Source organism: Argopecten irradians, chromosome 6 (genome assembly GCF_041381155.1).
Source record: "Argopecten irradians isolate NY chromosome 6, Ai_NY, whole genome shotgun sequence".
Taxonomy (NCBI): Eukaryota; Metazoa; Mollusca; class Bivalvia; order Pectinida; family Pectinidae; genus Argopecten; species Argopecten irradians.
Window position 1 is genome coordinate 16819060 of NC_091139.1, and position 121896 is coordinate 16940955.

The 121896-nt window shown below is 35.1% G+C and overlaps 11 protein-coding genes and 1 long non-coding RNA gene across 18 annotated transcripts in view; 5 read left to right on the forward strand and 7 right to left on the reverse strand.

The window, feature by feature from the left end:
• The window catches only part of LOC138325162 (DIS3-like exonuclease 1), a 23697-nt gene extending 11277 nt beyond the window's left edge, over positions 1-12420 (forward strand). For all 4 annotated transcript variants that reach the window (XM_069270640.1, XM_069270637.1, XM_069270639.1 and 1 more), the window contains exons 12-23: positions 170-361; positions 494-596; positions 712-806; positions 1422-1578; positions 5388-5483; positions 5904-6056; positions 6902-7051; positions 7460-7567; positions 8346-8488; positions 8992-9163; positions 9952-10080; positions 10483-12420. In XM_069270640.1, the coding sequence (XP_069126741.1) occupies positions 170-361; positions 494-596; positions 712-806; positions 1422-1578; positions 5388-5483; positions 5904-6056; positions 6902-7051; positions 7460-7567; positions 8346-8488; positions 8992-9163; positions 9952-10080; positions 10483-10641 (1657 nt within the window). In that variant the 3' untranslated portion in view covers positions 10642-12420. The remainder of the gene's footprint in view (positions 1-169; positions 362-493; positions 597-711; positions 807-1421; positions 1579-5387; positions 5484-5903; positions 6057-6901; positions 7052-7459; positions 7568-8345; positions 8489-8991; positions 9164-9951; positions 10081-10482) is intronic.
• Positions 3433-5193, reverse strand: LOC138325164 (uncharacterized). Its single transcript, XR_011208735.1, has 2 exons — positions 4655-5193; positions 3433-3530 (listed from the first exon to the last, which is right to left on the reverse strand). It is a non-coding gene; the product is annotated as an uncharacterized lncRNA (long non-coding RNA).
• Positions 12421-17119: 4699 nt separating the features above from the next.
• LOC138325163 (transmembrane protein 59-like) lies at positions 17120-25183 on the reverse strand. Its single transcript, XM_069270642.1, has 6 exons — positions 25018-25183; positions 22188-22296; positions 21414-21508; positions 20417-20612; positions 19242-19531; positions 17120-18591 (listed from the first exon to the last, which is right to left on the reverse strand). Exons 1-6 carry the CDS (start codon positions 25165-25167, stop codon positions 18466-18468), a joined length of 966 nt encoding a protein of 321 aa, XP_069126743.1. The 5' UTR covers positions 25168-25183; the 3' UTR covers positions 17120-18465.
• A 4348-nt stretch (positions 25184-29531) lies between these two features.
• Positions 29532-34113, forward strand: LOC138325165 (calreticulin-like). The gene is made up of 9 exons (XM_069270643.1): positions 29532-29690; positions 30638-30742; positions 31023-31229; positions 31465-31559; positions 31933-32067; positions 32345-32533; positions 32792-32935; positions 33150-33327; positions 33486-34113. Exons 1-9 carry the CDS (start codon positions 29606-29608, stop codon positions 33578-33580), a joined length of 1233 nt encoding a protein of 410 aa, XP_069126744.1. The 5' UTR covers positions 29532-29605; the 3' UTR covers positions 33581-34113.
• Positions 34114-56166: 22053 nt separating this feature from the next.
• Positions 56167-58650, reverse strand: LOC138325169 (uncharacterized). Its single transcript, XM_069270648.1, has one exon. It carries the CDS (start codon positions 58506-58508, stop codon positions 57945-57947), a length of 564 nt encoding a protein of 187 aa, XP_069126749.1. The 5' UTR covers positions 58509-58650; the 3' UTR covers positions 56167-57944.
• Positions 58651-58884: 234 nt separating this feature from the next.
• Positions 58885-63117, forward strand: LOC138325171 (uncharacterized). The gene is made up of 5 exons (XM_069270651.1): positions 58885-59014; positions 59463-59681; positions 60270-60342; positions 61077-61139; positions 63045-63117. The coding sequence occupies exons 1-4, from the start codon at positions 58938-58940 to the stop codon at positions 61101-61103; spliced, it is 396 nt and encodes a 131-aa protein (XP_069126752.1). The 5' UTR covers positions 58885-58937; the 3' UTR covers positions 61104-61139; positions 63045-63117.
• A 502-nt stretch (positions 63118-63619) lies between these two features.
• Positions 63620-70398, forward strand: LOC138325166 (uncharacterized). Of its 3 annotated transcripts, none has more exons than XM_069270644.1 (8): positions 63620-63805; positions 64227-64509; positions 65350-65610; positions 66058-66134; positions 66370-66474; positions 66775-66992; positions 67270-67434; positions 67689-70398. In XM_069270644.1, the coding sequence occupies exons 1-8, from the start codon at positions 63764-63766 to the stop codon at positions 67933-67935; spliced, it is 1398 nt and encodes a 465-aa protein (XP_069126745.1). In that variant the 5' UTR covers positions 63620-63763; the 3' UTR covers positions 67936-70398. The 3 variants fall into 3 exon arrangements, with proteins under 3 accessions (XP_069126745.1, XP_069126746.1, XP_069126747.1); XM_069270645.1 differs by having other exon boundaries at positions 65350-65586; XM_069270646.1 differs by having other exon boundaries at positions 64227-64455.
• Positions 70399-71317: 919 nt separating this feature from the next.
• On the reverse strand, positions 71318-72765 carry LOC138325170 (P2X purinoceptor 7-like). Its single transcript, XM_069270649.1, has 3 exons — positions 72745-72765; positions 72025-72273; positions 71318-71743 (listed from the first exon to the last, which is right to left on the reverse strand). The coding sequence occupies exons 2-3, from the start codon at positions 72256-72258 to the stop codon at positions 71480-71482; spliced, it is 498 nt and encodes a 165-aa protein (XP_069126750.1). The 5' UTR covers positions 72259-72273; positions 72745-72765; the 3' UTR covers positions 71318-71479.
• A 4695-nt stretch (positions 72766-77460) lies between these two features.
• LOC138325168 (uncharacterized) lies at positions 77461-78835 on the reverse strand. The gene is made up of 2 exons (XM_069270647.1): positions 78281-78835; positions 77461-77969 (listed from the first exon to the last, which is right to left on the reverse strand). The coding sequence occupies exons 1-2, from the start codon at positions 78833-78835 to the stop codon at positions 77526-77528; spliced, it is 999 nt and encodes a 332-aa protein (XP_069126748.1). The 3' UTR covers positions 77461-77525.
• Positions 78836-92492: 13657 nt separating this feature from the next.
• Positions 92493-102109, reverse strand: LOC138325172 (uroporphyrinogen decarboxylase-like). 2 transcript variants are annotated; one of them, XM_069270652.1, is made up of 10 exons: positions 101945-102109; positions 100453-100558; positions 99818-99903; positions 99287-99385; positions 98406-98567; positions 97485-97646; positions 96623-96760; positions 96067-96167; positions 95836-95902; positions 92493-95329 (listed from the first exon to the last, which is right to left on the reverse strand). In XM_069270652.1, the coding sequence occupies exons 1-10, from the start codon at positions 102017-102019 to the stop codon at positions 95165-95167; spliced, it is 1161 nt and encodes a 386-aa protein (XP_069126753.1). In that variant the 5' UTR covers positions 102020-102109; the 3' UTR covers positions 92493-95164. The 2 variants fall into 2 exon arrangements, with proteins under 2 accessions (XP_069126753.1, XP_069126754.1); XM_069270653.1 differs by lacking the exon at positions 101945-102109 and adding an exon at positions 100997-101079.
• Positions 102110-104854: 2745 nt separating this feature from the next.
• On the reverse strand, positions 104855-110249 carry LOC138325173 (vimentin-type intermediate filament-associated coiled-coil protein-like). Its single transcript, XM_069270654.1, has 2 exons — positions 110107-110249; positions 104855-109058 (listed from the first exon to the last, which is right to left on the reverse strand). The coding sequence occupies exon 2, from the start codon at positions 108965-108967 to the stop codon at positions 108323-108325; it is 645 nt and encodes a 214-aa protein (XP_069126755.1). The 5' UTR covers positions 108968-109058; positions 110107-110249; the 3' UTR covers positions 104855-108322.
• A 6-nt stretch (positions 110250-110255) lies between these two features.
• On the forward strand, positions 110256-121611 carry LOC138325174 (histone chaperone asf1b-A-like). Its single transcript, XM_069270655.1, has 4 exons — positions 110256-110436; positions 115976-116091; positions 117953-118129; positions 118646-121611. The coding sequence occupies exons 1-4, from the start codon at positions 110328-110330 to the stop codon at positions 118880-118882; spliced, it is 639 nt and encodes a 212-aa protein (XP_069126756.1). The 5' UTR covers positions 110256-110327; the 3' UTR covers positions 118883-121611.
• Positions 121612-121896: the final 285 nt, after the last annotated feature.

Here is a 121896-nt window from a genome sequence, read left to right on the forward strand (position 1 = left end):
ATTTACACATGATGTATTTTGATTGCAACAATTAACTATGAAATCATGAAAATGGAAACAGAAATGACCTGCAATAATTATTTGTATTGTACACTATAGTCATGCTATATTATGTTGCATATCATGATCTACCAATGACGATACATAGCGTGTTTTATTACTATTACAGAACTTTAGATAATGGTAACACAGAGCTCGGAGTCCACATTGCAGATGTAACCCACTTTGTCAAGCCTGGTACGCTGACTGACCAGGAGGGAAAAAGTCGATCAACCACTGTCTATCTCGCTGACCGTAGATATGACATGTTACCTGGCATACTTAGTGCAAACCTGTGCTCGTTAATTAGCGGGGTAGACAGGTGAGTGTTATTTTACCTATGATACAGAGTTTCACAGCATGAAAGCAAGGAAAGTTTTTACACAAAGAATATTTCATGTTTATCAATATTGTATGCTAATATGTGAAATTTTTACATTTTCACCTTGGTCAGGTATGCAGTAAGTGTGATTTGGGAGCTGGATTCTTCTTGCAAACCTGTACATGTTTGGTATGGAAAGACTATCATACGTTCATCCTACAAATTATTCTACGAGGTAAGGACTATAATCATACGTTATAGACTGATCACTTATTTATTTATGTTTATTTACTTTTAATTACATATATATGTATCTATATGATTGATGAATTTAAGATATTGTTTTACAGATAGCTCAAGCCATGTCTGATGGGATGCCAGAAGACAATATTGTTAAAAATGTACCTGAACTTCAGTGTCTTCCTGAAAGTGACATCAAAGAAAAGTTAGTGAAATATTTCAATAATTTACATTTTACCTTCAACAGATGCAGGACTTTTTAACTGACTTGTGTCCAGTCAACTGACCATTGGTTTTCACTGACTACACTTAATTATAGATTGATTGACAATGTGCACCATGATTACATCAGACAAATTTCTGAGATCATGTAAAATTGTGTTGTCCCTATATCTGGTTCAAATGACTATCATGTGCAATCTACCATACCCAAGGGATTGACAGAGATATGCCAAAGCGATTGACAGAGAAATCTCTTGCGGCTATAACCAGTGACAAATGTGAATAATGGGAGCAATTCATATACCTTGTCTAATTAATTCTTCAGTGTGAAAGGTCAAGCGCTGATTTGCAGATGGTCCTCTTCAAGTTTGGATTTCTGTAGTATCCCATGTCTCCTCTGACCTTGATACCATTGTGACATTTTGACAGAATCATGATTGGTAATTGGTTCCCATATCAAACATCTATCAGTTAGCTTATAGTGATATGTATCTACCCTTTGGTAAAGACTATTTTCTACACCAGAGGAAACTCAGATATTTTTGTACATAAACCTAAGTGATGGCATGGTTACAATATGTACTTTGATAATTTACAGGGTGTCCGAGTTGCGAACTGCTGTCTGTCGACTGATGGAGGTCGCACGACACCTGAAAGCTAGGCGTGTGAGGGGTGGGGCATTGGAGCTGGAAAGTACAGAAGTCCAGATACAGCTGACAGAGACTAATAGTGTAGAGGATCTCACGCCTAAACAGGTAGATCTTGTACTGAAAGGAACACAAAGTATACAATTAAAACTCATGTAACGTCACCGTACCCCATTTGGTACACGACCCCTTTTGGTACAAAATTAGGGTTTTCCCCTCTAAAATCCTAGTTACTGTGTTTTGATATTTATACTATTGTGATATGAAAATACAAGTATAAAATGACAATTTAAGCTCAAATTTGACTTCGATCGTCTAGATTATATTCCTATACGCCTACATCGAAATGGGCGAAATGGCCGTAAATGTTAGCAGTGAGTGCCGTTGAGCCATTCGACGGCTATTTTATGCTACATTGTTATCCGTTTTCATCTAAAGTAAACGCATTAAATAAATCTCTATATCACTAAAATTCTTCGGATATCATTTTCATAACGATACCTCTTTTATTAGCGCAGATACGCCACTTTTCTTAGTGTAACACCGCAATTCAAAAATCCCGCTTTGCCATTTTTGTTTTTACTACCAATGCGCATGCCTCAACGTTGCTGACTAAAACGATCTACCAGGCCAGGTGCTCAGTTGGGGGTTTAATGAGATCCGGATTTATAGCAAGGATATGTATTATGTGTTGGTGTCAATTATTACTTTCTGTCTATTAATCATTAAGATTGTAAGATAACCTACATGTACACCATATGAATTTTTGTCTTAAATAAAATGAGATAATCAAACAACAGACCATTGACATTTCCCAAAGACAATGACATGTAATGTACTCAGTACAGATACATGTAACTTAATGTAAGCAGTATCTCAGTAGATTTTTTTAAAGTGGTTCCTCAAAATCATAAAATGACTTAATCCAGATTTGCAGGCAAATACTATTTCATTGTTAATAGAGTTCATTACACAAAAACAGCAATAAACTGGATCAGTGTTGAGAATCACCATGGGGATTTAATGTCACATGCAGTCATGGAAAAAATATAACATTGAACTTACATGTACATCCTAGATCTTTCATTATATAGAAGACATTGCTCACAAATATTTCATTTATTCTCTCTCTCCATCTTTTCTATTTACATTAAAAAGGTAGTTGTATTCTTGATTTAAAGTTGCAATGTTATAAAATATAATATATAGATATAAAAATTCTTAAACAGGTATGACAAATTCTGCATTTCTGAAAACTGTGTTTAGGAATCAATATTGATATACCAACCAAAATATGGTCAGTGCATAGCATCAAAACTAATATCAATGTGAGGCCATGTATACACATACATGTATAGATAATTCATATTCCAATTGCAAGTGATCCTGAATTGAACAAATGTGGATACATTTATTTTCATCTGTAACTTGTAAGAAGATATTGTAAGAATTGTAATTGTGTGTTCAGTATTGTTGTGTTTAAATGAAACTGTACTACCTCCTTAGGCCCTATTGCATCCATTTTTATCCACTAATGAACTTAATATGCAATTATACAGTGTACCTGCATGTATTACCTAGTACCTACAAGTATAAATGTACATGTACCAGGTATATATTGCCTGTACCTATACTATTACCATGCATACTCTATATTGTAATTCCCAGTATTATAACTTTAAAGAAAGAACAAATTGATATATTAATGAGTGCTGTAATGTATTTACTGAAAATTAACAAGCATAATTAGGGCAATTCCAGTTATAAACTAGATCTTTTTTCTTAAAAATCATACTTAATTTCACAGTAAAACCATTTTCTGAGACATTCACGTCTTCATATAGATTTGCATATGGCAATATGTTCCAAAATTATTGTGCTAAATGCTGAATGCTGCAGTTTTCCAATGAACAAAAGAAATTTTGTAACAGATGATAAACTCAGGAAATAAAAAAAAAAAAATTATGGTTTCCATGCATTTAATACTGTCTGGTTTTTACATATAGAAAAGGTATGTGTAGCCTCAAGAAATTCTTCTTATATTATGGGGGTTTCCATACCTGCAACATAAACAAAATAGAAAATTAGACATGAAAAATTATACCAGGTACAGAGCTATTGATTATAGGGTATCTTTGTTCTATAGGGAACAAAATGCACTATGTACAGGTAAAAATACAATATTATTGCATTGACATGACCATTATGAGGACTTTTCTTAACCTCTTATTTGTGGTCTTCCAGTAAAAATGGACAGGATATATTTATATATATCATTCCCTGTATAATTTTACCATTTTACAGATAAACTCCCGGGTAAAAATGATTTACATGTAGATAATTAATTACATATAATAAGTTAACAGAAGGAAGGATATCTAGTCATTGGTGATTTATATACCCAGTAATTGAATAGAATGGTATTTGTTTTACCATAAAAATATCTATATATGCTATAAAATAATTATACATGAATCACATGTATTTGAATCCTCTTAATAAATTAATATGGGAAAATTTAAATATGTAATGTTTTGTAATGCAAACCTTTTAAAATAAAAAATGGAAGATTATAACAAAATTGAGTTGTAAAAAATTAAAACAGAAGAGTGTATAAATTCATTTTGTATTGTAATTTATAAAATTATTTCTAAATATCATACATACATAATACATAAAAACATTTTTAATTACCCAATATACCTACATGTATCTATCTATGATTTTGTTTAATTTTTCATATAAATAACATTTATTAACAAGTTCTCAACCTCATGATACAGTTGCATAACAAGATTTTCAGCAAGTATGTACTATTATGCATTAGCTGTGTATTGAGGGCTAAATGAAGTCTTATCAAATTAAATACATGCACATTATAAGGTTATATACATTTTACATACAAACAGTTCTGAACAAGCTCTTTTTTCACAATATGTAATGTACACTACATGGTACAATTAATAAAATCTTATAAAACCAGATACCATATCTTATAATTATGTTCTATTTGCTTTATTTCTAATGCTTCATTTGGAGAATGGATACTGGATAGATCTATAGTATAGGCCTAGTTATAATATGGACTGTTTAGGCATGTTATTTCAAATTTTATATGCAAATGAGCAGGTGCTTGTTTCGTTTTGATAACATATTTTAAAAAGTTTTGAAAATTGGTATTTACCGGGATTATAGATTGCAGAATATTCTGAAACAGGTATGTTCTATTTTAAATCAGTTTATATGAAGAAGTGTAGTGGATATTCCTCATATTTCAATTGTAACACCAAACCGTCTTTCAATTTCACTGAAAAATACGGGAAATGACTCGCCAGATTAGGTAGTGTTTTGAATGGCGGTACTTTTTAAATAATCGTCGGTAAATATCAAAGACAGTCACACAGAATGATGAATGAATACCATACCTTTCCATCAAAGTGCATAAATTAAAATTTCAGCATATAAATCGAGAATCTCAAAGCAAAACGTCCCGTGTACCAAAAGGGGTCCGCTCGCTGTATCAAAACCGGAAGTGACGTAGTGAGGAATAAAACCGGTCTATTTTTAGCTTGCAGTTACGACGATAATTTTTTTTATTGTGGACGTACACCCCAGAGGCAGTCCTTGTCAGAAACTGACAAACATTGAATCACAAGGAATGCATATTAAAAATATCGCAAAAAATATGTCAAATATGTACCAAATGTGGTACGGTGACGTTACATGTATGAGAATACCTTTACTATTTTGAGAATCTGCGTTAGAGGAGGGAATCACTGCCTGATAGAATCAATTATATCAATTAATTATATTGAATAATCAAATATATATTATATTGATTTTGTCTTTGTTTTATATGCATTCCAATTTAATAGTGAGAAACTAGTAAAGATATATTTTATTTTTGAAAATTTCAGCATCTGGAAGTCCATGAAACAATAGCAGAATGTATGATCTTTGCAAATCATTGGGTGGCCAAAAAAATTGCAGAGGCATTTCCGAACTCAGCATTGGTAAGTATTTTATCTTTGCACACTACCAAGTTACCTTCCTTTTCAGGTAGATTTCTATTATGACATCATCATTTTGCAAACGAAACTCATCATTTTCCCTGAAAAGTATGATGTTACACTCATAAAGACATGACGTTACAATCAATACCTACCTAGGGCGGATAGATGTAATATGCAAATACAGACTGAAGTTATTGAACATTGTTTTAAAATTATGGGTAGGAAAACAATCTATATTAGACCTTATTTCTGCCAATTTGTTTCTTTGTTCAGCTTTGTACTAAATTGCTGTAATAGCACTTCAGTTGAATCTGTACATTGAATATTGGGGGAAAACTATTACATTAAGTGAGTCATGTGCTGCCATTCAAGTAATTGTTGTGCAACTCTGAAAAGATTTTTATTAATGTTTTTATGTAGTTAAGACATCATCCCTTACCACGAATGGACAAGTTTGAGAACCTGCTCACTTGTGCAAGTGCAAAGAACTATAAAGTGCATACAGACTCAAGTAAGGCTCTGGCTGAGTCACTGGACAGGTGTGACGATCCTAACGACCCTGTCGTGAATAAGGTAAGGAAATATTACAAATTAATCAGATATCAAAGTTTGTGGATTTGTGAAGTTCTTTTAGATATGAATATTATAATTTCTCTATTGATGTCAATTTGGAAAGATACACAACAAAGTATTCTTAGAGAAATGAAGCATTTTGAAAAGTTTTCAGCAAACATCTTGATCTCTTTCAGAAATATGCTACCTTCTTGTGGCATTAGAAGTCAATGCTACATAACTGCCCTAATGGGACTAATTCACATAGCAATCGATACCTGATAACGTTTGTGCGGATTAGTATCTCCAGTGATGATGAATGTAACCCTTTACAATTTTCCTACTGAAATTACATAGTGTTGGATATCATCTTCTAGTATCATTCCATTACCAATAGAAACAACAGTCCCAAAAAAAGGTTATCAAGTATCATGGGGTATATGAAAAGTCCCATTGTTGTAACAGGAGACACTCGTCTGAAACACCTGGCTCTCTAGTCCAAATAAATGCCAAAGTCCTTAAAATGACTCTCCATCATTTTCTCCTCATATATGCATTTAAACATAGAAAGCTAAGAATCACATGTGCTACTCACTGATAAAACAGTTGATCCTTTGGTCTCTGTTCAGATGAAATTTGACGGAGGATGATTTAAGCGTCATTATAATATAGATATTTCTATAAAGGCTATATTAAGCATCTTAATCTAAAACTTAAACTAATTCACCCCTGAAAACACATTTAAACTTTTCTAATTCAAATGCTGGAAGATTTCATTATGAATTTTTAGGGGTGAATGGGTAGAGATTTTCGACATGTCATGTTTTATTCTGTGTGTCTATACCTACTGTGTGATGATGTTACAGCTGCTGCGTTCTCTAGCTACCATGGCCATGTCTAATGCTGCCTATTTCTCCACGGGCTCTTTGCCGCGGGATCAGTACTTCCATTACGGCCTGGCCCTAGACCTGTATACTCACTTTACATCCCCGATCAGGAGATATGCTGATGTTGTGGTAAGTGTCTTTCATATTGAAAAACAAAAAGGTTGGAAATGTGTATTGTTTAGTGTCTTTTTGATATATACTTTCACATTGTTCTGCATGTCCATATATGTTAAAGTAAATTATGTAGGAAATTACCGGTAAAGTTGATTTGAAATAAATATTATTACATGTTCATTTATGATCAATGCGACATGATTTGTTGCTCAATTTGATAATTTACCTTCACTTGGCATCACACACACATATGTTATAAGTAACTTCTACTGAAAATCTTAGTTTGCTGCGTTGGTATATGTATTGTAGTTATGTTTTTGATATTTTCAAAAATTACTTTTCAACTTCTCCTTTCTCTATACTTAAAATACAAAATGTAACAACCATATTGCTAATCAGTATGTTTTGTACTTATAACAACAGGTACACCGACAGTTAATGGCTGCTGTCAGCAAGTCAACCAATTCTATAGGTCTGCCTAGCAACAAGGACCTGGATGAGCTGTCAGAGCATATCAACCATCAACATAGGGTAAATCTCAAACAAATAATCCGGGTGCAAAAAACACATTGCTAACCATAGACATCAGTATTTTTCATATAAATATTTTAAAAAATTGTTTGTCTACATACTAGCTCTACATTTTGTAGTTACAGTTGGTATATAGATATACTCTTGATAAAAGAAAACTTAATTGTCTATATCCATATTCAAGTACATGATCTGCTGATTTGGGTGTAATATGGGCCTCACATCGGAAGTGTGAGAGCTCCATGGTATCCACAAGTTCAAAAACCTTGAGGCTTATTGTTTTGAAATCACACATGATATTAGCTGTATATGTATTTGCAAATGGAGGAGGGGGGGGGAGATTTTTTTCCAAGAAATTTGTGATAGCCACTATGTCCCCTAAAGAGGTTAAGTTTAACGATTGCATGATTTCAAAGGTATTTGTGGGTGTTCTGGGCCATATGTTTGATGAAAATGATTTCTGTGCAAAACCCAAAACGGCAGCTAGTGCATCACATTTACTGGAGTTAACTTATTGGGGGCGGGGCCCATTCTGATGGTTGTCTGTTTCTAGTTAATATTTGTTTTCATCACTATGAAGAATATCGGAGATTGTCTTTTGAACAGTTAATAGTTCAATGATTGGCACTTCAAATCTGCTCTTGATTAAAATACTGTATCAATAAATTTAAGACAATCTTAGATATTCTCTAACCACTTACTACAGTATACATATAGAACTCATATTTTATTGTGAAGCTGATTAAATTATATACTTTTGGTCATTTCTTGTTTTCAGGCTTCCCAGAATGCTCAGCGAGACTCACAGGAACTATTTCAGTACCTTTTCTTCAAGGGGCGTAACTCTGATGATGAATGCTGTACAGTGGATGCAGTTATCTTCCAACTCCGAGCCAATGGAATATTTGTTCTAGTTCCTCGGTGAGTGGTGTATATTTCATTCGCTCTACCTGCATGTAATGAGGTCAAGTGAAACATTTAAACTTTCCTTGTTAAAGCCAATATCTTATTGTACATGATGAACCATGTATATTTTGGATAGGGAAGATTGTAGCCGTAATTAGTGGTGTTCAACTGTGAGGCGCATTATTACCAGGCCTAGATCCAGTGATGATTGCCATTTTGTTTGCATTCCTAACCTGGTATTGAAAATAAATGCTGTCATAATAAACCATCACATAATCCATGAAATTAATTTGAAAGATCCACTCTAGACACCTAAATGCTTTGTGCTTTGCAGAATCTTGCTCATAACCAGTGTTTTCCAGTGTTATTATGAGTGACATGCGATATAAAGTAATTCTATAATCTGAAATCATTGTGAGTTTATTCTTCTTGTTATGGATGTCTTACTTAGCTGACCATTATAATGAGTGTCATAGGTGTAGAAATTATCTGTTACTCAATATTGATTTTATCAACAGGTATGGTATGAAGGGTCCAGTGTACTTGAAGAGCAAGGAGGGTCAGGTGGCCTATGTCCAGGCACGTGGTCAGTTAGAGTGGACAGGGGGCAGTATCACCAAGACTGACCACACCATGACAGTTCACACTATGTTTGGTACCCAGAGCTATAGACTGTTGGATCACATTACAGTAAGTAAGTACACACTACAATGTATTCTGTCTTTACATATTAAAGAGTTATCTGCCCTTGCAGGTATTGGTTGTGACGTCATGTATTTGCGATCGTAGCAGCATATTTTTCAGACAAAACAACATGAATTTTGCTAATAAAATAATGACGTCACATTTATACTTTCTCTCAAGGTAGATAACTATCAAATGTGCAAAAATAGAATACTTTTATTGCTTCAAAACAACATAAAAACGGGAAATAATAAAATCTCTGACTGTTTTTTGGAGCTGTTAATTGGCCCCAACTTCAACGAAAATTGTTTCTTATTTAAACAAATTTCCAAATTTGACAAAATTACCCATTTCAAAACAGTAAGGAAAGCCTATAACTTCTTATAGAACACATTAACCACTTATGATAGCCTGCATTGAAGCATGCTAATGTTGTGTACTGTTTTGTCAGTGGTCATTATACATGTATAGCAAAATTTGTACAGCTATGACAAGTTTAGTAATGATTTTTCTACATCAACCACATAGACTTCACAGAGAATTGGTTCACATTTACAAAAGCATGCACAAAAAGTGTTTAAAAATCTACTTCCAGCTCTTCACATGTGGGTGACGAGATAGAGTACCAGGTATCATACAACAGGTATTTGCTGACTGTATGTTGGTTGTGATGAATTTTTCTGTATGAAACCTAACTTTTCTATTTCATTAAAATCTTCCAAAAACATCGAAAATTCACATGATTAGGTAGGTGACTCCATCGCTTATGAATGTACACTTGTTCTGTATTTTAGGTGAAGATAACACTGAATAACTCCTGGGCGCACTCGTCCAGTGTGAGACTGGAGCTAGTCGACAACCAACCACATATGTCCACATCAACAAACAATCTGGTAAAAGAACAGAAGGCAGCAATCATCAAGGTCAGTCTAAATATAAAATAATTCAACTTCACATAATATCACAAATGCTAAGTTCTGTTAAGAAAAAACCCAGCTTTTCAAGAACCTAGAACCCTAGACATTTTATCTTCAGTTCATAACATTAAAGTCCTTTCATTTCTTAAAGTAAATATGTAGTCTTTTACCAATATGTTTAATACTGCCTGTATAAACACAGACAAGAGAGCAAGCCATGTTGATTTGGAGCCCCCGAAATCACAAAAACGTCATTCCTGCAAAAAGAACCAGCTATTATACCCCGTCATGAAATTGGTTAACTATATTATTACCATGTCCAGCTGGTACAGATACATAGGGAGATGAGGGTATTTGTCTTACACATTTCTAGTTGTACTCTTACATGATGTCTTATATATTTCCTAGGAAGTTTCTGAAGCAGCAGAAGAGAAGAAAGGCCATAGGTCAAGTGTTGACCTTGGAGAAAACTTTGAGGCGCTGAAAAGGGAATACGGACAATCTTCTAAAGACAACAATATGTATGATTTGTTTCAGTCCTTTAGGGAAATGGCTATCAAGTGTTGAGAAAAGTATTAACTGTGAAACATGAAACAAAACAACTTCATACCGTCCGACCCACCTTCATTTGAACCAGACTTTGAGAGCCATTTGATGGTTCACCAGCTGTATATCAAACAGCCGGTGAATTTGCAGTTTGTTTTGTGTATGCTACAACAACTTCTCCGACATAGAATAGGTACATGTGTGTACGATTACAAGGCATGGGCTATTGGCTTTATACTGCCTGGTGTTTGGTAAATGATGTAAGATACTTGGCATTTCAAACAGAATGGCACTGTAACATGTAACCCTGGTCGATATAAGTGAATGTAACAGAGCATACAATTTAATAATAAATATTAATTCACTATATCTGCCAAAGATTAACTCGAGACCTCTAGATTAATAGTCTAACGCTCAACAGATCCAGCTAAATAGATGTTCCCTAAGCCAAGATGTATTTTGCGGCTAGTATTGACCAGGGTTACATACTCCCCCTCCATGAAAGAACTCTTCCTGAAGTATAAGGGGTTAATATCGACGCTTGTGGGACATGGCTGTGTATCTTCCCCGAGTCCTTATATGGGTGTCAATGTAACAGACTGCAGGATTTATAATACATTTAATCAATGCCTGTACTAGAGATCGAACTTGGGACGTCTGGATTAATCTGATGCGCAACTGGCCATGGTTGAGCTTAAGATGTTTTCTCTAGCCAAGTGGTATTTACGGCTAGTATTGACCAGAGTTACATACAAACAAGTATAAATGAAATGGTTGTCAATGTGGTATACAAGTTATTCTACAAACATGATATTAAAATTGACTGTTTGGGAAGAATTTACCCATAAAGAATGTTAATTTAATTACTTTTACAAGGGCTGTCTGTGTGACCCCTAACTATTTATAATGGATTATCAGGGTTTTTAGACCTAAAAAAGTGCTTATAATGTAGTTAAATTTTTAACTTCTTCAAATAGTTCTTCAACTATTATTTGGTCCATGTAAATGAATTTCACTGAAAGTACTGGTACTTTTTTCATATTTTTTAACTTGTAAATTCTTTCTTGCTGGTATTCTTGTAAAATCTGTATTTTCATTAAAGATGCTCCACTGCCGACAGATCATAAACAATACTCATCATTTTAACAATAATTTGTGTTTAATCGTGTGTATGTGTCTAATAAAAACAAAAAATAATATAGAATTATTTATTTTACTTTTGAATTGGTGCAATGGTGGTAATGGTGGAAAATAAGTAACTTTTGCAACTGAAGAAAAATACTTTATTGTCTGCTCCTGTTTTCGATAGAGGAAAATACCATTAGTCAGCGGTGGAGCATCTTTAAAGCGAACGATTTTTGTGACTAGATTATTTATTGTTTAATGCACATTATGAATTGGTTTTGCAGCAAGTAATTTTAATTGTAAAATACATATATTTTCACTTACAAATGAATTTGGTATTTATTAATTTATTTTTAAATATACAAATCAAAAGGGCATAATAAAATTTATTGCTAACAATATGTATATATCATTGTACATGGTAACGATAATATAATTACAAAGTTCCAAGCAATTTTCAATGAATTTGCATTACCAAAAAATGTATTTATATTGTTGAAATAAATTATTTGTAGTATGTACATTTGTATTATAAATACCAAGAAAGTACATTGTTTGTATTTTAAATGTTTAAGTGCTTAATCAAATTTAATTGTGGTTTTCTTGACTACCGGTACGTAGGTCAAGGGCATTTGTCTAATGAATTGGCTTTGTCCAATAAAACATCCAGTCCGATATGACTAGTTGCGTTTATATTGCTCAGTACCCAGGGTTATTTAACAACTTGCCAGGTTTAAGAAGTGGAGGACAGTCGGAGTACCCCAAGAAAAGCCACCGACCAATAGTCAGTATCTGGCAAATGACCCACATGAGTTTCAAACTTGCCATTTAGAGGTGGGTACTAGTGGTGATATGTCAAATTACTCGGCCAACATTGTTATGGCAAACCAGACAACAGAGTCATATCAGCATAGCTAGAAACTGTTGTGGCGGTGGTCAAATATGGAAGTCTAGAAGATAACCTCTAAAGTCCAGTAAGTTTACAGGGAAAAAATTTGTGATATTGCTATATGGAAGCAAAAATTTGATTCACAAAATATTAAGAAATTGATGATATTGATGAAATTGATCACATAATCCGCCCGATATCCAGTAATTTCCCCATGTATTATTTTTGTGTATGTCACTAGTGTAATGTGACCTGCAGCAAATTTCATTGGCTGAAAATTCATTGTGACATCAGACAGAAACAATAAATTTATGAAATCGGGGGAAAATGACGTAATGTCAGGATTACGACAATGGCAGCCTTTGCTGTATTGTGGAATACATTTTGACGTGAAATTCTTTGTTTAATATGTAGGTATTTGTAGTTATGAAATAAAAAGTATCTTCAATTTGTGTTCATTTCAGATTTGAGATTTTATGAAACTTGTTCCAAAGTTTTAATTGTTGCTCGCCAAAGCTCGCAAAAAAAAATTCTTAAGACTCGTTTCATAAAATCTCAAATCTGAAATGAACACTCATGTAAGATTATTTATATATATTCCCTTATAGACAAATGATAAAATTCAAATATCTAGAAACATACTCCTGTTTAATATATACTCAAATTCATGAAAATTTACCAGCAAATTAAATTACAAAGTCATGCAGGGATAAAAAGTACAAAACAAGAATTATATTTTTAATAACCCTCTTTATTCACATAATTATCCTTAATGATGATTTTTATCCAAAAACAAAAGGCATTATACACCAAAAAGATACCAAAACGTGATAAATATAGGTTCCCAGAACCGTAGTTACACAAGCCCTGTAGGACTACACTTATAATGGATGTTAAACCCTCTATAGGAATGTTTCTATACAGAAGCATGATTATCGGCCCTGCATTTACTTTTCAAAACAGAAATAGAAAGAAGTTCATAATAAATTACATATTTATGACACAAGTTACTTATGTTGTCAATAAATTAATACAGAGTTACATGTAAACCCTTTAGTTACCATGATATAGTGACTTTTGTCATGCAATTATATCTTAATAAGAAATAGAAATTACATGTCTGACCATAAAAGCACTAAGTTAACATGAATGAAGTATAGAAATGAACACTGAATTTGTTAAATTGTATACAGTGGACCCTCGATAATTCAAACACTTGTATGAAGAGCCCAAACTGTCAGAATAGTGAAGTTCCCAGACAGCTGGTTTCAATTTACTCCTGTGGATAATCAAATCAGTTCTCCGATAATTTTGTCCGGATTATGGGTTTTCCGAGTTATCATCCGTTCTCCAATAGTTCTGATAATTTAAGAACTATTGGAGTCCGGATTATGAGTTTTCTGACCTATCGGTGTCCAGATTATCATGAGTCCTCTGTACCCAGTAATATTCTCCTTAGATCATCTCCTTACTACAGTAAAACTCCCTTATAAAAAACTTGACGGGACTTTAGTAATATGAGACTTGCAATTGCACAATTACCAATAACATTTTTTTACATGAATAACCAGAAGATGGATATGTCTGTTTAACAATGATGCTTAACAGGTAATTACAAGTTGGAGAATTCAAGAAAAGTCTTATATGAATGAAACTTGAAAAATAACTTATCTTAACCTCTAAAACAATCTATTGTCAACATGATATCAGCTGTACCTGCTAAACAGTTTTTTTAAAGCATAAAATTCATTTATCCGGTACAAATGTTATGCACAAACCAACATGTGACCTTTTTGTGGCACCTGTCATAATCCCATCATAAGATAGTAGTGGTTTGTAGATTGAAGGATTTCTCTTCAACGATGTGTATGTAAAACTTGGTGATATAAATTTGGATTTCTTTTCTATCGAGTACTTTAAAAACTCTATTGATTTAAACAAATTTTATTTAATAAAGATACTGATGATATATTCCTCTATTGTTATTCACAGCCTCAAATACAATAGAATATAAAGTACTAAACTAAAATAACACCGACAACAAAATTCCAATCTGATCTGGAGTCTACCCCGGAAATCATAGTTATACCTAGTAAATACAAGGACAACAGCGGTCAGCTACCACTCGCTTACTATTAGTTCTAAAATTTACAGTTAAATGACTTTATACCAGGAAGTTTTATGGAAATGTAGATTGAACTTTAGCTTGATTACGAGATCCATATACATATGTGTGTATGCTTCAGTTGTAAATGAAATAATTGTGTATGCGTTGTAATGAGAAATGCAATATGACAGAAGAGATTCAAAAGAACTCTCAATTGCATCCTTAATGTAAATAGGTTCTCTCGATCTACGGCTTGCTGTTCTCTTGACCTAAAGCTTGCTGTTCTGTCTACCTTGCAAAGTGTAAAGAACTTCATTCACAAGATCTTATTTCCTCATCCCCAATAAATTTTGAAGTTTACACATCGATAATGTCCAATACTAAATTGGTTGACCAGTTGCCGCTCATTTTATGGGAGTATCTTTCGCCCATGTGTTGAAGAAATGAGCGTACATCATCCTGATTTGAGACTAATTTATCTAAGATATGTGGATAAAAAAACACTCCTCAAACTGTATCACCTTTCCTGTTATTAAATATGTGGTTCAAACAATACCTCCACAAATGTACGAAAATATTAACAACTTTCAAAGCCACGAAATGCACATATTTAAACATCCAGCCAGAAAGCTAAAATTAAAATGAAATTTTACATTTTGTATATTAACACCGGACCATCTACACATATATAACACAATAAGTTATCCCGTTTTTTACCACACATGGTTGAACTTGTGAGTGTTTTCTCCCAAAACACAAAATAGTGCATTGTATGTTAACACATACGGGCGCGACAAATGATCGGGTGTACACATGCCAGCGAGATGTACATATGTATATACACAGACATGACAGGATGCAATCACGCTGATATATTTATATATAACTATAGAGGCACAACACAATGAAATGCTGGCTAATTACATACAAGTGTGATGCACCACCCTGGAGAAACATTCACATCCATTTTACTGCCAAAGCTAGGTCTAAGATTCCCTGAAGCACCATATAGCAGGTTAATTTCGCAGGTATGAAATTTTCGCAGGATATTGCTATGACCGCAAAAATTTAATCTTCAAAATATTAAGAAATGTTTAAATCATATATACCCCATATACCAGATTTGTGAAAATTTTAAACAGCTTAAATTACATTTTCTTCTTTTAAGTTTAAATCACACACAAAAATAACCTGCAGAAATAACCACCTATACGGTAATTGAACTTTGATATCAACAAATCTCCTACAGGGTCTTGTACAGTAACATACAATGTATATGTATACTTACATCATTAGTAATGTCAATATCTATTAATACAGGGAAATACTGTACAGACCAGAAGCAGGAAAAAGCCACAGCAACTTGAGATCTTAAAACTTAATCTGAACAAAACAAAACAATAGCATCCATGCTCTAAAGCAACTCAAAAAAATCTATCTTTAGTGTGGTAAAACCCTATGACTCAAAATTTCAACAAGAAAAAATATCAACAATTATATTAGCTAAGATAAAATCCTAAGTATCAATCAATGAATTGTCATGAAATCAAACCTAAAACTTTTTTCCTCATGCTGAGGTTCTTCTGTCTTAACCATTTCATCTTTCCAATATCCAGTTGAAGTAGTAAAGGCACAGTTTAGCAAATGAGGAACTTGGTAGTAAGATATCTAACAGAACTTGATATATATATGTAATTTTTTGCTTTAACCTTACAGATCATTGGTATATATTAATCTGACAAACATATCTTCATTATACACAACATTATACAGTGTTGAAGAAGATCTGACAGTGGCCAATATGAGGTCATGTTTAGATTAACTTTTGCTCTAGCCAATGATTCATGGTGTCAAAAGACTTAACTCATTCATACCTAAAGACACATTTAGACTCTTCTAAATCAAAGACTAGACCAGTCCATTATGAAATTTCAGGGGTGAACAATAGCACAACAAAAGGGAACACCCTGTAACATTATGGCTGATATTGTATGAGTGCAGGTTTCTGATTTACTGAGAATTGCAATTGTATAGTAATCACTTGACATGATATTAGCCACCATCAGAGACACTAATTACTGAAGATATCTATTTAAATAAGCTTGAGTAAATATATACATTGTCTTCATCAAATGTGCAGTTTACACAAAAATAGGCATGTACAAAGGGAAGCACACAACATATAAGTGAAAATGTCCTCTAGTAAACATCAAACATAAATATTCCACTAGTTTGTGGAGTACAATGATATCTACTATATGTCATCCTCAGTAACCTACAAGACTCTGTACTATCGTTTGAGACAATAGTGTGGAGTCTCATTGGTTTCCAATGATGGAGAAATGTCATCATCAGAAACCCACAAGACAATGGTTTCCAATGATGGAGAAATGTCATCATCAGAAACCCACAAGACAAAGTCTACTACCATTTGAGACAATAGTGTGGGGTCTTGTGGATATCTGATGTTGATAGATGTTTTAACAGCACACATGTATTCGTTTAGTACATCCGCACTTGGATCAAACAATCAACAACGGTAAATAATACACCACTATAATGATACATTCAATACATATATACACAGACACTTAATGTCTTGAGATTAAAAAAAAAACGTAACAAACTTCCAGATTCTGCCTCTGTCAGTATTACAAATGCACTTCATAAATAAATAGCGAAATGGAATCATTTTCTAAATATAGCTGTGAATTTAGGGTTTGGGAATTTCCAATTATGCTTGGCAGAAGATACAAAGCAAAACTACAAGTTAAATCATTATATTTCAATTTTGTACACACAACGAAAGGAAATGTTTTGGAATTTATTTGCTTTAAAGCAATAAGGGACATTAGGGAACATTTGGTTAGGAACGGTATATGTTACCAATAGAATACCTTGTTTGGTTAAATAGCAATAAATCATTCCTTTACAATACCCTACATTGAAAAAGTGGCTTGGATATTTATTGTTTAATGTCAAATCATGATAATCGATAGCATTGAATGGGTTCACATGCCATTTTGGAAATTTGCTCTCGTAGATTAGGTGACTTCTCCAATAACCAGTAAATTGAATTACTGCTATTATATATCAATATGAAATTCATACAGAAAACACCTTGTATGACTTGCTAATCTTTTATGAATGTAATTTGAAATATCATTGGAGACTTATGTTCAGCTAGCTGAAGTTATTCACAGCTATCTACAACCTGTCATTGAATATTTCTGGATCTTTACTCCCTAAACAATAAAATGGAGTGTAAATCCTATATTTACATGTAGGTGACATATGCTGTTTAATATTGCCTTCAAACAACATGTAAAACTTGAGCTGTCTCTTTAACTCACTCACCCCTAAAAACTCATTATGGAACATTCCAACCTTTGAAATAAAAGAGTTGAAATGTGTACCTAGGGGTGAATGGGGTAAATGATGTTTGGAGTCTCCTTATGTGAATACGTATCCTAAGCCTAACAGATAAGTATCTTGGCTGGAAAGCATAACGAAAATGATTCAAACTTTCAGTGGTTCCAGGAGAATTATTGCAATTTATCCCCACAGATAATAATAAAGCAAAAAGTGCTATACCCACCATTCACCTGACCCTAAAATATGAAAGACAATTTAGTCAATGTACGAATGTTCTAAACATTCTATCTATATACAGCCACTGATGCTAGCAGTGTTTGTTAGTCTGTGACAGTCCACCGATTGTTAGCTACACACGGTTGACCTGAAGTTTAATGGGGAGAGGTGCTGCCTCCTGGTCCTGGGGAAAGCTCAGCTTGATTCCCATCGCCTCCAATTCATTCAGGTACTCGAGGTCACCGTTTATACTCAATTTCTAAAGGAAAGAATTAAAATGTTGTTGGAGGTAATTTATATTTGGTCAATGTTTGTTTCATTCTCGATATTCCAGAAGTTACAATCACTAATGTTATATCCACTCCTGGACTATCTCTTGTAAAACTTGAGGCAACAGCAGACACAAGTAATTTGTTTCCTTTAATGTACATCAAAAGACAGTACACTTTGGCTGACAGTGTTGCTTTTAATTTTTACTTTGAGATAGTCCAAGAGTGGATATAACATCAGTGATAGTAACCACCAAAGTATCTGGAATACATGTACATTTGTTTTAAGTCTTTGGTAAATTTATATGTCCATTCAATTTGTAGAGGTTTAACTTCAATTGAAGTAGGGGGAAATGAATTGGCTGACAAAATTACACTTATTAGCAATGCAGAATGAAATCTTTTTTTTCAAATTCATGTTTTTTGTTTAACTATATTATGTTAACAACTTGTAACTGATCACTCAAAGTCTTAAACTTATCTTGTCAAGCAATACAGTTAAACTGAGTTTATGGCATTATATTAGTGAAAGAGTAATTGCGAACATGAGAAAAAGTACGTTAAACAAAACTCACCCAGAAGAAAACACAAGAATTATTTTTCATATGAACGCCAATGTTTTCATTTAGACTGTACTCACTTGATTTTCAGGTTTGAGTTTTTGATCTGGTGCGGTGACTGTGGCCGCCAGACAAAGCCAGATCATCATCACAGCACAAGACAACAGCAGCAGGCTGAGGAAGAGGCGGGGAAGGCCGGTCTTACGAGACACGCAGGTCAACCAGTCACCTGATCGCTGGGCCTCAGGGTCACGAAGGTCAAGTTCAGGCTCACTACGCAGAGGATGCATCTGGGAGCTCCTCAACATTGGTGTGGCTGATCTATCCAAGGGCTGCATGTTGGTTTCCAGGTAATTAGCAGTGTTGTACTCTGAAAGGAAATATATCGGTATATGCATGATGGATATACAAGACTTTTACACTAAAGACCAGTCTCTGATATGCATTTATACAATACAATGTAGTCTATTAGAATAATGAGAAGACATTTAACTGAAATCTTTTATCCTATTGTATATATGAATATTTTCAAATGGGACTTATTTATGTATCACATGATAATGTTTGTGCAGGACTAGTATCTCCAGTGGTGATGGAATTTAACTCTTTGTAATCTTCCCGCTGAAATGACGTTAGTCTGCGATATCATCTTTTATTGTCATTCTATCACCAATAGAAACAACAGTCCCACATAAACTTTATCAGGTATCGCATGCTATGTAATTAGCCCCATTATGAATATGGAGGCATATGGAGTAGTACCAGTATGTATGATGATTTCCTCCTATCTGAACTGCAGATGGTGACACAAGCATATCGTTACAGTTTTCATAGAACATCAACTTTAAACTACCGGTATGTCCTTGAATGCAAAAAAAATGGCTAGTTCCCACGTGAAATTTCACATCAGTATCAAATTATTTATGGAGATTGATGTCATCTGAATCGACTCTGACTATGTACGTTGAAACATCTAAGCCAAGAACCATAAATGCCATGAACAGTTCATGATTTAGATACCTGGTATTTGAAATAATTTTTATTGATTTTTTTTCTATGGACTAAAATTTGCCAGTGTTTTGTACTAATCTGTCAAAATTTTATATGTATTCTAGTAAGTAATGTATAGTAAGAAAGCAGTTAATACTAGAATTTTACATGTTAGAAAGTGCATCCTGAACATAACAATATTGATAATTATTAATAATGTTGATAATTTAATAAAATGTCTAAAAGTGATATAAATGACACTGACCATCGTCCAGTTCATCTCCTTCGAGGTCAGTGTACAGCTGGGGCTCGGAGCGCACCACTATGACCTTGCCGTTGTCTGACTGCATGTAGAATGACCAGCTGATAGACATACCATTGTACACCTTGTTTATCATATTACTGTACAGACTGTGTACATACATCAGGGGGTACAACACGTGGATGTCATCTAATGGAGTCTGCAACAAGCAATCAGACCACATTGTGGACTCACAAAATGACAATAATATACCGGTAACTCATATATAGTTCAAAGAAAGTAAGGTTGAGTCTGAAATAAGGAATTAACAAATTTTAAAAGAATATTTATGGTAATCAGAATACATTACAAAATCTCAAACAACTTAATTTTAGAGTCTCTAATAATAATTTAAAAAAGGATATTGTTTAGAGTTACATACTACAATGAAAACACATTCAGCGTTATCAACAATCCTATACTGTTATATCATTAACAAGGTTAAAAACTAAAGTATTGTAGTATAATAAGTTTTATTTTATAATAAGTTTTATTGACCATGACTTTATGTATCATATGCAGTACAACAGAATAAGATGTTGACAAAAACATTGGAGTCAATCATCATTCCCAAACTACATGCACAAGAAGCTATACAGACCCAACAAATGAAGACTACATGTACCTGATGAACCATGACAATCAACTATACCATCATCTATATAACAATTTTATTAAACAGCTTCAATAATAATTTTATTATAGTATTTACGACAATTGACTCGTGTCTAATCTGAAAACAGAGATTTTACTCTTGCAGTTTCATACTATTAACACTATTACTGGTAGTTTAGAATAAACTATATAAGGTTAAATGGTAAAAGTTGTCTACTTTTATCACAAGCAAATTCAACACCAACATATATATATATACTGGTGAAATGGCCATGGTATTTGGTCTGTTGCAAAGTATATGAGTTATCTCCCCTTTCATTATCAATTTATGCCACGCATATCTTACCATCTCCTGTTGTTTTCTGGCCTGAGGTATTTGGCTCTTACAACCAAGTGAGCAGGCATCACATTCTTCTGTTTTGTTGTAAGCTTCTTCACATGCTAAAAACGCAAACAAGATTTTTTACAAATTGTCTATGATGCATTTTCATGTTAATATATCTTGTTTGCATGAAGTGTTTATTACTTCATGCATTATTTGGAAAATTAAAGGTATATGTCTACTTGTATGACAATGCAATGGGTTTTATGAATACCTGCAATGAAAAATTCAACTTAATATAAAAATATTTAACATTTTATAAATCATTTTAAAGGCAACAAAGACCTCTGAGTAAAACTGGTTGTGAACATTCCTGCATTGTTTCCACAAATTATTATATACAACATATATTGGTTAAGCTGTATATGATTCTGAATAGAGGCATGCTTGTTTACAAACAGCAATTACAATTGTGTAGTTAAATCTATATACCAAATTCAACCCAACAAGCACAGTTAAATTGAAACAAATTTGGGGGTGCTTAAAGTTATACTGTATGTACCGTAACTGAGCGAAAATTTTTACATATTATTATTTTCTTCAGTGATCATGATCTATTGACAACCATCAGGAATGATAAATAAATCAGTAATCATTCAAATGATCAGACAAACATGTTTGATGCCTTATATAAGGGCTATAAGAATAAGTTTTATGTTCACTGAAAAAACTCACAAAAGGGATTTTAAACATGTTATTGTAATTTCTGTTTTCCCTTTTTTACCTCACTGTACTTACATGATATACAGCCTTTCTGTGTAAGATTAAAGCTACATTCATGATCATAGATAAGTTCCATTATGGAGAAAAACCTGCATCCCCTTCTACAGCTATCCACTAGATAACTCTGAAACACAAAATAAAATTGTTTCTAGAGTCTTTAAAATTAAACTTTCAGTGGTACAGGGTTCTTTATACTTATCATGAGTCACTTTTATGAAAATAGCATGCCGCTCTCCACAATTTGTTTATTTGCCAGTCTTGTCATCAGACAGGGAAATAATCATTCTCTTTGAAGTGTATGGTGAGCTGCCATACTTACAAACATGATGTACTCAGTATATAACCAAACACTGTTAGTCTTCTATCGCATACACCACTTTAAGTTATAAAGCCATGGTAGTGGTTACCTCTTAGCATATCTTCCAAATTATCTATTCATGCTTTGAACAACCGTGCCCAGGTAGATCAATATATCGGTAGGAAGTGTAGGAAGAGCAGCATATAGCTAGCATTTAGAGGTTCCAGGTTCACACCTCAGTCAGGTTGTACTTGTTGTTATTATTTTTGTGACATATGGATATCCAAACCTGGGTTTCCTATTTTATTTTAGTAAAATCACTCTGCTTCTAAACTTCTGTCAACTGCCATCATGATAATAAGCAGTAAGTATGTATGATGTGACAGGTTTTAATGTCAATATGGCCCCCCTCTTTGCTGTACGCTTAAGGGAATTTGTATTCTTTTTAGTTTATAAAGCAGCGGACCAGTTACTCCCATAACATGAGAGTCGACTAGTCAGCCGGTTTTTTTCATCAGACGTTTCTTTGCTGACTGTTAGTCACAACGTAATGTTCCAAAAGTGTCTCGTCGTGCTATACCTCTAACATTGTTGGAGGACATTGGGAACTTCACACTAACTCCAATCAAAATAGTAGGTCTAATATAAGTTATATGCCTACTTGTATAATTATAGGCTAGACATCGGTAGTAGTATAGTGTAATGGGACTGGACTAGGTTAATTTTTTTATCATCAGCAGCCAGAGACATAGATAGTATATTATATATGTCTCTGATTTTCTTATCTCCTGTAACAAACTTGACATCCAAAAAAAATGCTGTTACCCATGGTGTTGGTTATAAGCGTCTTCGATATCTCCGAGTGTGACAACTTTGCGAAAAGGAGTATTAGGACTTGGTCATCCGCAACCATGTATACATTATACATAGCTCAATTGGTAAAGTATCTGGCTAGTGTAAGGAGGTCACACGTTTGAGTCTCACGTACCAGTTTAACAGGCTAGTCTTATTTCTAACATTGCATTTTCTCTTCTGCTATTCATGTTGATTCTAAATTGTAACTAAACGGACGTTTGAACCTGGTAGGCTTGTCCACTGAACTAACAACTGATCATGAACTGATAAAGTGACTGATGCCCTGCCCCAGGCTTTTTTATCTATCTGTTCGATCATTATAAAAATGATCATTATAAAAAATTTGACCTACAAAGAGCGACTAAGAAGTTTAAGAATACCAACACTGCAATATCGGCGGAAGAGAAACGATATGGTACAAACCTATCGCATTATAAAGGGCATTGACAGAGTAGACAAAGATTACCTAACAAAGTGGTGGAAGCAAAAGTATTAAATAGTTTCAAAAGCAGTTTGAATGATCACTGGAACATCCTGGAACTGAAATTCAAGTCTAACAGTTATTAGCCAACTACAACTTGATCAACATAGTTTATAAGAAGAACAAAAGAACTTCTAAAAAATTAGTGCGGTTACCTCGCTAATCTTGATATAAGACTCTATCATTATATAGTGATGTGAGGATTTAGTAGGGTTATCTAGCTAATCTTACAAAAGAAGAATATTGAAAATTTGTAAAAGGAATGGATTCAAATGTCATATACACGTAATAGGAAGGAAATGATCGGCCTCCAAGGGATAGACTTTTTATTTTATCATTTTATTGTTTTTAACAACTCTCTTTGCGTGCGCCAAGGACGTATATGAGAAGAATAAGTCACACTGGGTTTGGGGGGAGTACAAGGCAGGAGCTTTTGTGTTTGTGCACGGACTGAGACGTTGGGCGACGACTGATTTTCCTTTGATATCCACCGGCGCAGCCTTTTATGTAGCTTGCGGGTGTCGTATTTTTTCAACGCGGGTGTCGTATTTTTTCAACGAAAGTTTAAGACATAGCCTCTAAATCTTCCGTCCTTAGAACAAGTTATAAACGTTGTGAAATTTAATAAACTTTACATTGGTGTTTCGTTTGACTCGATAAGACAAGTATTTGTTGAGAAAAACGGTTTGTATTCCCGGTTTATAGGCGTCTCGCGTGGTGTTTAGTAATGTAAAGAGACAGACACGAATCCTTCTCACTTATAAATCCTTGTGTGCGCAAACCAGAAAGTGAACAATGGAAATTTATTAAGGTCAATCATATATTAGCTTGAAGCTATCACCGAGACTGGAAAAAACAGTGCGAACAGTGCGAATCATATTATATAACGACGGAACAATTGCGAGCGATTATTTTAAAAGATGGAAACCGAAAGTGACAATAGTTTCTGTAGGTAACTTGAGCTGACGTGGACCTGTATTGTGTTGTAGACTTCCTGAATTTACAATTGCATTACACATAAATTCTTTGATGTTATAAATTTTAAGTAATAAAACTAGACTTAACTAAATGTCAAAGGCTAATAGAGAAAGAAGTCATCAAGATCATACGAATATAGGCCTTGGTGACCTTCGAGCACTTATCTTCGCCATGAAAATTCTGTGGATTTGTTTATGCACAATTCGCCCGCATCTGATATTGGCGTTTGATACCTTTTCATACGTATGAGGAGAATAAGTATTCGAACAAACGTCCACACATGAAGTTATATCGTCTAAGACTCCGTCAATCATGCCACCTGATGAAATGCCGAAGCAAAAGACACATAAAAAGAGGAACGAAAGTTGTTTCGACTTCGCCATCTTGCTGCTGCTTTATGTTTTGATCACGTGATATTTTCAGGGGAGATAGTAAATAAATTGGAGTTGCCTCCCTTCCCTCTGCCGAAGCGTCAATGATGTAGGCCTTATATAACCTATACTAATGCCTTCACCAAAATGTAAATGATAGATCTGCTGAGTATTATTTTTTTTATTTAATAAAAGAGAATTGTTTTCTCACAATTTAACAATACTTTTGACAACAAAAATCTATACTAAGCTTCAAAGGCAACACAGTTAGAAAAAAATGCGCATTGCATGACCAAATAGAAAATATTATTATTTTCATTTGAACCTGGAACAATTGATGCTCCATATGATTACGGTTTTGTTTGATAGAATTTTAAATATGTATAAAAACGCCGTTCAACATCCATCCATATGGCAAGCCAAGTTACTTCTTATTCTATTAATTCCGATAGAATATCCGATATCGGGAAATAGAATTCCTCATATCGGAATTTAAATTTCGATATAAAAATCGGAATAAAAAGTAACTTGGCTGGCCATACACCCAATATCGATGACAGTACAATAATAATGATTAAACTTTATTTCACCAGGGTTTACATATGGCCCTCACAACAATACGAAGAAAACAAATATAGCGACATAACGCACAATGTTCGGTCACTTTTACGTCACGCCGGAATTTCATTGGAAAAAACGTTGAACAGTAAAATAATATAAGTGCAATACTATTTTTTGAAATTGAAAAACAGAAAGGATATATTTATTCAATTACGAGAGGAGTCTTATCAAAATGTCTGCACTATTTTTTTCTATTGATGCGTTTTTGTTGAGAAAATGACGTTTTTTGGCGCGACAGATGTAACACGCATCTGTATGCGCATACTGAACACCACATGGCGGTAAAATTTGACACAGAGATTCCCCGAAAACACAGTATCATGACGTCATTTCGTTATAATGAATTGTGACGTCATACTTCAAAATGGTGGACTTTGTTTGTAGACTTGCCGATCGACAGATCCGAAGAGAAAATGTAAAAAAGGAAAAAACCAAAAATACACACACTACAAAACGGTACTAATTCATGACATAGAGACATGAATTGTTAATATAAAAATACATTTTCTTCTATTTTAATAACATGTCAGAAAATATAGACTGCGTCGTCGTTCTACTTTTTTATTGAACAAAACCTTTGTCTTCCAGACACAAAATGAAATTTTTAGATTGACTGTTCTGTGACGCAAGTTCACGACGTTGAAAAATGACTTTATATTAGGAATTATGTTTTCTATTCAGAATAAAAAAAAATTGCAGGTTTGCCAAATGTCGGAAATGACGTCATTTGCGCTCGTCATGTTATCAAATAATGACGTTTTTTAATTCAATGACGTTACATAAAAGTGACTGAAGATTGTGTCAACAAAAACCTTAAATAATGTAACACCTTCAATTTTTCACCAAAATACGCATTCATCCATAAACAGAAATTCTTTAAAAACACTTAAACTAATGTTAATTAATATCAAACATACCCGGTATATCCCAAAGTAAACAAAATACTTGATCAATCATTTATAAAAATGTACTAGCAGGCAGTAGCCAGCTGTGTGGTGTTGGTAATATATAAATACTTGTAACTTGATGATATATTGTTAAAATTGATTTTTAACATTCTTTTTTTATGACAAATAGTGATGTCACAGTTTTTAAAGGGATAAGTCCGCTAAACCTACCTATATTATTAGTTTTTATTCCCCCCCCTTATATTAGACAAAATATAATTTAAAAAGCCTAATAATATAGGCAGGTTAAGGGGATTAGTAATTTATTCCACAGCTCAACTCCATTGTAATGAAGAGATTTTTTTCTAACAATTTAGAGTGTACTCTAGGTTCTAGTTAAGATTAATTTGTTTTGTGTCGTTGATGTTAACCCATATTGATATATTTCATTACAAGAAATAAAAAAGAAGTTTCCAAATATTGAGAGAGCAACGGAAAACTTAAAAAATGCTACTATAAAGCAACTCGCCCTAGGAATATGTATGTGATCCAGACATGTATGAACTTGATCAAGATCTGTATGGAGTTCATGGAGTATTCGAAAATCAATAATTTATTTATTTTTTTTTTTCTGTTTAAATAAGTAAAATACATGATATATGTACATTGTGCAGACAGACAAAAGACATTCTGAATATAGTCCGCTAAACCTACCTATATCATTTAGGCTTTTTTGATATATTGGGCAAAAAATAAAATTAAAAAGTCTAATCATATATGCAGGTTAAGCGGACTATTCTGGATATCTCACGGGTAACTGACTGTTACTGCCGTGGATATAATGACACAGTCCGTTAAACTTGCCTATTTTATAAGACATTTTTTCTCTTAATAACATATTTTTGGACAAAACAACTCTATTGATATCGTGGATGAAGTGTACATTGCAATATTTTTGGACAAAACAACTCTATTGATATCGTGGATGAAGTGTACATTGCAAGCCTGAAATATGAAGTATATTGTATATTTTCTAAAAGATTATGGAGATAACATTTGAAAGAAAGTGAATAATGAAGTGTCCTCAAACGTGTCGGACCTGCTTTCATCAATGTAAACTAACGAGAAACATCATCCCCTGAAATACCGTGACTAAGTAAGCGAACATCTGTGACGTTCATCATACCCCTACGACAATGGCATTGACCACATTCAGCAAACTATCTGTAAATAATACATTTACATGTTTTTAATGTGAAATCAATATGAAAATATATGTATATGTGAACAGTTTTTAGTTGATATATATAATTCAATGTCGTTATTTTAGTCAATAGATTATCGGGAACAATAAAAAAAAGACAAAATTAGAATTGACTTTCTGATTATTGTGCTGGTCATGATCAATTTAAGTGATATATGTATGTATTTAACTAAGTAATCAATGTACACACGTGAACTTCATAAGTAAATTTCTATCAGTGGCATATGTTTCTTAATCGGAAGTAGTGATAGTCTTTAATGGCAAACTATAGCTAAGGTAATCAGACTGCTTTTCTTTATCTCGGTTGATTCAGCTGTTCTGTATGTTTATGGTCTGTGCCTATCCAGAGGGCTAACGCAACTATAAACACATATACAAACAACGCCACGTCTGCCCAAATGGACACGTGTACGTAAATGGACATCCTCGAATATGACCTGGTGCATCCTAATCTCGTCATTACCGGGTTTTATAGATTTTTCGCGAATATTGATGAGCTTTCAGAGAAAGTCTTTAAAAATGAAAAACACTGGAAACTTTTGTTCACTTTTTAATTTCCCTTTTTTTTAAAATGCTGAATATGTTTAAAATAATACCTAACGTCATTTTCATTTCATCTTTTTTTTTAAACGGAACTAGTTATTTCAAAAGATTTTTGGTACTAATATACATACAATATGATTTCCTTCATTCGAAAGGGACAACTGATTAAATAGATTCCGAGAAAAAATAGCTAAAAGTGCAGATTATATATCGGTGATTGAGACCTTAGTATATGTTTTCATGTCAAACTGGAATAAGTTAATATAGACCTTGACACATGTATACATTCACCAACTTTTGTTCCAATTTAGGCTAATCGGTCTTGCATATGGTTACAATAAATAAATGTTCGATAAATTACTTGAAAGGTGTGGCATTCAATATATCATTCAATTTTAATTAAAACCAGATATAAATTATTTAGGACTGACCCCTGTTTCAAGAACATTCCGTACCTGAAAATCTTTTAAACTTTTCTCCATAGAAAAGCTTAGTTCACCACACGTATGAAGGAAGCTCCCTCATTACCTCAGAGATTTTATCATATAAATCTTAATTTGTATGTGTGGCTATGTAGTACCCCACATCAAAGATGTATATAAATCTTATAAATCCTTGCCCATATAAATTGTTTGTGGAACTGGTTCTCAAAGCAATCATCATGAATTTTATCTGAATAGAAAAAAAAACCCATAGTTGTGCATTGATGCGTGCCCTTTATAAATACGCTGTATTTAATATTATAGATCTCTAAGCGACTGAAAACAGTACTAGTGTTTTTAGTTAATTTAGTAATTTATGCCATTTTAACAGTTAAATTACATCCCGCTCTGTCAAAATATGGAATTATTTCATCATTAGGTATTAATGTCTTATATCTTCCAATGATATACTTAATTACAGCGTGAATTTAGCTATTCTCTTTTGGGACAAGCTATTAACATGGAAATGACGAATACACCCGAGCGATGTAGGCCGAATGACGTTCGGGCACCTGTCAGTGCCCCGTCCAAGAGCGTGGTGGGATTTGATTGGCTGAAAGTTGACCAATCGTAGCCTTCCATCTGGCTTGTCACGTGTATAGCCGGCATTTTCATTACAACAAGCAGGACAGTTTGAAGAAGATCTTGAAGAGATGAAAACGTGTCTGTGTTTGCTGGCGTTGGTCGGAGTTGTTTTCTCCGAACCAACTGTTGTGTTCAGGGAAGAGTTTACTGATGGTAGGTATTTATTTGCACGGTAATCTTTATTTTTTCGCTCGGCAGTATTTTTTTACTTGCAAACCGGGCATGTGCGCCCAGATCATCTTGTCAAATGTCAATATTAAATCGGCATCGTTTTCAGATACGTCATTTATTATTAAATGCATACATTTTATTACAAGTCTCACTAGCTGTGAACAAAATATTGTCTCTTAACTTCTTGACTTATTTTTTGTACTGTTAGCGTTCATCGTTTTTGGTAAAGCACAGAAACTCAACGAATTTACCAAAAAAGTGCCCCTCCCACACAGACATGGCAAAGTGTGGTATTAACTCTTCTGTAGCATATTACTTTATTTAGGTATTGAATCTGTGAAAATACATAATAAAGTACTGGAATTTGCAATTTATATGAATATTTGGGAAAGCTGCAAAATGCTGAATGAAGTAGGCCTACTCTAGCTGTGCATGTCCAAACTTTCATACTGTATGTAATTAGATCTTCCACATCATGTAATAGGTCTATTAATTGTTGTATTGTATGTTACTGGGTAAACTTTAAATACGAATATTAAAACAATTCCTTAAACATTTACTTTACCTGCCAAAATCCAAAATGGAGAAATTTTGCCTTTGGAATGACTTTGATTATATATAGCTAAATGTTGGTTTAACCATTACTTTGATAATTGTTGATGCAATACAAATAACCTTAGGGAATAAGTGCATGCAGGCCCTAAATGATATACTGTCAGCTGACAGTCGTATATAAATCATAGGCCCAGAGCTATCGGAAGATTATGTGGAATTTTCTGAGTTGGGCACATGATTGGTATATGCTCAAAGGCAAATATGCTTACCGATGGTTATAGGCCTTATTTGACCATGTAAGACTTCGATATATTTTGGCTGGTTAAGAAGTTATTAAATTTTTGTCACAACTTAGATTGCACATTTTCTTTTAGGCGATGCATGGACAAGCCGATGGGTTAACTCCAAACATAAGAGTGACCAGGGCAAGTTTGAATTGAGTGCAGGAAACTTTTACGGAGATGCTGAGAAGGACAAAGGTGTGTATAGTGTATTATACTTTTTTATGTTACCACAATTCACTGAATCGTTGATGAAACTTCATATGTCACTTATGTTAAGTTTTCAGTGACCCTTCTAAAACAAATTTTGACATCCAATCCTATGGTCTGGTATCTACAGGAATTTAGATAGTATTTGTAAATTGTAATAGTATTTTTAAATAGCAATAATATACCGGAACGTTTAGACTAACTATTTCCAATGTAGTAGAAGTTGAGTACTTTGTATTTATTTTAATGAATACCAATTCTTTTTCAGGTATCCGAACATCCCAAGATGCTCGTTTTTATGGAGCTTCAGCAAAATTTGAAAAGAGTTTTGACAACGAAGGAAAGACTCTGGTTGTGCAGTTCACAGTCAAACATGAACAGAACATTGATTGTGGAGGTGGTTATGCTAAGCTTTTCGGCTCAGACCTTGACCAGGCAGATATGCACGGAGACTCCCCATACGCCATTATGTTCGGTATGTATTTTACAGAGAAACTTTTGATAACCTAATGACAAGTTCACAAGCCCTTTCTGACATGTTATTAAGATAAGTCTTTTTGAGATGCAGAAAGAACAAATTTAACAAAATAAGAAATGAATGTATGAAGACTGTAATTTGTAGGTCTTAGAATTGTAAGTTTAAATTCAAATCACTTTCATTGCCAAAAAATGTAAATGTTTGCAATTATGTTTTTAATTTCACTTTTCAGGACCCGACATTTGCGGCCCTGGCACCAAGAAAGTGCATGTGATCTTCAACTATAAGGGAAAGAATCTTCTAACAAAGAAAGACATCAGATGCAAGGTAATAAATTAATACAAAATGATCTAGATTCATTCATCATATACTAATATTACTACTGATTTCACATGTTCACTTGGTTCAACTTCAAATATTTATGAATCCTATAGATTTATATGAATGACAAAAAGACGTTTGAAGATGGAATGAACAGTATGCTGTACACTTGTTTTCATTTGCAAAGCTAATAAATTATCATGGAAATGAAGGAACACCAGAATTTATAGATTAAACCTGTGAAATATGAACAGTTATACATACAAAAAATTTGTAATTTTGAAAGCAGATGTAAATTATCAATGATCAGTTGAGAATAAAAGTCTCGTCTAAATCTTTATGATTGTTGATACTGAATTTATATTGTATTTTTTTTAAGGATGATGTTTTCACACATTTGTACACTTTGATCGTCAAACCAGACAACACATATGAAGTAAAGATTGATAATGAGAAGGTTGAGAGTGGCTCCCTTGAAGAAGACTGGGACTTCCTTCCAGCCAAGAAAATCAAGGTAAAGCACGTGTTTTTGCTGCCATAAGATGAAGTTTAATCTGTAAGGTTTGCGATTAAATTAATAGCTTTTATGGAAATTTTGGAAAGTTATGAACTGGATCATTGAACGACAAAAAATCCTAGCAGAACATGCAATCAATGTCTGACCACTGAAACCTTTAAAACCTTTGATAGAATTTACACTGATTGGTCAACTTACATGCCTATGTTTGAGTTATGTTTCAAGGTTCATATCTGAAAGAACTTTATATCATGTTTTGTGCTAATTTTTCTAGGATCCTGAAGCAAAGAAACCCGATGACTGGGATGAGCGTGAGAAGATTGATGATCCAGAGGACTCCAAGCCCGATGATTGGGATAAGGCCGAACACATTCCAGACCCTGATGCCAAGAAGCCCGACGATTGGGATGATGAGATGGACGGAGAATGGGAACCCCCAATGATTGATAACCCAGAATACAAGGTAAGATCAACATTCATCTTTCATCTACAGCACTTATGACATGGAATTAGATCTTGAAAGAACGACCAGGAAAAGTCAACCCAGATGTTTTTGTATACTATACAAGTTATTAAAGTTTAATTATTTTAGATAGAAAAGTGACCAAACTTGACTGTGACTGCAAATGAGTTTTAAAAATCCTATGAAAAATCAATGAAGGGAAAATGTTTGGTCAATAGTCCATAACATTCATATTCAATGTATTGCCTCTTGTTATAGGGAGAATGGAAACCAAAGCAGATTGACAACCCAGATTACAAAGGAAAATGGATTCATCCAGAAATTGACAACCCAGAATACAGCCCTGATGATAAACTTTACCATTACAGTGATATTGGAGCTATTGGATTTGATTTATGGCAGGTAAGATACCTTAAAATGGTTTGATCAATCTCGGAACTTGGAAGTCATCAAACATATCTAAACTCTTTGAATGGATTTCATCATTACAAATTATTAAGTATAAGTTATCGCAATGTTTTGCAAACTTGTCCTTTTAAAGTTTAAGATTTTGTTTTATAGCAATCATTTGTATCGTACAGTGGTCAGGTTTCAAATTATGTTTTACTATTTTCAGGTGAAATCAGGAACAATTTTTGACAACATCCTTATCACAGACGATGTTGCTTTTGCGGAAAAAGTAGGAAAGGATACATGGGGAGAAACAAAAGAACCTGAAAAGAAAATGAAAGAGGCTGCTGATGAGGAAGATAGAAAGAAGAGAGAAGAAGAAGAAAAACTCCGCAAAGAGCAAGGTATGCCTTGATGATTGAACGAAGGAAAATGTTTGTGTCAAAGGAAATACAATTATTCATAATTTTAAATGAGGAAATTTAATCTCGAAAGGAGACTCTAGGAATATTTATAGTGTTGTATGGCATTTATTTGACAGACAGATTTGTTTACTTTTCAGAAAAAGATAAAGCAGAAGAAGAAGATGAAGATGACGAGGAAGCTGAGGAGGATGAGGATGAAGAGGAGGATCATGAGGCTCACGATGAATTGTAGATGACCACTGTTTCCATTTGTGATTCGTACTTGTTAGTGCAGTATTTGAATGAACATTCATTTTTAAAAAACAGACTCATTCATCAATCATGTGGGGGCAATTATGTTTTTGTTAATTTCTAACGTTTACTGGGAGTACTTTTAATACAATGTGGGGACACAGATTTAACTTATACCATTGTGCAACTGTGTTTGAATGTTGTGTAAATGATACGAGTTGAGATGCGAATGAAGGAATATTTGTTTGTTTGTGACTTGAGAACTGATGGATGGTATGATACCTGGGCTTGCTTTAACAGTCTTTCTGAGTAGCTACTTTATTATCAAAGAGTCCCCAACAACTGTTTAAAGGGTTGGGAATTCAACCCATATCAAACTTTATTAATGATAATTTCTGTTTTTTAAGTTCCTTTGTAGTTTGATAGTCGTTACTTTATCTATGATTTAAGACTGTATTTTAAGTCCAGGTCTTATCAAGTGTTTTGATCCACATGACAATTACTGGTAATAAACACTTTGTTTTATAAAACAAATGTATTTGTGTTATTTGTGATTTCTTTCTTCGTTTGATGAAGCTGCATACTATTACCAATGTTCAGCCCATTAGGTGGCCATGGCAGTAGAATGAGATTAGATTTAACCCCATTGAAATTATTGCTCAATATAAACCAAAAAAGAATACTGGGATTGAATTGAAAGTTAGGTGAACTAGAGGCCTCGAAGAATGTTGGTAGAGGGGAGGGGGCTTCTGGGTACAAATAATCGGTAACTATTAATTTATGACCCTCAAAAAAGGACTCCGTTGGAAAATATAAGAAATATCCTGTAATACATGAAGTATTTCTTAAAATTCTAAATGTCAAAAGCAGATATGGCCTAGTTATGTTTTCTGATTTATTGAGAATGAATTACAAGATTACTTAATTATTTGGGTTCTTGTTGCACATACCTAACCGAGACCTCAAAATGATTTAATGGCTATGGTGAACTAGTCTGATAGAAAGCTTCATCTCCCTATTACAAAATAATGACGTCACAATGTGATATAGATACCAACCTGAAAGGGAAGTAATTCTGTAACATGGGAAGATGAAGTACAAAGACAAAAGACCGTCGCACCTCTGAATAATTCGGCTAATGAAAACTTAAATACAAAATAATGACTGTATTACTAGTAATCGTTTTGAAGGCGATGATGCCAATCTATATGTCTCGTTAGTGACAATTCTGTATTTGCATATTACAGAGTTATCTGCTCTTGAACGAAGTTATTGTGTCGCATCATTCTTTTATGAGAAAACAACATTTTACTTGCGAAAATAATGATGTCACAATGGCTACCTACTATATATACCTGCAAGAGATGTAATGGTAATATGCAATTCCCGAGAGTGAATAGAGAGAAATAAAGATAGCAGTTGTGGTGGCCATCATGGATTCCTGATTTACAATCTGAAAAATAATCCAGGCAAATTCAGTCCAGACTATTAGTAAGTGAAATTCACCTTTGAAACATAGTATTATGCGGAAAGCTGATGTATACATGGTGTACAATCGACAAATATGGTTATGGTCATCATGATTCTTATATAAGATTAGTGGGGCCCCGGTGGCTGAGTGGTAAAGATGTCCCGATATATTACCACAAGCCATTCACCTCTGGGATGCGGGTTCAAATCCCATGTGGGGTAGTTGCCAGGTACCGACTGCTGTTTGGTGGTTTTTAGCCCACCATCATCAGATGGTGGGCTATTCAAATCGCCTTTCGTCCGTGGTCCGTCGTCCGTCCGTCCGTCCTTCCGTCCGTCCTTCCGTCCGTCCTTCCGTCCGTCCGTCCGTCCGTCCGTTAACAATTCTTGTTACCGCTATTTCTCAGAAAGTACTGAAGGGATCTTTCTCAAAATTTACATGTAGGTTCCCCTAGGGCCCTAATTGTGCATATTGCATTTTGGGACCAATCGGTCAACAAGATGGCCGACTGGCGGCCATCTTGGATTTTGATAGATAAAGTTTGTTACCGCTATTTCTCAGAAAGTACTAAAGGGATCTTTCTCAAATTTCACATGTAGGTTTCCCTAGGGCCCTAGTTGTGCATATTGCATTTTGGGACCAATCGGTCAACAAGATGGCCGACTGGCGGCCATCTTGGATTTTGATAGTTAAAGTTTGTTACCGCTATTTCTCAGAAAGTACTAAAGGGATCTTTCTCAAATTTTACATGTAGGTTCCCCTAGGCCCCTAGTTGTGCATATTGCATTTTGGGACCAATCGGTCAACAAGATGGCCGACTGGCGGCCATCTTGGATTTTGATAGTTAAAGTTTGTTACCGCTATTTCTCAGAAAGTACTGAAGGGATCTTTCTCAAATTTCATATGTTGGTTCTCCTTGGGCCCTAGTTGTGCATATTGCATTTTGGGACCAATCGGTCAACAAGATGGCCGACTGGCGGCCATCTTGGATTTTGATAGTTAAAGTTTGTTACCGCTATTTCTCAGAAAGTGCTGAAGGGATCTTTCTCAAATTTCATATGTTGGTTCTCCTAGGGCCCTAGTTGTGCATATTGCATTTTGGGACCAATCGGTCAACAAGATGGCCGACTGGCGGCCATCTTGGATTTTGATAGTTAAAGTTTGTTACCGCTATTTCCCAGAAAGTACTGAAGGGATCTTTCTCAAATTTCATATATAGGTTCCCCTAGGGCCCTAGTTGTGCATATTGCATTTTGGGACCAATCAGTCAACAAGATGGCCGACCAACCGACGGCCATCTTGGATTTTGATAGTTAAAGTTTGTTACCGCTATTTCTCAGAAAGTACTGAAGGGATCTCTCTCAAATTTCATATGCATGTTCCCCTTGAACCGTAGCTGTGCATATTGCATTTTGGGAGTGATCGGTCAACAAGATAGCCGACCGGCGGCCATCTTGGATTTTGATAGTTAAAGTTTGTTACCGCTATTTCTCAGAAAGTACTGAAGAGATCTCTCTCAAATTTCATATGTAGATTCCCCTACGACCCTAGTTGTGCATATTGCATTTTTGGACAAATCGGTCAGCAAGATGATCGACAGGTAGCCATCTTGAATTTTGATAATTGAAGTTTGTTACTGCTACATATCTCAGAAAGTACTGAAAGGATCTTTCTCAAGGTTCATATATAGTATGTAGTAAAAGTTTGAAAAGCAGGGAAAAGATCCCTCTTTCTGTTGTCAGACATAGATCATTCTTTGGTGGGCGCCAAGATCCCTCTGGGATCTCTTGTTCTCCTAGTACTCCAGATTTCCTCCACACCTTATAAATAAGAATAGAGTCAGATGGACTAGCAAATTAGTGTAGGCAGGCATCTTCAAAGTTTAAAATAACACAATCACTTATACAAACTGGTATATTTTTGTGTGCTTTATAGAGCTGATATAAATTGTTTATTCTTGGTTCATTTTATTAACCTTCATTAACTACATGTACATCTAGAAAACGGAAAAATAATGCTAATATTAATGTACTTGCACATTTGTACAATTTCCTTGATGAAATTATTACAGCAAGAATGCAGCCCATTGAACTGATAATCATTGTAAGTGACGAAATTCCATCAATGAAACCCAGACCAGGACTTGAACCTGGATATTCCATAATGGTATAACCAATGGACACTTTTCATTAAGTTACCTGGGTGAACACATATGGATTTCAGCACTTTTCACACCTACCATAGGGAAACAGGTTTTTACACTATTATTAATTATGATTCCATAATCTTTTACGTACTATACAGACTCGTGTAAATGTAATGCACCAGTATAATTTTCACATGTACCTTTTTGGGGCTGGAAACGCTGTAAAAATACTTCTACCAGTGTAATTTTAATTTACACATTGGGCAAAAATCATTTTTTCATACAATTACAAAGGAGAAAATTTATGAAAATAACAAGATGTTAATTTGCCTCTGTTAGCTTTTACATGTAAAGACCCAGGCGCTTAATTTTAACGGTACATTTTTTGCCCAATTGACCTCTTGAAATTCTAAAAATCCTGTATTACCCTTAAAATGTTTGTCCATATCCATAACAATATATGTAATTCTAAGCACTTATATCAAGGCATAAATCAGTCAGTTGAAACCCTTGTCGGTTGTTACAGATACATGCAACATTATTTCAACACTTACACCATAACAAAAGATTGCAAACTGACACCAAATGATCCAGAGGCGAACTAAAAATTCTTCTAATTATCTAGATATAGTTGGCCTGCATGGTTAAGGTTCATGTAAAGGCTTTAAACAGTGATATTTTGCAAGCCTAAAACTCATTACTGTGCTGCAATTGAACAGAACTAATTTCCTCAATTGTTGGTATATATCCTGGCTAACTGTCAGTCTTACTGTTGATATGTAATTTGTGAAGCTGCTTGTAAAATTCAGTATAATATGAGAAAATGTATATTTCTGGAGAAGACATAGATCTCGTGTGAATTGCATTGATGGAACCAAATAATCATGCCATCGTGTTCAGTTGTGAATATGCCAGGTACTCCAACAGTTTGTTTGGCAAAATCGGACCAGCAAATAGCGCAGGAGCCTATTGTAGTAAATGCAAATGGCTGCTATAAATGGCGTAAATACCATAAGGTACTCTGAACATGACAAGAAGACTCTTCATGAAAAAAATAGTTCAACCGACCTGTTTGAGGCGAAAAATGTAAATTTCAGGAAAGAGCCTCAAAGTCCACATTTTAACTATATTTTTCGTACATTTTAACTATATTTTTCGTAAATAGTCTTCTTGTCATGTTCAGAGTACCTTATAGTGTATAAAGGAGCACTTGCATATATTAAAATGTCTTCTTATATGCTATATTTGTGACCCGCCATTTAAAGCCGCCATTTGCATTTACTACAATAGGCTCCTGCGCTATTCGCTGGTCCGATTTTGCCAAACAAACTGTTGGAGTACCTGGCATAGTCACTACTGAACACGATAGCATGTTTATTTGGTGCCATCAATGCAATTTACACGAGTTCTATTTCTTCTCCAGAAATATACATTTTTCTCTTATTTTACTGAAATTTACAAGCAGCTTCACAAATTACATATCCACAGTAAGACTGACATTTAGCCAGAGTACATACCAACAATTAATGAAGTTAGTTTTGTTCAATTGCAGAACAGTAATGAGTTGTAGGCTTGCAAAATATCACTGGTTAAAGCCTATATATGAACCTTAATACAGTACACCTATCATTCGACAAGCTAGTTCTCTATCTCTAGGTGGTGAGTTAAAGAGCCTCGTTGGGCAGTTGTCATCCCCAGTGGTTGCTGTCACCGACGTTATATCCAACCATGAATTATCTCATAGTAAAGTTGAAGGTAGTTCAGGAGTCACAGGTAGGTAATTTGATACTTTGATGTACATCAAAGATATTGAGTAATGGTACACTGTGGTTGATTGTGTTGCCTTGGAGTTGGGTGTCACTCTCTCTGTAATCTTCATAGGAATTTTCTACAGGTCTGTGATTGGTCAGTTTTTTCCCTGCTAAACTGTCTCCAGTTTAACTATGAGATAGTTCAGGGGTGGATATAATGTCAGTAATATAAATAACCCCTGAATATAAATATAATGATATAATATAAATATCCCCTGATGGGCAGTTTTCAGATACTGGTAAAATAAATACAGGGTAATTTTCTCAAGACTTTCCAGACTACCTCATTCCACATGACCAAAGACTCTATTGGCTTGAGTTTCTTGGATCCTAGCAACTCATTCCCTTTGATACTTATTGACATAATTCATGCCATCCTTGATACTCCAGGGGTTCTGATCACTTACGATCTCTACACCCCTGGACTATCTCATAGTGAAATTGAAGGCAGCTCAACGGAAAACATTTGACCAATCACAGTCTAGCAAAGATTTCCTTTGAAGACTAGAGAGAATGACGCCTAACATCAAAGCCACACAGTCAACCACAGTGTACCGTTATAAGGCTCTTTTGATGTACATCAAATGACTAAATTACCTGTTCTGTTGCCTCCAGTTTTACTATGAGATAGTCCAAGGGTGTAGATATTGTAAGTGATCAGAACCCCTGGATTATCGAGGATGAATTTGAACAGCCAGGGTCATTCAAGAACAGCCTCAACATTATGCAGTATGTTACTTATGCAAATGTAAATGTTTTGGGGGGCTTCAGTATATTTGTAAATTGTTTCTTTGTATTATGGAAACTTATTCCCGTTTTATTGTAGCATATCCCACTCCAATCACATTATACTATATTAGTCAACACTAATGAAAGTCTTGGGGACTTGGGGCCCCTAAACATTTTGATAGGCTAGCTCTCTGATTTTGTGTTGCAAAGGGCTTTTTTTGCCTGTTTATACATTTTTTTTGATGATTTTTGTTGCAAAACCAATATACTATTGTAACAGGAGAGGAGCAAATGTAGCAGCCAGACCGGGATTTGAACCCGGGACCCTCTGAACACTAGCAGAAGACATACGAGACCCTTCCAAACACCACCACTGTGGGTTATTTAGTTGGGCGCCAATTCTGTAACAGGGGAGGAGAAAATGTAGCGGTCAGACCGGGATTTGAACTCGTGACCCTCCAAACACTAGCCAAGTGCTCTACCGACTGAGCTACCTGATCACCGATTTGTAACCCAGTCCAATCCCGCTACACTATTACTAGTAATTGTTGCATAATCTTTATACCAGTTAAAATAAACATATATTTGAGCACTCAATTTTCAGACAATTATAGAATTAGTTGCATGTCCTTGGCCAGATTTTTGGCCACCAGATTCCTGCAAAAGCCTTCACTTTCTTTAGGGAGATCAGGGAAACCAATGATCTCCATTTCCAATTAATTTAGTATCTAAACCTGTTTTTATGCTAAATGCTATGGCATGTCTTGGCCAATAGACAGAATCCAAAGCCTCTCTTACAAGGGTGAATGCTCAACCACCAGAAATGAGGCAGAATTTCTAATGCTCAAGCTGCATGTGCAGGCATTACAGCGGTGCTACCCCAACTGAGAACTACCCGTGTATATACACCCCTACCGCTCTACCACCGACTTGTATAGATGTATTGAATAAGTGTACTGTAGCCGTGTTATATATAATTTGTATCATACCTGTCAAAGGAGACCTCATGGATACATCTTTTATTGTCAACTGGTTTCGCCTTTGCTGAGGTTTCATCGATCAGGACACACAGTAAAAGATGAACTCATGAGGTCTCCTTCCTGCTGTAATTTTACCTACCTGCTTTGGATATCTCTGGATATCCAGCTTAGGGACCCAGGAACCTATTTACCCCATCAATCAATGAAACTATCGATGTTGGCTCTTACCCACCTTTTTCTACTTATATCATACCTAACACATACTGGTACAGACTCAATAAATATTATTTTCAGCTTTTTTTTTTATGCCAGCAATATAGAAGAACGATCATGCATTCATTCTAACAATCTATAGACAAAGATCCTAGCTGTCTCTGAGCCTTTTGGCAATGGTTTCATGAGGAAGTTACTTATTGCCATTTTCACTTTTGTGGTTACCGTGATGTATGAAGGTTAGTTACCATGCTTCACGCCAATAGCTAGGTTTCTGGGCTTTTTAATTTTATTAAGATGAAAAATTAAGAATTTAGCATGGTATCTTTAAGGAATCTCAAGGTCACAATGAATTTTAACCAAATATGATCAGCAATATCCTTGAGGGAAGTGGATCAGATTACGCATAAATGACAACTCCGACCCCAATAAGGATGAGGGATTGGTACTTGTACTTGCCATAAGGTACTAAATGGATTGGTCAGAAACATCCTCAAGTGATGAAGATCAGATTTAGCATTTTTACTTATCTAATCTCCCTGGGACAAAGGGAGATGGCATGGCCCAATGCGGAAAATAGAGGGAATACCTTCTAATCACCACTAGTTATAACATACTTGATGGATTTACATAAAATTTGGTCAGGAACATCCATGGGGAAAGGGAACACATTTTGTATTAATGGCGACAGACCCACTAGCTAGAACAAAGCCCAATAAGGGAAATGCGAGTTCTTTAAATTGCTGCTTTTTGAAAAAAAACTATTAAGGAACCAATGGAATCTCTGTCTTAAATTTATTTTATTCCCATTAATTAGCTTAATGGTGTCCTTTTAGAATAATTTTTTGAAATTATTATTTCTCTCTGAAATTTACTATTTTGCTATAATCATTGTAATATCCAGGGGAGTTATATTTTTACTTCAACTATTTTCAATAAAGGCTATGTCAGTCAGACCTCCAAACCAGTATTCCATAGGCCAAATATCATGTAGTTGGACCTCATCAATTTGCAGAATAGAATTATTTGAATATTAGACTGTTGCAATTGGATTTGTTAGTATATATAAAAGATGTGTGCATGGAAATTTAGTTTCTCTGATATTTAAGCAGGTTTTATTGTAAATACTGTATAAAATACAATTGTTGCCTTCTAGCTTTGCATAGAGCATCTGACCAGTAAGTATGTTAGTCCACTGACTACCGCCTTTGAAATTAATTATTTACTTCAAAGATTCTTTTACAATAAGTAATAACCCTATATGTTAGCCCCAGCCAAAACTAAATCTAACTTAGACCTAATTCAATATGATAGCCAACACATAACAACAGTTAGATCTTGGTCGTAACTTTATGCTTGTAATTAATTGAATCAGCTGGCACCGACAAAACCCTTACCAACTATAAACTGACTTTAATATCAGTATCACTGGGGTCGAATGCACTGAGCAAACTGGGAATAAATAAGCAAAAGGAATCAAAATGGGCCAGACTGACAATGTCACAATGGAACCACACAAGGCATATGTCAATACCAGTAGATCGAGACATAGAACAAATATGAGGGTAGGTACATACTCGGCCTACAATACTTTTCAGGCGGCCAGATTTGAAATGATAATTGTTCAGGTCCTAATGAAACACTCCTCCAAGGAATCACTCCGGCATAATTTATGAATAGATACCCAAATGCATACAATTTTCGCACCAAATAAACAACAATTGCTCTCAATACCTTCCCCTTTTCGGATGAATACATTTGTAATTCATATATATGGGCTGCAGTGTCAAATGGTTAAGATATCTGAACATATATATATATATATATATGTACAGTACAATTACTAGTAAAACCTGCTACACTACGTATATATACACTCTGTTCAATCCAGGTTATATCTCCAGCAAAGCCTCTCAATCTTTTACATCCTTGATACTCCAGGAGTTACTATCACTAACGTTACATATCCACTCATGGACTCTCTCATAGTAAAATAGAAGGCAGTTCAAGAGAAACAAGAGGCCTATGGTCCTTACTAAGTAACAGTTACCTGATTTTGGATACAGAATGAAATAAAGACTGTAAAAACTATACAATGTATATGTATTGGCCAATAAGGCCCTTGATGTCCGGCACTGATTTAACAAATATGACTTTTTAATCTATAAAGAGTATTTGGTTCCATCAAATCTGTGAATTCAGAAGAAGATTTTTGAAATTTTAGCCATTCTGACCCCTTTTGGCCCCTTTCTACCTCATCTGTGAGTGGAGACAATTTTTTAAAAATATTAATCAATTTACATGTAACCCCTTTTGGCCCCGTCCCTCTGTCCCTGGAGGTCAGCAAGCAAATGCACATAAATGTGTTTTCCCAATATAAACTATAGTAAACCTGACCCTCTCCCCATGGGGGAAATGCGAGACCTCAGGGTCATATAATTCACAATTTTTGTAAAGGACCTTAAGACCTTTCTATCTAGTAAGAGTAATTGATTCTACCTCATCTGTGAGTGGAGATGATTTTTGAAATTTTAACCAATTTCACCCCTTTTGGACCCTCCCACAGCTCCCTGGAGGGTGGGGGTCATATAATTCACAATTTTGATTGACCTTATGCATTAGGTTTGTGCAAAATTTCATTAAAATTGCTTCAGCGATATTGGAGAAGAAGTCGAAAATATAAATTGTTTACAGACACACCGCAGAAGACGATTAGAATAGGACACTTGAATTTTTGTCTTAGTTGACCTAAAAATCTGAGCTGACCAACCACATGCCTGCAGAGACTTCATTTGAAGATTAAAGAGAAAGTAACACCCAACTTCAAAGCCACAGTCAACCACAATGTACCATTATACGATTCTCAAAGGACTAAAATTACTTGTTCTGTTGCCTCTAGTCAAGGAGTGAATATAACGACAGTAATAACTAGTAACCCCTGGAGTATTGACAATGTATCTCCTATAGCTTACATTTGGAGTGGTCTACAGCACAAAATGTAACAGGGCGAGTGGTGTGCCGGCAGCTGGACTCAAACTTGCAACTGACTGAGCTAAAGGGAAATTTACCCTAGAGCAAAGCCATAAATGGGTACCAATTGTAGCTTTAAAGACAACATCATTTTCTGTCTAGGAAGTCTTTAGAGCTAAAATATTGCAACTGGCAGTTTATATAATTAGTAGACACACTTCTACAGAACAAACTGACCTCTGTCCACATTGATAGTTTGGACCACTCAATAAACTCCTGCCAAAGGAGTATCATCAGGCAGAGGGATCACACTGACCATGGTCAGGAGCAGTCACAAGCTTAGGAACATACAGTACTAGCCAGTTCAAGGAAACATACTGGGGAGCGCTAGGGATCACACAGTTTAAAGGTCATTCTGGCTAAGGGATCACACTCCATAGCAGGGGCCCAAACCAAAGGAGTACTGTACCGACACTCATCTGCACAGCCACAAAAGCTACATGTCAACACAACTGTCTCTACTATTGTTAAAGCGCATCCTCGATACTCCATGGTTCCAATCACTTTCAATCTCTACACCCCTGGACTATCTTATAGTAAAATTGAAGGCAGCTCAGTGAGAACAAATCTAAACCAGAACCAATCAAAGGCCTACAAAAATGTTCTTTGAAGACTACAGAGAGAGCGACGCCAAACTTCAAAACTACAGTGATCCACAGTGTACCGTTATATACGACTCTATTGATGTACATCAAAGGACTAAATTAGCTGTTCTTTTGTGTTGCCTCCAGTTTTACTATGAGATAGTCCAGGGGTGTAGAGATTGTAAGTGATCAGAACCCCTTGTCATTATACCCCATCAATGATGGGGTATAATGACAATAATATACTAATAATAGCCCTTGAGTAGACAGTCACAGGACGAATGTATTTGGCAGATTCTATTAGGACAAAGAAAAGACACTCAAAACACATTCCAAACAACTTGCAACGTGAACGAGTAGATATATCCACAGGCGTCTGCTTCTGGTTTGAAAAAAATAATATGCCTAACCTTCCTCTTCTATTTTCATATAGTAGGGGTAGGTTATAGTGTTTTCCAAAACCAGAAGCAGACGCCTGTGATGTATCAATGTATATATATACCTAATATATAAATTCATAATATCTGAAATGTGTGTTGTCGTTTTTGTTCCTTTTGTGAATTTATAATTTGTATCTTGCTTTAAAGGATTTGTGCAGCCAAATTTTTTTTTTGATACTACTTCAGGATATTGCTTTGGATGAATGAAAAATCCACCCAAAGAATCACCTAGCTTTTAGCGCTATCGGTTGGTTTTGGTCGTGATCTACGGGCAGGTTGGACTACGATTCAGAGATAATGAGCTAGGAGGTCACGTGGTTTTGTGATGCCACAGTAGTCTGTGGCTACACAAGGTAAGCCTGGTACTATACATCTATACAGCACATATAAGTATACATTAGATCTACAATTCGAGTTTTTTGAGTAATTGGTTATTCTAGCTTTATGACGTAGATATTTTCAGTTTCAAAACATTCCATTTACACCATTTCAAACAAGCATATATGTAACTTTAGATTAGATAATCAGTCCAATTTGATAGCGATATCAAAATCAGTCCAATTTGATAGCGATATCAAAATAATGTTCGGATCAGTCTGTACCGAGATTTAGATAGCATGCTATGTAAATTTCTGTGTAATAAAAACAAGAGATCCCAGAGGGATCTTGGCGCCAACCAAAGAATGATCTATATCTGACAAAGGAAAGATGGATCTTTTCTCTGCTTTTCAAACTTTTGCAAACATACTACATATAAAATTTGAGACAGATCGCTTCAGTACTTTCTGAGAAATAGCAGTAACAAACTTCAACTATCGAAATCCAAGATGGCTCCATGGCGGCCATCTTGTTGATCGATTGATCCCAAATCGAAATATGCACAACTAGGGCCCTAGGGGAACCTACATATGAAATATGAGAGAGATCTCTTCAGTACTTTGTGAGAAATAGCGATAACAATCTTTAACTATCAAAATCCAAGATGGCTGCCTGGCGGCCATTTTGTTGACCGATCGATCCAAAAACGCATTATGCACAACTAGGGCCCTAGGGAAACCTACATATGAAATTTGAAAAAGATCCCTTCAGTACTTTCTGAGAAATAGCGATTACAATCTTTAACTATCAAATTCCAAGATGGCCATTTTTTGACCGATCGATCCAAAAACGCGTTATGCACAACTACGGCCCTAGGGGAACCTACATATAAAATTTGAGAAAGGTCCCTCCAGTACTTTCTGAGAAACAGCGATAACAAACTTTAAGTATCAAAATGATGGTGGGCTAAAAACAGTATAATGTAACACTATCTTTTTACGAGTAAAATCACAAAAATAAGCATGAATATATCTAGAATGCGTGTTTTTATTTCAAACTTCTGTCATAATGATGCAAACACGGCACAGTTTTTGATTAAGAATAAAATGTGGACGGTTGTCAGTTATGTGATATTGGAATAATTAACAGTACCGCTCTTATACCGAAAATAATATGTATGTCTATAGTGTTGCCTTTGAAACTTTATCCATAACACTTACAAACAAGAGATCCCAGAGGGATCTTGGTGCCCACCAAAGAATGATCTATATCTGACAAAGGAAAGATGGATCTTTTCTCTACTTTTTAAACTTTTTCAAACATACTACGTACATATAAAATTTGAGACAGATCGCTTCAGTACCTTTTGAGAAATAGCGGTAACAAACATCAACTATCAAAAACCAAGATGACTCCTTGGTGGCCATCTTGTTGATCAATCGGTCCCAAATCACTTTATGCACAACTAGGGCCCTAGGGGAACCTACATGTGAAATTTGTGAAAGATCCATTCAATACTTTCTGAGAAATTGCGATAACAAACTTTGAATATAAAAATCCAAGATGGCTGCCTGGCAGTAATTTTGTTGACCGATCAGTCCCAAATCAAAATATGCACAACTAGGGCCCTAGGGGAAGCTACATATGAAATTTGAGACAGATCCCTTCAGTACTATCTGAGAAATAGCCATAACAAACTTTAACTATTGAAATCCAAGATGGCGGCCTGGCGGCCATCTTGTTCACCGATTGGTCCAAAAATGCAATATGCACAACAAGGACCCTAGGGGAACCTACATATTAAATTTGAGAAAGATCCCTTCAGCACTTTTTGAGAAATGGGGATATCAAACCTTAACTATCAAAATCCAAGATGGCGGCCTGGCGGCCATCTTGTTCACTGATTGGTCCAAAAATGCAATATGCACAACAAGGACCCTAGGGGAACCTACATATTAAATTTGAGAAAGATCCCTTCAGCACTTTTTGAGAAATGGGGATATCAAACCTTAACTATCAAAATCCAAGATGGCCGCCAGGCGGCCATCTTGTTTTTCCTATCAGCCTCAAAATCTGTATGGCACAAATAGGGACCAAGGGTAACCTCCATGTGAAGTTTGAACAAAATTCCTTCTGTAGTTCTCAAGAAATATCGATAACAAACTTCAACTGCCAAAATCAAAGATGGCTGCCTGGCAGCCATCTTTTTTCCCGATCAGCCTCAAAATCTGTATCGAACAACTAGGGACCAAGGGTAACCTCCATGTGAAGTTTGAACAAATTCCCTTCAGTAGTTCTCAAGAAATATCGATAACAAACTTCAACTGCCAAAATCAAAGATGGCTGCCTAGCGGCCATCTTGTTTTTCCGATCAGCCTCAAAATCTGTATGGCACAACTAGGGACCAAGGGTAACCTCCATGTGAAGTTTGAACAAAATCCCTTCAGTAGTTCTCAAGAAATATCGATAACAAACTTCAACTGCCAAAATCAAAGATGGCTGTCTGGCGGCCATCTTGTTTTTCCGATCAGCCTCAAAATCTGTATGGCACAACTAGGGACCAAGGGTAACCTCCATGTGAAGTTTGAACAAATTCCCTTCAGTAGTTCTCAAGAAATATCGATAACAAGCATTGTTTACGGACGGACCACGGACCACGGACGCAGGGCGATTTGAATAGCCCACTATCTGATGATGGTGGGCTAAAAAGCTGAAATACATCAATGATATTTCTGATATATGTTTTTAAATTACAGTATATGTGTAGATTTAAGAAAAAAAATCATTATTTTAAAATTATGCTAAATCCTTAAAATAGCCTATTCATTGTCGCTTTTTTTGTATATCATACCGAGATTTAAATAGTGTGATATATGAACATACTTAGTGATATTTAAGTATGTTTAGTGTGGTAATGCTGTAACCCTTTTTGTATGACTATTCATGTACATGTAGATTCGAAACGGTGAAAATACATGCTTAGAATTCTTACTAATATTACGGAAAATTGCTATATGCCACGATCCTGTATTACAGTACTTGACTGGAATAATTTTTAAGGTTAAACCTTTACTTGAAATAGTTCTTAGAACCATTTTTGTTTTTGAATAAGTCAACTTCCATTATTATTTTACCTGTGTACAACATATATATATATATATATATATATATATATATATGTAATAATATATATTCCTAGGTATGATCAGGGATATTTTATTTTCATTTGCTTTTACATCTTCATTTTAAAAATGGAGGTGACAAAAAAAACCTAGAGCATAGATGTACGGGGTTTCCATAATTTAAATCACAATCCAATTAACGGATCCGGATGTCCTAACCTGATTGACAGTAAGACAATACAAAATACCCGATATAGTCCACCGAATAGCAAATTGCCCTCGGCCAGGTAATTACAGGTGAGTTCGATGAATGGCATTGTGTACAGGTAAACAACATCTTGGTCCAGGTATTACATAACCATCGAACCAAAGGCATGGCTAATTATATATCTATATCGGTATATCTATTTGTATATCGATTGAAAATTGAAAGCGACAGCACTGTCTAAAAAAGAATATGTTTGTTTTGCTTAATATTTCAATATTTTGATCTTTTATAATATCAAAAATAAATTCTTTCTACCACACGTTGAAACATAATATGGAATTGTAATAAATATATCTCAATTTATTCGGTTAGCAACACACAAAACAATGTTTGTAATGATCAATCATCGGTGTCAGAGTGTGTACGCACGTCAAGCATCATATCATCGATGCTTTAATCAAGGATTTCTTTACTTCTTACGTAACATTTCATTTTACAGTCACAAACTTTGCAATTCACAATGTATCAAAGAACTACAGGAAAATATTATCTAATTAAAGCTTATTCGTTGCTGAACTCCTCGACAAAAAAAAAAACTGAAACTTTTTATTTCTGTGCGGATTTTCTTTCATAATTACACGAAGATAATTGCTATTAGAGCATTAATTAGAGTATTTGAAACAACAAATTTCACTTTTTTAGTAATTTACATTCGAGCCAAAGTTATTGTACGATAAACTTCATTCAAAATTAATCATTAAAAATAGTAGATTGGCTTTTCCTGTAACTGTCGATATAAGTGATAGCTCATCAGTTATAGTACAGCTATAAGCCACGGACTATTATGACGTCAAAAAGTTTAGAGCTAGAAAATATGCATAATCGGGTGGTCAGAAAATTTGACCTCGATATTGACGGCTTACAGTTTATTTCGGTCACGTGCGGCACGGAGAGGTTTCTACACGTGCTAATAAAGCCATTTCCAGCATAAAGTGAAATTATCATTTTTGACTGCACAAATCCTTTAACGTCCTATTTCAAAACAGTAATGGTTAAATAACGTATATATATCAGGTTTAGGAAGTGGATCGTATGAGATCGAAACCACGGGAGTATCGAGGATTGTTATAGCGGTACTAGCGCTGTCTAGAACCCACTAATCACCAACACTACCAGGAACATTGTTTCCTTTGCTGTCTGAGGGCACTTGGTACTAGCGCTGTCTAGAACCCACTAATCACCAACACTACCAGGAACATTGTTTCCTGTGCTGTCTGAGGGCACCCTAGAACGAATTTACGTACCCGGCCTACTATACCTTTCGGCCGGGTACGAATTGGTCCCTATGTGTTGAAGTGGAGCACTGCCTCCGAAAATCACTCGGGCATCGTTTTCTTTACATTTTTTGTAGGTTTTCAATTATTTTATGCGTATACATGCATTAACATATTTTTGTCCAAAACAAACATAACTTCCATTCTTAATATCTACCGTACCGCTAACAAGACGTCAAATTCACAATTTGTGGACTTGCCGTATAAATTCCCTTCAGAAAGACCTTCATATGTATTATGTAAAAAAATAATGCCTTGGTGAGAATTTGATATTTTATGTGGTTCAGTTTTATTGCCTAGAAGGTAAACGATATCAAACTAGTATGATAAAAATGCAAACAAACGTTTTATTATGGTTTGCATAATCATTACTTTGCTCCATCAGCAGTAATAGGCACCAATTGTAGCTCTAAAGACGACATCATTTTCTGTCAAAAAGTCTTTTGAGCTACAATATTGCAGCTAAGGGCACCCTAAAGAATGCCAGACCCGTTTGCTGCCACCAAATATAACATGCCGAGGCGAGGGCCCTAACAAATGGAGCAGTCACATATCCAATACATATATATACACAGTACCAACATCTGCTAGCTGATTGACTATGCTGCTGAAATGCCCATATCCATGTTTAGTTACAACACCGACCTTTCGCCATTTTAGCAAAGGAACTTACTAACCTGCTAAAAAACATATTGGCAAGGGGATCATACCAGTCAAGGGACTTCTCAGACCATACAAACATACTACCTAGGGGATCACACTGGTCAAGGAACTCCGACTGAACAAACATACTAACTGGGGGATCACACTGGTCAAGGAACTCAGACCAAACAAACATACTAACTGGGGGATCACACTGGCCAAGGACCTCCGACCAAACAAACATACTACCTGGGGGATCATACTAGTCAAGGAACTCGGACCAAACAAACATACTACCCAGGGGATCACACTGGTCAAGGAACTCCGACTGAACAAACATACTAACTGGGGGATCACACTGGTCAAGGACCTCAGACTTAACAAACATACTAACTGGGGGATCACACTGGCCAAGGACCTCCGACCAAACAAACATACTACCTGGGGATCACACTGGTCAAGGAACTCAGACCAAACAAACATACTACCTGGGGGATCACATTGGTCAAGGAACTCAGACTAAACAAACATACTAACTGGGGAATCACACTAGTCAAGGACCTCCGACCAAACAAACATACTACCCAGGGGATCACACTGGTCAAGGAACTCAGACCAAACAAACATACTAACTGGGGGATCACACTGGTCAAGGAACTTGGACTTAACAAACATACTAACTGGGGGATCACACTGGTCAAGGAACTCAGACTAAACAAACATACTACCTGGGGGATCACACTGGTCAACTGAACAAACATACTAACTGGGGGATCACACTGGTCAAGGAACTCAGACCAAACAAACATACTAACTGGGGGATCACACTGGTCAAGGAACTCAGACTAAACAAACATACTACCTGGGGGATCACACTGGTCAAGGAACTCAGACTGAACAAACATACTAACTGGGGGATCACACTGGTCAAGGAACTCAGACAAACAAACATACTAACTGGGGGATCACACTGGTCAAGGAACTCTAAACAAACTGGGGGATCACACTGGTCAAGGAACTCCAACTAAACAAACATACTGGGGATCACACTGGTCAAGGAACTCAGACTAAACAAACATACTACCCAGGGGATCACACTGGTCAAGGAACTCAGACCAAACAAACATACTACCTGGGGGATCACACTGGTCAAGGAACTCAGACTTAACAAACATACTAACTGGGGGATCACACTGGTCAAGGAACTCAGACCAAACAAACATACTACCTGGGGGATCACACTGGTCAAGGAACTCAGACCAAACAAACATACTACCTGGGGGATCACACTGGTCAAGGAACTCGGACTAAACAAACATACTAACTTGGGAATCACACTAGTCAAGGAACTCAGACCAAACAAACATACTACCCAGGGGATCACACTGGTCAAGGAACTCAGACCAAACAAACATACTTACTGGGGGATCACACTGGTCAAGGAACTTGGACTAAACAAACATACTACCTTGGGGGATCACACTGGTCAAGGAACTCAGACTAAACAAACATACTGCCTTGGGGATCACACTGGTCAAGGAATTCAGACTAAACAAACATACTAACTGGGGGATCACACTGGTCAAGGAACTCAGACCAAACAAACATACTAACTGGGGAATCACACTAGTCAAGGAACTCAGACCAAACAAACATACTACCCAGGGGATCACACTGGTCAAGGAACTCAGATCAAACAAACATTCTAACTGGGGGATCACACTGGTCAAGGAACTCCGACTAAACAAACATACTAACTGGGGGATCACACTGGTCAAGGAATTCAGACTAAACAAACATACTAACTGGGGGATCACACTGGTCAAGGAACTCAGATCAAACAAACATTCTAACTGGGGGATCACACTGGTCAAGGAACTCCGACTAAACAAACATACTAGCTGGGGGATCACACTGGCCAAGGAACTCCGACTAAACAAACATACTGAAACATCACACTGGTCAAAGGAGACTTTCAATCTCTGACAGATGAGCCAAACTGACTTTGAGAAATCAAACTAAGAATTTGAAGAAACACTAAAATGTGGTTAGTTTATGAATTATGTAGGGATGCGTCAGGGCTTAGGATAATTACCTTGGCTCATGCAACCTGCTGTATGGTTACCTTGACTCTTCTACACAAACCATCACATACCCACTTGTGTCTAACTTCCAAACTGTGGGTAGGTTGTCCTTGACTTGGCACCAGTGGCTCTTGCCTCTCGATTCCTCTTCTATCTACATACATGGGACAGCTGTAGACTTTACTCCTGATTGCATGGTGGTTTATTTCCATTCTATTTGATCTAACCACCTTTCAAAAAAATAAATCACAAATTTGTATTTAATATGTTTAGTGCTATTTTGTGGACACAGAATGGTACCTCCTGTAATAGTATTCATAATTAATTATGGGATGGTTGTGTTTTTTTGTTTATTCAGAGAACTCCACATGTACATGTAGCAGGATTGAATGAAGTATCAATTCATCATTATATATATACAATTCTCATAGGCAGTTAGCCAAACAAATGAAGACAAAGTAGGAATTTATTGTTTGGTTTATTATAGGAGTGAGGACGATTCTCAATGTAATAATATAGTAAAAAGTGTCTCGCAATATTTTATCTGGTTTATGTGGAATTTACTCTTCTTAGAGTTTATTTCCTTTTGTAATTTGGTAGTTGATCTATCTTGTAATCCTCTTCCTCTGCATCATTTTCAAGTCTTTTTTAATGTTTCTGGAGTTTTTCCAGCAACATTTTGGTACCTACAATATATTTTCAAATTATTGTGCTATAGGAATGGTGTTTACTGGTTATTTGAAAAAGTGTTCCAACAGTGAACACTCTACCTTGGAGGTACCAACACTATCTTTAGATGTTTTTCCTCCTCAACACTCCAGCTTTCCTTCGCCTTCTGACTTGCACGGAAATGATCCTGTTTTGTAAAACCAAGGCCACTTTGAAGGATATCAAAGTGTTGTTATGTATGGTTTAACCTAGGTTAATAAATTTGGCTATGCACCTAACAACTGCTGTACGTTACAGCTAGTGGAATTCATTTTTATCAATTAGATGTATAGTCACCAGCAGAAGACATGTCTACCAGTCTTTCATTTTTGTGACATGGTGTTGGGTCAGTTCATTTGTCTTTTTTTTAAATTTTATTTGGCCTGCTGTAGATGAAGATATCTAGTCCTAACAATATTTACTGTGAAAACTATCTTTATGATAGTACCATCAAATTCAGCTATCTAGTAGCATGGCTGTTCAACTGGTCTCTCAAACCAATTGAAATATGTTGTATATTTAAGATTATTTGAAAAACAAGCAAGTGCCTGTAGCTGTTTTGGAATGAAGAAAAGTCTCTGTTAACAGGAGATTAGTTAACTTGGTAACTTAATTCCTCGAGAGATTCAAGTTCAATACAGATTTTTTGAAGAAAAAAACCCAAAGATATAATTAAAATAATTTATAGCAGATTTTTGAAGTAATGAAAAAAAGTTAATTTTCAGTCCATTATTTACTTTATCAGAGTCAATCCAAGGGTTCCGAGATAGTCCAAAGATTGCTGTTGATGAAGTAATAATGGTCCCCCTTTCTAGTTATGATTAAACTAGAGTCTTTTTCCACTTGGCATCTAAAGAAGACAAACCTAAATATTGAATTTGCTGTTAGCATGCCAAAAGGACACAAGAAAAAAGTTCAATGTAAATTGTGTCCTATTTAACAACTAGAAAATAACAAAGCAAATGTCATATGGAACTGTTGCCTACTTAATACAAGTGACCAAAAATATGGCCGCATGTACAATGTGTGCTATATAGTACAGTGCCAAACGAGAGAAATTGTTCATGCTTCTGCGGTGAACCAATGGATTTCTTTTTAAACATTTCAGTGATACTCTTATTTTAGTGTTTTTTTGCACCAGAAATGCTGCACTAGTTTAAGATCGCACTAACTGTTTTTCTGTATATCTTTTAAACAGCCACTGTGGTGATTGTGCAAATTGATAATTGCGCCAACATTTTCAAGATTACCTCAAACTTTTACTTTAAAATTTGATTACACAAAAATATGTACATTAAGAGTATAATGTATATATTTAGTAGTTTTTTTCTCTCCATATTTATGACATCACAAGCACCGTTAGGTGGTACCAATTATACTCAAGCAATCTTATTGTACTATCTCGCAATTCTACAGCATTTTCTCTTTTAGTATTTGTTTTGTTTGGTCGAGCAGACTTTAACAGTCTCATAGGTCTTTGGTAATAATTATTTTTTCGGTAATAATTATTTTTTCGGTATTAAATATTTTTATAATCTTCCGAGTATAGAGGTGATGCTACGTTGGGGCATACAACATTTATTGTACAGAAGTCCTGAGACCAGTGTACACAATGAAGAACCACAACATAACATCACTCCAGAGCCATTTACCATCAATCAGATGACTGAATTACTTGGCATCACAGTAATTTCCCGGCTCTTTCTGCAGTGGACACATCCCTGTGGCAACATTGGCCTTTCAGTAAATGTTTTACTGAATTTCTTGTTGGCTCCATGTCTCCAAAGGACTTTCATCCATTGCCTGAACAGGTTTAGGGTTGCATCCATAACTCTGCCACAGATCCAATCTGTATCCTTAAGCTTGTATTTCCTCTCCAAGTATTTTCTTTATAGGTCTTAATACCTGAAAGGATATTGACATCAAAAGTTACCGAAACCAATCTTTTAATTGGTCGTAACTTGAATCCAGCCAGACTTTGTAGTCACAGGACTACCGAATATATTTTTTGTTTGCTTTCATATAAAACTTAATGTTCATATATATATACACAGTCAATTATTTTGGCTCTAATACAAAAGTCATTATATGATATATAGCATGTGCTATATGATCAGCTAACATTAACTTCATGCATAATGCCTTCCGCAATTTGGTATTAAATGTTTCAAAATGCAGTATGCTCTATACATATTATATGAAACTAAATCAATCTTGAAAATCACAATTTACCTCTTAGTAAACACGGAAATTCAAAATATTTGTACCATATGCAGGAAATAAAGTGCAATATGAAAGACAAAAAAGAATATGGGGACAAAATCAATTATCAAATTTTTCTTCTAGTTCAGCTCAATTGTTTAAGAGATAAATTTATCATAACAGACTTTAAATCCATTTATCATTTGACAAGTAGCATGAAAGAGTATAGACTAGATCAAAATAGACTAAAGAAGTATTTTGGTTTAATTTGCATAATTATTCAATCTATAATGATAATTGAAAATTCTGTGAAAAAAAAATCATGTATAATAATAAATATGATAAGAGCAATATTTCTTCATATAAAGGGAAACTAATTACGTTTTGATCACATAGCAACATCGCTACCTTCACCAGGTACTAGCTATTGCTAGTAATCAACCTACTTCATCGTATTGAAGGTCATATCAATACGGAAACATTATCATAATAAATAAGATAGAAAATGCAATATGCAAGAAAGTGTTTAAGCATGTCTTGTTATTGAAATACAAGATAAACTGGGTTTCACAATTTACTTAATTTTACTTGAGTATACAAAATATGCACATGTGACAAGACACACTGAATGATCCCTTAAATTTTTCAGATGCAATATTTCAAAACTATATTGCTTTTCTATTACAATAATTTATTTTGACATCAACAGTAAAAGGTTTTACAAGTATTGACCAGTGAATCTAGCAACTTCAAAAGTTATATGCATATGATCAGCATCTATTCTTCCAAAGTTAACAAAGAAATAAAAACTTTATAAATGCTTTTTACAATCTTACGACTCTAAACTTGAATGTGAATAATTTGTTAGTCATTATTTATATATAGCCACTGCATCCTGGCAGACATCACGAAATTTGCCGGTCCGATGGACATGTCCGGCAAAATTTGACTCGAACCGCCTATTTTAAAATCTTGTCTGAACCGACCATACGACAATTATTGAGTATAAGTCGGTAGAAATGGTGTCACTAAAGTATAATGCATGTTCCGAACCTGGCAAAAACGTAATCTGCTTAAGATAATCATCGAAACAGCTGCCTCAGCCTGGATACTAATAGCAGGAAGTTAATTTTACTTCAAAAATTCCCAGCAAAATTTTGTTTGGACTGGCTTACAGTAGTGAGTCCTTGCCGGTCCGAAAGTCCGGCCATTTTTTTCAACTTTTCGCGATGTCTGTCCTGGTGTATTTCTGTTAATAAATTTGAACACCACAGTGATATTACAGATTATAGGTGTTATAAAAAAAAATATAATTAAAAACAACATATATGCAACACCATTTTAGTTCCACTTCGAAACATTCCCATCTGCAAAAATATGCAACTCTTCAGAAAAATCTTCAATATGAAAATTGTAATAACAAACTATTAATTTCACAAACATTTTTTATCAGTTCCCTATCGGTTATTTAATAAAATTGCAAACTTTTTAATCAATCGTTCTTTTTTTATTATTATTATAATCGGCCCAACATTATATTTACTCAAGATCAACTAGAATTTGTTACATTATTTTGCCCAATTCAACCTTGAACATTCTGATCTAACAAAGTACTTCCTTTCGTTTCACTTTGTGAGTATACATACCGACTGCAGTGTGTAACAAAGGGAATTTGCAACCTCTGATAGCTCAAGAATGTATGTATCAACCTTTTCATGCTATTTCAAGCAACAGCTTATATTAATTGATGTAAAATTTTGTACACCGTAATACGTTTCTGATAGTATTCAGAAATAGCTTAAAAATCAAATTAGAAGTGTTATGAATCCCCAACCAGGCTACATCGAGTTGTGTATACCAGTTGGTAAATCTGGGTACTCATGACATCTTGTGGAATTAAATACATGGCATTTACTGTGTCAAATGCTTTTTGTAAGCTAATTGACACTACTATTTAAATGGTATTTATACCAGAGACACAGGAGAATGTGTCTTGGAAAATGTATAACTCTTGTCTATGAACAAAAGTCCAAGACAGAGCAACAATAAATTGCAGAATGAAATTAAAGGTACAACCGTTTTATTAATGATGATCATGTCAAATGAAATTTACTAGATACTAAGTAATGTCAAAATCATTACTTAAAAGGTAATGAATCAGTTCCTTTTAGATCCAATGATGCAAGAAATAAAATGCTTAGTGGTTCTGGTAACTACAACACTTGTCTGTTAATATTCCAAATCTTAATATACATGTGTAAGTATATTAATTGATGGAAAGATGCTGGTGATCAGTTCAGATGAAAGCGAGCGAGTACAACCTTAAAACACTGTTGTATTCACCTACCAGCCGCCACCACCACCACCACCACTGGAGTAGCTGCCACCGCCTCCTCCGTAGCCGCTTCTACCGCCTGATCCATAACTGTCGCCATCGTAGCCGCTTCCGCCTCTGTTGTAGCTACTTCCGCCACCGTAGCTTCTGCCTCCGCCGGCACCACCTCCGTAGCTTCGTCCGCCGCCACCGCTACCACCACTGTATCTATCATAGCTGTCTCCACCACCGTAGTTAGATCTCTGTTGGTAGCTATCGCCACCGCCGTAGCTTCGTTGTTGGTAGCCGCCGCCGCCGCCACCACCACCTCTTCCACCACCACTCCGCTTAGATTCGGCTATTGATACTCGGAGATCACGACCATCCATGGTATGTGCCTCGTTAGCAGCATAACTAGCTTCTGATGCATCTTTATATGTAATGAATGCAAATCCTCTTGACCGGCCACTATCGCGGTCGCAAACAAGGTTGCAATCAAGAACAGTTCCAAATCCTTCAAAATATTCACGTACAGCGGCCTCAGACGAGCTGAAGCTTATATTGCCCACATATAGCTTACAATTATCTGCCATGGCGTTCTATAGTTCGTATGAGGAATCTTAAACTGGTGTCAATGTCTCTTTGTTTCGTACAAATTGTCCAAAAGTAAGCGTGGAGTCCGAGTTCACAGCAATGGCGATATTTCCGGTGCGTGCGTGCGCTATATCCACGTGACAGTATTCGGCATTCTTCGATATCCAATCACATCATCTCGTGAAGATTTTCTGTAATTCTCGGATTTCTTCGGAAAAAATCGTAATATTTCATGGCGGTAGAAATTTCCGACCATCTTCGGAATTTTCCTGATGAGAAGGAATTATATACGAAAAATGGCGGACAAGCAAGGCACAAAACTGAAAGAGTCTGTAAGGCCGAGTATACTTACATCTTCTGAGAGGAAACGTAGAAAAATTAGTAAAGATTTCAAAAGAGGGAAATCCAGAATAAGCATAGGCGATGCAATGGAGCGATGGAATGTATTGAAGGAGGAAAAAGGCTTGGATTTTCACAGCGAGGTGGCACATTTTCTTCTCGATCGGTAAGTATAAAATGAAAGTGCATGTACTTTGGCCTAGATGTGATTTACAACAATGTATCCTCAGCATGTATTACGTAATTGGTTCATGGTATAAACATACAGATTGTTCATGATTATATATCTACACAGTTATCGTGTTATTTGTTGATTTTCTGTATATTTGTAAAATGTACGATGTCAAAATAGTGGGGCCCCCGAAGGGGTTTTTTCTCCCAGTATTCAGTGTACTAGTCGTACCTGATATATCTGTTATTCGGTCTATTTAGCTATAAGCTTCTTGGTCATATTGAAGTTTTCTTCATCAATCCAATGACCGTAGGTTGTGTTTTATTATACATGTTAGTGATTAAAACATACTAACCGATTTATTATCTAAGTGCTAGTAGAAGTTTACTGTATCCATATTATAATTTATTACATATAATTTTTTATATGATCTATATGACAGATATGATGACATGTTTAAAGGAGCAACAGCAAGCCAACACATAGAAGTGGCAACTCCAGGGATGTCAAGGACATCACAGAGTTCGAAAGAAACTAAAACGTCTACACCTGGAATTCCATATCCGCTATCAAGATCTATTGATCAAGAGAAATCAAAACAAGTTGTGCTTTCTGGTCTCACAGATATATCAGAAATTTCTTCTGAAGAAGGGCATGCAAGGTATTTTAATTACCAGAAGTGAATGATTGGTCTGCATGTAAATTAATGATAATATAATTTTCAACTGCATCAGCATATATACCAGTATGATGTGTACATGTCATTATCACCCTTTTCAAAACGGAAGGCTAACCTAAATTGTTGAATTGATACATTTGTACGCATCATGCATGTGGATATATACTCAAAGGTTCCTTGCAAAGGTATTTAAATAACAAAGAAAAACTAAGACTTTTTCGCAAGGCCTTTCCGCCTTCATAGGCATCTTCAGGCGGAATACACACACATATATATATATATAAGTAAAAAAGTAACATGTCCATGGGATGGTTTCCAAATATTAAAAAACACAACAATAAAACAGTTTTTGTATTGCCCTAACGCTTTCCCGGCTCTTGCCGTTCTTCAGAATGATTGGGTGAGAAAAAGACTAGTAATTCAAGAGGTGGCAAGATTGATCCCTAGAGGAGGCAGTGATCAAAAATTTAGAAATAAAAAAAAAATATTTATATCTATATTGATGTAATTAATTTTGTGTGCTATGTATATTGGATTTTTTTACATGTAGGTATTATTTGCTCTTTTCAGTGCATCAGGTTCTGGTATATCTGGAGTAACCGAGCTATCACCGCAAAAAAAAACCAGCAGAAGAAGCAGGAAGGTAAATAATTAACAAACGCCTTGTAACTTATTTGTTATAGTTATATGAAAATTTAGATAGTGTTATGTAGAAATAAAAACATGCAAATACACATTTTACAATTTACACACATGAACTGTACATTCATGCACACATGTATAAAACAAATATACCAGACCCGATACTATTGGTTATGATTCTCTGAACACCTATATCAATAAGCCAAGATGAATAAACAGCAACATATGCTTGTTTTTTGTAAACATGTGTAAAACTTTGCATTAAAGTGCAAGAATGTATTTCGCTTTTCTTTCAGTGTGACACAGTATTATTTAATTACTGCACAGTAATAACAGGGATGCTAGTAAAGATAAGACAGCTGCTATTATTGGAATATGATATTTAGTACCGCATTTGACCCAATATGCGCCAAGGGCGTTTAAAAAATTGGGGAAAAAAAAAAACGAAAAGGTGCTAAGAAATTTTGCAAATCTATACAGTTTTGGTCTTTATTTATGCCTGGGCAATTGAAATCGAAGCCTCAAAAAAAGGGAGGGGCGCTTATAGGGACATGGACGCTTATTGGGTCGAATACGGTATGTGTTTTGTTTATAAAGTGATGAGTTATATTACCATTAGAGTAAATCTATTATTCATAACTAACTCAATATCATCAAAGCACAAGGACTGTTACAGACAAAGTATTACCGTCAGTATATATAAACTAAACTGAATCTCTTTATTTCATTTTCCAGAAGCCAGCAATTAAAGAGGGTCACTAGTAGAACTAAGGAAAGCTCCTTCATCAACCCATTTGAGTAAGTTAAATGCCACAATTACATACATTAGTTGGTAAATTGCATTTGTATAAACATTTGTATCCATGCATGTTTTTACTCCACTGTCATTAGGCAGATATAATGATCTTTTCCTTGAATTTTTTAATAGAGAGTTCATTCTAAGTAGAATATATGTAGGATTCCTATTTTTCTCTAGTTTGGGACTTATTTGAAAACCACATGGATCACTAGCAGCTGGCCGGCTTATTTTGACAGTCTCAGAAATTTAAGTACTAAAGGGACCTTTCTCATATCTTATACAGTCAAAATTGTTTTAAGAGACCTTCCAAAGGAGATTGAAAAATAGGTCACATATGACAGTTGGTCTCTTAATTGAATCACCCCTTTCGAAACAATTAAATACATGTATCAATGTATATTGTGGGACATGTTTTGACAGTTTTGTTGTACTAAAAACAGTCACAATAATAGGAAATTATTAAATATATAATATATCACATAATATAACACATCTTTTAATTATGTACAGTATTTAATTTTAGGCACTTTTATTTTTCAATTATCTATTTATTTTTTATTTATCTTTCTGTTTTTATTCATGAATAAGATTAAGAATTTCTAAAACAAATATTTGTTTAGGCCTACCACTTATATATCATAATTAGCTACAAAATTACAATGTATTTAAAAGCAGAAAAAAATAGAAATAATTTTTAATGTTTTTTTTTTATTTTCTTTGATCATTTTATTCATTTATTTCATAGATAATAAATGAAGAAAAAAAAAGTGTGAAAAAAATGATTTAAAAAAAATCCGGAAATCAGCTATTTCCGACTCCTCTGTTACTATCTCCCAAAATGGCTGCCATCATGCTTAGCTACACTGATACATTTTCAGGATTTCTACATTCATGTTGTTCTTTTGTGAGTAAATCATTGTTCATCATTATTTTAGTTGGTTTTGGAAGTGATTATTCTTGATTTTCATCACAAACATCGTGAATAAATAGCACATTTTCCTTGCAATATCCAGCTCAGACATGCAGACGGCTTCGGTCATCAGTACCGAAGCCGAGAGACTTCATGCATGAATAAGTGCTAATTTATGTCAAAGTGAACACCTTGTGTATATAACCAAGCCATATGGATAGCTCTTTTGTCTTGCCTTAATGGGGCTGGGTTGGAAGCCCTACAGGATAGTTAACTGGCTTGGCTTTATATATGAATAGAAGACAAATGCATGTGTGATTTGGGTCGTTAAATACAGAACATCGAGTGTCGTTGGATCCTAAAAGTATGGTCGCTTGTCGCATAAGACAGACGGTCGTTTAATACAGATAGATTATATAGTAATTTTCGCTGGGAGGAATAATTTAGGTCGTTTAAGACAGAAGGTCGCTGAATTCAGAAGGTCGCTAAGGCAATTTTGACTGTATGTAGGTTCTCCTCGGGTCCTAGTTGGGCCTATGCATTTCGAGACCGATCGGTCAACAAGATGGCCACTATAGGCAGCCATCTTGAATTTTGACAGCTAACATTTGTTACCGGTATTTCTCAGAAAGTAGTGAGGGGATTGTTCTCAAATTTCATTGTAAAAATAGTATTCACTAGGGCCATAGTTGTGCATATTGAAATTTGTTTCTGATCTGTCAACAAGATGGTCGCCAGGTAGCCATCATGGATTTCGATAAATGAAGTTGAAAAGTAGAGAAAAGGTCACTCTTAAAATTGTCAGACATAGATCAATCTTTGGTGGACGCCAAGATCCAGTGGGATCTCTTGTTCATGTTATGAAATATTTAAAAGAGGAGTGCAGATCTAGAGGAAGGATCCATTTCTCAATTTTCAATTGGGTGTCAATAGATATCTCTCTGGTATCCTAGCTAACAGATCCCATAATTGAAAATATGTTTTTATCCTTCAGATTGTCATTGGATGTTTCCATTGAAGAAGATGAAGAAGAGGAGACAGATGATTATTATGAGCCAAGCATTAACATCACGTTAGGGTAATTATGATGTATTTATTCAGCAACAGATGTGATAAATATACAGTTCATGAAAGGATTATAATGTGAACTGTTGTGATTGAGTGTACTGAATATTACGAAAGACAGAATATGGATCTTCACTGTGGTATCCAATATAGTTATGTAATATCTAACTGACTTTAATCAGTTCTTTAAAGTGTGATATTGAATAGACAATGCATTTATTTCAAGTGGAACTGATAAATAAAGCAACTATATTGAAAGTCTTAAACTAACAAAACTAACAAGGGATGTATAATTCCACACTTTTGTGGCTTAATCCCGTAATATTTGTATAACACTTAAAAAATTTAATTTAAAGCAATTTTTTATTTTTTGTTATCTCATATTGCAGACCAAAAGATTTTGAAAACATTCTACATAGTGCTGTCGGAGATGTTGAATTTGGAGGTGATGAAAGTTCTGACGATGAAGATGACAAGGAAAAAGAGGATACTGGGGGTCCTGGAATCAGGAGAATATACAAACAAACTGAGTTGTTCCATTTGACTCGTGATTCCTGTTGTATTGTTTATGTTGAATGTTTAAAGAACTTGGCCAGCACAAGAATTGAATGCATATGCAATAGAAAAGGCTGCAAACAAGAGGTGGAGATGACAACATCAACTGTAGGATCAGCATTATACCTCACTTGGGTAATCAAAACTATTTCAAAAGTATACTTTTATATCTAAATTGAAATTATCAGGTAGGAAATATAGTTTTTCATTGTTGGAAATATGGCCATTTTCAAATGGAAATAGGCACTATAAATAGTATATCAGCCCCAAAACACACTACAGAGAAGCAGAAACATTTATTTGGCCCCGATAATGATGTGTAAAGGACATTGGATCAGAGAACAAGGACTACTTTTTGACATTTTTCCTTCATCTCTAAATGATAACTATACTATAATCATATTTTATGGTAGAGTTTGATATCCTGGTGGTTAGCCATTCCTTACTTGCTGTTGGCAGCATTCCAGTTAGAAATGAAAATATAAGGATTGTCACATTTTATGTTACTTATTGAAATTTTAACATTTGTAAATATTATATATTTCGAAAATTTCAGAAATGCTTGAATGGCCACGTTGTCTACAAATGGGTGTCGCAGCCAGTTCTGAACCGAGGCCTGCATGGTGGGGATTTGCTGTCTGCAGCAGCTATTGTTGCCTCTGGAAACAACTTTGCAAAAATTGCTCTTTTTGCAAAGTTCATGAAGCTGAACTTCCTGGGATCAAACACCTTTACCAATATCCAAAGACAGTATGTGGTCCCAAGTATCGAAGAGTTATGGGAAAGTAAGCAACAAGATGTCATCAGGACATTTCAAAATCAGGATGTGGTCATTCTTGGTAGGTATCATTTGTACCCTTTTATAATCTTATATTACATGCATGGTATCATATATATTATATACATGAATATTAGTTGTTTATCCAAATAAATCAAAGCAATATTTGGTGGAAAAAAGAGATAAAAATTTTTTTTTTTTAAATTAGAAAAAAATAGTTGAAGATATTCATCAAATGAATGTAGTGTGCCATCTGTGCCATGTGTAAACTTTTCATTCAAATAACTTCTCATGAAAGAAAGGCTTAGTGTACTGATATTTGTAGCATGCTGGGATAAAGGCTTAGTGTACTGATATTTGTAGCATGCTGGGATAAAGGCTACTCTTTTTTCAAGGTCCCAGTGTACTGATATTTGTAGCATGCTGGGATAAAGGCTTAGTGTACTGATATTTGTAGCATGCTGGGATAAAGGGCTACTCTTTTTTCAAGGTCCCAGAGTTCAAATACATGTAGATAAATTTTCAGTAACTAAGTTAGAAACAGATGTTGGGATTAATTAGCGTGCTGGATGAAGCACTTCATATTTGTTCACTCAAATGACCTTGATCTACTTAGTGAAATACATAGAAACTGACGATTTCTTTTGAAAAGTTTTTAGTATGCAATGGCTTATAATGTGTTGTCAAAAAAATTTTTTTTTATATTATAGCCATTTGTTCTATAACTGTTTACTTGTATTATATTTTATATGTAATGCAGTGATTGTCAGATGACAGACCTGAAGGCTCATTGGACCTCTTGTATAAACTACATCATTTGGTTGTCATAGTATTTTGATGGGAGACGAATAAGCCATTGGCATACAGTTCTAGTTCTTACAGTGATTTATTATTGTTACAGGGGACGGTAGAATGGACAGTCCCGGTTTTTCTGCTCAGTATTGCTCTTACACCGCCATGGACAACAGCAGCAAAAAGATACTGACTGTTAAGACAGTGGACAAGAGGGAAACTCAACTAAAGAGTACTACAATGGAAAAAGAGGGCTTCCAACGGGTCCTGAAGGAGTTAAAAGACAAACAAGTCAAAGTGATCGAAGTGGTCACTGATGCCCATATAGGTATTGGAGCCCTTATGAGTAAGTACTCGTATGTATGCTTTGGTAGGTGTTGGTTGTAGGTCATATGCAGACAACAATTTGGGCCAGTGCATGAACTAATATGTGTTAGATTAATAGAATCGTTTACCCCCTTTGGGGTGAGACAGGATAATCTCAACCCGAGTGGTATGATTCTTAAGTTGTCCAACATGAGGCTGTGCCGAGTGTTTGACAGCTTAGAATCTTATCCCGAGGTGCAAAGATCTCGTGTAGCTTGTCTTTACTCTAGGGTGAGATAGGAAAATTTCACTCCAGTAAAATTGCAGATATCCCTGTCTGGGGTAAGAGAAATTATAGTCTAATGTATGTATTTTATTCCTCATAATTGTTTCGATAACTGCTACTTGTACTAAATCATTTTATATTATTTTGATTTTATGGTCACTAACAGGGCTAAGTGATATACCTTGTAACATATACATATTCATTCCAATAATATTTCGTTTGCAGAGAAAGAGTATCCAGACATCAAACACTCTTTTGACATATGGCATGCTGCCAAAAATCTTGGGAAAAAGGTTGTTGCTGTAAGTATTTCAGATTTCCATCATTACTTATTCGTTATTTTTTAAAAATAGTTCACTTTTTATATAGCAGTGTTTTAAGCACTTTTCATCAGAGTCTCTGTCTCACAACTATGTTTGTTCTCTTTGATTAAAATATAAATACATTGTAATTGATTTGAATTGATCACTAATTTGGATGGATTGGTGTTGGTGATTATGTTTTAAATAATCAGCTAAAATTTTGTGTTCTTTACAGGCAGGACTGCAGAAAGGGTGTAAACCTTTACAGCAATGGAGCCATGACATAGTCAACCATTTCTGGTATTGCTGCCAACATGCAAACACCTATGATGAATTCATTGTAAGTATGATGAAAATAAGTGCTTTATATGAATAAATCCTGGTTATTACTGTGATACTTGTCCCCTTATTCTTGAATAATGAATATTGTTTTTGTCTGTCCATCCAAAATTAGTTTCCAAAGAATAATTCCTCTATAACACAGTTGTGGAACCATTGCTAATAGTAATAGCTTATTGTGTTCGTGTGTAGATTTAAAAAGAAATCCAAAATGGCCAACATTCATGAATGGACAAAAATCATGATATGTCTAGTGGTTTCAATACAATCATTGTACTTTTCCCCTTTGATTTGTTTTCAGGACTTATGGGCTAGTATATTGCATCATGTTGTCAATGAACATGAATGGATTCTGCCATACACAATTGACGGACAAGCCAGATGTCTTCACGGTCCCCTCACTGAAGAGGAACGAACCAAACAATGGTTGTCGAAGGGAAGTCAGGCACATGACGCCCTGAGGAAACTTGTGCTCGATGTCAGATTTCTGGGCAAAGTGTCTTACTTTTTGAACTTTAGGTTAGTATTATGGCATTGATTGCTTAAATATAAAAGAATGCTCTGTATGCACATGTAACATTATGTTGATTGCTTGAAATTAGCAGTTTTTGCCCCCAGGAAAGTGTTTTTTCAGGTGATATTTTTACTGGGGTAGTGGTCAAGCCAGATTTTATTTCATAGAGGTTTTTAGAAGTGTTTAATAGATGCTTTAAACTACTTTTTAATTCATTTGCCTCTTCCTGCTCTTGTCATGTAATAAATGATACACTAACAAAATTCATTAATTTTTTTGTAGGAGTACTGCAGAATTGGAGAATTTCCACCAGCTAGTCCTGATGTACTGTGCCAAAAGATTCTCATATACACCGCCAGTCTACAATGCTCGAATCTTACTAGCTGCGATGGACTACAACGAAAATGTGGAAAAGCCTGTGAAAAGAAACAAAGATGGTTCGATAAGGTATGTTATTCAGTAATAAAAACTATTCAATAAAGTTCTATTTGTAGTCTAAGTACAGTGGTACATATGACTTGCTTTTCTTATGACGGCAACATATCCAACATAAGGCTTGGCAATATTAACATATATCTAAGAAATCTATTGTTTCATGTTCATTTATTACCTAGTGTGGTTACATTGCATATATTGTTTCCTTGCTTGAATTTATTACTGCAAATATTTCTATTTGACTGACAGTTTAATCATTATTGTAGATACCAAAGAAACTTCAACAAGAAGTCTGGGAGATGGGCTGTGCACCCAGTCAAAGAAAAGAAATCTTATGCACATGTGGAGCAGTTGCTAGAGATTGTTGCAGAAAACAGATTGGCAGATAAAGCCGGGATGGGAAAGAAAGTGGTACTTGCAGCCACTGATCCCAGAAAGATCAGGAAAACCATCGCTCCTGTGACACCACCTCCAACTGCACAACTTGTGGAAAAACGCAAAAAAGCAGATTAAAAGAAAGTGCAATGAAGGACATGTAATCAAATGAGAGAGACAAAGTTTTTAGTCTTTGTTTTTACAACTTTCTGTCAACATTTCAATATAAGCCATGATGTTGAGATATTTTATATTGAGCTTGTGCCATGTTGTGGTTGTGAAAGGTGTTGGGAGGTAGGTTGGTGAGTGTGTGTGATTTGTTTATTACTTTGAAGGTATGTTTCCTGATATTGTGCTTGTAGCATGCCGAGTTGACTAGCTGCAATGTTTGTTCAAATGATGTTGACCTTCATTCAAGGTTACAGGGGCCATGAAATTTATTTTCATAAAGGTTACGGGAATCATATATTTGCTATTATCTTTCTGACAACTCGACAACTCACATATATTTGCTATTATCTTTCTGACAACTCGACAACTCTTTTTCTAGAACTAAGAGAAGATATAGTTGGCCTGTGGCATGCTGAGTAACCATGGTAATACAAGGTATTGACATTTATGTAAATTTCCTTGGCCAAATATAGAGACAATGTTTTGGGCCAGTATTATGTGCCATAATCACCAGGTAGCAGATGGGTATTTTGAGTCCATAGATTGATTGCAGCCATCTTTGATTTTGATTGCTGGAGTTTGTTATCGCTATTTCTCCGAGTACAAAAGGGATATATCTTGTTGATGGATATGTATATATAAAGTTTCATATATATTTAGACTCCCCTTTGGCTTTAGTTACATATATGGCTTTGCATTTGGGGACAGGTCTGTCAACATAGGCATCTATCTTTGAATGTGATTGTTTGCTACTGCTCTGTTTCATACGTAGCTTTTCGTTGGTCTATATAGCTTCTTGTGCATTATTTTGTTGTATTAGATAGGGAAAGACATTGCCAGTTGGCAGCCATTTTCAATTTTGATTTTCTCATTATTTCATGTATAGGTATTTTCTTCTTGAAGTACTGACACAATTGTAAGTGTGAACATGTAAGTTTCCTATGTTATCAAAGGTTTCAATGGAAAAGTAAAGAAGAGGAAAGGTCCATCTTGATCCACTGTATATTACACACAGTATTTATTCCTGTTGAGTGTTTTAACATTATATTTATATAATTTTAGTCCTTTTATTCGGTCACCTTATGTCAAATGTTGTATATCCATAAACAATTTATATATTTAGACTTCTTCAACACTACTGAAGTAAATTCAATAAGATTTTAAGGTAATTGTTTGTAAATTATATGGCCCTGATTCCCTGTTGATTGTGTTAGGGATCAAAATGATAAAATTGAAAGGAAAAGATAAGAAGATCATTACTCTTCATAGAATGATAGGTCAAATTTATAAATCAATTATTTCTGTAAAGGTTTCCAAAGTTGGGTTCACCTAACTCAAAGACCCGATGTGCTTGTCATCGCACGACGTCCGTCAATCAACATTTCCTCGAAATCACTTCTAGTGATAGAATTGTAACCAAATTTGGTAAAAAAGATCCTTGGGGAAAAGAAAATAGCGTTTACCTATGTAGATCTTGGCTCTGACCCCTCTGGAGCAGGAGGGGTGAGGCCAAACAGGGAAATTTCAGGTAAATCTCTGAGAAACCTGTATTCATAATTTTTTTTGACATAACAAACCAGATGAGCAATACAGGTCCTCTTGTTTTTTTATATAACCAAAAGTTCTTTTTGTGACATTTGGGGCCGTATTTGGCACTATATAATATTATATGCTCACATTAGTGCAGACTGACCTGAAAAGCCAGATGGATGTATATAAAGTGTTTTGTCTTTTGTTTCCTTTCTTATAAAATAAGTAATAACTATATTGAATTACAATGTATTTGAATTACAGTGTATAGGATTCAACTGTATACTGGTGTTACAGTGGTTTGAACCACAGCAGTTGAAGAGTTAGGGTGATAGACTGTGGCATTCTTTGTTATAAGTGAACTCCATTCAGGACTGTGTTTAGTGTGCAGTTTCTTATAGTTTATTGTTACTACAATACATTTGATATAATTGATTATCTTATCACTTATGTGCGTATATGCAAGTGTGTATGTTGATCTACATATTCTATAAAATACAACTGTTGATATGTTGTTTATGCCACGGTAAATAAGTTCAACTATCCATATAAAATATGTAATATAATATACCATATTCGACTGAACAAGCGCCCCCAAACCTATAAGCACACCTCCCCTTTTTTAAAAGTTACTGGTACTTTGAATGTTATGTAGACTGAACATATGAAATCTATGTTGGTTTCCCCACTGTTTTCTTTAGCAGATTGATTTATGACTTTATTTGTTGAATACTTTTATGAAGGGGCCAGTCCGAATTTGTTTCTATAAGCACCCCCTTATATGCATCAATTTTTAAGCACACCGGGGACTTATTGGGTCGAATATGGTATATATATAAATGCAATAGTAGTTTAGGTTATTGTATGCAAATAATCAGGAGAGTGTATGCTGAATCTATTAAAAGCAAAAATAAATTGATAGATTTTTTAATTGTTGTTTTAGTTATGTTTGAGGGTCATTGTTCTAACTTCAGAGTAATGAAACGGTGTGAAATAAGTTTTTGCAAAGCCTATCATAAATGTCTGAAGTTTTCTTATCATCATCTGAGGTATGCCAAGTCCAAAATAAACTGTTTTACACTTGGTCAAAGACTGTTCCATAATAATCGGGCTAGAACACTAATTGTGTCATTTCAAGAGATATTTTGAATGCTAATAATTTCAACAAAAAAGACAAACATATTAGAATTATATCACTTCAACAAAGTGACTTTGCCTGCATATCTATTCTGCACAATGCATTAGTGTAATATGACCAGTGCATATGAGTGTTTTTCATTTGCTATGTTATTCTAATTAGTCATATCAACAATAGTGATACATCTCAGTGTTAGTCTCTTTATCTGACTATCCAAATGCTGGTTTCCAGACAACTCAAAACAGATTGATGGATTTTGCTATAACTTCACTTAATGTTAGGTCATACAGGCTGGAATTGAATTGGGGGTCAAAAGGTCAACAACAAAGGTCGCTGCTACTAAAAATATGTTTCATATTTCCAGATTTTCACTTGAGAAAAGATTTATTGACTTTATACTATTGTAGTTTATTAGTATAGTCGAGATTAAAATTTGGTAGTCAATAGGTAAAGTACAGAGGTGAAATTTCCATTCATTGACCATTGCTAGTTTTAATCTGGACCTATGCGACGTCCTTTATTCATAGGTTTCAATACACAGCTTGTAGCTACAAAAAGAATTTGTGGCTAGTTGAAGATTTTACTATTGTCAAGTTATGGTAAGGTGCAATAGCTTGCAGTGTACAGGTGGTTTCTTGTATACTGGGTATTCCACAAAGAAAACAGACTAATAAATGACTTCTAATTCTTTTTTATTTCACTTACTGCTCATTTACCTTAGCTCTTCCATCAACAACTTCTTCGTCAACATCACTATAATCTATCAAAATTACATCTTGCTCTACACACAGTAACACCCTACACTTCACTTCTTTCATTCAGTTCCGTTGGCACTTCTTTCATTTAGTTTAATCTACCAGCTGAATATCCAACATACTGTCCATACGGATCAGGGTACTTATCCCTGATTTTCCATGTGCAGCAACTTGGCACCACCTTCCTTTCCCCGACTCTCAGGCGTCCATGGACCCAAAGTGTATACTGTCGGTAAGCCTGGTGGCGATTTGCTTTGTTATAATTCTCATCCTCTGGAAAGACCAATGCATCCTGTCGATATAGTCTTCCCAGAGCAAGTACTGCCTCATCAAGTACAAGAATATTGAAGTCCTGGAATGATATGAAAATTAAACCAAGTTGTAAATTCAAAACCTTATATTTTATTGCCAAATCATCTATACTCATCTACTTCATTTCAGTATATATATATCTACACTGTGAGTCTGTGAACACAAAAATTCTCCAAAAACTACTATATACCTGATATATACTAGTCATGTTGATAAAAATATGTGTATAAATTGTATCCTACATATCCAATTCAAATTAAATATGCCAGATATTGTATAAATTTACGAAAAACTATCACATTAAAAATCAATTATATTTACCGGTACTAATGAAAGGCACGCATCAGGATTCCTGCCACAGCATACCCTCTCTTCAGGGGTTGGCATATCCCGGCACTTGCCACAGGAACACCATGGCAAATTCTGGCCTCCAGCTGCAGGTGGTGGATGGTGTCCTTGTGGTTGGACATCTGTTGTTTCCATGACATCCAACACAAAAGTTGGATGCCGTTCTACTACTTCCAACAGAAAGTCCTTTGCTTCTCTTTCGGACATGTTTTCTACTTTATCCTGTAATTATAAAATATGCTTTCTACTTTATCTGGTAATGATAACATTTCACAAGTATTTACATATAATTATCAGCACCACAAATAATTAGTTCAATGTGGCTTTTTATATATGCTGTGTCGAGATGAAAAAAGGTAGCAAAAATTTCACTAAAATGCAGGAAATTGCATCTAGGAACTAAAAATTTTACAAGTGAGAGGTGGTGGGTGGGAAATCCCCCGGACCCCTAACATATGTGGCAAAAGTCTGGGCCTCCACAACAGAATCAGGGCTGCCTTAGGACTCTGGTCTACTATGGGGAAAAAGTTTGTGTCTATCTCTGGTAATTATAAGGCTAGCTGAGTTTCGTTATTTATTCATCAATATATATGTATACATGAAGAATAATCCAAAGTGCCTACATAAAGTAAAACTTTTTATGTTTGTCAATGCATTTTTCTATATTTACATGTTTATACATAAAAAGTATACCTTGGCAAACTCTTTCCTCTGTTGTAAACACATCCTCTGGGTCAGGTGTTGTGGTGGTAGATCGCACAGTGCGTCGTGTACCCCTTCCCCTGCCACTGGTTGACCCTCGAGCTCTTCCACGTCCCCTTCTTGATCTGGTACCTTCTCTAGACCTTGGTCTCCCTCTACCTCTTGCAGGAGCTCCTCTTCTTACATCACTATAGCTACCATTTGTGCTATTATCACTCTCTGCAGGGTCCACTGATAACTGCATAATACAATCATGTATTAAGATTATAACAGTACATAGCCAAAATCTACCACTATTTATAACTCATTCATAATGCCAACGTGCTCTATTCGATCAGCATTTTCAGTAACGCTTTACCGTTATATAAATATGCAGGTCTATTACATGAGTCGTGTTCGTGACATTATGTAATGAATTCCAAAATGGACGATTTTATGCAGTAGACCTAAACAATAGTAAATAATTATGAATATGCCGTGATAAATGTTTCACGTGTGAACGAACGAACAACCCTTTAAATCTATATGATATTCGTTTTCATTATAAAATCCCGACTTTTGATTACCCCCAATGGGCCCCGCTCTTTCATATGCGACCTGATATAGATCTTATAGCCACTACGGAATATATGCATCATCAACAAATAACGCAAAGTTTCATTCCGTTAACAAATACTGACCAGTTTTTTTATGTTGATATATGCAATACCAAATCTGTTACACTAGATATAAAACGCACATGCTCCACCTCGCTTTCCAGCACTTCTGAGTCCGACATTTTGTTTATTTTGATTCGCTCTGCCTCGCTCTGTCAAAGTAACTCACTCTGCGCATGCGTTTGTCATGAAACAACGCCTCCAAGGTGGCGGCTCAGCGAAGACTGACAGCTAAAAAGCGTATTTTTCTTTCTGGCGGCGCTAAGAAATTGTTCCGATGCTTAAAATTGTTTCTTACAGGTATACATCATATTTAATTGACATCGTTAATAAGAAAATAAAAAGAAATAAACGATCCGTAACCTTTAAATTTTAAGGAATACCCCTTTAAGAGTGATACTGAGACAGACTGCTGTTGACAGAAGGAAAAATAACTCTTAATACACTTCTTAAAAAAAATTATAAATCATAACAATTGAAAATATATGATAAGAAATAATCTTTTTAAATAATTGAATATATATGTTATTAATTACTAAATTTTAACTTTATTGAAAATTAAAAAAAAAAATACACTCAACATGTTTTATCTATTTGGATGTAGTATTGCACAATATATCTTTACGTGTATATTTGATGAAGGTGAACTGGTATGCTATAAATGGTTAATCCCAAACCAGCAAAATGAAGGGTTTTGTTTCCTGTTTTGTACTCAACAAGCCTTCTCCTTTTTGACCCGAGAAGATGCATAGCATGCATGCCACATATAAAAGAAGTCGAGAGTGTCATCCATAAGATTAGCGAGAAATTGTAGCTCTGTAAATAAAATCATGCACATAAAATAGAAAAAACATTTGAACATTCGTAGAGAGATATATTCAGGACAATAAATTTGTCAAAATAATATGATGGAATAGATGAAAAAAATCTTCATGTTAAGGTTTACGTAAGTTACTTGATTTGTGCAGGTTTACTAATTGCAATAAAGGTAATTATACTATTTTGGGAAAGAAATAAAGGCCGTTGGTATTGGAACCCTGATACATGTTAAGACTGACATTATTTGTCATCTCCGGATCGTTTACATCAGTCATACACTCTCAACATACAATATAACAACATTCTTTAAGATACCTGTACTTGTCAATCACCATTCCTGCTCATGCGCCGGATTGAACATCAATGCTGGTATGAATGACTATTACTAAGGTATGTCAAGTAGTTCCTTCATCAAGCCTGCTGATTGACTTGTTATAGAAACAGCTGGTAAAATCAATGCTGAAATACGAATGGCAAAAGTAAATAAAAGTTATCATTCAAGTAGACCCAACACTTGTATAATAGGCGCGCGCAGCCCAGAACGCTGCGCGCAAACTAGCAGGTATTACAGATAGATTAAAAGATAGCAAAAACACCAAGTAGATATTTAACTATCAGCTAGAACCTGAAATAAAATGTTTATATCAAGTAGAAATTGAGGCATTCCCTTTATGACTTTGACTTTATTTATATAGCACATAAAATATAATGTACATGAATTTTTTTCTTGAAATATAAACGTACCATTAATGAATCATGAGATATTATAGTTATTTATCTGGCAGTAGAATAGTTGTATACAAGTATAGGTATTGGTCAACACATTAAGTAATATTCGTGAAGATTTATCTTAAGTATTAAATGTTGTTAGTGAACCATAAAGAATGGCCATTGTGTCATTAGGCATCTCAAACACCAATGCAAGATAATTTAAAATATAAACCCCCATTAGAAGGTAATCCTTTAAATTTAACTATCAACGTAGAATTACTCCATATATAAAAATAACGGACAGTTTAATAATGTGACATGTATTGTGATACATTTCATGCAATACAATATATGTACCACAATACATGTTTTCCCCGACTGATACATTGAATTATCAAATTAATGAAAATAGGATAGTTTTAAGTAAAACAAAAAAGGAAATAATCATTATATCACAATGGTTAAATAACATGTACCCATACAAATTAAACTGGTGATATTTTTTCCATTTCATTGCAGCGCTCTTGCTAGGTGATACATCAAATCACTTACTCTAAAAATCAATTTAATTTAAACATTTTTAACTGATATAATTATCCATAACTTTATAATGAGCTTGTACCATGAATTATTCAATTAGGTAACCAACATGTACAGATGTTTTGGAAATAAACTCAACATATATACTATATATCGATGAGAGAAGAGCTCGTCTGACCAAATGAAGTTCCCATTCATGAAAATGCATTGATGACTAGAAGCCAGTTTTTTGTTAATGTTTTAAAAGGTTAACTCACAAGGTAAAATGAACAATGATTAAATGATTATTAAGATCAATGGTCTGAATTTTATAGAAATACGTTGATAATACTTCCTCTTCGTGCAGGAATCAATCTGAAAATAGATATACAATATCTAACCGACGCTTGTTCAGCTATAATCAGCAGAATATGTGTTTGAAATTATATTATACGCATTTTTCATCTACAGAAGAGCAAGAATAAAGTGCAAGATTAATAGATAATGAACAAACATTCAGTTTTTACTTTTGTTACAAGCGTAAGCCACAGGGATCACTTGCCAAGTAATTGGGCAGTGTGACTAAAGTGGTAACAAAACTAATTTCATTCAAAACTACATCTAGCTACTGAAAAATGTAAACTTGAATAACATGCCTTGAAACTTGAAACTTGAACAATGAACTGATTCAACTTCAACAGGATTACCAAAAAGGAGATTCATCATCCTATGAAGTCCCTCAGGCCTATGCACAACTCCTGCAAGTTTCTCAAAATCGCTTGGACTGTTAAGCATTGCTAACTGAGCCCAGTAATGCTCTCTCATTAGTGAGCACATCTCCACCGAACACTTTCTTTTTATAACAGAGGATTCAGAGTCACGTGGAATATATCTGTTATGAATATACTCCAAGATACTAATCATGTCTTCTGTTTTTTTGTTCTCGCTTTTGTCTAATACATCTAAGATTGCAAAATTTTGATTTCCTCCAGTATGAATTCCTTTGATTGAATGGGATGTTTCAAGATACTTCGGTGACAAGACAGCATTCAAATATTTGCTTTCTACAATCTACAATGTTTGACTCCAAACCCTCATGATGTGAAAGATAAATCTTGTGCATATAATGTACTGACAAGTCTTCCAAAGCTTGGAATAAATCTGGAGTTTACTTAGTCTTGAGTGAAGTCAGTTTAGTCATCATCGTAGAAAGAATTCTTGGAGTTTGAAAATCCGTCTTTTCAACATCCCAACATCGTTGAGGCAATGGCCAAAACGCAGTGCCAACTCTGACCGACGCCTTATCATTATAGTCTATCTTGATATGTACTCCTGCTAATGTACTAAGGTATATCCCCCCCAATGATATTCACTGTGATTTGACCATGAGTGTAGCCGATTTTGACCTTTAGACTTTGTCACAGCTGTGATGTCGGTCTGTTCCCTTCTCCACACGATGACTAACAGGATCTGAATCATAGATTAAGTTTTAAAAATACATGTAATGTAAAAATAAATGTTTTAAGATATTGAATAGATTTTCTATTAGTCCGTGTAAATTTTTTGTGATTCATCATAAAATCAACATACACTATAACATATCTTAATTTCATAAATATAAATTGGATATAGATCCAGTATACAAATATACATTACAAAGTAAAATGGATGTGTATAATTACCAGAAAATATATATTAATAAGTTGAAATAATGAATGATGTGGAGTTACTTACACCAATTGCTTTCCAGCAAGGTTTTCTCCTTGACTAACAAGTCTTCAATGTATTCCTTTTTGGTGATGCCCGTATCTTGGATTTCATTTTGAACATTGCTGATGTTGATACACATACTGCCCATTCCGTTTTATTAGCACTGGGTAATACAAGTCTAAAGGGGGACAGCATGTCTTAAACAATTAATTAGAAGGTTTGAAACATTCCAGTATAAATCTCTCATTTCCAAAACTAGTATTTCAGTTTTTAAAGGTATAAAATTGGCAAATGTATGAGTTCTTCATGTAACTAATATATCAAATTGTAAAATGGTGGTGTTAAAATTGTTTACAATTAACTTACCTCATCAGTAGCACCACAGTGATCAAGAACCTGTCCAATAACGTGTTGGAATGTTGTCATATGCGTGTTTTGAAACTTCAGAATGAGGGCTGACACCACTGCCTCTCCAACTGCAGAGTTTTTCACAAGTGTTGATATTACACTGTGGAAAAATGGTGCCCATATCTTTACTTCAGTGTTGGCAGATTCAAATGAGAATTTTGTTAGATTCCTGTGATTAATTTGCCTAAAGAGCGACATATTGAGACTTGAGGTTAATTTAGATATTTCCCTTTTTATGTCCTGAAGTACACATTTTCTAATTGGTCCTTGGAGTGCTGTGTATATAGATTTTGCTGCTCCCGGCTTTCCATGTATGATGCCCTTTATCATTGTGACTGAACTCTTTTCCTTCATAACCTTCGTCCTTATTTTGTCTTTGATTCTGTACAAAACCTGCAATATGTATGGATATCAAAATTAATCGACATGGACACTATATATATATGGAGAATTTTACACAGTTTCACTTATGAGATGATCAATATGCCACATGAACAACTGAGAAAACACTCATTTTGCAATTATAAATATTGTGTACTTCTTAAGTCATTTACATTAGTTATGTATATTCATATAAAATTATTAGAAAATATACATTGTTTATTAATTATTACTATGTTCTTCATTCTCTATGTATATGTGATTTTTTTTTACATTTTCCCCAATAATTGTCTAGTTATATATAGTGTGTGTTACTTTCTTACCTTGACCTTTGATGGAGTGAACAATTTCACTTTCACACTACTTGATGGTGGTTTTGACCGTATAGGTGAGGCGGTGGTCTGTGATTCTATGGCAGCTGTCAACGTTTCACTTTGTTGAGGCTGTTCAGACAGCTTTGAAACCGACCGTTGAGGCGTTCTCCATAAAGCCTTTTTTGATTTCCTGGGAGTTGGTGTATGCTGTTGAGGTTTTGGTCGTTTTAAACTTTTTGGGGTGGCCATTAGACTTTGGGGCATACTACTTATGTACCTGTCTCTCAACTCCGACACTAGTTTGTTCTTATCTTCCCTCAATGAATCTAATTTTGTGACCAAATCGAAGTCTATTTTGGCTAATCTGTTCAATTTAGTAAAACAACTGCCGCACACGTATTTACTTTTACCGTCTGTTTCGAGGGCTACATACCCAATCACTTGACTAAGCTGGTCTAATATGTGAAAAGACGGGCTAAATATCGACCTCCTAGACTTCGCTGGAAGCTGGTTGTGGCAGACACGACATGCCTCCACGGGCGCCGCCATCTTTATTGTTGACATATAGTACGCGCGGTTTGATTGGTCGCTTGAACCTAGCCGCATCCAATCAGAATTTGAAAGCGGGAACTTCAATTTTTCTAACGAGATATGCCAAGGGTAAAAGCAGAGTATCGGCTTATACCCTTGGCTAGCGAAGTTGAGGTGAATTTATCTTTGCTAAATATGTAGCTCTGTTTGTACTGTTTCCTTTGACCAATGAAATCCATGCGTTCAGCATGTTTATTGTGTATTACTTGGTGACAAGCTTTAATTCTAAAGTTTCTAGATGATTTTTAATGCTTCATACTGATGAAAATTAATTTCTAAATTCCAAATTTAATCCCTAAATAAGCTCTAATTTTTTCTAATTTTTGTCCCTACAATTATTCCTTATTTTACACTGGATTTGAGCACATGTGTGTCCACGGGATGGATTTTCAGGCTGTCGGTGACATGGGTACGTGGCCATCAAATTTTTAATAATATTTTTGTTGTGACTCGGAGAAGCTATAATTGATGATTTATATCCTCTGATTTCCATAATATCGGAACGCATCACGTAATTTTTGAACTAGGTGTTTTCTGGCGCTATGATTGGTTAATTTTTATCCCTGTCTAGATTTTTATGTCCCATCGTTTTCATTAGAGAGCCGAGTTTCTTTTCGCTTTACCTTTGTTTTATGAACCATTTCTCACTCCTATTATCAGTTAATGGAATAGTCCTCGTCCCGTTGTAGAATGGATCATCCGTGTTGTTATATCCAGTGGGACGATGTGACGCGTAATGTTTATACATTCAAACCGGGTCATTTTCTGAGTTGTCTTTACCGAACATTTTTAGCTCACCTGTCCCGAAGGTCCGGTGAGCTATTGCCATGGCGCGGCGTGCGGCGTCCGTCCGTCCTTTAAATCGCTTCTTGTCATAAAGTGAAACTACAGCATGGATTTTAACAAAATTTGGTCAGAAACTAATGGTGACCCTGACCCCCCTGTGCCAGGAGGGGCGGGGCCCAATAGGGGTAATAGAGGTAAAACTTATCAATCGCTACTTGTCCTAGAGTTCTGCATGGATTGCAACCAAATTTGGCCAGAAACGTCCTTAGGGGAAGGGGATCAGATTTTGCATAAATGGTGACACTGACCCCCCTGGGGCAGGAGGGGCGGGGACCAATAGGGGTAATAGAGGTAAATCCTATAAATCGCTACTTGTCCTAGAGTTCTGCATGGATTTCAACCAAATTTGGCCAGAAACTTCCTTAGGGGAAGGGGATCAGATTTTGCATAAATGGTGACCCTGACCCCCCTAGTTGAGCACTAGTTGCCCGAGATACATGTACGCATGTACTCGGGTCCTGAAACTTCGGGAGGGGAGTTAAAATTAGCGTAATTGCAGTGACGTATGAATACAAACGCAGCGATAATATTTTGCGTCATTACTTGACGGATTTCAAATTAACAATAAAGAGTTTTTATTAGATCCAATTAAATATGTGTTTGACATCAAAACAAAAATGTGTTCAAGCATTTTAACGGTAATAAACAACAAAATGAAACGCTGGTTGGGGCTACAACCGGGGGCTTTCCTGAGGAATGTTCGGGAAATTTCATAGTTACGTCAGTATGTGTGATTGTGTGTACGGTCACTCATCTCGCCTAAATACACAGAATATCTGATTGTTGGAGAACAATTCTGTGAGCGTCTAAGCGAACAAAAGGTTAACAGGTCATTACAGGATTCCAGAAAAAAACATCATTACTGGTAGCCTATCCGAAACAGTATCATCAGCTTTACCCCCGTCTTTGCATTCAAAATAGGCCTACACACACGTACTTGCAAACACTTGTCTATCCTCCGTACTATAAAACAAGAGGCCCATGGGCCTTAACGGTCACCTGAGTTAGAATATATAATGAAACAAATTAAAGACATATAAACACTATATGCTGGGCCTTGAAGTTGGTCAGTGATTTATAAATTTGACTTTTTAAGACTATGAAGAGTATTTGCTTCCATCAAACCTGTGAACTTAGAGGTATTTTTTGAAATTTTAATCATTTTGACCCTGTTTGGTCCTGCCCCTCTGGCTTCCCAGGGGGTCATCGAGGACGGATATGGATGTTAAAATGGCTAATAATTCTAATCAAGTTTGACTAATTTCCTACGAAAATTGGGCAAATAATGTTCACAAATATGTTTTTCCTATATAAACTAAAGTAAACTTGACCCCTCCCCAGGGGGTAACGTGAGACCCCAAGGTCATATAATTCACAATTTTTATAAAACACCTTAAGACCTTTCCATCTATATTTATTTGATTCTACTATATCCAGAATTTTAGAAGATTTTTGAAGTTTTAGCCTATTTGAACCTTTTTTTAGCCCCGCCCCTCTGCCCCCAGGGGGTCGGCCAGGACCAATGTGGATATGATATTAAAATGCTATCTCAGGCTAAAAATTCTAACCAAGTTTGACTCACTTCCTATGAAAATTGAGCAGAAAATGCTCATTAATGTGTTTTTCCTATATAAACTGTAGTAAACTTGACCCCCTCCCCAGGGGGAAACGTGAGACCCCAGGGTCATATAATTCACAATTTTTGTAAAGGACCTTAAGACCTTTCTATCTATGAAAAGAATTTGATTCTACCATTTCCAGAATTTCAGAAGAAGATTTTTGAAGTTTTAGCCTATTTGACCCTTTTTTAGCCCCGCCCCTCTGCCCCCAGGTGGTCGGCCAGGACCAATGTGGATATGATATTAAAATGCTATCTAAGGCTAATAATTCTAACCAAGTTTGACTCGTTTCCAATGAAAATTGAGCAAAACATGCTCATAAATGTGTTTTCCCTATATAAACTATAGTAAAATTGACCCCCTCCCCAGTGGGAAACGTGAGACCCACATTTTTTGTAAAGGACCTTAAGACCTTTCTATTTATGGAAATGTATTTTTTCAACTTTTCGCGATGTCTGTCCTGGTGTATTTCTGTTAATAAATTTGAACACCACAGTGATATTACAGATTATATGTGTTATAAAAAAAATATAATTAAAAACAACATATATGCAACACCATTTTAGTTCCACTTCGAAACATTCCCATCTGCAAAAATATGCAACTCTTCAGAAAAATCTTCAATATGAAAATTGTAATAACAAACTATTAATTTCACAAACATTTTTTATCAGTTCCCTATCGGTTATTTAATAATATTGCAAACTTTTTAATCAATCGTTCTTTTTTTATTATTATTATAATCGGCCCAACATTATATTTACTCAAGATCAACTAGAATTTGTTACATTATTTTGCCCAATTCAACCTTGAACATTCTGATCTAACAAAGTACTTCCTTTCTCGTTTCACTTTGTGAGTATACATACCGACTGCAGTGTGTAACAAAGGGAATTTGCAACCTCTGATAGCTCAAGAATGTATGTATCAACCTTTTCATGCTATTTCAAGCAACAGCTTATATTAATTGATGTAAAATTTTGTACACCGTAATACGTTTCTGATAGTATTCAGAAATAGCTTAAAAATCAAATTAGAAGTGTTATGAATCCCCAACCAGGCTACATCGAGTTGTGTATACCAGTTGGTAAATCTGGGTACTCATGACATCTTGTGGAATTAAATACATGGCATTTACTGTGTCAAATGCTTTTTGTAAGCTAATTGACACTACTATTTAAATGGTATTTATACCAGAGACACAGGAGAATGTGTCTTGGAAAATGTATAACTCTTGTCTATGAACAAAAGTCCAAGACAGAGCAACAATAAATTGCAGAATGAAATTAAAGGTACAACCGTTTTATTAATGATGATCATGTCAAATGAAATTTACTAGATACTAAGTAATGTCAAAATCATTACTTAAAAGGTAATGAATCAGTTCCTTTTAGATCCAATGATGCAAGAAATAAAATGCTTAGTGGTTCTGGTAACTACAACACTTGTCTGTTAATATTCCAAATCTTAATATACATGTGTAAGTATATTAATTGATGGAAAGATGCTGGTGATCAGTTCAGATGAAAGCGAGCGAGTACAACCTTAAAACACTGTTGTATTCACCTACCAGCCGCCACCACCACCACCACCACTGGAGTAGCTGCCACCGCCTCCTCCGTAGCCGCTTCTACCGCCTGATCCATAACTGTCGCCATCGTAGCCGCTTCCGCCTCTGTTGTAGCTACTTCCGCCACCGTAGCTTCTGCCTCCGCCGGCACCACCTCCGTAGCTTCGTCCGCCGCCACCGCTACCACCACTGTATCTATCATAGCTGTCTCCACCACCGTAGTTAGATCTCTGTTGGTAGCTATCGCCACCGCCGTAGCTTCGTTGTTGGTAGCCGCCGCCGCCGCCACCACCACCTCTTCCCACCACTCCGCTTAGATTCGGCTATTGATACTCGGAGATCACGACCATCCATGGTATGTGCCTCGTTAGCAGCATAACTAGCTTCTGATGCATCTTTATATGTAATGAATGCAAATCCTCTTGACCGGCCACTATCGCGGTCGCAAACAAGGTTGCAATCAAGAACAGTTCCAAATCCTTCAAAATATTCACGTACAGCGGCCTCAGACGAGCTGAAGCTTATATTGCCCACATATAGCTTACAATTATCTGCCATGGCGTTCTATAGTTCGTATGAGGAATCTTAAACTGGTGTCAATGTCTCTTTGTTTCGTACAAATTGTCCAAAAGTAAGCGTGGAGTCCGAGTTCACAGCAATGGCGATATTTCCGGTGCGTGCGTGCGCTATATCCACGTGACAGTATTCGGCATTCTTCGATATCCAATCACATCATCTCGTGAAGATTTTCTGTAATTCTCGGATTTCTTCGGAAAAAATCGTAATATTTCGTAGAAATTTCCGACCATCTTCGGAATTTTCCGGAATTATATTTAGAGAGTCTTCGACACTTTCCGTTATGTAGTATTTTAAAATTCAAAAGGCCTCAGGGGGTCAAAAACTATATTAAAGTAATGTTCAATTCTTAAAAGCATAGCATATTTTCAAAAGTATATATTTATGCATGAGCTTAAAGTGAATAGTCGGGCAAAGAAAACCAGTCTAAATGCGTTCATTGGCCTTCCAAAAGTTCTCACATATTAATACGACGGTCAAGTTCTGCTTAGTTTCCCAGTTCTGACCATTAAAGTAAAGAAAAGTTGAAAGCATTGAAAGCGAGGCTGCGTGGAAATGTAACCACGGACATAGTGAGCCGGGAGGACGTTTTAGAATTTCCGTACTTTAAATTAATTTCTTCGTACGCAGACAGATTTTGACGAGAGAATTTATTTTCCATTTCATAAGAAATTATACTGGACACATTCACACCATTTTTACCGACTTTAGCCATCCTTGCCCGACTGTTCACTTTAAAATTTTTAAAGAATCATTTAAAAATTTTAAGCCCATGCCTTGAAAAAAAGGCTTGAAACCAGGAAAATGGCCAAATTTGGAGGCCTATTTTTAGCAATATCAAATTTTCAACGAAATGGTACACCCTCTGTCGGTTTTTGTACGCCAAAGATATTTTGTAATATTATTTGGACTATAATGGCAACAAAAGATGGTGGAAATTTAATGAAAATCTGAAATCGGTAAAGTTATCATCTAAAGATAAAACTGTAGGAAGGTCTATTTTCAGAAACTTCAAGCAAATACTACAAATTTGCTTGCAATTTATAATCAATTAGGAAAACAATATGATTTATTTTCGAAATTATTCATGATAACATCACTGAAGTTTTATCTAATATTCAAAACTATTTGTATTAATATAGTATAGTGAAATAGCAGGATATGGGTGTCTCAATCAGAAAATGTATAAAGGAATTATATGGCCATGGATTCTTTACCTTTTCAACTTTTTATTCCAATGCCTTTCCTACTCCCGGCTATTGTACATCTACATATGTTAAAATTTAAAAATTACACAATAGTAAAATCGGAAACCGGGAAGTTTGCCATTTCAAGGTCAGAACTTGCGTATTTAGTCAATTTCTACAAATTATCAATATCGTTTATAGGCACCATGCATATGCTGTTTCATAGAGTTCAGAATTTCGAAATTATCTTATAAATAATTTGAACCAAATGTTTCTGGTACTGATTATTAAGCAGTACATATACTTTTTATCCCCCACTTTCACCGAAACAGGGAATATGAATTATGGTTTGATCGGACACATATTTAATTGGCTGAGTTATAGCCTTTTTATTTACGAAAAACGCTATTTTCGTCCGTTTCCGTTAAAAAAAACTCGCAGATATCACCGGCATTTTCTCGAAACTTGTTAACATGGTTTAATGTCTCGGGGCATTGGCCACGTTCGACCGGGACTTGAGCCCTTTGAATAACAAAAAAATGCCAATTTTGACTGTTTCTGTTTAATGATTCACGTAAATATTACCGGATTTTCTCGAAACTTGGTGCCATGGTTAAATGTCTCAGGGCCTTGAGCAAGTTCGATGGACCCAATTTAGCTGAGTTATGGCCCCTTTGATTTACGAAAAACGTTACTGGATTTTCTCGAAACTTGGTAACATGGTGAAATGTCTCGAGGCCTTCGCCAAGTTCGACACCTTCATTGGACCCTATTTTGCGGACTTAATGGGCCTTTGATTAACGAAAGCGTGGATATAAATTCCACGAATTTGTCTGTTCAGCATAGAGAATGGCCTACATGGTAAGTATCTTAAAATCAATGTCCTTAGGACGTAGATAAGACTTATAAATCCTTGCTTACAATCAAAGGGATCTGAGAATTGGTAACAGATTATATAATCATGGACCCACCAGAGTGCCCCAAGACCATTTTTAGACGTTCAAGAGGTCTAGATTAAAAAAAACACGATAAAACTCATACTCTATATCGTACTATATACAAGCTTGTATATAATACCATATGTAGTATTATTTTTGTCGTTTTTTAATCTAGACCTCTTAAACGTCTAAAAATGGTCTTAGGGAACTCTGGTTGGTCCATGATTATATAATCTGTAACTAATTCTCAGATCCCTGTGGCAAAATATGCCAATTGTACATTTCATTTTTTTTAATGTTCCTGGTACTGTTGGTGATTGGTGGGTTCTAGACAGCGCTAGTACCCTTATAACAATCATCGATACTCACGTGGTTTCGATCTCATACGACCCACTTCCTAAACCTGATATATATACGTTATTTAACCATAACTGTTTTAAATAGGACGTTAAAGCAAGATACAAATTATAAATTCACAAGAGGTACAAAAACAACAACACATATTTCAGATATTATGAATTTATATATAATATATATCTAGTGATACATCACAGGCGTCTGCTTCTGGTTTTGGAAAACACTATAACCTACCCCTACTATATGAAAATAGAAGAGGAAGGTTAGGCATATTATATTTTTCAAACCAGAAGCAGACGCCTGTGGATATATCTAATCGTTCACGTTGCGAGTTATTTGGAATGTTTTTGAGTGTCTTTTCATTGTCCTAATAGCTAGAATCCAACAAATACTTTCGTCTTGTGACTGTCTAGAAGCACAGGGATCCTAAATACTCAAGGGCTTCTATTAGTCCATTATTGTCGTTATATCCACCCCATCGTCGATACTCTAGGGGCTCCAATCACTTACGATCTCTACACCCCTGGAATATCTCATAGTAAAACTGGAGGCAACAGAACAGGTAATTTATATCTATACGTGCAACAAATATATGTCCACTCGACAACTCGCGGTCGTCTATCAAAGCACTCCCAGTCGAGGATCGAATCCTGCTCGCTGAAGTTTTCCGACTGTTTCCCAATTTGGCTTAGACGGAAATTTTTCCATTACGATATCCCCGACAATAAGGATTTCTACGACCAACTCTTTCCGGCCATGCTCTCCATTTGCTGAATACAGTCTGCCCCATTTCAGTTGGAAGAATGGATTATCATGTATATTGATTTCCTTCAAATTCTCTATACACCAATTCATCTGTGGATCACCTGCGCGTACAAGCAACATTCTGACATATTGGGTGTTGCCATAGTGATGAGCACATTCAAAAAACAGCATCGGTTTATTTCCTCTTTGCTTTGGAGGCGGGGCACTTTTATGACCAGTAGCATAGCACTCCTTCTGATTTTTCTTTGGTTTTCGCTGTTTCTGTTTCTTCTTTCCCTCCTTCCCCCTTTTCCCGCCTTTACCCTTGTTGCCTTTACTACCAGTCGTATCGTCGTCGCTGCTTTGAGCATGCCATTCCTCATCGCTGTTTGCCTCTGTCTCCTCCTCGTACGACTGAAACATATAGCTGATCAAATCTTTGGCCTTGATGCACATCCGGTGGTTGCCATACGGCGATTTTTCAGGAAGGTCAACTGAAGATGGCGCCAACCAGACTCCAAGAAGTTCTGGGTTACTTGCGAGTGGAGCCTTCTTCGGAAGTCCCGTATATCCACCTTCAAAACGTCCGCTTTTTAAAATCGATTCTTTTTTCTTCATTGATGTACAATGAACAAAGAATTTTATCTCCTCTTGTTCATAAAAATCAGCATGTTTTTTCAGTAAATCTTCCCAGTATTCTTCCAGTTCATCCGTACTCAGGCCAGTAACATAATGGTAGGGTCGATCTTCCTACCAGTCCGCCATATTGATTCAAACATGGCTACCTATATGATTCAATTCGTGGAAATTAACCCTGGTTGTACATGTAGTTTCATTTTAAACTTACATGTAATATATAACCATTGCACATTGATAAGTACTTCACGACTACTAACTGGAGCGCATCAACAGCTAAACAGATAATGTAGCGCTACCGGTATGGCAACATATACACGTGTTCTAGACAATTACCGAGCTATTTTTGTTATTAGTATATAAGTTATAATTATTTTCTTAATTAAATTTTATCTCTGTGTGTAAAACAAAGTCAGTACCGCATAATATGCTAGTATACCCCTTTTCACAACGAAAGGCGAGACAATGTATATATTTATAATCTATCTATAAAAACAAATCCTTGGTCTTGTTACCTGACCTTTGTTTGACCTCAATTCTATATACCTTGACATTTAACTTTTGTTTAGATGTCATCGAAGTTCACCTTGACCTTTGTTGGAAATTATATTGTTTCTTATTACCTGACCTTTGTTTGGACGTCACCTCAATTCTACCTTTTCTTTATTTGAAGAAATATCATCTCTACCTTGACCTTTGAAAGGCTATCATCTTCCATTTTATTTCATTTCTGAGTATTTTATTGTAAGATGTTCATTCAAATTTCAAAAGGAATTAGGCAACTAACAATGCCTATATACATGTATCTCTCTACCACATCTCATGGATGTCATCTCTACCTAGACCATTGAGATGGTGTCATCTTAAGATATCCTTGACCTTGTTTTTATGCTACTTCAGTTCACATTGACCTTTGTATGTAATCTCCGTTCTACACTATAGAACGACAACTACAACAATGTTTAGGCAAATTACAAAATTGGGCTGACGAAAATGGCTTTAGATTTTCAAGATAAAAAACTATCTGTATGCACTTCTGTCAAAAACGAAAACCGCACAATGATCCTGACCTCACACTCAATGGAATTAAAATTCCAGTAGTTGAACAAACTAAATTTCTTGGACTAATATTTGATTTGAAACTGTCCTTTGTTCCACATATCAAACATCTGAAGGATAAGTGCTCGAAGGCGCTGAACATTCTACGAGTTCTTTCCCATTCTGATTGGGGTGCAGACCGTGAAATGCTTCTACGTATCTATCGGGCACTTATTAGATCAAAACTTGACTACGGCTCTATTGTCTATGGATCGGCTCGCAGCTCCTATCTACAGATGCTTGACCCTATACAGAATCAGGGACTGCGTCTCGCACTTGGAGCTTTTCGAACAACACCTGTGAAGAGTCTCCATGTGGAAGCTAATGAGCCATCTCTAGACGATCGACGAAAGAAATTACCCTTACAGTATGCTGCTCAACTGAAATCCAACCCCAAAAATCCCGCATTTAACCTTGTATTCAATCCACAACATCAAGAAATATTTACACAAAATCAAAAGCTCATACCAACATTTGCCATAAGAATTTCAAAATTGTTGCTGGAACTAAATATAAATTTCGACACCATTGACGAGTACACCGTATCAGATGTACCACCATGGCTCATTCAAACACCTGATATCAATTTATCTCTACATGAGAGGGCAAAATCCAGTGCATTACCCGAAGAACACAAATCCTCCTTTCGGGAGTGCATTAGGGCTTTCCCTGACCATGTTCAGATCTACACTGACGGATCAAAAGATGGGGATAATGTTGCGTCAGCATGCTGTACATCTAATCACTGCTCCTCTATCCGACTCCCGGATGTTGCCTCCATTTTCTCTGCGGAAGCATGTGCTATCGGTCTGGTGCTTGACCATATCGAAGAATACGCATTGAAAAGGCAATTATCTGTTCCGACTCTCTTTCGGTTCTTCAGGCTTTGAAATCAAGAAACCCTAGAAACACATTAATCCAAAATCTTTTGATCCGAACATTTCGATTGTCTTCTAAAACTCAAATTACTTATCTCTGGATTCCCAGCCATGCATCCTCGATACTCCAGGGGTTCCTGTCACTTACGATCTCTAAGATCGTAAGTGATCGGAACCCCTGGAGTATAGAGGATGCCAGCCATGTGGATATAAAGGGAAATGAAAAGGCCGATAAAGCAGCTAAGACTGTTCTTCGCCTAGCACAAACACATTTGAAACTACCATACACCGACATCAAACCTTCAATTCAGTCAGCCATCAAACACCATTGGCAACAAAGGTGGTCTACCGAAACGAACAATAAACTGTTTAAAATACAACCTACACTTAATCCTAACCTGTCCAGTCGGAGAGACCGCAGAGAGGAAGTTGTTCTCTCTCGGCTCCGAATTGGACACACATATTTTACACACTCCTATCTATTGAGAGGGTGGATCCTCCTACATGCCATGCATGTGATTCTCCTCTCACAGTGGAGCATGTTTTATTGCATTGTATTGATTAAAAACACATACGAGATAAGTACTATGATGTCTCCGACATGTACACTTTGTTTCATGCCGTGAGACATAATCGTATATTCAATTATCTCAAAGAGATAGGTATTTTAAACAAAATATGAACGTTTTCTCATCATATCATCGTATCAACTCAACATTTCATCGTTTCATCAACATTGTGCATGAGTTTTCTCGTGTGTTTTAGCCAAAACTATTTTATCCCATGCAAACCTTTTTTTTATCAAATAAACGTTTACAATCTGTGTTTTAGTCCTTACTTGCCTTTTCTTACCCTGATCTTTTATCCTGATATTAATGCATGACTTGTAGTTTGGCCCTAAATGACCTTAGTTGTCGATGGGCCGTAAAACTCAAACAAACAAACAAACCGTTCTACATGGAACTTTGCATGACATGTTACTTTGTTTCTTTGGCGGCCGTTGTTTTGATGTATTTTGCATAATTTCCATTTCATCCTTTGTTTGAATGTCAGGTAAATTCCATCTCATTCTTGTTTGAAAGGCAGGCAAGATCGATCGCATCCTTTGTTTGAATATCAAGTAAATTCCATTTCATCGTCTGTCTGACTGTCAGGTTAGTTTCATTTCATCCTTTGTTTGAATGTCAGGTAAGTTCAATCGCATCCTTTGTTTGAATGTCAGGTAAATTCCATCGCATCCTTTGTTTGAATGTCGGGTAAATTCCATCTCATCCTTTGTTTGAATGTCAGGTAAATTCCATCACATCATTTGTTTGAATGTCTGGTAAATTACATCTCATCCTTTGTTTGAATGTCAGGTAAATTCCATCTCATCCTTTGTTTGAACCGCAGGTAAGTTTCAACTCATCCTTTGTTTAAATGTCAGGTAAATTACATCTCATCCTCTGTTTGAATGTCAGGTAAATTCCATCTCTTCCTTTGTTTGAACCGCAGGTAAGTTTCAACTCATCCTTTGTTTGAATGTCAGGTAAATTCCATCACATCATCTGTTTGAATGTCGGGTAAATTACATCTCATCCTCTGTTTGAATGTCAGGTAAATTCCATCTCATCCTTTGTTTGAACCGCAGGTGAGTTTCAACTCATCCTTTGTTTGAATGTCAGGTAAATTCCATCACATCATCTGTTTGAATGTCGGGTAAATTACATCTCATCCTCTGTTTGAATGTCAGGTAAATTCCATCTCATCCTTTGTTTGAATGGCAGCTAAGTTTCAACTCATCCTTTGTTTGAATGTCAGGTAAATTACATCTCATCATCTGTTTGAATGTCAGGTAAATTACATCTCATCATCTGTTTGAATGTCAGGTAAATTCCATCTCATCCTTTGTTTGAATGACAGCTGAGTTTCAACTCATCCTCTGTTTGAATGTCGGGTAAATTCCATCTCATCCTTTGTTTGAATGGCAGCTAAGTTTCAACTCATTCTTTGTTTGAATGTCAGGTAAATTCCATCACATCATTTGTTTGAATGTCAGGTAAATTACATCTCATCATCTGTTTGAATGTCAGGTAAATTCCATCACATCATTTGTTTGAATGTCAGGTAAATTACATTTCATCGTCTGTCTGACTGTCAGGTTAGTTTCATTTCGTCCTTTGTTTGAATGTCAGGTAAGTTCAATCGCATCCTTTGTTTGAATGTCAGGTAAATTCCATCGCATCCTTTGTTTGAATGTCGGGTAAATTCCATCTCATCCTTTGTTTGAATGTCAGGTAAATTCCATCACATCATTTGTTTCAATGTCTGGTAAATTACATCTCATCCTTTGTTTGAATGTCAGGTAAATTCAATCTCATCCTTTGTTTGAACCGCAGGTAAGTTTCATCTCATCCTTTGTTTAAATGTCAGGTAAATTACATCTCATCCTCTGTTTGAATGTCAGGTAAATTCCATCTCATCCTTTGTTTGAATGGCAGCTAAGTTTCAACTCATCCTTTGTTTGAATGTCAGGTAAATTCCATCACATCATTTGTTTGAATGTCAGGTAAATTACATCTCATCATCTGTTTGAATGTCAGGTAAATTCCATCTCATCCTTTGTTTGAATGTCAGGTAAATTACATATCATCATCTGTTTGAATGTCAGGTAAATTCCATCTCATCCTTTGTTTGAATGTCAGGTAAATTACATATCATCATCTGTTTGAATGTCAGGTAAATTCCATCACATCATTTGTTTGAATGTCAGGTAAATTACATCTCATCATCTGTTTGAATGTCAGGTAAATTCCATCACATCATTTGTTTGAATGTCAGGTAAATTACATCTCATCATCTGTTTGAATGTCAGGTAAATTCCATCTCATCCTCTGTTTAAATATCACCTCAGCTCTGTTTTGTTACCATCCTGTGGATGTCAAATGTCACAATATTTATATTTTCAATGGATATTAATGAGGTTCCATTATGGTGCTATTATGATGTCATTTAAAAAAAAAATCTAATATCAGGTCCGTTTTGAAATTCAGACCAGTCTTGCTGTAGAGTAGCCTGTAGTTACACATTAGATATGCTAGATACATTAATGATTATGTATTCTCATAATTAAAACTTAATCACTGTATTAAATGACAGACATTGATATTGAATCCATTGCTAATTACACAAGACATCAATATTATATTATGAATAGATTTATTCCTCAATAAAATCAACATATCTAGGATATGTAGTAAAGTATATGTTAAACCAATATAGTTAGTTATGTCTATTCTCTACAATCACAAGATTCATTAAGCTTGAATTAAAATGTCCTGTATCACCATGTGGGAAAGAACAGCAATGCTCTTCTTTGTTTAGAAAAAATACTGGCCCAAACAGCTAGACCCACATGCTACACCTTATGCATTTAGCCAGCATATGGTTGTTTGGTAACTTGATGTGCTACACCAAATCATGGAAGAATCTTCAGCAGATGAGCAAATGTTTTTAGTTTATTTTCAGTAGAAATTCCTTAAAGGGACAATTCAGTCTAAGAGAACATTAAAATTTGTACTTATATCGATAAAAGCCAGTTCTAATGGAAATTAGATCAGTCGGTTTTAATGTGATATGCCTGAAAAGCCCATGGTGGTGTCCGCCATTACACATTGTGGTCGAACTTCTTGTAAGCCGAACCCTGTCTTTTGCTCGTAGAGTAATGCAACTTTTGTCTAGAACTGCTCAAATCGCTCTGACAGTAGTATGTTTACCTAATTAGGTGAATTGTCTTGCCTAAAATCATTTTATCACATTCTCAGTGGTTATGTAGTTTATTTGTTTAACGTGCGTGACTTTGGCTCGGGTATGGCTACAGCGTCCATATTGTACCTGCTTAATCGTATTGATCAACGATTTGATTTTTCAACGATATTAATTAAAATACTAAACAATGACGTGGAATTTGTCAATTTTTTTATGTGATATGTTTCATAAGAAATGTAGAACAGTACATTTATGCCATATTTTGCTTCTTGGTTATGTAAAAGAATTAGCCTGAGTGAATTGTCCCTTTAAATCATTGAGGTGTGACAGATTATACACAAATTGTAATATAAATTAAATCTGCATAATATGAAGAATACATTTTCATTTGATATGTAGCCCAAAATTTTATGACCTCTTTAATGTAATATAACTTATTCTAACAACCGCATACTGTTATCGAACTGAAAACACCATTATAGCATCCATTTTAGCATACGATACATGATAGCATTGATCAGGCAAAGATGTGGAAGGACATATATACTTGAATAAGGGAAGACATTGATCCTAGAAAACAAAAATAACTTATTTTCATTTATATCGATTGTACTCTTGATATCACTGAATAGGAAGAATGGTAAATGTTTTTTTCTGATTATAATATTCTTTATACTAAATCTGTCAGGCCTGCCCTGGAGTAACAACACATAAATAAAATATAAATATCCTCTCAACAGCAATTCTAAACAATAGGCTACATAATCAAGAAATACAATAGAGGTAATAAAGAATTTGAAATAGGATATGGCAGACTCAATGGGTTAAACTCTGTCATCTTAATAACAGAGTTAACTCCCTTATTGATTGTGATGTTATTAAATATCAGAGCGAAACTTGCACCTTTACGCTCACAAAAATATGATGTAACAATCGATACCTCCCCGTATGAGAAGAAAACTCTTTAATATGCAAAGATGGAAGACTATTAGAATCTTTCACCTCATTTGGGGTGAGACAGGTGAATCTACTCGAGGATTAAGATTCTTCAGTTGTCAAACACAAGGATTTGCCATGTGTTGAACAGCTTAGAATCTTATCCTGTGGGTTGAGATCTCCTGCCTCACCCTAAAGATGGTGAAGGATTCTTTTTCTCTTACCCTATGTGAGCACGTGCACAGGTCTCGTGTAGCTTGTGTCTTTACCCTAGGGTGAAATGGAAAATCTCGCACCAGTAAAATGATGGATATCCTTATCCAGGATAAGAGAAAAATGTTTCCATGACATACAAAAATTGAGGTCTCCTATGGCATTAATGATTTTTTTCCCTCAGAAATCAATGATTTCACTGCCATCATCATTCAATATAATCAAGCCAAAATTTACAATCACACATGCTATTTAATGTTCATTCACGGACAATCATACATAAGTTAAAAAATAAACATATCACCCTAAATACTCAAATCCAGAATTCAGATCCTTATATGTAACTAAATTTAATAACTGAATTCAGCTTTCACTCTCACTAGTTATATACTACATTGTATCTATACAATGGATAAACCTTACTACAACATCACACCGCACTCCATTCTATTCAGTCAACATCATATATATACTTTACAAGAGCACCACAAATAGATCATACACATTTCTGATGGCTTTCCAAATTTTGACAAAAAATATTTTTTCGAAAATATCAAACATAAATCACATCCAAACATTTAATTCATACAACATTATTCAAAAACCATAATTATGATAAAGCTTTCATTTCGAGAATTTTGTTCATTTTTCAACAGTCATTGGCTGAGAAAATATGGGAGCATACCAAAGAACAGGCTCTGTTTGAAAGATTTTGCTATTATAATGAAGTTATACAAATATAAAATGTTCCTTACTGAATTGCTTAGCAGATTTTGACTTCTTTTTTTTTAAATTCCAGCTGATGGGATACGTAACTACAGCTGTTAGGAATAAATACATGTTTTAGATGGCAATTTCATATTTTAAAACAAGAAGTAAAATGAAAATGTCCTCATACAACAATTCCAACCACAGAACAGTGTATTGTGAAGACACCATCCAGTACTACGTTTTATGCTACTCTCTTGCTATCATGTCTTCTGAATAGCTATGTACTGCGTCTATGAACACCTTCACATTTTCTGGGTCAGTATCTTTATGTATTCCATGACCTAGATTGGCAATGTATCGCGTCGTTCCAAACTTCTCCAGCATGTCTTTGACGGCATGTTTCAGTTCATCCTGTTCAAACATAAATTATTCTAATAGAAAAAAAACCATCAATTTTGTTAATTAAAATTACACAAAATAAGCAGAAAAAAATTAAAAAGAGCATAAACACTAACCATCATTTGAATAATAACATATGTTTAATCGTATATGTGTCTAATCAATACAAAAATACATATAAAATAATTTTTGCTTTTGGTACATGCAAAAATCAGAACTTCATTCCATTTAGGGCATAGTGTTATGGATTTTTTTTATTAATTATTATTTTTACCTTGAAGCCAAATAAGTAGCTAAAACGATGGTAACGGTGTAAAGTAAGTGATTTTGTAACTGAAGAAAAAATACTAATTTGTCTGCTTCTGTTTTTGATAGAGAAAAAATACAATTTGTCAGCTGTGGAGCATCTTTGATTATCTTGAATTAAAATCTAAAACAAAAAGAGAAACTAATTTTTTATGGTTCATTGTATCATATACAAGGTACTAAATAGATATGGATTAAACAATAGTAATTACCTGAGGAGCATACAGAAAAGTAGGGTCTAGATTTCCTTGGGCTGTCACCTTGGCACCCAACAATCGTCTGAAAAGTAATTTTACTAAAGTCAAGTTTGCATTAATGTATTTGACATAAGAATTTCAAAAAAATACTTACATGTTGTATTAATATTTAATAGATGTAATACACTGTATATCAATATTGATTGGCCAAAATATTCATGTTTTCTTCACTAGTTAGAATCTCACCGTGCATGGAGTGGTTTCTGTGTCCAATCAAGGGAGACAACTTCATATCCTATTTTACCAAGGTCTTCAATGGCAAAATGAGCATCCTTGGCAAAAACAACCTGTAAGACAAAACACTTATAATTATATTACAATACTAAACACTTCACCCAAAAAAGTATGTTTCTTTTAATTTTAGATAGCAGTCTCATTTCAAGGCATGAAACACATTTAAACACTTGCAGCAGGAGAAATTTTCCTTTTTCCTTTATCAATTCTGTAATTATATCATTAAAGATTAATGACAAATATAAACTAAAAGTTCTGCTTTCTCTTTTCCTATATGCTTGATATTTTTCTATTCATCCTACAAACAACCATATGTCACATAAAGGTTGGCTTCATTTTGGAGTTAAACGTGAAGAAATCGCAAAATATCAAACATTTTTTACAACTACTCAGAAGCTACTGATAACATATTAAGTTCTTTCCTTTTTTGCTGATTCATTTCTTGAATTCGCAATGAGCTATTCCAAGCTTAGAGCTGAATAATCATACAAGTATCATGATTCCTTACCATCGGAACAGGCTCAACGTTTTCCTTAGAAAGAATATCCTTCACACCATATGCAATGTCTTTAAGATAAGGTAAACTAAATTTGTTGAACTGGATAGGACCTAGCTCTCCTGCACACGAATCAAACACCTGAACTATCTGTTAAATAAGATAACAAGAGGAAAAACATTAATATATAGCACAAGATATCATTACAATTGGAGTTGAAATAAGTCGAAACAATGTAGAAAAAGGTTTTTGAACTAACAAGGATGTACATCAGGACCCTCAGCCTAGGCCCCCATCTTTTGTTTTTTTGTGAATCCTCATCCATATAATTGCTACCATAAAGTTTCGAACCAATACATACAATACCCAGATTAACCGGCCCTCGGCCCTTCTTCTCCCATACATGCCACTGCCTCATGTCGTTGAGGGAGGGGTATCTAGCACAAACATTTATGATTATCATTTTGAATAACCATCCCCAAGGGATGATATTGGTCAAATATGAGCAATACCCATTGCTTTATTTCAGAGCAGTTGCTTATATCAAAATTTCCAAATATGAATTTTGACACTGGCACTCTAATTTGAAGGTTTTTGATGTTAAATCCACCATTTGATTACCGACGCTCATACCACTTTGGCCTCAGCCCCCACCAGTAGTACAATTTTTATCCTCAGCTACCAAATTGCTATCAGCAGTTATGTCAATTATTGTTAGACATGTAACTGAAAATACAGAATGTATAGAGCTAAGAATGTAAGCTAATAAACATCCTGAAGAACCAAATTCACTGAATTAACTAAATGTGCTCTGTAGTAGTATTTGGGTCCAAATACATTTACAATGAAAACAGTATACTCAATGATAACAAACCTGGGCTCCAGCCTTGATCTGTGCGACGAGATAATCAATGACTTTAGAGGTAAGTAACGCTAGAAGCTTGTGACTTTGCTTGGGGTATTTCATCAACCATTTCCTTGCTTTTGGTAAAGGCGAATGAGAACCGCCATCAATCATGAACTTCATTAGGGTCCACTGAAATAGGAATAAAGTGAAAGTGGATTAAACTTTGCAAAAAAATTAAATTACCAACAAACTTACTCATCTCTGAAAGCAAATTAGAGCAATATTTTTTATACTGTATTTCAAAGGCTTGAATCAGGTTTCAAAAAGAGAAGTGGAATAATTTGATCATTCGGCCGACTCATGCATTTATGAAATAGAATACTTTGGTACTAAAGAATTCCTCAACTTTACTTATAAGAGTAATGTTTACCCTGGTACTGTACAGGAATGTGCAATGGTTGCTAATTAAAAGACAATTCCATCTTACACAGGGGGTGGGGGCGGGGGCGGGGGCGGGGGGAGTAAAGACAATTCACTATTGCTGCTAGACAATAATGTGATGTCAATTTTTACTCGTAGCTACATTCCTTTGTCAGTTTGATGATTGATTCAATCATTTTTTTTAACATATTGGAGAAAAATTGTCAAACATGGGTCTGTATTGTGATCAGGGATATCTCAAGTCTTGTGCTGGCCAGCGAAATTCTTTCACTCCAGTGGAGATATGGAACTGTCCCCTTGATAAGCCCATGAAGGATTCTAAGTTCTTGTTCTGGTTGAGATATCCATCTGTCCACTTGATAAGCCCATGTAGTATTCTAAATTCTTGTTCTGGTTGAGATATCCATCTGTCCCCTTGATAAGCCCATGTAGTATTTTAAATTCTTACACTCGGATTGAAATATCCAATTTTCTCCTTCACAAGCCCATGTAGGCTATTAGACTTACTGGTGCACCACTGAAGCCAAACAGCGGACATTGACCCCCAATCTGGTGGCGGGTAAGGGTGATGGCCTCCATGACGTAGTGTAATTCTCTAACAACATCGGTGCCAGTGTTGAGTTTTTCCAGATCATCAGGCGTTTCTAACAGGAAACTGAACACAACTCCCTAAATACAAAAGATAAGGTCTTTAAACTACCAATAAATACTCCCATCAGTGATGCTATAGAATCAATTTGAATTCATTAAATGCTGCAACAGAAATACATAAAGACAAGGACCTGGCTATGATTTCTTGAAACAAAAGTGCAGACTTAAGTCAAAACTTATGTTTTACCCCTTATACATATGTGTATATATTTTTTCTTAAAAGCTTTACTTAAGTTTGATTCAAGAAATTGAGTCCAGAGGACACAATCAATTCTGAATAACAAACCATATTCAGTGATAAATCTACGTGCGCATCCCGAGTCCTGGACTCACAGAATTTTAAAAGGACCCATGAAATTTCTGGGAATTGGTATCTGTAACATGTGGGACCCATTGTTTTCACAAAAACCATTGAAAAAGACCCACGAAAAATAATCGTAGATTGAACACTGCATATTTATCATTTTAAATCAATATTGATGAGATAACAATAGGCACAGAAAACTAAAGAGAGCACATTTGTTTTCAACAATATTTGATACAACCATGAAAGCTACCATTACTAAAGGTAACTTTTCTTTTAAATAACGTCAACATAATGAATTTCAGCTGAAAAATTAGCACCATATTTGTTTTATATGTACAGATAAAATAGTTTTATAACACATAAACTAATTCAGTTAATGCAGTACAAATTGTGATTACACATAGTAGTCTCTAACTTGAATTTTTCATACCTTGCCTTCAACTATATCCACCTCCATGCCCAATGCTTGAGGGATCACAAGGATATCGGAAAATATGATGGCTGCATCCAGATCAAACCTTCGTAATGGCTGTATTAGGATGTAAAGACTTTATCAATCTTAAAAAGTTCAAATGTAAAATGTTCCAATCAGCAGTTACTACTACTAGATATGAATACCAGTGACCTTTTTCATAATTGCTTATAGAAAGTAAGTAATATCCATGTTTTAAATTAACATAAAAATATCAACATAAGAAAATAAGTGTTTAATGTTGTACTAATTTTCCTGTAGGTACAAATATACTTTAGGAACTTTGTATGATCAAATAAGGAGGTAAGAATATAAATGGATCGAGAACCTGTTGCCCTTCTCACAATAGCTATTACACAAATGTCAATGCAGCAGAAATTTAAAATATACATCCATTTTAGTTATATTCATTAGCATGAAAACATTAACATAAGAAAGCATAATCTATCACATCTGCACAAAAATGTATTAAAAAATGGATTTACTTACCTGCAATGTTATCTCACAAGCCATACTAGGAGTCTGTACAGTTTTGAAAAAGTCTGCGGAGTGTTCTTTCTTGTAGGCATTGTACTCTTGAGTAAAAAACAATCTCTGGTTAATGAAACTCGATCTTTCATAAAATAGTCACCTTGTCTACCTAAACTGTGCCTTATTTTCATAAATTGTCCAAATCTACTGTTTACTGCCAGTCTACCAACCTACATGTACATAAACTGGATGTTATCGTGTCAGCTTTCCAGATTACACAGGTTTTGATTACTATAGATATAAGAAAATGCCATACAACTATGCCAGAATACGTAGTGATCCAGATTAGACAAAAGTCAGTTTCGACAAGCTATACTGTATACACTTATTTTGTTGGTTTCTTTTTCTCATGGATACTTAACAAAGCAAAATATCAGTCTTAGACATTAATTACTTCATAATACTCCCATCCCATCCCATCTCTGTATTGTTCATCTTTCCATATGATAAGGAGCAAACTGAACAAAAGAAAAACTCTTCATTATTACTGGTGTGTATTTTAGTAATATGATTTTAATAAGATTGTGTAAGAATAAAAAAAAACACCTTTGAAACTACATGTACGCAGATCTTCATAAGTTAAGAAATCTTACCAGGAAGATATCGACCAGCTTGTCTCATCAACCATACAGGAACCCGCTCTACCTTCTCTCCTCTAGCTGCTCTCAAGATCAGGTCATTTTTCAGTGGAGGGAAAAACTACAAATTGAATGCATTATCTAATATGATTTAATATAGTTTATTATGTTGCTAGATTTGGAGATAAGTTGCTTTTCTCTGGAAAAAAAATCTTTATCAATGACAATGAATGAAAAATAATATCTACCATATCTTTTATTTTTTTGTCTGGAATTTGATATTTCAGGAGCATGATTCCAAATGAATCGGTAAAGCCTCAAGGTTGTGTAGCCTACACAGCATAAGAATTATTTTTTTATATTGTAATCAGTATACTCAATATTGTGTCATTTAGTAAAATGAAAGTTCAACAATTTCTTTAGGATCTGTAAACTTTGGTCTCTGAATAGTTTATCAGCTAGCATGCTTAGTAACCATGTAGGTAGCTTTATTACTAAAGAATCAGGCTATGCTAATGTTTAGAAAGCGCATGTCAGAACTCAGAACTCTTAGTCATACCTAACCATTACTCTGCTCCTTTTTCATTTGGTTCCCATCACCAACCCTGTTTCAAGCATAAGGAGCTTGAGTATGCTAAGCAGGGAATACCTGAACATGAATTATATACGCACAAGTCTTTGGAGGCAAAGATGAAAAAGATGATGAATACGTAAATTGTTCAGGGTCTGGTCAATTTCCAGTTGCCAGTGATCATGTAGCGGAAAAGATATTGCCTTCTGACTGGAAAAGTCAGTCAGAATGTGATATTGTTTTCCCTACAACAGTAGCTAGTTATCATGTAGCTCAAGCACTAGAATATCCAGCTAGTGTTTTGAGCCGAGAGTCTATGTATGAACCCCAGCTGTGCATTTTTCTGCTCCACATACATAAGTTATCCATTTCAGTAATGCACATACATAATACAAACTACAAAGGCAATAAATCTTTTTAAAGAATTACATACCGTATGCATCTTTAATCTAATGATTATTTTTCCTAAAGGTTTTATCAATATAGAAAGTTGTGAGCTTAATGATAATGACTAACAGTTACATGTAACTGTAAACGCATTTTCATAAAATGTCAAAGACAAAGTTACATAACGTTAATTTTTTATCTATGTCTAGAAATGGTTACGTCCATGTTTATTTTTTCCACTTAAAATTTCATCATCGATGTGTCAATCATTGAAAATTGCAATGAAAGTAATAAACAGGCCGTCTCGTATAACTGCAGAGACCTAGATATCAACGATGGACTTCAAGTGGTTACTGATAACATCTGGGATGACGTTGACAAAACTCAATCCCCAATATTCATATACGTCATTTAAGACCTGACAATTGACAAACGATCAGTTTTAAAATAAATTTCATCAATATTTAAACATTTGAATATAGAAATCATGACATGTCGTCTTACAAATTGTTTGTTAACATGTTTTTAATGTACAAATTTTACCGGTACCTGTGTTATCATGGGCGCAGCCATTTTTTTCTTCTTGCGGAATTCCTCGCGTCTTACATAAAGTAACCCTATCATCCGAGTGGCGTTCGAGAAAAGGCCCAAACGACCTGCTAACTTTGTGGTGTTCGATATCTTGATGTTTTCTTCTTTGCTGCACACCTTTAATTTTTGATATCACTACAACCTGATTTAGAAAAAAAAACCTAATTCATATCTTACACGCATTTATAGCATTTATCAATATTCTATAAAAGATGTCAGTACCTAAAGCTATACACTTTTGTAGCTACTAAATACCACAGGGATCTGAGAGTTACAGTTTATATAATTATGGACCAACCAGAGTGACAGGATTCTGGTGATGCATTATACATTGTGTGATCAAAGAGAGATCCTTATGGTACACTTGAAAGAAGTGAATTACCGGTAGATTTAGAGAATTGTGTCACAAACTAGGGGCCTCAAGAAGAACGGACCAAGATGAGAACCTTGCAGTACACCTGCATGAACAAACAAATCTGTTAAAAAATAGTCCGCTTTACTGGCATGGCCGTTTTCGATTATAAATGTTTGTCAATCTGACTGGTTGGACCTTGTTGTTCGTTTATGAATTAAAGACAGATCTGGTGATTTTATATTGTTTTCAGACGAGCCTTGACAGGCATCACAGGGTCGGGATTTATATATACTTGAAATAATGACTTTAACAAACGTTCGAACCGGTTGTTCAGAATACTCTAGGCCATCATCGACACCCCAGGCGTTAATAATTAGTATAAGGCTTTAGCACAGGGATCTGATTTTATAATCATATTAATGGACCACACTTGACAATGCCTTAGCTAAGGCCATTTTTTAGGCGTTTTAGAGGTCTAGATAAAAAAATCGGTAAAAATCATACTCTACATACTACTATACTAATTATCAGATCCCTGATCAGATAGTGGACATTTTAGATATAATATCAGATATTTAGATATAATATCTAAATATCTGGCAATATCGAAATGCAAAAAAAAAAAAAAAAAAGGATAGATAGAGATGTATATTTTGTAAAAGAGGAAGCATGTGATAATTGGAGACTCACGGATATTCTACAGAAGGACAAAACACCAGAAGGCCAAAAATGTAATACGTATATATACACACGTGGCAAGCAAGATCGACAGAACATAATTTCTAATTATTAAAACATGTTGTAAATTGTGTATTATAAAGTCAAATACAATATGTTCCTATTGCTCATATCTATGTATGCGACATAATTGTAAATAATAATGGAAATCTGGATCAGTACCCGGATAGTAAACAAAGTTTTTTATAGAGCTTCCCCCTTCTTTTTCGACTACTCTACTTTATAAGATATACGCCTACCACAAATAAGGAGATGGTTTTACATAAGCTTAAAGCTTGTTACCAAATCCTAATGTACATTATTGGATTTATTTTACATGTATTGTCTTATCTTTGAACAAGAGATCCCAGAGGGATCTTGGCGCCCACCAAAGAATGATCTATGTCTGACAATGGAAAGAGGGATCTTTTCTCTGCTTTTCAAACTTTTGCAAACATACTACATATAAAATTTGAAACAGATCACTTCAGTGCTTTCTGAGAAATAGCAGCAACAAACTTCAACTATCAAAATCCAAGATGGCTCCTTGGCGGCCATCTTGTTGATCGATCGGTCCCAAATCAAAATATGCACAACTATGGCCCTAGGGGAACCTACATATGAAATTTGAGACAGATTCATTCAGTACTTTCTGAGAAATAGCGATAACAAACTTTAAGTATCAAAATCCAAGATGGCTGCCTGGCGGCCATCTTGTTGACTGATTGGTCCCAAAATACAATATGCACAACTAGGGCCCTAGGGGAACCTACATATGAAATTTGAGACAGATCCCTTCAGTACTTTCTGAGAAATAGCGATAACAAACTTTAAGTATCAAAATCCAAGATGGCTGCCTGGCGGCCATCTTGTTGACTGATTGGTCCCAAAATACAATATGCACAACTAGGGCCCTAGGGGAACCTACATATGAAATTTGAGACAGATCCCTTCAGCACTTTCTGAGAAATAGCGATAACAAACTTTAAGTATCAAAATCCAAGATGGCTGCCTGGCGGCCATCTTGTCGACCGATTGGTCCCAAAATGCAATATGCACAACTAGGGCCATAGGGGAACCTACATATGAAATGTGAGACAGATCCCTTCAGTACTTTCTGAGAAATAGTGATAACAAGAATTGTTAACGGACGGACGGACGGACGACGGACCACGGACAAAAAGCGATTTGAATAGCCCACCATCTGATGATGGTGGGCTAATAAAATATTGTTTAAACTAATAATCAAAATCCAAGATGGCTGACATCTTGTTCACCGATCAGTCCCAAAATGCAACCTAAATATGATAATTGAGAGTCTTCAACACTTTCTTAGAAATAGCGATTACAAACTTTAACTATCAAAATCCAAGATGGCTGCCTGGCGGCCATCTTGTTCACCGATTGGTCCCAAAATGCAATCAAACGGGAACCTTCGGCACTTTTCAAGAATGCCCGAGGAGTTCCGATTGAAAATGCAATATGCATAACTAATGCCCTATGGGATTACCTACATATGAAATTTGAGAAAGATCCCTTCATGCAGCACTCTCTGAGAAATAGCGATAACAAGAATTGTTAATGGACGGACAGAAGGACGGACCACGGACGAAAGGCGATTTGAATAGCCCCACCATCTGGTGATGGTGGGCTAAAAAAGTTGATGACGTCATGTCCTCATGTTGCCCTTTTCTTCTGATAAAACTGAGAAGGCAAAAGTGAACAAGTTCAAATGAGTTATTGATAAAACAAACACCAATTACAGTATTTTTAAAGATAATTTATTACTCCAGAATATACTAATACTAAATGTGTATAAAATCCTGGTACTTTGATACCAAACATGAATGGCAAGTTATTAAATTTTATATTTTTCAAAATATGTGCAATATATATATAAAGGAAATATGGAATGTAAAATTGGCATACATTTGCATTTAAAAGTATATCTGCAAGCTACTTTCATAGAATATGACATTGCATTAGATCCTATTTCCAATTACAAAATAAATAGTTCAATTTAAAACAATATATCTTACAATGTACATATGTATATAGGCAAAAGCAATATAAAAAGGGGATAAATATTACATAGAAATTTAGATTGCTATAAGTCCAAACCAAACATAACAGGAAATACTACCTGGTAATCTAATAAAATTTATGTAGATATTCTAAAAGGTTCAATCAGAATGTTTACCATGTAATGAAACAGTTTTAAAACATCTTTCTACCACAATAGCCAGTGTTATTCAACTCTCAGGGTATCAAATAAACGATGCAGCTGTTGATTAACAATTTGTTTATACCACACGTGGTATAAACTCTGTATGCATTCTGATTGGCTGACACGATGAACTTTGACCGAACTACGTCTTTCTAAGTGTCGTGTCTTCATTTGTTGACATCATCAATAATCGAGTGACGTCATGCTATGCTGTGATCGCCGCTTGACGCCAAAACTGCTGTTGGATAGCGTACTTATCCTCATCGTATTTCTATCGGCTAAAAGCGAATATAATTGTGGTAGAAACAGGTCACACGACCCGTAGCTGTTGGATATGGAATTTATTCCACACTCATAAGTTATTTTTTAAAAGTTACAAAAGACACTCGCTTAAGCTCGTGTCTTTTGTAACTTTTAAAAAATAACTCACTCGTGTGGAATAAATTCCATTTCCAACAGCCACTCGTTGTGTAACCTCTATATACAGCTCTTATTACACACAAAATATCTTAATGTTTCCTGTTTAACACACTGGTAAATTCATACATTACCAATAGTATATGATTGAAAATATACACGTAACGACAAAATGATAATCTTCCTGGTAAATTCATACATTACCAATAGTATATGATTGAAAATAAACACGTAACAACAAAATGAAATCTTCCTGGTAAATTCATACATTACCAATAGTATATGATTGAAAATAAACACGTAACAACAAAATGAAATCTTCCTGGTAAATTCATACATTACCAATAGTATATGATTGAAAATATACACGTAACAACAAAATGAAATCTTCCTGGTAAATTCATACATTACCAATAGTATATGACACACTGGTAAATTCATACATTACCAATAGTATATGACACACTGGTAGATTAATACATTACCAATAGTATATGATTGAAAATAAACATGTACCGACAAAATGAAATCTTCCTGGTTCAAGCTTTTAGCAGATAGTGATATGTCTTAGCTTAAACAAGGACATTCCTTCATTTTGACACATTGGATGTCTTAAAATTCTAAACATCAAATTAATGCTATAAAGGTTATATTTTGTTATTTTGTCTATCAATAATAGATTTGTTACCTGGTACCCCATGGTAAAGAAAAAGAAGGTAACACAAACAAATACTGTCAGTTGTTGCTGTTTTAGTAGTGACCTATGCATTGGATCAATATTATGAATTTTGAGCACCAGAGTAATAGTTTCAGAATTTTCCGGTAACCGAAGTGTATCAATTTAGTAAACAAAAGTAAATTAATTTTCTCTTTTCAGGAAAAATGCATGATGACACCCCGAAACCATTTCAAATGGAGGAATGCCCTTTTAATGACTCTTTTTGTTTCATTTAGGCAGGTTCAAGTTTTTTTTCATTTTGCATAGAAACAATATTTCATTCAATTCAAACTTTTTACATACATGTAGATGAATTAATAGTCCCTGCATTTGTTATAATGCTATCTCAATGAAGCATGCTGCAGTGGACACTAAGATGCTATAAAAACAGAGCTTAACTTGGAACAAAAAATGGATTCTATTTCCATAAATACAAGATTTGTAATTACATAAATTAACATACAAAACAAATACTGTACAACACGTAACAGCAGTTTCTCACCAAGACTTATATTATTAAAGTACTCAAATTATAACATCACAGCTATTTGAATAATAAATTACATCTAACATCATTAAACTGTAAATTAACCTCTAACATCCTGTTTACTTTAAAATTATTCTGTTTGTGTCAACCAAACTATTCATGATATGATATATATATATATTTGTGTACACTAAATCTGGAATCTTCAAATTATTCAAAGATTTATGTCAGTAATTAACTTACGTTCCCCTGAAGACACATTTAGGCTCTTTTAATTCAAAGACTACACAAGTCAATTATGACATTTTAGGGGTAAATGATTAAATTTCAGTGCTGTTGTCTTCAAGTTAATGAGGTTTGACTGCATGTACCAATCAGAATGATAAAGATGGACGATAAATTCCAGTACTACAAATTTAAAGCCTCATGCATTACAGAAAAGCAATAATGTTAGAGTCAGGAATGACAGGCACAATATAGACGACACAAAATACTAGTCTTTTATAATTTATGTACTGGTATATAGAAATATAAAGTAAAGTTAAATCACAACCTGTTTTGGTCAGCTTTACAAGTATGTAGGTATATAAGAATAAAATTACAACCTGATAAAAATACAGATCATTATTCTTGTTTCATTTCATAGAGGATATGACAACATCCCATCAGAGGTCATATTCTGATGACCTTTGCACTCCTGCACAAAAGCAAAATGACTACATACAATTTTTTTTTTAAATAAGTCTGCAATTTGAACCTTTTTCCTTAACTAATTTGTCCCCTGAAATTTCCTGTCAAGATTCTGAGGCTAATACAATAGTTCATAGCTTGCATCTGAATGTGATATTGTCAGATATCCTCTTCTATGAAATGAATTTGCAAAAAAGGATCTGTATTTTAATTTCTTTCAAACTGGTTAACAATATAAAATTAATCAAATACTTAAGTATACTAGAAATTTACATTAAATATATATGTATAATTGTTAGACATTACCTACCACAGTAAATCATTAATAAAGATTTTATTTCTCAAGATTTATTTATGATATGCAATGGGTACAGTTAGTAGTCCCTGTTTTCACCCATGTTTAACTATCAGGTTCCCAATACAAGCTAATGTAAAATTAGAAAAGGTAATTTACTTGCATATTACTGTATCAAGGATGTATGCTTTCTTATCTGTAAGAATTATACTTCCTTTCAAATCAGAACATTCAAACTTTTAAAACTATTCAAAGTAAAATAGAAAAATTATGCTCAACCATAGGGACCTAGTACAAATTTCCAACCAACAACTAGTAACCGATATATATATTTATATCATAGTATGGATAACATAAATACATGTTCAAGTATATATATATTCTGTTGGTTAGAAATTTGTGCCAGGTCCCTGTGTGCTAAACGGCAGGGCTATAAATAATATTCTTTTCCCTCAAGTGTGCCCGGAGATTCCATTATAGGAGATTTATTGTGGTCTATAGTATCAATTTTTAAAGTAACCTCATGCCCTTCACCAGTAGTTGCTTTGTTATCCTCATCACTATCTTCAGAAATTGAAAAGTTTCTAGATCTCATGTTAGTCACATAATGTCTAGCCAGCGATGAAGCCTTTGGTGTGTGATTTGTTCTTAGATTTCCATGCATATTTTCTACATCTCCATTCATAAGAACCTCAGTAGGTGAATCATTGACTGAATCCAGCACGCTAACCATAGATTTAAGGTTTGGTAAAAACTGCAAAATTTGTTTTAGTATATTCACTTTTTCTTCAAGTTCTTTGATCTTTAAGTCTTTTTCTTCTGCTAATTGCTTTTGAACTTCCAACAGTTTGTCTTTCTCCTTAGAATCGCGTTCCTCTTCATGTAGTCTATTCTGGATTGTCTTAATTTCTTCCTCTTTTACAGCTTTTAGCTGTTGAAATTGTTGCTGATACATCAAGTCCCTGTCTATTAATGTCTGGTTCTGGTGTTGTATAGTGTTTTCCAGGGATGCTATGCGTTGATGCATAGCATGCAGGTGTTTGTTTGCTTCCTGAATATTTGTTCTGCTTAACATATTTAATGAATAGAATGGTTAGGATTTTTATAATCTTAATATCTTTATCCTTATCCGCTGGCATTTACTCATTCTTGGACCAACACCAAACCTGTAAAAGCAAATTAATTATTTTATTGATACATTAGAAGTTTTTAATCGATTATATGTTGTCTTTATATTGAATATACACCGGTACATTGACAGAGAGTCTATTACCAATGGGAGTAAGTATATAAGGTCAGGGAGGTGTCGATCTTCACTCCTCATTCTCGATACTTCAAGGGTTACTATCACTGGCGTTATATACACCCCTGAACTTCTTCTTCTATTTACATGACGCCGTCAAAATATGACGATTATGTCATGGTGACCTGTAGAGGTGCAAGGGTGTGAAAGGATTAAATTTGTGATTTTTTTTAAGTATATAGATAAAAGGTGTGTGCAGAACTAATGTGTGAGGGCTTCAAGGGCTACGTTGGAAATATGTGCCTTGAAGTCCTCGAGTGTAGTGCATTGTACTGCTACTACAGGGAGGAGATTAAATTGTGTTATTGTTTGTGGGAAAAATGAATATTTGTATGTGTCTTTTGTAGCAGAGATTTGTCTGAAGGAGTGTGGATTGGAGTGTCTGGTTCTGTGGTCTACTGGTATGAGTATGGTCTGGTATTCGACAGCAACTATATTGTGAATTATTTTGTAGAAAAGTATCAATCTTGTGTGTAGCCGTCGGGTCTGTAATGTTACCCAGTTGAGTTGATGTAACATGTTTGTAACTGAACTGGTGTCGTGATATTTGTTGTGAACATATCTTGCTGCTCTGCGTTGTGTTTTTTCTATCTGAATTTGGTGCGTGTTGAAACTATCTCATATTATAACTGGAGGCAACAGATGACATTTGATTCTTTGATGGACATCAGTGATAGTAATCCCTGGAGTATCGAGGTTCGAGGATGTTATTTCTGATTGAGATCTGACGAAAATGACAGCTGTCACCGTCAGCTAGGTAGGCCTTTAGTGGAGAGGCTGTGTGCAATAGCGTAAGGTGAAATAAGTCATAAGGGAATCGTAGGATAATGACAACTATTTTAATTGAACAACGATCATTAAGTTGTCATATTTAAAATTTATTTTAATGAACATATCGGAAATATACTGACCAAAATCGTTGATAAAGTTTCGTCTGCAGTCTGATTCGTGTCGAAGACCATCCGGAAGTTGATCTCTGGTATTGTGCATGCGCAGAAGGATTAAGACATAATTGACCAACCAGTAGCCGTGTTCTTGCGACTAGGATTTTCTTTCCACCAACCACACTTATCATAACATTTACCGTCATTGGCGCCATTTAGCTCGTCAATGTAAAGAAACTGGAAGGACCATGGCGAAAGTTAATATATTAGATGTTGTTGTTCTAGATAACCCGTCGCCTTTTCTTAACCCTTTTCAGTTTGAGATTACTTTTGAATGTTTAGAAGACTTAACGGAAGGTATGTATACACTGCTGGGGTCTTTTTTCCCTTATCAAAATAATGCCTTTAATGGTCTTTCTTGTTTATGTGTATTCGACCATGTGAAAACAAAAACCGGGAAACCCGTGTTTTTATCAACCTAAATATCGTACAGACCGCTTCTACTCGTTCTTGCGAAAAAGTAAAAACTAAATAAATTACCGTTATACACAATTGTTGTGTGGCCGTGGTAAGTAGTTAATTTACAGTACTGAACTATATTGGTATTTAAAAATAAACTAAATTTTGTAGATTTAGTAAGCAAAGAAAATAGATTAATTTGCTGACCATCAACTTTTTAATGAGGTCAATTCTTATTGTATATTATATATAACAATGAACAATGTAACATGTTATGGACAGATTGTGCTCATATCAACGGACGCTAATTTGCTACATACTTAATTTATCATGATGGTAAAGTAGCTGCAATATTGTAGCTCAAAAGACTTTTAGACAGAAAATGGTGTCGTCTTTAGAGCTACAATTGGTGCCTATTACTGCTAATGGAGCAAAGTAATGATTATGCAAACCATTATAAAACGTGTATTTGCATTTTATCTTACTTGTTCGATATCGCTTACTTACTAGGTAATAAAACTGAACCACATAGATTATCGAATTTCCATCGAGGCATTATTTTTTTTTACGTTATACATATAAAGGTCTTTCTGAAGGAAACTTTTACGGTAAGTCCAGAAGTTGTGAATATGACGTCGGGTGAGCGGTACGGTAGATATTAAGAATGGTAGTTATGTTTGTTTTGGACAAAAATAATATGTAAATGCATGTATACACATAAAATAATTGGAAACCTACAAAAAAAGTATAGAAAACTGTGCCCGAGTGATTTTCGGAGGCAGTGCTCCACTACGACACATAGGGACCAATTCATACGCGGCCGAAAAATATAGCAGGCCGGGTACGTATATTCGTTCTAATGGTAAAGATGCTCCACCAGTACTGCCGACAGAGCATAAACAATACCCATCAAACAATAGCTGATGTTTAATGGTGTGTATAATATTTGTCCGAGGATTTGTTTGTCACTTAGAATGAATATACGTTCCCGGCCTACCATGAACCGGGAATAAAAAACATTTCTCTCTGCAAATACTTTCAATACACATACACATGATTAAACATGTGTCTTATCAAGTCAAATGAAACACCCATGTATACTCCAACAATGTTAGAGGTATAGCACGACGAGACACTTTTGGAACATTACGTCGTGTCTAACCTCTAACTTCCGATTGGCCATTTACCCGATGCTGAGGGTAACATTTTCAAAGTTTGGATTGTGACAATATAAAACGTTTAAATCATGTTTAAATCGTCATCAATGTCAAATACCTACCTCTTTTTCATAAATCAACAAGTATTTTGACAAAATCAGCAGTAAAATCCATCTAAAACAAATAGTTACATCTACTAACGTAAACTTTTATGACCCAGACAAAACTTCATGATGAAAGCGATCCGGCCGGTAAATAGAAAAAACGAATTGCAAAGTCCCCAAAACGCTTGATCTGCCTTTACTTTTACTTGCATTCTGCCCGCTTGAATTCATATTCCGTTTTTAGGTCACCTGACCTAGGTCACGGTGACCTATTGCGATAGCCTTTTTTCCGTCGTCGTTAACTTTACTTTGTGAACACGATGACTTGAGTAAAATGTTAACCGAGGTTGATGAAACTTTGTATGTAGCCTTATATCAACAAGACATCGTATGAGTTCAAAAATGGGAATTATTCGACAGTAACGTACAAGTTATTGCCCTTTGTTCTAATTTTATCATTGTGCTTGTGAACAAGATAACTTTGGTAAATGTGAACTGATTTTGATGAAACTCTGTATGTAGCCTTAGCTTATATCAACAAGATCTAGGATGAGTTTGAAAAAGGGAATTTTTCGACGGTAACTATATTATAGAGTTCATGTCCTTTGTAATAATGCTATTATTGGACCTTGTGTTCTAAAGATATTGTGGTGCTTTATCAGAATTGTGAATTTTATAACCCTTGGCCTCTTTGTTTGCCCCTGGGGAGGAGGCCAAGTTTGCTATAGTTTATATTAAATACTTCTTGGGTATATCTTGTTTATTTTCTACTGGAAATTGTTCAAACTTTTGATTCACATTATAACCACAAGAGGACATTTTGCTATTATGTCATTTTGACCCTGTCTCATCCCCAAAGGCTGAGGGGTGGAGCCCAGTGGGGTCCAGATGGCTTAAATTTTCAGGTGACCTTTAAGGCCCATGGGCCTCTTGTTTGTAGTAACCATTCGCCATATTACAAACTAGGTCAAAATGTTACAGAAGGGATTCATCCTATCTAATCCGCTAAAATATTTTTATTTTATGAGGCCTCAAGTTATGGTTTTCCTAGATAAATGGGATAATTAATACCTAAACTGTAAGTACACATCATTGTTATCACTGTTAGAGCAAGAAATATTGATATTATTGCACTTTTCCTTCTGCTTTCATCTGACGTCGGAAGCTGCATCAACGAAATAGGCCTTTGGAAATGAGAGCCGACAGTCAGCAAAATAACATCCGATAAAAAAACGACTGACCAGTCGACTCTCATGTTATGGCAGTAACCCCATGTAAAGCTTAATAAAGGAGTAGATATGATAGGACCAGTATTTGGCCTTAATTTTTCATGTCGAAAAAAATTAACTCTGATCCCCATCTATTTCATGTCAAAAAATACTCTCATACTTGCCATTCATCAAAACATAATTTGTTATAACCATGTACACTATGTGTCCAACCTATGACGTCATCAAATTGATGATTTTCCTCTTCTCGCCAAATTTTGCTAGAAATTCATCATCTTTAGGTTAGAAAAGGCTTGAAATGGATTTGGCCGCCACCTTGGAGCAACGTACTTTACATTTTGCATGGATATGCGTAAATACACGATACACAACGTGTGAAAATCTCTTTCTGCTCCACGAAGGCGGCCACATTCATTTTTAGAGAAAACCACTCAAAAAGTATGACTTTTCAAGGATTTTTGTGAAAAATGGCGGGAAACTGCATGTTGATGACGTCATAGTGAACATAATTGGCACATGCGGGATATTTTCGAGATGTAATGTGTTAGCAAATGTATTCAGTGTTATATGGCAAAATATGTTGTTCTTTACTGGAGAATTAATTTTGAGGCCATATTCGAGTCTAAACGTACCTTCTCCTTTCATGAAATCTAATTATCCCCCGCCCAATGAAGTTGGCATCCTCGATACTCCAGGGGTTCCGATCACTTACGATCTCTACACCCCTGGACTATCTCATAGTAAAACTGGAGGCAACAGAATAGAATGTTCAGGTAATTTAGTCCTTTGATGTACATTCAAAAGAGCCGTAAACAGTACACTGTACTGTGTGTGGCTTTGATGTTCGTCGCTTTCTGTAGTCTTCAAAGGAAATCTTTGCAAGCCTGTGATTGGTCAAATGTTTTCCGCTGAGCTGCCTTCAATTTCACTATGAGAAAGTCCAGGGGTGTAGAGATCGTAAGTGATCGGAAGCCCTGGAGTATCGAGGATGCGAAGTTGGTGGGGGATATACAAATGGGTTCCGTCCGTACGAATGGTTTCCGGAGCATAACTCTAAAACCAGTAGAGATATTTCCACAAAACTTCATACACACATTGGTCTTATGGTCTAGTAGTGCCTTTTGCTATTTTAAGGTTTTCATTTTTTGCATTTTTTCCGTAACCATGGAAACATTGCTAAAAATAACATATTTTTTACCAGGTTCGTTTCCGGAGCATAACTCTAAAACCAGAAGAGATATTTCCACGAAACTTCATAGACACATTGGTCTTATGGTCTAGTAGTGCCTTTTGCTATTTTTAGGTTTTCATTTTTTGCATTTTTTCCGTAACCATGGAAACATTGCTGAAAATATATTTTTGTACCAGGTTCGTTTCCGCAGCATAACTGGAAAACCGGTTGAGATATATGCACGGAACTCCATAGGCACATTAGTCTTATGGTCTAGTAGTGCCTTTTGCTATTTTAAGGTTTTCACTTTTTGTACTTTTTTTCTGTAACCATGGAAACATTGCTGAAAATGGCAGATTTTTGTGTAAGAATCGTTTCCTGAGCACAACTCTAAAACCAGCAGAGATATTTCCATGAAACTTCATAGACACATTGTTCTTATGGTCTAGTAGTGCCTTTTGCTATTTTTAGGTTTTCACTTTTTGTGCTTTTTTTCTGTAACCATAGAAACATTGCTGAAAATATCATATTTTTGTAGCAGGTTCATTTCCGGAGCATAACTCTAAAACCAGCAGAGATATTTCCATGAAACTTCATAGACACATTCTTTTAATGGTCTAGTAGTACCTTTTGCTATTTTTAGGTTTTCATTTTCACACTTTTTCCGTTACCATGGAAACATTGCTGAAAATATCATATGGTAAATGTTACTTTGCAAAACTCCACCCATCTTTGTGTATATAGTCTAATATAAATGTCAAGGCTGTATACCTGATTCAACAATTGCAGCCCCGCTCTACTTGAATTATACTCCATCTTTCTTTAGCTCAACTTTCTTTTCCTGTTTTTTTTTTCATACACATAAGTCTCCACAATCAAACTTACTTCAGCTTTGATATCTCCATTGGCAGGGGATCTGAATGACTATGTCCTTGTTAATCATTGCTTTAAAGATGCTCCACCTCTGACAAATAGTATTTAAAAAACAGACATCAATTTTGTTCATAAGAATTATACAAAAAATGCTAATTAAATTTAAAGATGCTCTACCGTTGATGAATGATAATTTTCTCTTGCAAAACAGGAGCAGACGAATATTTTTCTTCAGTTACAAAAAATTCTTGCTTTACACCGTATTACTGCCATTGAAAAGTTTGAGCTTCTAAATTTACTAAGATAGTTACAACATGTCGGTTTGTCCTATGATATGGAATGAAGTACTGAAGTATTAATTGCATCCCGAAAAAAAATTGTGTGTCAAAACACTTTGTCGGTATGCCCTATATGGAATGAGATAGTGCTACTGATTGTGCAGACTACAAAAGCGGAACAAATTATTTTATATGTATTTTTGTGTTAATTAGACATACACATAATCAAACATCAATTATCGTCCAAATTAGAAATATTATTATGCTCTGATGGTGGTGGATCATCTCTTTAAATTAAAAATTGATTGTTCTTCTTGAAATGTCCTGTTATATAATTATAAATTTTACAGATTATAGATTATATATATCCTGACATAAAAAGTCTCACTGGTTTTTCCCATGGCTATGCTGGCTGTTCAGTTATGAACATAAACTCCTAAGACTAGAGCAATCACCTTCTTTTGATTAAGAAGGTGGGTTGCATGCTAGACATCAATTAGTCATTTGTAGTAATATTTACCTGGTAGGTAAATCAATGTGATGAAACTTTCACTCCCAAGAAGCATATGACCATTCTATTAAGAAACTTTCAAAGTGATGCTATGTTAACTTTTTGGTGTTTCAGATTTAGAATGGAAAATAATCTATGTTGGAGCTGCAGAAAGTGAAGAGTATGATCAAACGCTTGATTCTGTTCTGGTCGGCCCTATCCCAGGAGGGAGGCACATGTTTGTCTTCCAGGTACAGTGATACAATATTTCATTATGAATTATCATGTATTATAAAATGTTAATTTGTTATCTTATTTTCTCTTTTTGACATAATCATCTTTCTCTCATATGGAAAATACAGAGGATTCCGCTTATTTGAATAAGTTATTTTCCAGAAGAAAATATGCAAATAACCGGAGTATTCGAATAGGCGGAGATGACATTTCGCACCTTCGTTTGACCTCACATATGTATGTGAACAGGCAAATAGATATCGTTTCGTTTACTTGATAAATACGTAAATTATTTACTCTTAAAACGAACAACAAGTAATCATTTTCGAAGTTGTAAATCGATTTTAATTGTTTAATAACAAAACATATTCCAATATTAGATTCTTGTTTACGTTAGATCGACACGTGAATCTTTGAGAAACAGCTAAACGATCGATATCAAATGCAATAACTAAACAGGATTGAATTTGTGTCTACAATTCTGAACCTAAATAATAAACAAATTAATGTACATTTGCCTGGCAAAATGAACTTACGATCGTGATTAAACTTCAAAGTGCCGATCAACTAGTAGTGTTGTTTATAATTTTTCACATGTGCATGAATTCGAAAATGGCGGCAGGTGATGAAGCCATGCGTTCACTGGACCTCAATGTGTTTTGAGAATTCTCCCTGTATTGTTGATCTATACGGCGAATAGCTTGATAAGATTTAAGAAATTAATGCATATTCAAGTAGCAATGAAACAACGTAGCAAGTTTCTTTTGTATCCTACATACTGTACGAAACTTGCGGTAGTCATTGCACGCCGACTTTACATGCTTTTATGTCTCGTTCAACGAGACGCTTGATACGCACATGTCTGTCGTAGTCAACAAGACTCTGGTTGAACGAGACTACTCATGAATGGCGATTGTTGTAAGGAAGCATGGTTTCTCCAACCGATCGCGAACTAAGGTACGTTTCGTTAATAAATAAACATATTGGAAAGAACAAATGCTTTAATTAGATGTTTGAGTCAGTGATTATACTAAAGTTATGATCAACCGCTGCTGATGTAAATCGTAACAGCGTCGAATACCTTTGCAGATTCATGCATAAAATAACAAGCCATACGATAACGTTAATCTGTCACCATGATGATTTCTAGTAAAGGCGAAGTATCTTGAAACATATATCGGCGAATTTCGCTAAAAATATATTGCAAAATTGAAAAATATTCGATTTTATTTTTAGAATTTCCCAAATAATTTATTCAAATAACCGGAGGTCATGTAAAAGTCTATGCATATACACGGAGTTGAAAAACAAAGATGAAGAAGGAAAAAATAGGGACCGCAGAATTTTATGCAAATAACCGAAATATTCAAATAACCGTTATTCGATTATGTGGAGTCCTCTGTATTGACTAATAAACTAGTTTATATGCTATTTAATTTTATCTTTGATTTGTTTAATGAATAATATATCAGATAAGACTTATACCTTGGTTAGGATTGCATATTTCATATATATACCTTTATATAGTGGAATGTTATATTTTATCATGTAATAATCTGTACATGTCTTTGAATCTAAAATTGAGTTATTCTTACAGAGTTTTCTCCCCTTTGAGGACGAGAGAAAACTAAAGAATGTGATATCATTTGATTATTATGTAAATGCATCGCTCTCTCTGAGCCTTGGCACTTTGATTTATATGCTCTCAAAGGCATGACGTCACATTCAATACATACTTGCAAGGGCAGATAACTTTTGAATATGTCAATATGTATACAATTTTTGCTAGTGCTAGGTCTTTACTTAACAAGCAACAAAATCTGAAAGATACTTTATAAGAATAACATGTGATCTCAATATTTTTGTTTTATTTTTAAGGCTGGACCTCCCAACACAGAAAAGATTCCAGTTGCTGACGCTGTCGGTGTAACTGTAGTGTTATTAACTTGTTCATATAGAAATCGTGAATTCATCAGAGTAGGATATTATGTTAACAATGAATATAAAGATCAGGAATTAAAAGAGGAACCACCTTCTGTCCCACAATATGATAAGGTAAGATATGCATAAATTTAACAACATGAGACTTCGAATTCTCAATTATCTAAAATCCATCAGACATTGATATTTTCCCTGCTAATCATTTGGACAAGTTACCCCAAAAAATTCACTAGTCTAACTATTTCATCACTAGTCCAAATGAAATATACAGCAGTTTTGCTTCAGCGCTTCAGTCATGATCAGTTTGAAATTTTTACCCAAATTAGTCTGGATGTGTTCTTGAATGCAAATTCTCACAAAATGATGCAGCCGGACAGAAACAGTTGCAAACAGAATGCACTCAAAATGTGTCGAAAAATGCAATTGACCACCGCTCTTGCTAAAATAGTATTTACTGATTTTAATTGGTTGAGGAGCCACTTGTCCAATTGTTCATTACAGTTGGCACTAGTTGGCTGTAAAATTACTTGTTATGGGCATCGGTCTAGTGCTTAAAGTTGCAGACTGCTTCTATAGTATGTGCCAATAAATCACTACAAATTAATGCATAACGTTCCTTTCTTTTTACAGCTTGAAAGGAGTTTACTAGCCACCAATCCCCGTGTTACCCGATTTAAAATCGACTGGGACGATAATGGCGAAACACCTACTGATGAAAATGTACCACCAACGACAAACACTGAGTCAGAATCAAACCAAATGTGTGTAGACAATAAAGACGGTGTTGTAAACAAACCTGTGGCAGCTGTCCTAAACAACAACAGCTCAAGTCTAGGGACAAGTGACAATATTAAAATGGAAATGTGATCATTACATCTCTTCATCTCATTGTCGTGTCAACTATTTACATCTGCGCTAATTGCAAAATCTCTGTGAACTTACTGAAGTGTTTTGAAGAATATCAACTCTTTGTTTTGTTGACTTTTACATCTGTTACTATGCTGTTGGCAAAATTTCTTTGGGCTTTTGTATCAGAAGTGCTTTGAAGATTTTCAAGTCATTTCTACATTAGTTTGAACAAAGTGGAGGTGTAAGTTATGTTTTCATTGTCATTTATATTTGTTTTATAGATGAATTTTGTACAAGATGTAGTAATGGGGGGCCTTTCTTTTATTTAACAAAACTAGACTGACGTGTGCATTTACCAATCAATGTATGTCCTATCTTTGTGTATTACAGAGTAATCTGTCCTGCGGGTGGGTATAGATTGTGGCATCATAAGTTTGTATTAGTGAAATATGATGTTACACTCCTATCAGTCAATCAGCCGATGCCTACTTGCAAGGGTAGATAACTCTTTGATATGCAAACATGGAAGATAGCCTTGCATTATTTGTTGATCCTTCCATTGCTATACATGTATAAAAAACCAATTCCCAGATATCACCTATGAAGTACATAGCCAGGAGGCGTTTTCTGTAAACTCATAGCAACCACACAGGAAATCTTCAAACTTACCTATACAGTACTTGCATGATATGATACAAGTATGATGATATAAGTATTTGTGAATGAAAGCTGTGAAATTGATTTTGTTGTAAGGACCTAATCGGCTTTTAATACCTTAACTTTGATCACTCTAAATCATATATCTAAAAAGCATGAGAAATGGCAATTGCTTTTATCATTTGTATACAGTTTGTAGGTAGTTTTGTCTGATATTGAAATCTATTATGATATGCACAACTTTACAGATTTCACGTTTTAAAAAAATACAACAACCACATTTAAATGCTAAAATTCAAAGTAACATGTCTGAATTTTAATTTTCTGTGTCCAGTTTAGACTGAATTCACCCTGTGTAGTAGTTAATGCAAGGCCTTTAATAGAAACTGTTTTTTACTGGGAAAAAATGCATTGTATGATACTAATGCTTTGGTCACAACCCTTTCCGATTAGACTTAGGATGTACTCCCGACATGATTTTGAGCCATTTTAGCCCAGTTCCTGACTGGACACCAGACATGGCCGGCTGGTGACCGGGGCTCTCAAGCAGCATCGCGAAGGTGTCCGAAGAGTTTTAACTCGGAAGTTAAAATCTCTTCGGTGTCCCATAGATTTCAATAAACGGACACATATCCTTCACTTATCGTTTAAGTATCGTCCGATATCCGGTCGGGAATCGAGTGGCAATCACACCGCCCAACATTCGGCCGGACCTGGTGCAACTATCGTTTATTATTAGTAAGATATGTCTGGAAAATAAGCTGGTTATCACCCGGACATCTTATGATAATCGGCCGATTAGTATGAGATACTGGGTTGGTATTCACTGCTTCGTTATCCCCAAAAAAAATCTATTTGGAAACAGATGCCGTACGATTACGGCACAACCTCCTTTTTATGTAAATGAGGTGTGACATATTTTTTACCGGTATTGTCCGATTTCGGGGAAAATGGCCAAAACCAGCGGTGTTCTCCCAATTACCCCATAAACCCGGATATCGGCCTATCATTGTAACCCAAGCATTATGTAGCTCATAATTGGTGAATAGCTTAACATAACTTGTCTGCTTTTGTTTCAAAATAAAAAGATAAAGCATAATGTTCGATTATGATAAAGAGAGTATGGTTGACGTTACAGAAATTACATAATACATGTATTTATAGGGACATGAACCTAAATAAACCACGTCAGTTTGAGTAAAATACATATTTAAGACATGTCAGATACCTTACTAAGTAATATATATCAGTTATTGTGCAAATGTGCCAAATAAAATAATTATAATGGAAATTCCATCTTTCTGTATTTTGAAATGGCCCGGTCGAATTTTGTAGACTGAGTGTGATAAAATTAGTAGTTTTGAACTTAGGTGACCTCCCACAATGCACTGCACACATTAAATGATTGTAAACAAAATGGTTGCTGAAAAACGTGGGTGAAGCGAACACAAATGAATTCCGATAGAAACAAGAGTATGTCACAAGTCAGTAACGTGTGCGGTTCGGAAAGTAGGTAAATATTAATGGATCGCTGAAATGCAAGAGACGGGAGCAACTTCCATTTCATACTTGCGTGATGTACATATGTGCATTAATTTAAGTCAAAAATCTTCCTTCGCGGTGCCCCGTCGAATGAAAAGTCTTGTTTGACTTTTGACATATATTTCTTGCACTGAATACAAATTGTTTTATAACAAATATTAACAAATATGACGTAAACTTCATATGTCAACCATCGTCAATAAGAAAATAATCTTTAAATGTGGAAAACTAATATTCCTGTCATGTCAGCATGTTTGTCCATTATAACCTCGCTTTCGGCCAGCTTTTGTTTTGTGTTCCAAAAATAGAATATGACGGTTCTATTTTTATCATTTTTGGGGTAGGTATTCCCCATGTTTTCCTGTTGTTTTAGATAACCAATCATTGTAATGAAATATTCAATAATTATCTGAAAACTATCTCTAAGCATACAGAATAACTTATTTAAGGTTCATGTCCCTTTAATAGTCACACCACATCACAACACAGGAAGTTAATATGTCATGGTGGGTTTTTTTACCATACAAATGCAATATAAAGCACAAATTTATTTGAAGTTAAAAATGTTGATATTTCCAGATGATCGGGGATAATATTAAAGTCCTACCATGATTTTATCGTCTTTTTAAGCTGTGGGTGTTTTCCACATTGTGCTACAGGAATTAGTTCTGTTGTTTTTTCCTTTGAAAGAAAAAAGACAACAAAAATGTGTCAGTTTTATTTAATGAAAGAAATTTGAATGGATAGTCAGAATCGTGCAGAAAAAATATTCAGTGCTATATAGTTTGAAGCAAAATACTCTCCTGCTATGATTAATAATGTTGGTGCTAAAT

What these genes read in the sequence shown, in the direction of transcription:
- LOC138325163 (XM_069270642.1), bottom strand. Translation starts at nt 25,167, where the DNA reads ATGGCGAAGTCGAAACAACTTTCGTTCCTCTTTTTATGTGTCTTTTGC. An exon ending in ACAGAAAGGCTGTATATCAT is followed by an intron (nt 21,509 to 22,187) that starts GTAAGTACAGTG and finishes TTGCGTTTTTAG; the next exon opens with CATGTGAAGAAGCTTACAAC. An exon ending in CCAGAAAACAACAGGAGATG is followed by an intron (nt 20,613 to 21,413) that starts GTAAGATATGCG and finishes TGCTTGTTGCAG; the next exon opens with ACTCCATTAGATGACATCCA.
- LOC138325165 (XM_069270643.1), top strand. Translation starts at nt 29,606, where the DNA reads ATGAAAACGTGTCTGTGTTTGCTGGCGTTGGTCGGAGTTGTTTTCTCC. An exon ending in AGATGCTGAGAAGGACAAAG is followed by an intron (nt 30,743 to 31,022) that starts GTGTGTATAGTG and finishes ATTCTTTTTCAG; the next exon opens with GTATCCGAACATCCCAAGAT. An exon ending in AAAACTCCGCAAAGAGCAAG is followed by an intron (nt 33,328 to 33,485) that starts GTATGCCTTGAT and finishes TTTACTTTTCAG; the next exon opens with AAAAAGATAAAGCAGAAGAA.
- LOC138325169 (XM_069270648.1), bottom strand. Translation starts at nt 58,508, where the DNA reads ATGGCAGATAATTGTAAGCTATATGTGGGCAATATAAGCTTCAGCTCG.
- LOC138325171 (XM_069270651.1), top strand. Translation starts at nt 58,938, where the DNA reads ATGGAGCGATGGAATGTATTGAAGGAGGAAAAAGGCTTGGATTTTCAC. An exon ending in GCACATTTTCTTCTCGATCG is followed by an intron (nt 59,015 to 59,462) that starts GTAAGTATAAAA and finishes TCTATATGACAG; the next exon opens with ATATGATGACATGTTTAAAG. An exon ending in TCTGAAGAAGGGCATGCAAG is followed by an intron (nt 59,682 to 60,269) that starts GTATTTTAATTA and finishes TGCTCTTTTCAG; the next exon opens with TGCATCAGGTTCTGGTATAT.
- LOC138325166 (XM_069270644.1), top strand. Translation starts at nt 63,764, where the DNA reads ATGACAACATCAACTGTAGGATCAGCATTATACCTCACTTGG. An exon ending in GTACTCGTATGTATGCTTTG is followed by an intron (nt 65,611 to 66,057) that starts GTAGGTGTTGGT and finishes TTTCGTTTGCAG; the next exon opens with AGAAAGAGTATCCAGACATC. An exon ending in ACACCTATGATGAATTCATT is followed by an intron (nt 66,475 to 66,774) that starts GTAAGTATGATG and finishes ATTTGTTTTCAG; the next exon opens with GACTTATGGGCTAGTATATT.
- LOC138325170 (XM_069270649.1), bottom strand. Translation starts at nt 72,258, where the DNA reads ATGTCCGAAAGAGAAGCAAAGGACTTTCTGTTGGAAGTAGTAGAACGG. An exon ending in CGTGCCTTTCATTAGTACCG is followed by an intron (nt 71,744 to 72,024) that starts GTAAATATAATT and finishes ATATCATTCCAG; the next exon opens with GACTTCAATATTCTTGTACT.
- LOC138325168 (XM_069270647.1), bottom strand. Translation starts at nt 78,835, where the DNA reads ATGTCAACAATAAAGATGGCGGCGCCCGTGGAGGCATGTCGTGTCTGC. An exon ending in TCACTCCATCAAAGGTCAAG is followed by an intron (nt 77,970 to 78,280) that starts GTAAGAAAGTAA and finishes TACATATTGCAG; the next exon opens with GTTTTGTACAGAATCAAAGA.
- LOC138325172 (XM_069270652.1), bottom strand. Translation starts at nt 102,019, where the DNA reads ATGATAGGGTTACTTTATGTAAGACGCGAGGAATTCCGCAAGAAGAAA. An exon ending in CTTGTGAGATAACATTGCAG is followed by an intron (nt 99,386 to 99,817) that starts GTAAGTAAATCC and finishes ATCCTAATACAG; the next exon opens with CCATTACGAAGGTTTGATCT. An exon ending in CTTTTCTGTATGCTCCTCAG is followed by an intron (nt 95,330 to 95,835) that starts GTAATTACTATT and finishes ATGTTTGAACAG; the next exon opens with GATGAACTGAAACATGCCGT.
- LOC138325173 (XM_069270654.1), bottom strand. Translation starts at nt 108,967, where the DNA reads ATGTTAAGCAGAACAAATATTCAGGAAGCAAACAAACACCTGCATGCT.
- LOC138325174 (XM_069270655.1), top strand. Translation starts at nt 110,328, where the DNA reads ATGGCGAAAGTTAATATATTAGATGTTGTTGTTCTAGATAACCCGTCG. An exon ending in GGCACATGTTTGTCTTCCAG is followed by an intron (nt 116,092 to 117,952) that starts GTACAGTGATAC and finishes TTTATTTTTAAG; the next exon opens with GCTGGACCTCCCAACACAGA. An exon ending in CTGTCCCACAATATGATAAG is followed by an intron (nt 118,130 to 118,645) that starts GTAAGATATGCA and finishes TTCTTTTTACAG; the next exon opens with CTTGAAAGGAGTTTACTAGC.